General features: G+C 40.5%; 2 protein-coding genes across 2 annotated transcripts; one reads left to right on the forward strand and one right to left on the reverse strand.

The window, feature by feature from the left end:
• Window positions 1-59,214: 59,214 nt before the first annotated feature.
• On the reverse strand, window positions 59,215-75,992 carry XKR9 (XK related 9). The gene is made up of 3 exons (XM_040995728.1): window positions 75,721-75,992; window positions 63,922-64,142; window positions 59,215-60,152 (listed from the first exon to the last, which is right to left on the reverse strand). The coding sequence occupies exons 1-3, from the start codon at window positions 75,990-75,992 to the stop codon at window positions 59,524-59,526; spliced, it is 1,122 nt and encodes a 373-aa protein (XP_040851662.1). The 3' UTR covers window positions 59,215-59,523.
• Window positions 75,993-82,757: 6,765 nt separating this feature from the next.
• On the forward strand, window positions 82,758-115,459 carry LACTB2 (lactamase beta 2). Its single transcript, XM_040994456.1, has 7 exons — window positions 82,758-82,980; window positions 92,859-93,022; window positions 97,010-97,136; window positions 106,922-107,100; window positions 109,072-109,220; window positions 112,779-112,860; window positions 114,838-115,459. The coding sequence occupies exons 1-7, from the start codon at window positions 82,859-82,861 to the stop codon at window positions 114,879-114,881; spliced, it is 867 nt and encodes a 288-aa protein (XP_040850390.1). The 5' UTR covers window positions 82,758-82,858; the 3' UTR covers window positions 114,882-115,459.
• The last annotated feature ends 28,720 nt before the right edge of the window (window positions 115,460-144,179 follow it).

Below are 144,179 nucleotides of genomic sequence, written 5' to 3' on the forward strand. Positions count from 1 at the left end.
TCAAATAAACTTGGAATAACAAAGTGCTTATCCTGGCCCACCAGACCCCAATTGCTATCTGGTTAAGTAGTCCTTTTTTCTTAACCACGTTTCTCCTTGCCTCTGAACTCTGGCAACACTGACTTTCTTCCTACTCTTCACACAGTCCCTGCTTCCTCCTACCACAGGACCTTTGCATGCACAATGTCTATGTCTGAAATATTTTCCTTCCTTTACTTCTTGAGTCCTTTGTAATTCTATCTCCTCCTCCTCCAGTGACACTATGTCCTGGGAGGTCTTCTCTAGCATCTGTTAGTAGACAGATTTCTTTTCCTACTACCAGGGATTTCAAAAGACAGCATGGAAAATTCATATGAATTTTCAAATTCATCGGGTTTTCAACAACCTTCCTGAAGCCCCTTCAGATATACTCTCTCAATATCATGCTTCCTCCTAAGACATAAATATTCTTATATGACATGAGCCTTTGATTAATGTTTGTCTGCCCTACAGATACAGAGCTGGAGGGGTGTGGCAATATCAGTGCACATACTGAGGTATATTATATGGTTTTTTCACTTTTGCATGTCATTTCACCTCTAAGAAAGAACTGTGTAGATGCTGAGTATAATCTATATTCAAAGAACAATTATCCTCAAAAGTCAAACTGGACCAATTTATCTCAAACAAACACTAAAAGAAATCTTTTTTCAAAGCTAAGTATTTTTTTTTTTTACATTGTATTATGTGGTACAGTTTTATAGGTGCTGGGGATTCCCCCCACCCCTCCCATACCCCTCCCCCCATTGTGGATTCCTCCACCTTGTTGCATAACCATAGTTCAAGTTCAGTTGAGATTCATTCCTTGCAAACACATGCCTAGCATAAAGTTCAGCGTCTTATTGTCCAGTTAAGTTCAGTGGCCTCTTGGGGAGGGCCAAGGGTATTTTTTTGCAGATCAGTAACTGAATATTGAACATGCATACATGGCTTACAAATGCCATCCACCAGGCTAGGCATCTTATGTATAGTAACTTATTGAATTTACACAACAGCCTTATGAAATACATATTTAATTCTCATTATGTTTTACAGAGGAAAAAGCTGATCCACAGAGAAGTTACACAACTCACTTAATGTTGCCCAATTAGTGAGTAGTAATTAGTATTCAAAATCAGGCAGGCTGACTGCAGACTCATGCTTTTAAAACCAGCACACTGACTCAAAGAGTTGTATGCCTGGACTTCCAAAACCCACAAGCTCAGCCTGGGAACTCTAAAACATCCCAGACACTACACACAAATCATTCTTCGAAATGCATGTGTGTGTACCTTTCTTTTCTCAACATTGGGGAAAACGTTGAAGATATAGAAAAGGGGCATTAAAAGGAAAGCAAGAAGTCAACCAACACAACAAGGTTCAACTATCTCTATTGCAATTTGAAACAATAACATTTTGGAGGTCTGTACTAAACAATGACAACACTTTTCAGTGCTTTATCAGATTGCCTCATTTACATCACACAACAATCACAATAGGACACAATTGGAGACCCCTGAGGCTCACAGAAAGTTGGATGACTTGAGGGGTCCCACAGCCATATTCAGAGCCCACTGAACTAATCTAACAAGGCTTTCTCATCAAAAAACCATTTTCATCTGAAATTCTATACAACTCACAGGTCTTGGATAAGACAATATGAACAAGCAGGAGAAAAGAGTGAAAACAGCACATTCAAGAGAATGTATCTGAGTAAAATGGACATTTTGAACTTTCCTTGTTATTTATAGACCTTGTCTACACTCCGGAGGAACAGTGCTCTTTCTATCTACTTGTGAATTCTTTATTTAGCAGAATGTTAAGCTAATGATTAAATGAAAGTACATTATCACACGGATAGCACTGTGGCATAAAAGGTGAAGCAATCACTGACTGGCAGTGCCCACACCCCATATGGGCACCACTTCAAGTACCCTTCTGCTCTATTCCTAATCTGGCTCTCAGCTCATTTGCGTGGAAAAGCAGCAGAGATGGCCCAGGCACTTGGTTCAGCACATATGGCAAACCAAGGAAAAGGTCCTGGTCGCTAACTTCCAGCTCTCCAGCTCCAACTGTTGTAACCATTTGAGAAAGGGACCTGTGGGTAGAAAAAATCTCTCTGTAACTGCTTTTCAAATAAATAAATAAATAAATATGGCTTTTTGTTTCAAAAGCATATCATCACAAAAATTAAAAGAAAATAAGAAAGGAAAGAGGACAGAAAGTTTTATTATGTTCTATCTTTTTTAAAGGTTTATTTATTTTTTATTGGCAAGTCAGATTTACAGAGAGAAGTAAAGACAGAGAGAAAGATCTTCTATCCAATGGCTTACTTCCCAAGTGGTCACAATGGCCGGAACTGAACCTGCTTTCCCAAGCCACAAGCAGGAAGCAAGATGTGAAATGGAGCAGCTGGGATACGAACCTGAGCTCTTATAGGATCCTGGTAGTTGCAAGGCAAGGACTTTAGCCACTAGAGTACCCAGCTGGGTCCTTTTATTATGTTCTCAATACTGTATTCAAATGCATGAAATCTGTTCTCTTTATGTAAGTGAATTTTTAAAATATCAAATGTCTGTACAGGAGAAATAAAAGGAGCAAGAAGCAAGAGAAGCAGGAGTAAATTATAATCATTCTTTGCATAGAAAAGGATATATTGTAGATAAAGTTTAGAGAAGGCTTGTATCTTAGTTTAGCTTCCCTAACAACAGGTACATACTTCTTAACAATTCTAGAGGCTGGAAGGCTTAGGTCAGTGCTGGTGAGTGACGTCACACAGGTTGCTAACTTCTTATTGTATCTTCATGGTGAAAAGAAAGCACAGATATTCAGATTTAAGATAACTTTTTGAATATTTTAATTTTTTTGTATTTAAGTATCAGAGAACTGCCATCTACTGGTTCACTCCCCAAATGCCTGGAAGCAAAAAACACAATTCTGGTCTGCCAGTCTACCACATGAGTAGCAAGGACCCAACTATTTGAGCCAACCTCCTGCTGCCTCCCAGGATGCTGGAACGGAGAGTGCAGCAGGGTTTTGGAGTCAGGTGTTCTACTGTGGGACACAAACACCCCGAAGAGCAGCAAACCACGGGCCAAGTGACCACCACCAGGTTAGGGAAACATTTAAGGAAAACAGAGATATCAGATAGTGTAAACAAGCCAATGACAAACCTGAATGCAGAGCTGTGGGTTATAGAAATATAAATAATAATAATGAAATAACAACACCATCATAACAGAGTTGACCAAGTTTCGGACATTATTCTAAGAATGTCACATTAATCAATCCATTCTGTAAGAATCGGTTATTCTATAAGTACTATGATGATTCTTAATATGCAGATGAGGAAAACAAGGAATGAAGAGCTTAAGTAATCTATCTAGTTGGACGGCAAGCAACTCAACCTAAGCTAGAATCCATGGGACACTTTCTCTGGGAATATTCCTAGTGGAAGCCTACTAGGAATAATTATAGGACTTCTGTGTGCAGTTTTTTTCAAACCAAATCCAAATTAAATTCAACCATTTATTATTTTATTGTATTTTATATCTGTTCAGTGTATCTCTTTTGAAAAAGAAATTATGTAACTTTGTTATGTAAATTATGTTAAAATGCATCTTAACATAAAATTTTTATATGAAACTAATGAAAGCTAACTAGGGAACTAAATAGCACCGTAATTCAAAGTTAGAACCCTGGTTACTTTTTTAAATTGATGGTTCCTTATATCTCTACCCTTCTGTGTTTTTTTTTTTCTTCCTACCTTCCTTCACTCCTCCTACAGTTCCAGAGTTATCCAATAACTCAAGGGTAGTGATGGGGCCTCCAGGTGGAGCATAATGAAGCTGGGGAGAAAAATGCATCCTGAGAAGTTCAACAACAATGTTCCTTTCGACAGTGATTTTGGAACCAGATAGAAAAAGATAATCTAGTCATGGAAGCCCATGTGGAGAGAGTGTTGGCATAAGGAAATGGGCAGCCTGACAAGGGTGGAAGTTAACTACATCCATAGGCTTGAACAAGTGTCGATGCATGATAATGATACAGGTTTCTCAACATCTAAACAAAACCCCTTGGCATTGGATTGAAATTAGAATTATCAATGTTTAAATGCCCGCTTTCGATAAATACAATGGCAAGTTGTAACTCAGCTTTGGCATAGCAGCACCAAGTAGAAAGGAGCACATCTGTCATTCAAATCCCTGGTTTCTAAATTTCATTCCACTCTAAGCAAATAGAATTTCTTAGAAAAAGGATTCAGTGGAGGATGAGCTTGCATCATCTTTTGATGCCAGCTGGTAAGAAAATACTGAAAGAATGGTGAAGATATGCCAGAAAATCACGGAAGCCAGCTGGGAGATGCACCTTATGGTCAAATCTGGGGTAATCTGAACATCAAATTATTAATGATAATAAAGATTATGAACCACTGAATAAAATAGAATCTCTGTGTGTATACTATATTAAATGAATGAATGAAAAAGTAAATGGGGAAAAGGCAATAACATCAACTAAAAAATGTAGAAGGAATAGGAAGTTAGAAAAAAATAAACACAGGCCGGGTGGCGTGACCTAGCGGCTAAGGACCTCGCCTTGAACACGCCGGAATCCCATGTGGGCGCCGGTTCTAATCCCGGTAGCTCCGCTTCCCATCCAGCTCTCTGCTTTGTGGCCTGGGAAAGCAGTCGAGGATGACTCAAAGCTTTGGGACCCTGCACCCATGTGGGATACCCGGAAGAGGTTCCTGGATCCTGGCTTCGGATTGGCATAGCATTGACCTGTTGTGCTCTCTTGGGGAGTGAATCACCGGACGGAAGATCTTCCTCTCTGTCTCTCCACCTCTCTGTATGTCTGACTTTCCAATGAATAAATAAATCTTTAAAAAAAAAAAAAACACTACTGAAGGGGTTAGCACTGAGATATAGCAGGTTATGCCACTGACTGCTTTTCCAGCATGCATAAGTACTGATTCAAGTCCAGGATGCTCCACTTCCAACACAACTCTGTGATGGTATGCCTAGGAAAGTAGCAGAAGTATTTAGGCACTTTTACTCCCTTTGTAGAGCCGGATAGAGTTCCTAGCTTTGGCCTGGTGCAACCCAACACTGCAGATATCTTTCTCTCTCTCTCTCCTTCTCTCTTATTCTCTTTTTTCATCCAGCTCTCGCTCTGCCTTTCAAATAAATAAAACTTTACAAAAAAGAAGAAAACCACCACTACTATATATAGTGAAAATGCAAAAAATGCATCATCACTCTGTCAAAACTACACAACCTGATCATGAGGAAACATTTGATATTCTCAAATAGAGGCACATTTTTACAAAGGATTGATTTCTGACCTGAAGACATGTCAAGGATCTGATTCTCAAGGAAAGATTGAAGAATTGCTTCAGACTGAAGAAATCCAGTGAGATGTGAAAACTTGTAGCCAGTGACCCTGGCACTTCATGCCTTAAAGGATGTCAGTGGTCAGTGGGTAAAATTCAGGTTGGGTTACTAAGTAAAGAGTGCGTGGGAGAATTTTGCGCTATCTTCATACTATCCTTGTAAGTTTGAAACTTCTACCAAATAAATTGTGGGTTGTTTCATCTTCAAGTAGGTTTTGAGATAATATTAACTATAACTTATCGCATAAAACCATACCATGAAGGCAGGTGTTGCATAACAGGTTAAGCTACCATATCCCACACTGGAGTGCCATTTCTAGTCCAGACTTAATCCATTTCCAACCTAGCTTTTTGCTATTGCATCCTGAGTGGCAGCTGAGGCCCCCAACACTCAGGTGATGGATTCCTGGCTTTGGCATAGTTAAACCCTGGCTGTTATTAGAAACATAGTAAACCAGGACACATGTGACCTCTCTCCTACTCTCTCATTCTACCTCTACCTTTCAAGCAGATGGAAATACATAAACACCCTTTAAAAGGACTAAAACAGGACTTTGTAGAACCACTGATTTATCTGTATACCACTTGGATATCTGTATAGCAAGGTGCTTAGATTCAAGTCCTGGCTACTCCCTTTCTTATCCAGCTTCCTGTTAGAAGGCAACAGTTGATGGTTCAGTTACTTGAGTCCCTGTGACCCACATGGGAGGCCCAGAAGGAATCCCAGGCTCTTGCTTTTGGCTTGGCCCAGTCCAGTCTGTTGCAGCCATTTGGGGAATAACCTACAGGATGGAAGAGCTTTCTGTATCTCCTTTCTCTCTCTCTCTTTCTCTCTCTTTCTGGCTCTTTCAAACAAATAAAAAAATAAAAATTTATTCTTTGTACATTAAACAGAAAGTTTGCGTATATATTATTCTCTAAAGTAGGTACCAAAAAAGTAGAAATAGCTATTTTTAAACAGATTTATTTATTTATTTATTTATTTATTTATTTATTTATTTATTTTGAAATCAGAGTTATAGAGGAGGAGATGAAACAAGAAAGAGATCTTCCACTAGTCATTTCACTCCTCAGAGAGCCTCAATATCCAGGACTGAAATAGGTCAAAGCCAGGAGACGGAGCTTCATTTTGGTCTCCCACATATGTAGCAGGGACCCAAACACTGGGCCATCTTCTGCTTCTTTTCCCAGACCATTAAAAGGGAACCAGATTGGAAGGGAACAGCTGGGACTCAAATAAAAACCCATATGGGATGCTGGCATTGTAGGCAGTGGCTTTTGAGCCCTACCACAACACTGGCCTTGAAATATTTATTTTGAGTCACATCATTACTAAAAACTGAAAAATCATGAAAACTTCTTTTGTAGAGTAAGGAACTAAGCCAAGATTTTACACCTACAGAATACTATTTACAGATAATTTTTTTTCCTTTAAAATATGAAAATCATAGGGTTAGAGTGGTTGACACAGCAGGTAAGACACCAGTTGGGACACCTAATGTTCCACATTGGGGTGCCTAGGTCAACTCTCAGCTCTTCCCTCAATTCCAGCTTCCTTGTATTGTACACTCTGGGAGACATCAGCTGGGTCAAGCAGATGAGTCCCTGCCATTCACTTGGGAGATAGGGATTGAGTTTGCAACTCGCACCTTTCTCCTAGCACAAGGTGGACCACACACAGCTTTTAAGGAATATGTACTCTCTGTCACTCCTGCTTCTCTTTCCCTCTCTCTGTTCTCCTTTCTTCTCTCTCTCACACTTTCTCTGCCCCTCAAATAGTTTTTTCTTTTCAATCTATGATCACATATTGGAAAAATCCACCATGTGGAACATTGGCATCATGTATCAGCTCTGGTTCCAGTGCCAACTAATACACTTCTGATCTAGCTCCTTCCTCTGGCCTGGGAAAAGCAGTAAAAGATGGCCCAGGTCCTTGGGCCTCTGCACCCACAAGAGAGACCCTAATGAAACTCCTGGGTCTTGGCTTCTGAATTTCCAAGCCCCAGCTATTGCAGCCATTTGGGGAACTAGAGGATAGATGTGTGTGTGTATGTGTATGTGTGAGAGAGAGAGAGAAAGAGAGAGAGAGAGTATGTTTGTGTATATGTCCCTCTCTTTCTGTAATTCTGCCTTCCAAATAAATATAAATCTTCTTGTTTTTTTTTTAAAGAGTATTTTAAAAATCCTGATTTGCTGCCAAAAAGCTTAAACTCATGCAAAACCCTCTCAGAATACATATTTTCAACAGACGTTTTTGGACACCCCTCCTGGGTCAATGTAATAAAACATATTTGAGATACGAAGGTCCCATTGACACTTGTCTTGTAGTGAACTACAGAAACTTTTTCTTGTAGTAGATACTGTGAATATCTCCTTTATTTTCTTTCCAGATCAGATGATCATTCTTAGTTACACATACTAATTCTAAAAACTAGCAAACAAACAAAAAAAAAAACCTTTATTGACAGGAAGAGATACAGAGAAAGAGAGAGGGCAAGATCACAAGTTCATGTCACAAAAGACTGCAACAGCTGGGGTTGGTCTAGCCTAAAGTCAAGGTCCTGGAACTCCATCCCAGTCTCTCCCACACATTGCAGGGGCCCAAGTACTTAGGTCATCTTCCACTACTTCACAGGCATATTAGCACATTAGCAGGGAACTGAATCAGAACCCTGAACCCAAGCTCACACAGGATACAGAAATCACAGGTGGCAGATTAACAGGCTATGCTGCAATGCCAACCTCAAGCATATTAGTTCACATATCCTTGCCAGGGTTGATTCAAGAAAGCACAGCGTTTGCACCTGGACTATAGTGAATGGCTAGAGCCGTACTATGAGAAGAAGTCAAATGATAAAGCCAATATCGTAATAAATAGAGTGGAGAAAAATCTCAGTGTTCAATGACAGTGGTTAACAGTGAATTAACCAACCCTCAAAACTGATGTATCTCAGGATCTCTCATTATAGGAAATTTTAAAAATCTACTTAAATCAGCTTGACATGCATTCTCTACTGCAACCCAAAGTGCCTTGGTCCATATACATCAATGACAAATACATGTAAGACAGAAAGTTTTTACAAACAAAATTAATGTTTAAATACACAAAAATTAAATAAAATCTCAGTCAGTCTTCTCTAGCTACTTAAAAATTCCCCTACCTTACAGTAATTAGCAAGAAGATGTCAGGTTAAGCTGGAAAATCTAATGTGGGATTCTATCCTCAGAGGCAAAAAGAGAAAGAGTTCTGAACCGACCAAATCAAAACTCCAGCTGTTTTATCACAATGAAAGCTTACAATTTCTTAAACAAAACACCGAAAACATAACCTACTCTGCTTCCTTCAAGTTTTTGCTCACAGTTCTTGTAATCCAACGCTCAGCATCCCAACACATCACTTAGCCAAGGCCAGGAGAACATAGGGGTGGATAGAGCAAACAGCCTCATCAAGGTCACTGCTGAGAACAGTCAACACAAGCTACACGTTAAATTCAATGACATTCAAAGCACCCACCCTAGCAGTCATGAGTGACCTTTAGGATGGTGTGTACAAAATGCTGAGTTGGACAACTGTCAGATGGAATGGAGAGATGAGATAATAGCTGAGAGATAATGGTAAATGGGCTCCTACCCAGCCAAAGCTATCAGGTTTCTCTAACACGGCATGTGACTTCAGTGAGGTATCAGTTTACTCGCGGCGCTTGCTGGGCGTCCGAGAGGAGATTCCATGTAGGGGCATTGCCATCTGCTGGTGGCTCTCTTTTAGGAAACACAGCTTTCACATCTAAGAGCTGCGGTTACCCCAAAACACACACTGTCAGGCAGCCAATGATAGTTTCTTTTTCATCATTAAAATTTAAGTGTCTTCTCTGTGGATCAAACATAGAATTCCATCAAGGAGACTGAGCAAGGTTACTGAAAATCAAACACACAGAAAAGAAAAAACTGACAAGCACGTCTTGCAAGAACATCCGTTTTTGTTCAAGTGGTCCCCTGAAGTCCCGCAGATAAAACTGTCTTCATGTGTAAGAAAGTATTAACACGTTTTCATAAAAGGGATAGTGGCTCCAGTGCTCGGGGCAAACAGGCAGAGCTGTAGCACGTTGCTTTATCAGAACACAATTTTAAGACTAAGTCTTAAAAATGTCCTCTGAGAATTCTAATCTCTTGGCGAATATATTTTCCATGTGTTGTACAGAAAGAAACCCTAGCCTCCAGGCACAAAAGTGTGGATTCAGGAGGTTGAAATTTCCTTTATTTAGTGGAATTCTCTGGGTGCATAGCAGCTTTATATTGTAGTTACAGTTGTACAAGCAAACTCCAGTCCTCCAGGATACAGAAAAAGGCTTTAGGGCTATTAAATTCACTATCTCTCACTATAGCTCAAGTCATATGAATGTAATAAGCACAGAATTAGGTCATATTATCTCACCCATGGTTCATACCTCAGAGCAACCCTTTTCTTAAGAAAATTGCAAGATATCTGCATCAGGAAACAAAGCCACAGAATACACCAAAACAAACAAGACAAAACAACTTCACTGACAAGCAAAAATCTTAGAAGGCTGTAACCATGTTCCCGTACATGAAGGATAAAGAATTTGTCATCACAATATTTAGTCTGAAGATGATGAGTAGGCAAGATTTCTTAATCTCATGGATTTTAAAATATCACAGTGAGCAAATCATTAACTTATTTTCTCTACAATTACAGGAGACACAATGATAATTCATGCAAACACCAAAGTGCAAGGGTCAGCCTGGTGGCCTATCAGCCTAAACCTCCACCAAGAGTGCTTACGTCCCATATGGGCTTTAGTTCAAGGCCTGGCTCCTCCACTTCTGATCAGGATCCCTGTTTATGGCCTGGGAAAGCAGCAGAGGATGGCTCAAGCCCTAGGACCATGCACCCAGGTGGGAGACCTGGAAGAAGCTCCTGGCTCTTGGTTTCGAATCTGCTCAGTTCCAGCTGTTGGGGTCATTTGGAACGCAAAGCAGTGAAAGGAACATTTCCCTCTGTCTCTTCCTTCTCTCTCTATAATGCAGCTTTTCCAATAAAAATAATAAATCTCTAAAAATAAAGCCACAGTACAAGCAGCAAGGTACAGCAGAAAACACCACCCTCATTTTTAAGTCCCACCCTCCTCTTTAACCCTGTGACCTTGGACAAATCAAGTGTGAGAGAGATAAGATGCACTTCAGCGGGGAAATATGACTACTCTTGACTCCCAGTTTTGTCTTGTTTTTTGTTGCCCAACGCACAAATTTCAATCATTCAAAATAGTTTACTCTCTCTGACTCTCCGTTTTCTCATCTGTGAAATGGGAATAATGGTGTCCACAAGGAGGCTCTCCAACGACACTGACAGGGCCAGCAAGGCACTTAACAGTGACTTATAACACTGTAGCATGCGGTAAGTGCTTTCCCCCCAAGTTCTCTGCAGGCTGATTTCTTGTCTGCACATTGGAAGGTAAGAATCCCTGCTTAGTTAAACTACACCATAAAACACAGTACCTTTGTACATTCTCTCTATCTTCTCTGAGCCTCTCTTTCACCATCTGTAAAATAGGTGCAGCAACACTTACTATACAGGAGAATTTTGAAAATAAAAAGAGATCATGAATATAAAACTGCTCTGCCCAGAATGTGACACATAATAAATGCTCACCATATCTGTTGTTACTATTACCTAAAAATAACATTCAATTATTGTCTTGGGAAAATCTAATATTTCAACAATGATAGTGAAGGAAATTTCAACCCCCTAACTAGCAAGGTGTTCTTCAATGATAGATTCTGCAAAGATAATGAACATCTAAATGAAAGATACTGGTTAAAATCCTCAACACACTCATTCAGCATCAACATTAATTAGTCATTGTCTGCTTCTGTTTAGGTCAGTGCTGGCACAGAGAAACAGACAGAGGGAATGAACATCATCCATCATCTGTCCAGTGACGCTAAGGGAACACTGCTTTTCTCTCATGGGCACAAATGAACTCCGAGGGTAACAACAATCCAACAGCTGCTTTTAGCTTTTTACCAGGACTCTGGCAAACTGAGCCACCTGCTTCATAGCTATCTGCTCTATAATCCACTTGCAAAGATTTCCATATACTCTGTCCCATCCCTTCACCTCATTGTTCTGTACACAGCTACCCTGGATAGGCAAATTTATAATAAGTCTTAGCTTTGCTTCTGATTCCAGCTGCCTACTAATGGACACTCTGAGAAGCAGTAAACAAAATGACGGCTCACGTGCTTGGGCTACTGCCACCCATGTGGGAAATCTAGATGAGTTCAAGGCTCCAGGCTTTGGCCTGCACTGGGCATGAGGACAGTGAACAGACAGATGGAAAATCTCATTCTGTCTGTCTCTATCTCTGTCTCCCTTGGTGTGTATCACTTCTTCTCTCTTTGCTCTCTCTTGATCTCTCACCCTCTCTCTGTATTTCTCTCTCTCCCTCCCCCTACCTTTCAAATAGAAAAAGATTTAGAAAAGAACAAAAGTATTATCCGAAGTATGTAGATGAAAAGGCAATTGAAGTGTTGATGATGTCAATGTTTTTCCACTTTAAGGTCCATGGTTTTAGGTGAAGATTAAAGAATTAGCTAGTTGGACTTTTCCAAATAACTAATCAACAGAAAAACAAAGGAAATGGTTTTCTTAGTGAGAGGGGATTTTATGTAAATTATACATAATTATCTTGTTTCTTTTCTTTTTCAAAATAAATACTAACTTATACATTTAAAATTTCTTATAGAAATGTCATTTTTTGAAAAAGACCATCTTCCAAATAATGGCTCCTTTTCTAGAAGATCATTGAGCTGCCACTGTGAAACAGAAGGAAGTCTCCTCCTTATTAGGCCATACTGCCTTCTTGTGGTGGACAGATGTAACAGCCTTAAGTTCCAACCACCAAGGAAAGCTTAAAAAGATAGTGACAAGGTTTAAAAGTTTAGCATAATTTTTTCTTTCCTCCAAATACCCAGAGTCTTACTGATCTTTATTCATCTTGTCGTTTATCTGTTTCATTGAGCCTTGGGTGTCACCTGGGAGATAATATGGAATACAGCATTTAGTCTCTGAATCTTTCTTGAATCTGTGATGATTTAAAGTACTATTCAAGCTCATATGAAAATGATACCTACTCTCCATGTCAACAGACACACAATTCACACTAGCAAAGATAAGTGATCAACACAGATCTTCATTAACTGATAAACTGGTAACGAAAATGGGGTGTGTGTAATATTATTCAGCCATAAGAAAAAAATTAATAAAATCCTGTTATTTGCAACAAAATGGAATTGGAGCTCATCATACAAGGTAAAACAAGCCCTACATAGAAAGAAAAAATGTCCTGAGTTTTATTTGTGGCAATTAATATTTAAAGTATAAAAATGGTATTGGGCCCAGCACAGTAGCCTAGTGGTTAAAGTTCTCGTCAAGTACCAGGATCCCATATGGGCACTGGTTCATGTCCTGGATGCTCCACTTCTCATTCAGCTCCTTGTCTATGGCCTGGGAAAGCAGCTGAAAATGGCCCAAGGCCTTGGGACCTTGCACCCTCATGGGAAACGCAGAAGAAGCTCCTGGCTCCTGGCTTCAGATCAGCTAAGCTCCAGCCATTGTGGCCACTTGGGGAGCGAACCAGTGGACGGAAGATCTTTCTCTCTGTATCTCCTTTTCTCTGTATATCTGCCATTTCAATAAAAATAAATCCCCCAAAATTATAACAATATAATGTCATTTGGTATATAGTTGTAAATATTGCTTTCCTTATTTATACCATGTATACAGTAACAATATATATTTCTTCTACTACTTTATGATTATCATAAAACTTATGATAGTAATTATCTGTTTTCAAAAAAAGGGTGCATATGTGTATGTCAAGAAAGTAATGTCTACATATGAAGTACATGTGGCAAAATGTTAAAAAAAAGTTTTATGGGCCCAGCGGCGTGGCCTAGCAGCTGGATCCCATGTGGGTGTTAGTTCTAATCCTGGCAGCTCCACTTCCCATCCAGCTCCCTGCTTGTGGCCTGGGAAAGCAGTCAAGGACGAGCCAGAGCTTTTGGACTCTGCACCCATGTGGGATACCCGGAAGAGGCTCCTGGCTCCTGGTTTCGGATCGGCATAGCATCAGCCATTGCACTCACTTAGGGAGTGAATCATCGGACGAAAGATTTTCCTTTCTGTCTCTCCTCCTCTCTGTATATCTGACTTTCCAATGAATAAAAAAATCTTTTTTTAAAAGTTTTAAAATTAAAAGGATATTTTATAAATCACAGTAGTTAGCTATTGAGATAAAATTCTCAGCAATAAACACTGTTTTGTTTTTATCTATGGTAAATCTAAACTATGTAGTGGAAAGATGGGTTCTGCTTCATTGTGTAGGCAATCTGGCCTACTCAGCAAAATTCTTATCAACGATTTAAATGGATTTACAGAAGGATTCCCTGTGCTTTTTTCTAGTAAAATACTAAGTAACCAAATGGCAAGTGATAAACATCATTCTTACAAAGTAAAAAAAATATGGATGATGCTAGTAAGATAGAATTTTCAACAAAAAATAACTGCCTCAGGAATTTTAAAACATGCAATTATATGAACGGCACAATTCTATGACACAAATTAGAAGGCCTTCCAGTAGCTTTGCTCTGAGAATTAATGACAGCAGGATGAGGAGATATGGATAATAACAGCAGTGGCACTGGGCAGGCAGTTGAGATACCCACAACCCAAGTGGGCGTGATCATCAGCATCATGAGCTCAATGTCCGGCTCCAGTTCCTCTCGGACTGTCTGGTAATACAAAGCCGGGGAGGCAGTGGTAGCGAAGCAGGTCATTGAGCTCCTGTCACCCTCAGGACAGACCCGGACTGTATTCTTGATGCCCAGCTTCAGTCCTTACTGTTGTCAGCATTTGGGCAATGGGTCTATGAACAGGTACTCTAGCTCTCTCTCTGGCTCACTCTCTTTCTTTCTCTTCCTTTCTCACTGTGTGTCTGTCACTCAAATAAATAAATGATAGTGGCATGTAAAGAACTCATATAAAATGATTCAAAAGCTGAGTATGAACTATGTAAAAATAAAAGGAAATAATCTAAACGTCCAGCAACAAAAGAAGAATAAACATTGCTGCAGTTACTATAATAAAATACAATGTAGCAGCAAAAGTGAACTAAAACTTCATGTAACAACACAATAAAGTTTCGCAAACATAATAGGAAATTGCAAAAGAATATATATTAGATAATGCTTTCTTCAAGTACAAAAACTTTAAGCAAAAAATAATAGTATATGAACGATAAACAAAAAGTTCATGCAAACATATACTATGAAAAACTATATGGGTAATTCTGCACCTAGATAAATTTATTATTTTTAATTTCATTTCCACAAATATTTTTAAGAAGCATGTAGTATTTTGAAAAACACAAGTAAGTAGTATAATGGACACAGACAGAGAGAGAGAGAAATACTTGGGGAAGCAAATGCATTTCGGGAGTTCTTTATAGAATTTTGACAGTATTTGATAGGTATTTAATTTCCTAAATCTTGATAGTGATTCTACAAATATATGTTGCACTATTTTTATATATTTACATATTCTAAAGTATTATCTGATACTTTCTGGACCTCATTTTGCATTTAAGGAAACATTATCTATAATAAGTGGAAGATTATTAAAAGCCCTATGCTTTATATAGATAAGACTGTATATGGACTACTGTGTTCTTTAACGTAACATCAAGAATTTGAAGAGAATAGAAAAAAAAAGCAAAACATACTGAGAGATAATAATTGAGAAGAGATTTAAACCCAAGTCACAGACAAAATATTTCATGAAACTCTTGCATCATGAGAAATGTTCAATACATGCCAAGGCCAAGGCCTAGAGATTCTAACATATGTAACTGGTCTGAGACAGGCTCTGGATATCAATATTTTTTAAAGCTCTGCATTTGTTTCTAATGCATAGCAAGAATTACAAAACCAGGGAGAAAGAGATTGAGGGTGTAGGGGATGAGATACCCCACATTTCTATGTTTCCTTTAACTTTTCTTTAGAACCTAACAATTTCGAATCTCAGACAGTAACAGCTTCATATGTTTTATCTTTCAATTGATAATTAATATGTTTTTGAAAAACAGTATCTCCTACATGATGAATTCACAATTTAATGAGCATGTGACATAAATCTCAAAACTAACAGTCAATTAACTCTATGTGAGTAAAGACTAAATGTTTTTGTTACTTGTTCATCACTTAGATTTCATAAGGCAATTAGTGTAAGCTAGAATTCTGAGAAACTATGACCAAGTCAACTTGATTAAATAACAAATTTTCCTTCCAGTCTCTCCAGATAAAAGTAAACTCCTCTCTGCCATTGTCCATGCCTGCAATAATGGACATATGACTGCGCATGGGAAACTGTATTATGGTAATGATATAGGGGAACTCAGTGGTGGGGAGAGAATTGGGGAGGGGCTAAGAGAAATCCCAGAATCTATGGAATTGTAAGATAAAATGATAATATTAAAAAGAAGTAAAATTAAAAAAAAAAAAGAAGTAAACTCCTTGGGGTGGGAGGAGTCTTCTGTTGATTGATGGACTCTCCCCTGTATTATAAAGGTTTCATGAAAATTGTATGTGGGTGTCGAAGGAAGACATGAAAAAATAACAAGCATTTTGTTAGTAGCTATTCATGATTTTAAAAGGATTTGATTGGGTAAGACTAGATTAGATTTTGTTTATTCTTTCATTCATTTAACAAACTAAGCAGTCCTAGCCCAGGCACTGGGAATAAAGAAGTGACAAGAGAAATCTGTCTTTCCCTCATGGGACCTTCTTTCCATTACAAATACATAGTAAGCAGTTCATAATTACCAGTCATGTTAAGAGGTAAGTTTCTGGGCAAATTTTCAACCTCTCTAAACCTGGCTCATGAAACACAAATAACAGCATACCTTATTAAACAGGGAGAGTGCTTTGAACACTAAACGAATAAACCACCTACCACCCAGCAACTCTCAATTGAGGCTGTATTGTGATATTAACAAGAATATCCCATTGATTGCCAGCATTTCAGCATTCACATGTATGTGAAAAACTCCGTGGGGGAAAAAAATTTTTTACCCTATTCTCTCCTCAGAAGAGATCCTTTCTCCTATCAATCCAATAAGTAAAAATTTCATCCACCGTCATCTTTTATCTACCTCATAGGCATTTATCTCCTTTAATCATTTTCTCTAAACTTTTCGTTTAAGCTTTTTTATGTTTACCTCCGTCACATACCTTTCAATTCTCATTTACCTATCCCCCCCTCAAAAAAAAAAAAACTTATTGCTCACATCGCAGGCACACAGCCAGTTGTTCATGGAAATGTGAAGAGCAGGAGAGTTTGAAAATTGTAAAGCAGAATACCCTCATTTAATCTGAAACAAAAATGCAAACGTGATACTCTGTGAGAACGAGTTCACGGAAGAGTAGAGCAATGTATTCATTTATAAAAAGGAAATTGCACTCAGGATACCTGCTTTCTAGATCATCAAATGCATAGCTATCAAGCTAAAGTAAACTTCTTAAAAGTTAATTTTTATGTGTAAGTCAAGCTGTGCAGAATGACCCTGTGGTAGAATTAAGTTTGTAGGGTAAGAACCAAAAAATGCATTTACAGCTGCTCAGACACATAAGAAACATTGTTTCCAGAATCACAACAGGTGAAACAAATTTCAGTCTTCCCAGTCAGGAGGCACAGGATGCAGCAGCACATCTGGGGTCCCACCATGACACCATCCGTACTGAGGCTTTCAAGTTAGGTGACCCAGGTTTGTTCCTTCACACCACATTCCCCATCTCCCACCAAAAGTCAGGGGGAGGATATAATAATACCTACCCTGTAGATAAACTGTCTTGAGACCAAAAAGAAGAAATATTTACAAAATCTGGACATAAGATTCATCTTTGGAAACAGAAAAAGAAAGAACAGATGTGTAAATTATTTGGCAAAAATCAGCACAGACTGTAAAACAGAATGTAAGGCCCTGATGAAAAATGGATGAGATAGAGAAGGTTTATAACATAGGAAAGAGGTGTGGAAAAAAGAGAGATGAAGAACTCTTTACTAACAGGACATTATACAGTCATTGCAATGGGAAAATAAAACAGAATTGAGGGTATTTTGATCTAGGAAGAGTTTTAAATGTAAACAACATGCTTTAAATATAAATATAACTTCAAAATAAACATCATTCGCTTTCTCCTCTAGCAGAATAAATGGAAGAGCAAGAATTTGGAATTCTAAAGTTCAAAGAAGTAAGGTTAATTAACCTTATTTGGTATTTGAAGCAGGGAATTGGAATTGGATGACCTAGGTTCAAATCCACTTTCCAAGGGTCAAGATGATGATTCATCTGGCTAATTCCCTGCCTGCAAGTGCCAGTATCACTTATGGATACCAGGTCTGTGTTCCCACCACTCCAGTTACCATCCAGCTCCTTACTTACAGACTGGGAAATCAGTATAGGATGGCCCACAGCTTTGGGACTCTGAACCCAAAGTGGGAAACCCGGAAGATACTCCTGGCTCCTGGCTTTGGATTGGCTCAGCTCAAGCTGTTGTAGTCACTTGGTAAGTGAGCAAGTAAATGAGAGATCTTTCTCTCTGTCTCTCCTTCTCTCTGTAAATCTGACTTTCCAATAAAATACAATTTTAAAAAACTTCACTCTCCATTTACTAGTTGCATACTAGATTCAGATCTTTATAAGAAGGCAATAATAATGCCCACCTTAACCTACTTCATAAGATTCTTGTAAGGAGTGAAATAAAATTATATAATAGGTGTTGGAAGTGTTCTGTAAATTATCATGTATTATGTCAGCATACATTGAGTATTAATCTATTAGTATTTGATATCCAGTAGGAACCTTTTGCTTTAACTTTTAATCAACAGATTTCATTACATAAGCACTCCAAATTTCTTTACCTGTTAAATATAAAACTAAAATACTTACAACAAATTTGATAAAGCTAGCATCTTCAATAAAGGTCTTTAAAAAACAGATGAGGGAAGGGGAAAGAAGATGGCCGACGTAGGAGGAAGGCTGTGAGGGAGTCTCCAGTAAAAGAGGGATAGAAAGTCACAGAAGCAGCAAAGAGGAACAGCAGGGAATCGCAGGGAGAGGTCCGTGAGGCTCCCTGGGACAGTGTGGAGCCAAAAAGATCCACACAACTCGGAAGAACAGCGAGAACGGAGCAGGGCAAAGGTAGAGAAACCGACATCCCACTCCAGACCTGCTGAGTCACTTTTGAAAACGGCCTGACGGGAGACGCGGACAGCCCGGAGGCGGGGAGATCGGGCGGATCGTCACCGGCGGGAGGCCTTCGGCAGCGGTGGAGGCAGACTGCAGCGGCGGAACGTTTGGTGAGCCGGGGGGTTGACGTGGCAGCCTCCGCATTCCTAGACCCCTGCCGAGGTTTTAGCCTCTGAGAACGCGGGGCAGACGGACTGAAACTGTTGGGTTTGTGCCTTGGGAACTGCGTGCAGTGGTGTTGGTGGCAGAGGGGGCCCCGGGGGGGCGCCTCAGGTGTTCCTACACTGGGGGGGCCAGTGCGTCTCGGTGCGCAGAGGCTGCTGGCGAGGATCTGGAGTCCTCCACATCCTGCCTGGTGGAAGTGAGATAACATCAGGAAGACCCTGGTCGCCGCGCCGAGCGGCTGCGCCGAGCGGACTAGGCGGCCCCGCCTGCAGCAGCCGCCTCCACAGCGCAGGTGTCAGGTGTCAGAAGAGCTCTGCCCAGCTTTGGGAAGTGTAGTGCTGTGTGTCCCCGACACGCAGGTACCACTCCCATAGGGTGAACTGCTCACCTCTCGCCCCCCACCCTGCAGTTCTGAGCGTGGGCGTCCCACCAGGAGAGCTCTGAAAACTCCTGCATCACACTGACACGGTGCGAACCTGCCGTGAAATTATAACAGGGCGCCTGGGCCACTCCTCCGCTAAGGGCCGGTGTGAGAGAGCCACACAGGAACAGGGGCTCTGAACATCCACACACCACGAGTGGTGGATTCACTGCACAAGAGCCACGCCTGGAAAGTGCCTCACCCACAGTCCCGTGTGTGGGAGACGCACCAGGTGGGCTCTGAAAAACCTTGCAGTCCCTGACACGGAGAACGCAGGGAGAAAGCACATAAAACCTTCTAAGTCCTGCGGATTCCCGTGCAGGGGGCACACCCAGAGAGCGCCTCCATCCCTCCACGCCCTGGGGTGTCACACCTGTAGAAGAGGTGCCCAGAGTGTGCCTGGAAGCCACTGGGCCCCCAAGGTGGTGCTCTACAGCCCCGGGCCCTGAGAACGCACCAACGGTGCCTTGAAAATTACCACGCTCGACAACACCACGTCTGCAGGCTCCAATCTCTACAGGAAAGCATCTGACAGCCCCTCAACACACGGGTTCATTTGCCCCACCAGAATTCACCAACGCAATGGGAAAAACCACCAGAAAGAGCTGTGCTCCAGATGAAAGAGCCAGCACCCCACCAAACATGGGCCAAAAGCCATTATCAATATCGGCGATGCGAGATGAAGACATGGACGTGTTACCAGCAAAGGAATTGATGAAAATAATGCTAAAATTTCTCAGAGACGTGGACACAAAGCTGGAAGACTACCAGAACCGCATAATCACCGAAATACAACAAATCAAAACCAAACTGGATGCCCAAGAGAATAAGATTGAAAGCCTCATCAACAGAATAAATGCGGCAGAGGAAAGGATCTCTGAAACAGAAGACACACAAAATGAAAGTGCCCAGCGAATTAAACAGCTGGAGACAAACCTCAGCAAAACTAATAAAATGATGCAAGAGATGAAGGATTACCTTAGAAAACTGAATATTCGGATCATCGGCCTCCCTGAGGGAGTAGAAAGAGAATCTGGGATGCAAGCAGTGCTTGATGAAATTATACAGGAAAACTTCCAAAACACTTGGAACACGAATCCACCCCGCATACAGGATGGACAGAGAACTCCCAACAGACATGACCCAAAGAGATCTTCACCCAGACACACGGTGCTCAGGTTCTACTCCAATGAAGACAAAGAAGGAATCCTGAGACAAGTACGAAGTAGAGAAAAGATCACATACAGGGGAAAACCCATCAGAATCACTGCTGACTTCTCCGAAGAGACCCTACAAGCAAGGAGAGAATGGACAAAGATCTTCCAAGTCCTGAAACAAAACAACTGTCAACCAAAAATAATCTACCCAGCAAAGATCTCATTTGTATATGAGAACGAGATCAGATACTTCAATAGCAAAGAAAAACTAGAAGAATATGTCTACACAAAACCAGCTCTGCAAAGTCTCCTTAGAAATGCGCTAGTCCCGGACAAAAAGGAGGCAAATCACAAACAAAGATGGCAAATAAGAAGGTCTCCAAACTAAAAGCTGCACAAACAAGACAACTACATAGGCAACAACACACACACAACACAATCACATGGCAAGGCAAAATTGCAAACTCTCAATTTTAACTCTCAACACAAATGGTCTAAATTCACCAATCAAAAGACAGAGATTAATAGAATGGATCATCAAACAAGACCCAACCATCTGTTGCCTACAAGAAACGCATCTAACCAGAAAGGATGCAAAGAAACTGAAAGTGAAGGGATGGAAAAAGATATTTCACGCTAATGGACGAGGAAAAAAAGCTGGGGTAGCTATCCTAATTTCAGACGAGATAGATTTCATTCTAACTAACATCAAAAGAGACAGGGAAGGCCATTTTATACTGGTGAAGGGAATGATCCATCAAGAAGCAATCACCATCATTAATGTTTATGCACCGAATCTTAATGCACCTAGTTACGTAAAGCAATTACTTACAGACTTAAGGGAAGACATAGACACCCGGACAATTCTTGTGGGCGATCTCAACACACCTCTAACAACAATGGACCGGTCTACGAAACAAAAACTCAACAAAGAAACAACAGAGCTCACACAAACAATAGAACAACTGGACTTAGTAGACATATATAGAACTTTTTATCCTAAGGCCACAGACTATACATTCTTCTCAGCGGTACATGGCACCTTCTCCAGAATCGACCACATGATAGGACATAAAGCGAATCTAAACAACTTCCAAAACATTAGTATCATACCATGTACCCTCTCAGACCACCATGGGATGAAACTGGAAATCAACAACTCAAAACTCCCCAGGAAGTATAGGCACTCTTGGAAATTGAACAATATGCTATTAAACGAACATTGGGTCAGAGAAGAAATCAAAGATGAGATCAAAAAATTTATGGAAACCAATGAAAACTCTGATACAACACTCCAAAACTTGTGGGACACCGCCAAAGCAGTGCTACGAGGTAGATTCATCGCAATCGGAGCACATGTCAAGGCCCAAGAAAGACGCCAAATACAGGAACTAACCTCACACCTCCAGGATCTGGAAAAACAGCAGCAGAAGAGTCCCACGCACAATAGGAAACAAGAAATCATCAAAACAAGGGAGGAGATAAACCAAATAGAAATCAAAAAAACTATACATAAAATCAACAAATCAAAAAGTTGGTTTTTTGAGAAAATAAACAAAATAGACACTCCACTGGCCCGATTGACCAAAAAAAAACAAGAGAAAGTGAGAATCAATAGCATTAAAGATGAAAAAGGCAACATAACAACAGACACTGCAATCATTAAGAAAATAATTAGAAATTACTACAAAGAACTGTACTCCCACAAATTTGAGGACCACCAAGAAATAGAAAAGTTCTTGGACTCCCACCACGTACCAAAACTCAGTCCGGAGGCAACTGCAGAATTAAATAAACCCATAACCGAGGTAGAGATTGAAACAGTCATCAAGGATCTCCCAACGAAAAAAAGCCCAGGCCCAGACGGCTTCACTACAGAATTCTACAAAACATTCCGAACAGAACTAACCCCAATCCTCTACAAGCTCTTCAAAACAATAGAGGAGGAAGCAACCCTCCCAAACTCATTCTATGAAGCCAACATCACCTTAATCCCAAAACCGGACAGAGAACCATCAGAGAAGGAAAACTACAGACCTATCTCTCTGATGAACATTGATGCTAAAATTCTCAACAAAATCCTAGCCAATAGAATTCAAAAAATCATCAGACAGATCATTCATCCGGATCAAGTAGGATTCATCCCTGGAATGCAGGGATGGTTCAACATTCGGAAATCCATAAATGTTATAAACCATATCCAAAAACTGCAAAACAAGAACCACATAATAGTTTCAATAGATGCAGAAAAAGCTTTCGACAAAATCCAACACCTCTTCATGCTAAAAACTCTAGCCAAAGTAGGCATAGATGGGAAAATCCACAACATAATTAAAGCAATTTATGAAAAACCCAACGCCAGTATCATACTGAATGGAGAAAAGCTAGAACCCTTCCCACTGAGATCTGGAACAAGACAAGGGTGCCCGCTATCACCACTGCTATTCAACATAGTCCTAGAGGTACTTGCAGAGGCCATAAGACAAGAAAAAGAAATTAAAGGCATACGTATAGGAAACGAAGAAGTCAAGCTTTCACTATATGCAGATGACATAATCCTATACATAGAAAAACCAGGAGACTCAATACAGAAACTGCTAGAACTTATACGAGAGTTTGGCAGAGTGGCAGGGTACAAAATTAACGAACGAAAATCAACAGCCATAGTGTACGCAAATAACACCAAGATGGAAGAAGATCTAACCAACAGGATACCATTCAAAATAGCAGAGAGAAGTATGAAGTACTTGGGAATAAATCTAACCAAAAGCGTAGGAGACCTATTCGAAGAAAACTACAAACTATTTAAAAAGGAAATTGAACAAGACCTCAAAAGATGGAATAACATCCCGTGCTCCTGGATAGGCAAAATCAATATCATTAAAATGTCTATACTACCACAAGCAATATACATTTTCAACGCAATTCCAATCAAATTGCCCAAAACATTCTTCACGGAACTGGATACAATGATTCAAAAGTTCATCTGGAAACACAAAAAACCACGAATAGCTAGAACCATCCTGAAAAATAAGAGGTTAGCAGGGGGAATCACAATCCCGGACCTCTGGACATACTATAGAGCAGTGGTTATCAAAACAGCCTGGTACTGGCACAAAGACAGAAAGGAAGATCAATGGAATAGAATAGAAGCACCAAAAGGGAACCCACACAAATACAGCCAATTAATCTTTGACAAAAAGACCAATGATAGCTCAAGCAAGTGGGAAGGCCTCTTTAGTAAATGTTGTTGGGACAACTGGCTGATAGCCTGTAGAAACAAAAGGATAGACCCACATCTATCACCATACACTAAGATCCAATCTACATGGATAAAAGACCTAAACCTACATCCAGAAACCTTCAAACTCTTGCAAGAAAATGTAGGAAATACACTGCAAGACCTAGGAGTAGGTTCCGACTTTCTAAGAAGGACACCAAAAGCAATAGCAGTTGAGAACAGAATAAACAAATGGGACCTCAACAAACTAAGAAGCTTCTGTACAGCAAGGGAAACAATCAACAAAGTAAAAAAGCAACCCACAGAGTGGGAGAAGATCTTTGCACACGATATAGGCGATAGGGGGCTAATTTCCAGGATATACAAAGAACTTCAAAACAACCAAAAAACCAAAACAAACAAGCCACTCAAGAAATGGGCAAGGGAAATGGGCAAACATTTCACAAAGGAACAAGTCCAAATGGCAAACAAACATATGAAAAAATGTTCCAGCTCCCTAGCAATAAGGGAAATCCAAATTAAAACATCGATGAGGTACCACCTAACACCAGTAAGATTGGCCCACATAAACAAGAACACCAACGACGCTTGCTGGCGAGGATGCGGGGAAAAGGGAACCCTACTCCACTGCTGGTGGAGCTGCAAATTGGTACAGCCTTTATGGAAATCAGTCTGGAGAACACTCAAACAACTCGGAATCTGCATGCCATATGACCCAGCAATAGCACTCCTAGGAATATATCCAAAACACCTGTTTTACGACAAACCAACATGCATCCCTATGTTCATTGCAGCACAATCAGTAATTGCAAAAACATGGAAGCAACCGAAATGCCCATCAGCAGAAGATTGGATAAGAAAGCTTTGGTTCATCTACTCCATGGAATACTACTCAGCTATTAAAAAAAACAAAATGCAGTTCTTTGTGGCTAAATGGGCACAACTGGAAACTATAATGCTAAGGGAAATGAGTGAATCCCAAAAGATTAGATACCACATGTTTGCCTTGATTTAACCTGTAATTTTTTGTTTGGTTGTTTGTTATTTTTTGAACCTGTCATTGATACTGTCTCAACCCAGATGTTTCGAAGAATGGAACTCGCATTATTCTTAACATATTGTTTACCCATTACTATGTCAATTAATTCCATAATGTTGTATATTGAAACTGAGGCCTTGTTGGGGCTTTTAACCGACCGGATCTTTACTCTGTTAGACCTATCTTCAGACCATAGAAGGTCTCCCCAGGAGGCCACTGAACTTATCTGGACAATAAGACGCTGAACTTTATGCTAGGCATGTGTTTTCAAGCAATGAATCTCAACTGAACTTGAACTATGGTTATGCAACAAGGTGGAGGAATCCACCATGGGGGGAGGGGTATGGGGAGGGGTGGGGGGAATCCCCAGCGCCTATAAAACTGTACTACATAATACAGTGTAAGCAACAATAAAAAAAAAAAAAAAATCAAAAAAAAAAAAAAAAAAAAACAGATGAGCACAGCATGGACACTTGGCCTAGAAATTAAGATGGCAGTTGGGACATCCATTTCCCATATCAGAGCACCTGGGTTGGAATGTCCCTAGTCTACTTACCCTTCCAGGTTTTTGCTGACATACACCCTGGAAGACAGAGGTGAGGCTACATTGTCCATATGGGAGACCTGGATGCAGATTACAACTTTGGCCCTGTCCAGTCCTGACTGATTACATAATGTATAAGAGGTCACATATTTGGTAAGTAAAGGAGCTAGGATTTGTGTGCAATCTCACTGAGAACAAAGTTCAATCTTTCTATATGAAAGACAAAATACAGCACAAGTTTATGGGACAATAAGTAACAAAGAATTGTCATATGTGTCACTTTGTTGGCAAAAGACATCATGAGTTTTGTTAGAATCCACCTTTCTTTCTTAAGAGAACAGAATTTCTCTGGTAATTAAAGCAGTTTAAATTTTTTTAAAAGTTAAAAATGTTTGGGGGGGGGCGGGAAAGAAGTAGAATTGAAAAAGTCCTGTATGTTATGGCACTATTGTACTATATATGTTTTGAGACTTTGTACTCAGTACTATTAGGAACTAATGGGTCATGTAGTTTGAAATCACTTAACCTTTATGTTTGTGGTATCATCTACAAACCTAAGAGCTGAATTCAACCCATTGCCCCCTCCCAAATCTTGCAAGTGTTGCTCACACTCTATGTAACATCTCCACTACTAACCTGCTACTTAAGTACATACAAATTACAGAAAGCAAAACGCTGTTTTACTACAGTGAACAAAAGACTGTGCGGATCACTGATTTCATACATTGCAAATCTACTTTTCAAATCATCCAACATAGACTATTTGAAAACATTAATCTTATATGTCAAGCACTCTCCTGAAACCCAAAATGTGTGCTGTTCCCAAAGAAAGTGCTGTTTGAAATCATTAAAAAGGAACAATTTAGTTGATTCTTTTGAAATTTTCCACAAAGCCATGGGAAAATGCTGAACAGTCAAGTTCAAACAAAACTCTAACTTTGTTCAGCCACTTGCTCCCATCTCCTTCATCATGGCACTATGATGTCTTACATGATGTCCACACTCATATTTTATGGCAGTGTTAATAATGAAATCTTAAGCAAAAAGCATTGTAAAAAGCACAAGATTGTTTTATTTATAAATAAGGTTTTCACTGGATTTATTTTAAAATATATTACAACAGAATTATCAACTTTGAAATTTGAACAGATAACCACTGTGATAAAAGTGGAATGTTCCATTTAAATTCCATATAACCTGTAAATTAAGCTATTCCTATTTAACTTGGATAAACCCTTTCCCTTATTAGTGTATTTTCATATATATTAACAATTTGAAAATGACCACACTTTTCCCTAATAAATACGTTCCTAAGCAGTGCTGACATTTTTTTGGACTTTGCTTAAACTGTCAGCAATTTTTGGCATTTTGCAAAAAGTCTAATTGCAGTGCATTTGAGTGCCAAGGAATGAACTTCTTTGCTTTAAAAGAAGTATCTGTGACTGCTGAAGTGACATACAAAAATATGCCTCAGGCCAGATAGAAAGCTTGAGGAATATTTCCAAGATCCCACAATATAGTTCACAGACTTTTCAACATCACAAAGTTTTCCAAACTCCCCATTATTCTTTCAATTAGATGAGGTACCACATATGAAATTCCTGCACACAACAAGTTCTCACATGTTAGTTCTCTTGTTTCTATGTGAAACAGTTTGGAGGCAAGAAGAGGAAAGAATAGAAATTAAAAACAAGCGCAAAATAATCTTAACTCTAAGTAACCACAATCACAACTAGACCGGAAGTTTACTTGAGTCCTACCATGTTTATTTCCTCTTGGTTTCAAGAAACTAAATTTTACAACTATTCATAAAAATAAATGGCACAAGTCATCTATACACATGTGTCTATTTATATTTGTCAATGTATCTGTTTGTATTATATGTATAATATAATTTTGATCATGAAATAAATAGTCCATCAAAGAGACTTTTATGCTTCACAGAGGCAGTTCTCAAATGACTTCACAGTATCATGTTAAAAACAAAATACACTCCCTTTTTACAGATTTACTCAATCACAGTTACTAATCAGATTAGCACTGTTCTTGTGTCTAACAGATTTTAACACATTTATTTATTTATTAGAGATTACTAAAGAAGGTAACATTATCCTAAAATTATCATTATTTTAACTTTAAACTTTATCTTTTCAAAATTGGTCTAGGAATTTAAAAAATGCTTCAAGAAATTATTTTTTAAACTACACTTAGAATAAGATATAAAGTCATTGTTGTAAGTAAATGTGTTAAATTTTGATATAAGAGCATTTTTGTCTTGAAATGTGTTAGTCTTTATGTTAGCCATTACTTATATCAACATACTAAAAGATTAAGCTCCATTTCTACACTGATAATGCTTAGAAAATGATAGTTACAGCAATGTCATCTAAAGAATTTCCCAAATTAAGAGCAACAGAGAAAGATTTTCTATACATAGAAAACCTGCAAAAGCAACCAGCTCAAGCTATTTAATTCTTAAAAGTAATGTCATAAATCAATAAAAATAACTTTTCATAAGTAAGAGAAGGCAAATTTTCATGCCTCTAAATTTCTCTCAATTTAAAAGCAAAAATCACTCAAACCATCTTATCTGAGTTAAATTAGGCTAAACCATTATCTTCCACCCAAAAGAAGGCAAAATTTATCTAATTATGTTGTTGGATAAGAACATCTAATAATAAAATACATATATATATTTACATATTAAAAGCAAAGTAAGTGTTTGATTTTTTTCATAATAGAAGACAACAAAATTGACTTTTTACAAAGCTGACATATCGCAAAACTGATTTTCAGAATGTGATCGAACATCCAAATTTCACTAATGTATCTCCACAGGCCACATTTGGAGGATAGACTGAGAAGCAATGAGAAGTTTTGAAGTCCAAATTAAAATACAATGTCAGAGAACAATGTTACACAAATGCTTTGTCCCAAAAAGCATTGCCAAATATAGACCTCAAATAAGATTAAATAATGCAGGCTCATTTTTTCATTAACATGCATTTATAAATCATGCTTGACTGTCATTTTTCCATATGAATTAGTTTATTCTACCATATATCTTCACTTAAAAACAATTACAAAATAACATGTGTGTGTATGTGTGTGTGAGTGAGAGAGAGAGATGGAGGGGTTTGCTGTTTAATGACAAGAATAAATTAGACTGTTCTGAAACACGGTTCAACTTTAAATCCCTTTGCAGCAACTTGACTTTCCAGAATGGTCATTCCAGAGCTGGAAGGAAGAGGAAGGAAGTTGGATAGTTAATAGACCATGTCTATAGATCCCACAAATGAATGATCAATTTTCAAAGGATCCTTAAGTATCCAGGTGTCTTGTAGATTTCCCAGTGGCTTATCTATTAAAACTCTAGATGACCACAATGACATTCACAGACATAACTGTGCAATTTGGGAGGCATATAAGTGACCAGTTCTTTGTTGAAAGAAATTCTTGAGGGTGGTTTCACAAAAGAACTACAACAAGCTGGTGTTGCAAAATCTAGAGAACTACTAAGCCATCGTCCAAGAAGAATCGTTTTAAATAGAACATTAAGACAATTGTTCTAAGGCAATTTTTCTGAGATCATGTCAGGATTTGCGAGGCAATTATGTGATTTAATAAGTTTTATGTTTGTCCAGAAATACTGCGTATTACAATATGACAGGAAGAAGCAGACTTTCCAATTCATGAGACACACTGAATTCAAGATAACCAATTTTTGAAGATATCTGAGCAGACCACTCAATTAAGGAAGAATGGGAGGAGGGGAGAATTACCCAAGTCCAACTGAAAACTAAAACAGGAAGAAAAAGTTTACGGATATGATTAGCACAAGAGATGGGATCTGGGAACAGTTTACAAGTGATAGTAGATCACCAGTAACTCAGAGGATAGAAAACTTTGGGAAAATGTTAGTCAGAAATGAAACTCCATTGTTCAAAAAGTCCATTCAAAGAACCAGATAACTTTGATAAATGTGGAACTAGCTTCAGCCTGAAATAAAAATACTCTCTCTGCTGAAACTTAACTGAACATTATAACTTAACCCTGAGAACTGGTATCAAGAACTTCCAAGATCTCTGTGATACTGTTAACTTCTCTATTAATACTAGTGAACACGTAAGGCATTAGAAAGTCCTTCTATTTGAGTTTCATCTCTTAAGCAATACTTTTGTTTAAATCAAGCGCACCAAAATTGAATACCACACACCCCAATTCAAGAAAACTAGAAAGCAGCTTCCCCATAGCTTATGTTAGATAATCACCACTCCTTCTGCATTATAATATCCTTAAAGTATAAATGATTGCCATGGCTCTTATATCAGAGTGCCAATTCTGGTCCTTGGCTAATGTGTTTCAGATCCAGCTTCCTTTTAATGTGCCTGTAAATAAAGGCAGTAAATAAAAGCCCAAGGACACTGGCCTTGCCATCCATATGAACAACCAAAAAAGAATTCTTGGCTATTGTTTTTAAAATAAGCAAAAGTCTATAAATTGCTTTGATAATATATTCCAATGATTGACAATCTCAGCATAAGAAATTAGTGCCATTAAAATTACATTTCGGGCCTGGCACTGTGACCTAACGGCTAAAGTCCTCTCTTTGAATGTACTGGGATCCCATATGGGTGCTGGTTCTAATACCTGCAGCCCTGCTTCCCATCCAGCTCCCTGCTTGTGGCCTGGGAAAGCAGTTGAGGACGGCCCAAAGCCTTGGGACCCTATTCCTGCATGGGAGACCCAGAAGAGGCTCCTGGCTTCTGGCTCCAGATTGGCTCAGCTCCAGCTGTTGCAGCTGCTTGGGGAATGAATCACTGGATGGAGGATCTTCCTCTCTGTCTCTCCTCCTCTGTGTATATCTGGCTTTCCAATTAAAAAAATTTTTTTAAAAAGTCATTTCATTGAGACATGAAAACATTTCAAATACATTACATTTTACTGAGTATGTGAATATTTTACTAGTTTGTTTTTAACTCCTGCATACTTTTCTTACTAACCAGGAGAATTTGAAATTCCAGTTGCATGTTGTAAATGATTGCCATTAGATGTAAGTAAAAAAAGAAGAAAGCAATGATTGGGAATAGAGAAGACAGAGTTCATGGTAGAGCAACAATAAAAATCTTTGCATTGTCACTCTGTCGTGTAAAGAAAGTTCCACAAAGTAATGTTCAGTCCTGGAATTGCAATTTCTGTAAGGAGGATGGAAATTGAGACACAGACAAGAGCTAGTAGCATTTGTTTATGTAAACTACAATGATCAAAGTGACTGCTATTGAATCTTGGATTGAGTGTACAATTTAAGGAATACCTATTTTATTATGTCAAATAGATAAAATAAATGTTACCCCATACATCATTGTAAGATACCTAAGTTTTGGCAAATTTGTGGGCCCACAAGGGAACCTGCAGAGAGTCAACAACTAAGGGACTATAATAGCATTCAGACAGGGCTCCCAATTAAGGGAAAATCACCCCTTCAATGATACATTATCTCTGACATTTAAACTCTAGCAGACAAGATCCTGAAAATTTTTGTAAAATACAAGCAGTGATAGATGGAAATTAGTTAATGGTATCTATTATATTTCACCAATGGATGAAATATTACTATTCTCTGGTAACTGTTTTATCTCTTTTATTTTAATATAAGACATCACTAACATTATCTTTTATTTCTTGTGAGCTTTTCTACCAAAGAGTTTTTCTCTTAGTGTGGGCAGTCTGCTCTGCTTGCGTTTTCAGATCAAGTCAGAAAACTAGTGTTGGAACAGGAATGGAAAGGAACAATTGACTTTCTATGCTGAAGCGAGCTCCACCTAGTACAGAAGTGCTCAGCAGGCAGTCACTAAGTTACAGTGAGCAACTGACATAAACCCTTGCTGCCCGAGTTTGAACCTGCTCCTTTATTGACATACACTATATTAAATATGTGGAGGGTGGCCCCTGGGTGTTTGTTTGAGATCTCTAATATATGGGTAATACAAGTACCCAAGCTACCCCTCAGAAATGCAAATCACCTACCTGGGAAAACCTCCACAGAGCATAGAAAACTCATAGTAACAGAAAATATTGTAGTAACAAGTGTCTTTCTTGCGTGGACAATCTCAGTGTTCTGCCACTGTCATCACTGGCAGTAGTCACCCTGAGAAGGGACAGCCACGTGAGGTGCACCCCTGTGGTTACAGTCTGTGCTATAGCAGTCCTCAGTCTCCACCTGACCTGTCTGCTGCTTTCTTCCAGCATGTTCACAAGGCTATCTCTGCTCTCTCTATGCTCTGGGGACTATTTTCACCAAGCACGTGCTGAACTCAGTGTATCAACTAGTAAGTTACATTTTTATACTTAAAGGTAAATTAGATAGTCCTGAATAATCTGGAATTATGGTGATAAGAGCTTCTTTTAACACAGGATAAATGGACAAGACTTATAATTGAGCCACAAAAGCCATCTGAAGAAAATTAAGGCAAGGAAAGGAAGCTTGTATTTAGTCAAAATGTTGCATGCATAGGAAAAGGAATGCAATACAATATAACGAATTAAAACTGACTTTTAATCAGATCGCTATGTATTGAATGCGCATCTGTTTTCCTTTACAATGAAGCGATCAATCACACTTATTAACTCATCTCTATCACCTTTAGTATAAGCATACTAGCAATATTCCTGAAAGTGCTAGGTTGCAAGAAAGAAAAGAGTTCTCAACTACTGCTAGATTCATGGTTAAAGGCTCATAACAAAGAGTAGATTATATATACATATATGCTAAATATATATACATATATATGCTAAATGTGACCAGGAGGTTTCAGAAATGAAGATAAAAGAAATTAAGTCAACATATAAACTTTCATACCTAGATTTGATGAAGTGAACACTCATGGAAAAGTAAGATTACACAAAATTGTCTTATGTTAATAAGCTGAGAGACTTAGTCTATTTGTTTAGATTCTTCTGTATTTCCCTTTGTCTTAAAAAAAAAAACAAAAAAAAAAAAGGATGTTCCTTTTCTCTGCAGCAAGGGAGGGAGCTTTTCCGGTGAGGGTCCCGTAACCTACTTCAGGGGAAAAGGACAGAAGAAGTTCAGACACTGACCTTCTGCTTCTGCCGCTTTTGCAGATGTCAATGGGATATTTTGGAGTAGTATATTATGAGGCCTAGTAATGCTTTCTATCAGACATTTGTACTTCCAAAGGGGCCTTGCTGGAAGAAATATGACAAGGAAAATAGTTTTGTATGAGTCAGCCTTCCTCTTTGTGACAGCTAGCAGACTAGAAGGTCACTTAAACAACTTTTTGGGTCTCTTCTCTACTTTCCTCCAGATCTCATCATAACAGCCTGACATCTGTTGGGTCTGTGGAACAAGCGCTGCCCTAGGGGAATGATTAACTAATGGTTTAAAAATGTTAACATTTTCTTTACACAATGGAGGGGGAAAAACCTTGGCAGGAACAACAGTACTTTACATTTGCAATGAGTTTCACAGAATACAAATAATTTTACATCTATTGTTCTATTTGGTTCTTGAAACAACTCTTTAAGGTAAGTAGAGAGCTGCTATTTCTATTTTACATAGGGAAAACAGACTCATATATGCTAAGTGACTTGTTTGAGGTTTTCAAATGTTTAAGTTATAGAATCATAATGTGAATATCTTTTAAATTCCAGGAACAGGCCCTGGCACAGTGGCTCAATTGGCTAATCCTCCACCTTGCAGTCATCAGGATCCCATATGGGTGCTGGTTTGTGTCCTGGTCACTCCACTTTCCATCCAGCTCCCTGCTTGTGGCCTGGGAAGGCAGCAGAGGATGGCCCAACACCTTGGGACCCTGCACCCACATGAGAGACCAGGAAGAAGCTCCTGGCTCCTGGCTTCTGATTGGTTCATCTCCAACCATTGTGGCCACTTAGGGAATGAACCAGTAGATGGAAAATATTCCTCTTTGTCTCTCTTTCTTTCTATAAATCTGCCTTTCCAATAAAAGTAAATAACTCTTTAAATTTCAGGAACAATAATCTACTTATCACTCCCCCAGGAAAAACTGGATACTGACATACCTGGAGTCGATAGCACCCAGGAAAGAATCTAACCCCTCAAAGAAAGAGCGGGAACGTTTGATATGTTAGCAATTCTCTACAAACTTAGGTATGAATCATTTTTTCTCAATTTTCTTAAAATCGCACTAAATCTCTTCTTGCAAGGAAGTAACAGAGAAGCAGGAGCATTACTTCAACATTCAGTCTCAAGACAGAAAATTGCAGGACCTCTGCAGATCTGTTATCAGTAAGTTAGAGACAAAAAAAAAAAAAAAAAGGCTGGAAGTTTAACAGACCAACCAGGAAATCTGCTTCCATGCAATACAAAACAAACAGCTCAAAGGAGGAAAGAGAGCAGATCCAAGCTGCCGTTCTTTGGGCAGTCAGCGCTCTTTCTTCACAGCTTCCTGGTATATGCCTCTGCTTATAACTGGTGTTATGAAACGGTGTGATTTTAATAAACTTTGACTGCACCTTGCTCTAAAGGTTTACTCAGTGCAGTCCTTAGAGGCACATTACCATCCGGCTCCATTCCAGAGAAGTCTGTTCTTCATCAGCTTTAGAAAGACAGGAGTGTTTTTGTCTAACTGTTCCAGAGCTGAAGAAAGACCTAAGACCCAGATGGTTGGCCATGGATTTGGTCTTGCCAAACAGCAACCGCACGGTAAACAGGCCAGTCTGTGACCCAATTCTACAGAAATGACTTAACGGAGATATGTCAAAACGGCACAGTGTTTAAGAGCACTTACCTCCCATTACATTTCTACAGTTACATTCCTAGATTACCAAATGTATTACACACAATGCAATACAAATATTACCTGATATAATCAATTGATATATCCACATGCCCCTAAATTTCAGATTGCTGTAGAATGCCTGGATACACTTATCCATTTAACAAACAATGCCAGGTATTAGTTTTTTTATTTGGTGGTAAATAAACATCATAATCTCCAAACATATAAAACTTATACTTTCAGTAAGAGATCGCCAATAAACATGTATATAAACAAAATGAAATCACAAAGTAAGAAAAAAGGGCTTCAAAATTCTAAAAATAAATAAAATAGTGCAAGAGGAAATGAATGAACCAATATAGGGAATGATTTCTAAATTAAATGACCAGGAAGGGGTTTTTAATTATTTAGTCTAAAACTTGAAAGATGAAAACAAAAGTTAATTATGTCAGAAGTCACAGAAGCACATACAACACACATACACACTAAACAAATGACCTTAGCATAAGTTTTTTAATAATATACTTTTTAAAGGTTTATTTATTTATTTGAAAGGTAGAGCTATAGAGATATAACAGAAAAGATAGGCATAACAGAAAGACATCTTTCATTTACTAGGGAATTTCCTAAACGTCCATACTGTCCAGAGCTGGGCCAGGACACAGAGACATGGGCTAGAAACATCTTCCTAGTCTTCCAGGTGGGTGAAAGACACCCACACACTCAGACCATCTTCTGCTACTTTCCCAGGTACATAAACAGGGAGCTGGATCAAAATTAAATAGCAGGAACATGAACTACCAACCATTATGGGCTGCCAATCAAAGGTTGTGGCTTAACCCAGTACAAAACAATGTCAGCCTCAATAAAAGTTTTAAACACCTGAGAAAAGACCAAAGCAGATGAGCTATAAGCCAAAGGGGATAACTTTGAAATCAGAAATCTAAGTATTAGAAGGCATAATGATAAGGTATTGTAGTTATGATTCATAAATACAATGGGTTTTGATTTCATTTATAAATGCAGTGAAAAACATGTAAAGAATGTTAAGAACTAAACTAAACTAAACCTGTGTACATTTTTTAAAAACCAGTCACTCTCACTAGTATGCAGAAATGGACTGGGCAAAAGGAAATCAGACAGAAAAGGAAAATAGTCTGATTCCATTGTTGGAGTCTATACAAGAAATCATGGTAATTCAATTAAGATCATGGCACTGGATAGGGAAATACAGATAACTTCAAGATGTATTTTGCAGAAAAGTTTGCAAGTGATATCTGCTAACTGATTAAAGATTGAAGAAAAAAAGAATCAGAGATGACAGTCGGGTTTCTGGCTAGAATGACAGTACAATTTATTTAAAGAATATTGAAAGAAATAGACATGAGGATTAAAGCCTCAGGTTGAGGAGTGGGCAAGTAGCCTAGAAGCTAAGAACACTGCCAATCCACCTTGGAGTGGCTGGGTTTCATTCTTGTCTGATCCCTGATTCCAGCTTCCTGCTAAAGCAAACTCTGAGAGGCTATGGTGATGCACCAAGTAATTTGGCACTTTTTACCTAGATTTAGTTCCCAACTAATGACTTCAACACAGTCCAACCCTGGCCACTGTAAGCATGTAGAGAGTGAAACATATATAAACCCTCTCTGTCATGCAAATAAAAGGTCTTTTGTTTTGTTTTGTTTTTGTTTTTTAAGATTCAGATTGGAATCTGTTGTCTTGCTAAGCTTCTGTCTACAATGCCAGCATCCAATTTGGGTGCCCGTTTGAGTTCCAGTTGCTCCACTTAGATCCAGTTCCCTTTTTATGGCATGGAAAATCAGCAGAAAATGGCTCAAGTTCCTGGGCCCCTGCTTTCACATGAAGGATCCAAAAGAAGCTCCTGGCTCCTGGCTGCAGATCAACTCAGCCTTGGTAACTGAAACCATTTGAACTAGAAAATGAAAGAGCTCCCTTTCTCTTTTTTTCTGTCTCTCAGTCTCTCTGTAACTCTGCCTTTCAAAAAAAATGAGGCCCAAGCACAATAGTATAGTGGCTAAATTCTTGCCTTGCACATACTGGGATCCCATATGGGCACCAGTTCATGTCCCAGCTGCTCCACCTCTCGTCCGGCTCTCTGCTTGTGGCATGGGAAAGCCTTGGAACCTTGCATGAGAGATGTGGAAGAAGCTCTAGGCTCTTGCCTTCAGATTGGCTCAGCTCTGGCTGTTGCATCCACTTGGGGAGTGAGCCAGCAGACGGAAAAACTTTCTGTCTCTCCTTCTCTCTGTACATCTTTCTAGAAGAAAATAAATAAATAAATCTTTCTTAAAATGAAATAGATTTCTAAAAAAATTTCAATTTGTAGTATATTAACACTGAGGTGCCTATGAAATATCCATGAATAGATACAAAGAAAACAACTATATGATAAGAATAGAGTCTATGCTAAGGAACAAATTTGAGACTAATCAACAAAGATCTTACATAAAGTCTTGAGAATGGATGAATTAATCTGCAAAGAAAATATTTGGAGAACAGAAGGGGGCAGTTCAAAGACAATCTTTTGAAACTCCAAGACTTGAAAGATATATAAAAGAAAAGCCAGCAAGAAAGAAAGAGATCAGATCTCTCAAAAGGTAGAAGCTGATTGATTGGTCAGTCTCAGAAAGTGCCTTTATGGCCGTGCTGTTCCTGATCAACATTCCTTCATGTTGTACTAGTCAAGCTACTCCACCTAGACTTGGGGATCTACCCGTGCCAACTAGGTTCAGGAAGCAAGGTGCCTGAATCTGCTAATATCTTGAGAGAGATTAGTTCAGTCTGTTCCCTTCCTTTCCTCCTCTCCACAGTGTAACCCCTCCCTTCCATCATGATCACTTGGGCTCCCAGTTACTTTCCCATTCCATTCCCCCTCACAACTTTATACCTGAAAGAACCAATACAAACCTAATATGTACAGTGTGACCCAATGTTTTTACAGAAAAAAATCTAAATTCACATGGGAACCATGAAAAAGTCTGAATATACACACACACACATCACACACATACAAAGATAAGTAGCAATCATCTCAAGAGATACGATGATGAGTGACTTTTTTCCTTTTTTGGAGTAATGTTTCCCACAATATCTCTTTTTTAATCAGAGCAATGTTTTATAGTTACAAAGAGCAGTGTGACTAATAAAACGCTAGTTTCATTACTAGTGATTAATAGTTTATAATACCTTGCACATGTTAATTTATTTAATTGTCATATAAATTATCAATTAATTAATAATTAATTTATTTAATTGTCAGGAGTAGCACTATCATTACTCTGTTTTACAAATAAGGAAATGAAAGCAGAGGAAAATGACTTGTACATTCAGAAAGTAGATCGGAGAGTGGGGAGGCAGATACTGAACTCTGGCTTCAGAGTCCAGTGCTATTAACAATTATTCCACATACACTATAAATCACAGAGTCTATTGGCCTATTATTATATACAAAGCAGTCATTAGTTATAGGTAAGATTTTTGTGTGTTTATTTAAACATCAAAATGAGAAATAGCCTAATTCACATTATTTGGCTAGCAACCTAGAGTTTCTCTTCCATGACTGCTGCAGTTCCAAAACCAGTCATAGTCCTCACGTGTTCCAATAATAGATTTGAAAGTGGTTAAAGGCTAAAAGCACTTCACAAACATAAACTATTATTATTTTAAAACTGTTTCATTTACAGTGCTCAAAGCACTTTACTATGCCATTTAACCTCATTGCATCCTGTATATTTAAAGGTTATACTTATAAAAATACTATGCAGTTTTTTTCACTTTATATGCCTTCAATTTTTTTGTCCCGTGCAGTAAAGGTGCTTTAGACACACTTTTAGATCTAACAGTACTAGTCAAATCATGTATACATGGGTTCTTATCACAGCATGAAAAATCTGCTCTTTCTATTGTCCTTAATCCATGCCAGACAGTGTACTAAGCCATATATGATGAGCTTTTCAAGATCACACTTGCTAAGTAGTGAAAGCAAAATTAAAATCTCCCAAATTTAACGTAGAAGTAGAATTTCAGCAATAGCTGGAGTCTGCAGCATCCCACATTCAATACAACAAAGAAATCAAAGAGGTTGAACAACTTTGTAAACTCACTAGTAGCAGAATATTCATTTTCTGCAAATACATAGGGCGCATTATTCGTGAAAGACCATATGCTATGTCATGTAATAGTCCCAATAAATTTTGAAAGGCTGAAATCATACAAAGAATATTTTTACAGTGGCAGCCAAGTGAAATGGAAAATTCCATACAGAAGGAAGTTGGAGAAAATAAGAAATCTGTGGAAATTAAAGCATGCAGTCTTAAGCAACCAATGTGTAAAAGAAAAAAATCAGATCACGTGGTGAGTACTTGGCACAGCAGTTAAGACATTCCCTGTCTGAGCTCCCTTGTACAGACAGCAGTACCTGAGTAGAACTCTAGCTCCAAACTCAACTCCAGCTTCCAGCTGCCACATACCATGGGAGATGGTGAATGATAGCTCCAATGGTCCCTGTCCCCCAACACTGGAAATCTATAGTGAATGTCTGCCTGCAAGCTTCAGGCTGAACTACTCTGAGCATTTAGAAAGGAAAGCAATAGATGGTAGTTTGATATTCTCTCTCTCTCTTTCTCTCTCCACTCTCTTTCTCCTTCTCCTTTCCACCACTCCCCTTCTAACTCTTTCAAGTACATAAAAATAAAAAAATGCATACTTTTCCTTAAAAAATAGTAAATATTTTGAGAGCAATAAAATGAATATGCAGGCCTGGCACAGTAACCTAGCGGCTAAAGTCCTCACCCTGAACACGCCAGGATCCCATATGGGCGCTGGTTCTAATCCCAGCAGCTCCACTTCCCATCCAGCTCCCTTCATGTAGCCTGGGAAAGCAGTCAAGGACAGCCCAAAGCCTTAGGACCCTGTACCTGCATGGGAGACCCAGAAGAAATTCCTGGCTCCTAGCTTCAAATTAGTGCAGCTCTAGCCATTGCGGTCACTTGAGGAGTGAACCATCAGATAGAAGATCTTCCTCTCTGTCTCTCCTCTTCTCTATATATCTGACTTTCCAATAAAAATAAATAAATATAGGAAAAACAAAAGGAATATGTAACATACCAATATCTACAGAATGTCACCATGGCAGTTCTCAAAGGGATATTTCCGTCTGGGCAGGTCAAGGCAGCATCCTAAAACAGGGTGTGGGGTGGACTAGGCTGCAACATTCACCAGCTCATACAAGGCCAAAATGGAAGGGGAGACTATGCAGGGCACTGGGCATAACACCCACCGCATGTATGAGATATGATCTGGGAGTGGTTCAAGTGGGGGAACTTGGGAAACACCCCTAGTGTGTTACAACTTTCACTGATGATCACATGGTCCAGACCTGGGGGTTGCACAAGTTGGGCAAAGTAGCTCCAATGGCTGGCTAATGTATAGGTTGGTTATCGAAGGGGGCAGACCAGACAGGGGGCTGAGTAAACTTTAGCTCACAAGCAAGTACAGAAATCAGGCTGGAGCACAGGCCATGCCGAGTTAGGCTCTTACACACACTGGTCTGCATGAGCCAGGGATGCCAGGACACAGTATCTAAGGCAAAGGCCAAGACAGGTGAGGGGTTATGCCAAACTGGGCCAGAACAACCACTGGCATGTGCACAATCCATGGCTGGGAACAGGCCTGGTTGGGGAGTTAAGAGGACAGCCTGGCTGGATTTGGGCTTCCCACTGGTGAGTATAGGGGCTGGAGTTAGGGCTGCGTTCTGGTCTGGATATGGCTGCAGTTTCCCTTGGCACAAGTGTGGACTGGGACTGGGCACACCAAGCCAGGCTAGACTCCAGCATCATTTGGTGCTCTGGAGGACCAGGGTAGATGTGGGATGGACTAGCTGGGACTCTGCTCCTACTGAGCCACGTGTGAACTATGTCTGAGTATGGATGAGCCATGGCTGGACTGAAACATCCAATAGTAAGAACCGAAATGGGTTGAGAACCAGACAGGGAAGGCCACTATTTCCACCAGGACAGGAGGTAGACTAAGTAGGGCTGGCCCATGGACCCACCAGTATGCATGAGATCTGGCAGTGGGAGAGGCTCTGATGGAAGAGGTTGGGAAACTCCTCTGTCAGGAACATTCCCTGTAGGTGAGTGCAAGAACCACAAAAGGAAGCAGCCCAGACAAGCCTAGGGAAAGGTACTCAGTGGCATACATTTGGCACAGGTCAGGGAAGACTAGGCTGAACAAGTTCACATTACTCGCAGGCAAATTAGAGCACCAGAACAGATGTGGTTCAGGCCACGTTTAGTCACAACACATACCAGTATACATTATGGCTGGGATTGGGTCCAGCCTGGCCCTGGCTCTCCTGGCCCACATCCAAGAGCCCACCTACACAGTGGGTATTGGGTCCTTGAGGGGGTCTGGTGGGTTCCAGGTCACAAGGCGGAGGCCGCAGGCCTGCCTGCAAAGTGGTTGCTAGATCTGTGAGCCCCAGAGGTGGAAGGCCTGGAGAAGCCTGAGTTCTACAGCCCACCTACATGGTGGGTGTTGGGTCCATGAGCCCTGGGGTTGGGGGAGTCCAATGGAACTTGGGTCTCCTTGCCAAGATCCTAGAGTCCAACTATGTAGTAGGTGTTGGTCTGAGAGCCCCAGAGGCTCCAGCAAAGCCTGGGTCCTCTGACCCAGGTGACTGGGCCTGACTTGGGCGGGGGGGGGGAGGTCTGTGAGCTTCAGTGGTGGGGGTTCCCAGTAGAGCCTGGGTCCTCTGACTCAGGCCTATCAGTGTGGTGGGGGCCAGGTCTGTGAGCCGCAGGTATGGGAAGTCCGGCATGTCCTAAGCTGCATGGCCCAGGGACTTGGATCCACCTACACAGTGGGTCCTGGATCCACGAGTCCCAGGGGTGAGGGGCCAGGAGGGGCCTAGGTCTCCTGGTCCAGGTCACTGAGCTCACCTGCATGGTGGAGGACAGGTCTATGAGCCCTGGGAGTGAGGAGTCCGATGGGTCCCAGGTTCTCATGGCCTGGGGCCTTGGGGCTGCCTGTGAAATGGGTGCTAAACCCATGAACCTCAGCAGTGGGGAATCCTGCCTGGCCCTGGGTCTCCTGGCCCAGGTCCTAGGACCCATCTACATGGTAGCTGTCAGGCCTGTTATCCCCAGGACGGGGAGGGTCCAGTGGGTCCCAGATTGCATGGCTCAAGGCCAGGGGCCTGCCTGAGAGGTGGTTGCTGGATCCGTGAACCCCAGGGCATGCTGCTTCCTGATGGCATGCCTCACCCAAGTCACCTGGCTCAGGCCAATGAACCCAACTAGAAGAACTGGTCTTCCTCAGTGTAGAGGATGGAGTGCTGGACAGCAGACCATGGTGCACATGGAGGACATGGTAGCTTACTGGGGCACGTAGAGGACATCTGGTACCATAGCAGAGAATGGAGAACAGAACATGTGAACAACTACCCCAGCCAAATGATGACAGCAAATACCTAGGCTATTGAAGACTATAAGGTCAATGGTGTCAGCCAATGCACATTGAAAAGGATTCCTTATCCATAAAACAGTGAGATTGACATATTTTGAAACTATCACATTGACCTGGGCAGAACCTTCAGAACATGCACCATTGTGACCCTGGGTGATATCGGGTGGCCCTTCCCCATCCTTGTGTAATGGGATGGTTAGCAGCCCGGGTAAGGCTTATCCTCCTATATAACCCCTCCCACCAGAAATGGGGAGAAGAAATAGAAAGCTTGGAAACAATGATCACATCCATTTTTCCCTAACCCTAGATCCTTCCCACCCTGATCAACTATGTAAATATCATTTAAAATAAATTTTTGTAAAAAGAAACTGTTCAACTGATAAAGATCTTACGAAAAGCCTGTGATAAAAGCCTGATACTTTGCTCTAGATAAAGAGCAGGACAAGGCTGTATGTACGTTTCACCAGTACCCAACACTGTGGTAAATTATCTGCTCAGAAGAACTTGGATTGCAAAGGATGGAATGAAATGCCTTATGCTTCTATGTACAATCAATGAACAACCTAAAAACAAAATGAATAAAACAAAGCCATTCTCAAAAGGATCAAATACAAGTAAAACACAGATATAACAAAAAACATGTAAGGGGTCCAGCGCAATGGCCTAGAAGCTAAAGTCCTTGCCTTGAACATGCCAGGATCCCATATGGGCACCAGTTCTAATCTCAACAGCCCCGCTTTTCATCCAGCTCCCTACTTGTAGCCTGAGAAAGCAGTCAAGGACAGCCCAAAGCCTTGGGACCCTGCACCCACATGCAAGATCCAGAAGAGCTCCTAGCTCCTGGCTTTGGATTGACTCAACTCCAACCGCTGTGGCCACTGGGGAGTGAATCAGCAGATGGAAGATCTTCCTCTCTGTCTCTCCTCCTCTCTGTATATCTGACTTTGCATATCTCATTTTGTATATCTGGTGCTTTGGAAGACCAGGGTAGACGCAGGATGGACTAGGCTAGGTCTCAACCCATACTGAGCCATGTGTGAACCATATGTGAGTATGGATGAGCCGTTGCTGGGCTGAAACATCCAACAGTAAGAACCAGATTGGGTTGAAAGCCCGTCAGGAAAAGCCACTGTTCCCGCTAAGACAGGAGGTGAACTGAGTAGGGCTGGCACCCTGTACTTGCTAGTACAGGCTGGCATGAAATCTGGCATTGGGAGAGGTTCTGATGGAGGAGCCTGGGCAACTCCTCTGGCAGGACACAGACCCTGCAGGTAAGCGCAAGAGACATGAAAGGAAACAGCCCAGAACAGGCCATGGAAAATTTCCCACTGGCATACAAGTGGAATCGGTTGGGAGCAGACCTAGCTGAATCAATTCTCGTCATCCACTGGGAAATCCGAGAACCAGAACAGAGTGTGGGTTGGGCCAGGTTCAGTCACAACAAAACCCCAGTGCACATTACAGAATGCCAAGGTGAGGTTGCCTGTACCAGATGTGACCACAGTGCCCAACCAGCACACCAGAACCAGGAAGGGAGGGGCAGAGCCGGCAGGGGGAATATGGGGGTGTTCCCCTCTGGGTGGCTACTCCCACTGGAGAGCATGAACTGGGATGGGTGCAGACCAGACTAAGCAGGACTACACCTGTGTGCCTCATGTGGACTAAATCAGGGAAAAGCCAGGCTGCGCTGATTGTTCCTACTGGCATAAACCAAAACTAGAATGGGTGAGGGTTCGCTGGGCTTAGTCATAGCATCAGCTGGCAGAAGCTGGCACTGGGGTCTAATTCTGTCAAGTCAATTCACAGAACCACCTGGAGTGGGAGTGGCCCAGTAGGGAAATAGTGAGCTCCTCCCTCTTGGGTTATCCCTCCCATGGGAGGGCATGAAAACCAGGACAGGGGCTGGGTGGCTAGACAGAGAGGCACCCAACAACATCTGTGTGGGCTGGATAGTGGAGCTGGTTAGATGGAACTAAGCTTCAATGATGCCCATTGACATGCAGGAGAGTTGAATGGGATGTGGGACAGACGGAACTAATCTGCCACACATACTGGCAAGCATGGGAACCAGGGTAGGGGCGGGCCTGGTGGGAGTTATTGTGGGTCACTCCCAATAGGCTGCAGCTCCCATTGGTTTATACAAGGGCCAAATGTGTGGTGGACAGAACCAGGCAGGACTGCAACACCCATTGGTTCACATGGCAGACAGTGCTAGAAATTGAACTGACCCAGCAATTGTAACCACCATCTGATTGGGGTGATGGACTGAGCCGGGCCCTGTACTTGCTAGTACATACAAGAATCTGGTCTGGGAACACCTCAGACAAAGTTTCTTTGGAGATCTCCCCAATCGAAATGCCAGACTCAGAACCCTAACCATGAAAAGACAGAGGACAGAACAAGTCATTCAACCACCTCAGCTATATGTTGGCAGTGAAAAACTGGGCAAATGGAGACTCTATGATAGACTATGTTAATCAGTGGATTCTCCAAGGACCTCATTGTGCTTGGAGTGGCGAGACTGGCAGCAATTCATAGCTGTTGAACTATCAAAACCACTTGAGCAAGACCCTCAGAGCATGCCCCACATCAGGGACCTGGGGTGGGTGGGAAATTGGGTTGGGCTTTTCCCTCAAAACCCTGTTTTCCTCAGATATATGAAGGAAACAATGTGGAAATAATAGTCTTACCCACTTTCCTGTAGCCCTTGAAACTTTTTACCCTAATTAACTATGTAAAGATTGCCAAAAATATAATAAAAAAATGGAAAAAGTTAAAAAAAGAAACCTGTCAAATAAATAAATAAATCTTTAAAAAAAATACATGTAAGAACTGCATATGGAAAACACTAAAATTTCATCAAAATTAATGCAGATGTGAATAAATGCATTCACAACATATATTTATGGATTAGAAGACTTAAACTGTTACATTAGCAACACTCTCTGAATTGATCCAAATATTCAATAAAGTTACTACCAAATTTCCAAGTATCTGTTTTCACAGAAATAGACAGTTGATCTGAAAATTCTTGTGCAATTAATGAACCTAGAAAAGAAAGAAAAAGTATTTGAAAAAGAAGAACAAAGTTGGAAAACATACACTTCCTGACCTTAAATTCTACTACAAAGCTCCAGCAGCCAACATAATGTGGAGCTAGAATAAAAACTGATACAGATCAGTGGAATAGAACTGCAAGCCCAAAAATAGTCAATTGGTTTTAGATGACAGTGTCAAGATCATTCAAAGGGTAGAGTACTTTTGTAAACAAATGGCACTAATGAACTTGAACCTGTACCTCACATTATATACAAACATAAAAATGGATCAAAGATCAACGTAAGAGATAAAAGTGTAAAATTTTTAGTCTATTCAGTGGGATATAGCAAAAAATAACACAGACTGGATGGCTTTAAATAGTGATATTTTATTTCTTACAGTTCTAGGGGATTGGAAATCAAAATTAAGGTGCCAGGAGATTCAAAGTTTGGACAGAGTTCACTTCCCAGGTCATACACTGCCTTCTTGTTGCTATGCCCTCTCATGTGGTAGGGGTAAAGGAGTTCTCTGGGATTTTTTTCATGAGGGTACTAAGTTTGCTCATGACCACCCCACTGTCATGACCCACTCATATCCCAAAGGCCACACTCCCTAAATATTATCACAATGGGGTTTAGGATCTCGACATTTAAATTATTGCAATCCTGGATGAAATTAATATATTGAACTAGACACTTAGGCTTGATCAAACATCATACCTTCGCTCATTGCAGGACATTATGGGTTGAGCACCTCATGTCACTGCTAAGATGCTGCATGGGACACTTGGATCCATTATCATAGCACATAAGATCAAGCTCTGGATCTGCTTCAGACCCTGTTTCCTGCTAATGTGCACCAAAGGAAGCAGCATGCAATGGCTCAAGTACCTGAGTCTCTGCCACCTACATGGGAAACCAGAACTGAGTTCTAGGCTCCTGGATTCAGTAAGATCCAGAACCTGCTATGGCTGACTTTGGGAAGCAAACCTGTGGATGAAGAATATCCAGCTTTCACACTCTTTATAAGATTTATTTTTTTTTTATTGGAAAGGCAAATTTATAGAGAGAAAGGGAAACAGAGAAAAAGAAATCTTCAATCTGCTGGTTCACTACCCAAACAGACACAATAGCCAAAGCTGAACTGATCTGAAGCCAAGAGCCAGGAGCTTCTTCTGGATTTCCCTCATGGGTGCAGGGGTCCAAGGACCTCAGCCAACCTTCACTGCTTTCTCAGGCCACAAACTGGGAACTGGAAGGGAAGTGGAGCAGCCAAGGAGATGAATCAATACCCAGATCAGATGCTGACACTTGCAGGTATAGAATTAGTCTGCTAGCCACTATGCTGGCCCCATCTCTTTCCTTTTCTTTCTTTGTCTTACTCTCTTTTTCTTTGAAATACATTTTGCTTTGTTTTATGATCAAGAAAGTAAAGGGACAATCAACAGAACTGGAGAAAATACTTCAAACATTATATTTGATAAGGGTCTAGAATCTATAAAGGCTCTTACAACACAGCAAGACAAATAACCCAACTAAAATCAGGTAAGGATGTTCAACAGATATTTGTCTAATGAAAATATGTAAGTAGCTAACAACAGCGTGAAAATATATGGAATATTATTAATCACCATGGAAAAGCAAGTCAAAATTTCAATGGGACATGACTTTATAGCTACTAAGGTGGCAAAAGTTGAGAAACAAGCTGGACAACAAAAATATCTAAGAAAGTTCTTAAGTCAAAAAGAAAAACAGAACAAAGATCACTGAGAATAGTAACTATGTAGTAAATATAAAGGAACTATTCCAAGTTCAATTTGTTTTTATTAATAATTTTTCTGTTACTTTTAGTATTGATAACATAGTTGAGAGGAATGTATGCCCATGTGGACCTTTGATTAGGGTCGAGGTATGAAGGAAGATGGGTCAGATAAACATTTCAGTTTTTTTTTTTTTTCAGTGTCCACAGTGGGGAAGGATGGGAGAGGGGTAGGGGCAGTCCATTCCTTCGTGTCAAACTATATCAGCAAAGAAAGTCACAAGGGAAAACTTTTCTTAGAGATTTATTTATTTCAATGGCAGAGTTATAGAGAGAGTTAGACAGAAAGAGATCTTCCATCCTCTGATGGACTCCCTAGATGGTTGCAAGGACCAGAGTTGGGACTGGCCAAAGCCAAGAGCCAGGAGCTTCTTCCAGCTCTCTCAAGGGGGGTGGTTTGAACTGTCTCTCACCATTTCTGCTTCAAGCATTAACACAGAGGTATATCAGAAGTGGAGCAGCAGATACACAAACAAGGGTGCTGGTATTGCAGGCAGCTGCTTTACCAGCTATGCCACAATGCCAGCCTTAAAAAGACATTTTAAACTAAAAGAAAATTAAATAGTGCATTAAAACTTGTAAGATAATCCAAAGTAACATTTGGAGGTAAATTTGTAGTTTAAATTTTATATTAAAAAAAGAAAGTTTCTTACGTTAATTGTCCAGAATTGTTTAAGAACACAACTTTAGGGTCCAGAAAAAGAACAAATTAAAAAGCAAATAGGAGGGGAAAAATAAAGGAAAGCAAAGTAAAATACCAATAACAAAACAAACAAATAAATCTTTTTTAAAAGATCCTCAGAACATCAGGACTCCTGAAGATAAGGGATCATATTTAACTTTATGACATCAGTGGCCAACCTACATCCGGAACACGTTTCTGTTCAAATGCTTATTAATGTGAACACTCAGACTTAGCCCGTTCATGTATTAACATTTTCAAAAAATATCATGACTTATGATGACTGAATGGAAGAAAATTTTCACAAAGTTTTAAAAGAACAAGGAGGTTTCTGAAAAAGTTTTTTAAAAGAAACAAATCCAGTAATTCAGCACCAAACAAATTAAAAAGTGGGACTTGAACTAGAATTTACATACCAATAATCATGGTAGCATTAATTATGACAGGCAAAATGTGGAAACAAACCACATACCCATCAATAAATGAATGGTCAAGCAAAACATGGAATATTCACACAAAAGAGTATTACAGGCATTTGGGGAGTAACGCAGAAGATAGATAATTCATTCTCTCTCTCTCTCTCTCTCCTCTCTTTCTCTTTGAATTTTAAAATTGCCTTTCAAATATTTTTTAAAATATTGTAAATCACAACTTTAAAAAGCTTTAAATGTCTCATAAAGTATATTCTACAAGTTTGAACTCTCCAACTATGCATGCTGAATAAATTAGCTATCTGATTTACCCCAATATAGAAAAGTCAGATACACAGTGAGGAGAGACAAAGAGGAAAATCCTACATCCGTTGATTCACTCCTCAAGCAGCCACAATGGCTGGAACTGCACTGATGAAAAACCAGGAGCCCAGAGCCTTCCCCGTGTTTGCGATGCGAGTGCAGGGTCCCAAGGCTTTGACCCATCCTCAACTGCTTTCCTAGGCCACAAGCAGGGAGCTGGAAGTGGGGCTGCCAGGATTAGAACCTGTGCCTGTATGGGATCCTGCCACATGCAAAGTGAGGACTTTAGCCCCTAGGCTACCATGCTGGGCCCAAGTTACCCCAATATAAACAAAGACTAATTAGTTACTGCATAAACAAGTAAAACAGCAAAATGACTAAAATAAAAATCAATGCTGAGTCCTTTATCAATAGTCTAACACTTTACAAAGTATTTGGAGGGCATTGTACATATTGTTCATATTTAGAAGTACTCTGAGTAACAGCAGATAAAACTATGTTCTAACAGAATTTGGAATAGCCAAAGAACATATTTGATAGACACATGCTAGCTTGGCAAGCAAATGATTATTCACAAAGCACATTTGAGTCATTCTCTTAAAAGAAACATAGTAATGTTAATAAATATATGAAAAGGAAAATGAGAAATAATATAATGAAAATTGCAAGTTAGAAGATTAAGTTCTCTAAAGAGTTAAAAAGAAAAAGCTGTAGTCTTTGAGCTTCTACCCTCCACAGCCGTGTCTTCATAAATTTGATTCATTTATAGAGTGTTTTTGATGATAGGCAATTCTTTGTTGAAAGTTAAGTGCTCTTTTATATGAATAAATAAAGAAGGCTTTGGTTTGGAGTAATATATTATTCTGACAAATGTTTATTGGAAACCCAATTACGGGTTCATAAATCAAGGTTCTTTGTGATCCATCAGGTGAGCTCACCCATGCCACCAGATGTCACAGTGAATATCAATAGGGTAATTAAAACAAGCCAATGGAATGCTGTTCTTGCTACATAATGTCAGTAGTTAAACAGGAAGAAAAAAGCTAATTATTTTAAATGCACCTTACTGAAAATACTTCTGCAAGATGTGATAACTATATCTTCAAAGAAACAAAAGCATTTTTATTCATTATTAGCTTAAAATGGCAAGACCACCTTGGCACACAATCTTCCAAGATAGATGATATTCAAACATTTCTCACAAAAACACAAAATCATCTGTGTATATCCCCTGAGTGAACTACGTCATTACCAGAAGTTACCCTTTCTCTATTTTTAGGGTTTCTTTCTTTCTCTCTTTCTTTCTTTCTTTTTTTCTCTCTTTCTTTCTTTCCTTCTTTTTTTCTTCCTTTCTTTCTTTCTTTCTCTCTTTTCGTTCTTTCTCTCTTTCTTTCTTTTTCTTGAAAGGCAGAGTTAAAGAGAGAGAGGAAGGAAAAGGCAGATAGAAAAGTCTTCTACCAGCTGGTTTACTCCCCAAATGGCCACAATGGCTGGAACTGTGCCAGTCTGAAACCAGGAGCCAGAAGCTGTTTCCAGGTCTCTCTCTTAGGTGCACAGGCCTAAGGATGTTGACACCATCCTCCCATTCTGACTGACCTGATCTACTTGAAAAACTCTATGCTGAAAGCTTCATCATTTACTACTAAAATGAAAACTGCTGACAAGACTTTTGGCAAAACAACAAATTCATTTTCAAGTGAAAATCAGAAAGACTTTTTACTCTATAAAAATGTTTAACTTCCTATATAGTCTTAGTACCACTAACCATGAAGAAGAAACACAGTAAGGCATTTAAAGAAAATAAGCATTCAGGTGTTATAACTAACAGTCAGAAATTCTCTTGACATATGATTACTTAAACCCAGTAAAAGAGAAAAATAAAATCTGAGTGGCTGTAAAACTTAAGAATAGTCTCTTACCAGCACTGCCAAAATGACTAAAATTATCTCATTTTAGACATTTCCGTGTCTATTCCTGACTTAATTTTGCCTTTTATGTAGACAAAGTATCTCTTCCTTTACACAGAGAATAGTTCCTTTAAAAAAATCTTAAAAGACTTCTTTAAGATGTTTGAGTGTATTTTGCATTGGAAATAGAAACCTTATTTTTCCTATACAGGAAAGTTCTAAAGGGCTTTTGCTATCTTTGTTTACACATTACTATTTAGCAATGGGAATTGAAGGACCCCCACCTGTCAAATTTCTAGACAGACCTATGGATAATGCATCCCAAACAATCATAAGTAACACAGGCCAGTCCATTAGAGACTTGTTGCTAAGCCAGTCAGGTTAAGAGCTAGTGGAGTAAGGCCACACAAGCAACTGCGCTGCCCAAGACTCTTGGCTTGGCTACAGATGGTAATATAAACAGAGGGTGAATGACAACTTAAAATGCTAGGTGTTGAGCTACCCTAATCTCAAACTAAAGAAATTATGTCATCAAGACTGACTTAAAAGAATAGTGTCCAAATACAGCTGTTATTAGTGAATGACAAAAATGTTGCCATTGTATCATAGGGCAACATTTACAAGAACTGAACTGGTTCTGAGTCTCCCAGGGCACCTCCCATTCCAAATCATCAGGCCATCTTATATAAAAAGGAATTTTGTTAAGATGGGTGCTAGAAGGGTCCTGAATTCCCACAATGACTAAACAACCTCTCCTGCTGGCTTGCACTGTATAAATCCCCATAATGCAGGCTAGTGAACTGTAGTCAACAACCACTATGAGAAGTGTCCTGACATGATGAAGGGCTCCACTGAGCCACTCTCCAAGGAAACTAGTAAAAGCTATCAAAAAGCAAGTATGTAACGCCTCCATAAATGCAGAAATGCCCATTCAACAACAAACAACACTACAAGAGATGATTATTAAGTCAAGCGGTAAGGGTGCTAGTGTCACACATCAGAGTACTTGAGTTCTAGGCCAAGCTACTGATGCCAGTTTCCTGTTAACGTGAACTCACTTTGTGTAATAAGATACAACAGACATGATCACATTTAAATCACTGGGAACGGGCCAAAGTCCTTGTCTTGTATGTGTCAGGGTCCATGTCCAGCTGTTCTACTTCTCTTCCAGCTCCCTGCTTATGGCCTGCGAGTATAATAGAGGACTGCCCAAAGCCTTAGTACCCTGTGCACACACAGGAGAGCTGGACAAAGAAGCTTCTGCCTTGGGAATGAATCAGTGGACAGATCTTTATCTCCTTCTCACTGTAAATCCGACTTTCCAACAAAAATAAATAAATTCTTTAATTTAAAAAAAAAATCACTGAAAACTACAAAGAAAACTTGTCACAAACTCTGATAGACATATGTCCATAAAAATGTTCCCAGTCTTTACTACTGTAACGTACAGTGTAATTGCTACATGCTAAACTAGTGTAGCAATAAGAACAAAACAAACCAAAGAAATTCTAAAATGATTAGAAAGTACATAGCTCACACTTAATAATCATACATATAACACTGGTAAGTTCACACCCCCTTATTTCTACCAAATTGTAACTTTGAGATTTCAAACTCTACTTGAATTTAGGAACCAAATTATATTCATATCATAGCAGTGACACGTGCAAAGACCATTTAATTCAGCATACAAATTACTAAAACAACAAAACTGATATGATCTTCTCAATAGATGCAAAAATAAAGTAATTTCATAGCCATTTCATGATAAAACTAATTACTAAATTAGCAATAAGATGGAAAATTTTCAACCGATAAAGGGCCTCTATAAAAAAACCTGCAATTAGAGGGCCAGCACCATGGCATAGTGGGTTAAGCTCCTGCCTCAGGACCAGCATCTCATGTGGGTGCTGGCTCCAGTCCCAACTGCTCCACATCTGATCCAACTGCCTACTTATGGTGGTAGAAGATGTCTCAAGTCCTTGAGCAGTACACCCAATTGGGAGACCCAGAAGAAGCTCAGGGCTCCTGGCTGCAGTTCAGCCCAGCTCCAACCTGTGCAGCTGTTTGGGAAGTGAACCAGCAAATGGATGATTCTCTATTTTTCCCTCTCTTTGAAACCTGCTCCTTTAAATAAAAATAAATATATATTTTTTAATTGGAATCTACTCTATTACCCACTTAATGGGAAAAAAAATGGCTAGTTTTCCTTAAGGCAAGGCACTAGACAGGGATTATCTGTTCTCAACATTTCATTCAACATTGTAATAGAAAAAGAAGGGGCTAGTGCTATGGCATAGCAGGTAAAACTACCACCTGCAACACTGGCATCCCATCAAGTTAAGCACTGTTGTACACCCAATCCAGCCTCTTGCTAATGTGCCTCCTAGAGCAGGAGAAGATGGTACAAGTACTTGGGCCCCTGTATCCACATGGGAGACCCAGAAGAAGCTCCTGGCTTCAGAAAGGCTCAGCTCCAGGCATTGTAGCCATCTGGGGAGTGAATCAGCAGATGCAAGCTGCCTCTCCCTCTATGTAACTCTGCTTTTCAGATACAATGAAAATTAAACGTTTTAACAAAAAAAAAAAAAAGAACAGTGTCAAAACTGGACAGAAAGGAGTCAATAATCTCATTTACAGATGTGATCATCTATGTAGGAATCCCAGAGCACAGCTACAAAACTAGTGTGTATATATATATATATATGTTCAGCAAGATTGAAGGACACTAGCCAAGCTACTGATGTCAGTTTCCAATTCTACTGATATACACAGTATTGAACAATTTGAAAACGAAATTGAGAAAACAAGTCTGTTCAAAAAAGCATCAAAGGGAATAAATACTAAGTATGTTTAACAAAAATAAAACTTGAAATTAAAAGCATTATTAAAAGAAATTTTGAAAGTCAAAATGAATGAGAAAACATCCCATTTTCACAAGCTGGAAGAGCAATGCTAAGATGACGATACCATCCCTGCTGAGCCACACATTAAGGATATGCCTATCAGACCCTCAGCTGACTTCTCTGTCAAAAGCAATGTGCGAATCTTAAAAGTCATATGAGATTGCGAGGGATTAATACCAGTCCAAATGATCTGATCCTGAAAAAGAAAACAAATCCCTCTACTCTACTTCAAAACGTACTACAAACCAACAGTATAATCAAGACGACACCAACACAAGGACAGGCATAGACAACAGTGAAACAGAATTACAATTCAAGAAATAAATTCACGTATCTGTGGTCCAGCATGGGTGTCAGGGCCTATTTGCTTTACTCCAAGTCCATGCACTTCAATAATCTCATTCAAAGGCTTATTCACAGAAAGGTCTAGAATAACATTTGGCCACATATCTGGACACCATGATCCAGTCAAGTTGATACATAAAATCAGTCATCACAGCAGTGATCCCTAAAGGTGTGGATTTACCCTTGAGCTGATGAAATGTTTTAAAACTGACTGTGGTGTTGGTTGAAGTTCAGGAAAAGTTGGATGGTCTTTAGCCTATTTTATATAACATACAAAATATTCAATTGTATACTTTAAAGATAAATTATACAGTATATAAGCTGTATTTCCACAAACTCATTTTTAAAAAAAGAATGGTAGATTACTACCATGGGAATCTATTTGCCCACAATTTTCTAAATAACACTCTTCATGTACAGAGCTCTAGAAAAATACAAATCGCTCCCTTAGGTGGTGATCAATCAACTAAGCAACAGGTATTTACCACGACATCCCCGCACAGTGCTGAATGCATAAACAGCTCTCGGAAGTGCGTGCTGACGGGCTTGTTCCCTGTCTTCAAAGAGGAATCGGGTGAAAGAGGATTTCCTAAAAAATAATACATACCATATAGACCAAATTCGCTTTCCTGTGAGTTCAGAAACAGTAACAGTACTCTGCTGCTAACAGAAACTCTTGGAAACTAAGCAAAGTCCTCTGAAACACAAAGGAATGTAATTTTTGTTCCATAAGAGTTCATACTCTGGTAGCAAGACATACAACCAGATGAAATAAGAATTCTACATAACATTAATATTTAACCTTAAAGCAACCAAAGCTAAGGGGTACTACGGTCCGGGGAAAAAAAGAAGATAAATAGAATATATCAATGCATATTTAATATGATGTACCATGCATTTAAGTGCATTCATGCATATTACCACACACACATATATATACACACACACAAACTCACGCATACTTCCAAAGTCCAGAACGCGAATTGTAATTTAAATTTCCTGACCTCACTAACAGGTTACCTTTAACATCCTGTATAGCTTAGGTATTCTACATATCAGGAGTAATTGACAGCCATTTTACAAAGAGCTTAGATGTCAGATTTGAATTGATTAAACTCCTTTGCCACATAATTCCAAATGTCTCATATTATTACTACTTCATACGTTTACAATTTTACAAACATCAAAATGATATCAAAATAAAGTTTTAAACAATACCTATTCATAGAAGAATGTCAATAACAGAAATTTTCAAGGATACCTAGCAACCTGAAAAACACTACTACACATGGTATCTCACTATCTTTTACAACAGCTCAAGGAGACTTCATTCTACTATTAAAACTGTAATCGATATTCTGTACATGCAGAAACTGACTTAGATTACATGGCTAATTAAGGTAACTCAGGTAGTCATGACAAGTTCACAAATCAAATTTGGGTCTTTGAACTTCAGATAAAAAATTTGTACAGCATTATTGCAAATAATTCCTGGGTCAAACCAAGAATTAAGAACACTCAAAAAGACTCTGCTGATTGAGAGGGAATTTTTTCAAAAGCAACACTAGCAGCAAAGGCAGCTTTCATGTTTCATGCAGGCTGGGCAAAAAAAAAAATACAGTAACATTCCTGTCAAGCTACATCTTTTGATTTTTCTCTAGTTCTTTTAAAGGAATCTATGTAGTCTAAAGGAATTGGAAATCTTTATACTTTGATCATTATATTCTGTGATTTTCTATACTAAATGGATATGCTAAAGAATACTTAAATCCCAATTTCACCAAATAAGAGACATAAGTATTAAAAAATAGATACTACTTAATAAGTATGGGATTATGTCCATAATAAACTAGATATAATATCAAAACAAAGACTACAAATAGTTCACATCAACACCCCAAACACTTCTACGTGCAAATGCTCACCTATAATCCAATTTTGAATTCACTATCATCACTAAGTGAGGTATCAACCAGAGCTAGAGACACATTACTTATCTCTGACCCTCACATTCCCAAGGACAGGTTTTGCAGTATATTACAATGGGACCCAGAGTGGATAGCAAGAATCTGGAAATCCATAAAGTTGCATTTCCAATTGTCTATGGTTCCATTGCCCTCTAGTGGTTAGTTTGAAACTAGTTATTAACAGGGAGGCTATTCTTTTAGAAGTCTAAAATAGCAGTAGCAACATCTGTGGATATTCTTAGACATACAAATTTAAAGTACCAACTAAGACCTAATGAAAAGAAACTCTAGGGTTAGGGTCCAGAAACACGTTCCAATGGGTCCTCCACATGATTCCAATGCACACTGAAGAAAGAGGGCCAAAAACCTAAAGAAATGTATAGTGTTATATCTGAAGATGTGAAAGCATAAAGGTGCTTGTGAGTGCTCTTTTAGTTATGATTTATTTATCTATTTTATTTGAAAGAAGATTTTTAGAGAGAGGAGAGTCAAATAGATATCATCCATCTACCAGTTCTTTCCTCCAAGTAGCAGCAATGGCCAGAGGTGAGCTGTGGTCTGAAGCAAGGAACCAGAAGCTTCTTCCTAGTCTCCCACATAGCTGCAAGGGTCCAAGGCCTTGGGCCATCCTCTGCTACTTTCCCAGGCTTTAAACAGAAAGCTGGGTTGGTAGTGAAGCAGCCAAGACACAAACCAGTGCTCCTATGCAGTACCGGCACCTGCAGGCCAAGGATCAGCCAATTACATCACCACTCTGACTCCTTCACGAGTGTCTGTTCATGATAATATCCCTTATATTTATTCTGTTGTCTTTTCTAAATTTCAAAAGGCATACAGGATAATCTAGAAAAAGATTACAATTTAGTTGGGCAGATTGATAAGTGCTATAATTCTGAAATTGAAGAATATAAAAATTAAATAGATAAAAAACAATCAATAAATATCAAAATTCATTTTAACAGCCCACCAAGACCTATGTATTTATTATTTGGCTATAAAATCAAGTCAATGTTTATTGGCTGCATGAATATAATAAGATATTCATTATTCAGACTCTGTAGTAGTTATTATTTTCTACCCATTTTTTCTCAGACTCTGTAGATATTATTTTCCACATTTTTTCCTATCACATAAATTGCTATTTATTACTACATATATTGCTAAGTATTCAAACTATTGCTGATACACTCACAGCCTACCTTGAAATAAAGTTGAAAAATAACTGGGTAAGAATTTTTAATTGTATTGTGGGAAAATAAAAACAACTTTTAAATCATGATAAAATTTGTTAATTAGCTCTAGGTTGGTTATGATCACTTAACCACTCATCAGATAGTAAAGTATCATCAGATACTCTCCACAGAAAGTGAACTGGACTTGAGCTCAAAACGTCTGAAAGTTGATCTATGTGAACTTTGGCAAGTTGCTTAAAATCTAGGGTCTCAGTTTTCCCAGATGAGGAATTGTGATAATAACAACATCTACATTTTGTGGTTTTTGTGAGGATCAAATAAGTAGTGATTAGACAGGACTCAGAGTTAAATAAGAGCAGTTTTACACATCTTATTTAAGCAACCATTGCAGAAAGAATGACAAATATTGCAAAGATTGTTAAAAATGGTGTGTATAAAAAAGGTAGACATCAACCCTTCTGCAAAAAAATCTCACAATCACCCACTGATAATACTAGACAAAATATATACAAATTATACAAGATCCTGTAAAGAGGTCAACACATAGAATAGCACTGAATGAGATCCAAACACCAGTCAACCTTAGTAGTTTTAAGTCTAGAGGATGGAATGTGGAGTGGTACTGGGAAAATCTCAGACAGATAACCTAGAGAGCACACTCCATTCGATATATTATCTGCCCAAATCTTAAGATGTTCCTGAACTGGACATTTGAAGGGCAAATGTCAGGCAGTCCACTGAAGTTTAAACAGACTATTTATACTTCAGATAAGTCCAAGAAAATAGGCTTATAAATGCAGAAAAGATGAAAATTTAAGAGACAGACCATTAAAAATGAAAATTGTAGACCATAAAGGATATAGAATCTGAAATATTTTTGAAGTATTGTGATTAAAGATGAAAGAAAAAGTCAACAAACTTAAAAAACAAACTCAATCTGAAGGACAGAGAAAACAAACTTGGAAAAAAGCAATCAGCCTCTTGTATCTGTAGGATAATATCAATAGTTCTAATGCAGATGTAATAGAGTCTGGAAAGAAAATTAAGGGAAAAACAACAGATTAGATGGGAAAAATTATTTGAGTGATCAATAACGCCTTAAAATAAGAAATGCTCACAATAGTCAGTGTTGGGTCCAGGCTGAAGCTGGAAGCTGCAAACTCAATCCAGCTCTCACCTATGGATGACAGGAACTCAATTACCTGAACTATCATCAATGCTTCCCAGTATCCACATTTGTGAAAAACTGTAGAACTGGGAATCCAGCCCAACTAGTATGATATCCAACATTGAGAACCTGATCCCTTTGCTCATTGTTCATTACGTTACTAGAAAATTTATTGCTATTGTTGAGTGGTAAAAGTTCTTTATAAATTCTGGTATAACACCTTATCAAATATAAACAGTGCTCCAAAGAAGTATACAAAAGGCCAATAAGCACATGAAAAGGTGTCCTATTTCACTAAACTAAGGAAACACTAAGCCAATCTACAAAGAGATAGAATCTTACATTCATTTTAGTGGACATTTTATTTTCTTTATAAAAATATAATAGTGTTAATAACAATATAAAGAAAATAAAACTTTCATGCACCCTAGGGAAAACTGTAAAATGGTATCTTCACAGAACAAAGATTCTTCAAAAGATTAAAAATGGGATTATTACATAACCCAGAAATCTCCCTTCTGGGTATAAGAGTAAATCCAAGAGAGTTTAAACAGAATGTCAAAGAGTAAGTTCTCAGGGTTTATTCCTGCCAGCAGGCCCTCAGACAACCAAGGGGTGAGGTAACAGAGTTCTCTGGCAGCAGAACCACCAGAGACAAACTGGTGAAGGATGTCCAGTCATTGTGAAAAATCACAAGTTTATAGTACTGGAAAAAGAGGAAGGCCGAAGGGCAGTCCCGACAACACTCCCACCCAACAACGGCATTGTAAGTGGCCAGTAGGCATGTCTGGAAGCTGTGCCTCAGTCAATGGGCAGGCAGGCCATGACTCATGTGAGTACATAAACTAGCACATAAGCTGGAAGCCATGCCTCCGCTGAGTGTGGCTGGCAAATAGGATGTGGGTCACATTTGACTTCTTACATTTGTTGATCAGGGAAGTCCTAGCACAGCCATCCAAAGACAGAGAGACTGGGGTGCAGCCCACTGCTCTTGCTGCATGCCCAGTAACAGGCCAGGCTGAAGTCTGTCAGGGTTCCCCCAGGGACACTGTGTGCCTATGACCTCCCACATACGCTAAATAGACAGAGATCTAGGGGCAATCTCCCACAGAGAGTTGCAACTCAGATTCTTTACTGGCTATTCACAATAGCCAAGAAGCAGAAGCAACCAAATGTTCAGCAATGGATGAATGGATAAAGAAAATATGGCCTCTACATACAATGGAATAATTATCCAGCTTTGAAAAGTATAAAATACTATCACCCACTACAGTGTCTATGAATCTTGTGGATAAAAATAAGAAAAATAGCCCAGTAACAAAAAAAGAAAAAAAAAGATAAATACTTCATGATTCCACTTCTCTGGGGTATCTAAAGTCATCCAACTCATGGAAGTAGAAGGTAGACCTGTTGCCGATGGGGATAAAGGAAGGAAAAAATAGAGTAGTTGTTCTACATATAGAGTCCCAATTTCACAAGATGGAAACAGTCTGTTGCACAAACTTGAATGTAATTAATACTAAACTGTACACTTAAAAATTATAAGGATGGTAACTATATATGGCTTAATAATTTTTAAAACAATGATTGTGATAACTATTTTAGCATGAATAGAATATTTATGTATGTATCAGGGATACATAAATGAGCAAATGTAGAAAATGCACAATATTCTCTTTTTACTTAACTGAATTGAGTAGTTGATGCAAAGATGCATAGTAGGTATTCACTAAGAACTGTATTTTTCTCTCTCTCCTTTCCCTTTTCTCTCCTTAACCTGTCCTCAAATCAAAATCCATTCACAGAATCAAGACAACAGTGTAAAGAATGAAGTGCTCTGCTCTTCTGTTCCATTTACAGTTCTCTACAACAGGTACAGAAGTGTTAGTTCGGGAACAATGAAAAAAAGGTGGACAGAAGCTCAATGACAGCCTTTGGGAACCAGATCGCTTCTTCCAGGTCAGACCCAAGATGGCTGCTCTGCCACTCACTCAGTAAGCAAACATCTCAGTACTCAAGACCTTCAAAATCAAACAAGATTTTTATTTTAACAAAATAAATTAACATTACAATTACTGTATCACATTTGATCCCAAAGTAAATAAATAAAAAGAAGATAACACATATATGTACAACATGCATTTTTTTTGCTAATCAGTGAAGCAATTTTTTTTTAATCTTACAAATGAACAGCTTATTCCATCAGGAAATACCTCATTCTACAACCTCTTTGAATTGATTTTCCATCAACTTCATCAAATTTTGTTTCTTCAATTCTGTTTGGGTGAAAAATCCCATAATAAACAATAAGAAAGGTAATTCCAAGGAGCAGAGAAAGAATTATGGTGATACTGATAGTTATAAAATATTCTGAACTAAAAACATGGAGTGGATAAACCCAGAACACAATCAGTATCCCCAAGGTGATCAGTACCCTTACACTATAATAACAGGACATTGGACATTTGGTATTCTGGCCCTTAATATTAAAAAATGTAGCAATAAGAATGAATCCAACAACAATCCTATATAAGAATTCCATACTTAAAGAAGTACAAAACTGAGTTTGCTGCTTAAATGCCCACATTACACCTAAAAGCCAGAGAAACAACAATAAAATTAAAGCAATTTTAAGATTTAAGAATAGAAGAAGTACAACACTAAGCATCCATGATAACAATGTAAATAACTTGTAAAAGAGATATGTGGCTTTGGCACAGTTTCCATTAAGCAGATTTTTATCGGGCAAGGACTTTCTTAAAGCTATTTGATAATCAACAGTTGACCAAGAAACAGCACAGCAAGAGACCATGATGGACAAATCTATAAAACAAAAAAGAAATGATATGTTACATGGGACTAGTAACAGCAATGCTGAGCCATTAGATGCAACATATGCCTTATCTGTGTACACACACTTACACATGTCAGACACTTTAAATTCTTATCCCTTCTAGTCCTTTGAAGTTGGGCTTGAAGAGATTTATTACTTAACCCAAGTCACAGAGCTAGAAAATTACAGATGAGCTTGAAGCTACAACTTTCTGATTCCAAATTTGAAGTACTTAACCACTATATTAGATTGTTTTATAATTATTCTAAATAAACTCACAGCGTTAATTTATTGAACAACTGATAAACTGGAAACTGAATACTCTGGGAGTGAAGAGATAATAACTTTTCTAGCAATTTTGGTTTTTAACCCCTACTCCAATTAGGTTAGTGTAGGAGTAAAAAGAGGAAAGTTTAAAAGAAAACTTGATGTATTAGGCATGAAATGTCAGCAAGCTGAATTTCCCAAACAACAAGATGGTATATCAAAGTAACAAGTGTGTTCTGAAACTAAAAGATTTCTAGATTTGACATTTTTCCCCCAACAAATAACATAGAAACAAGTTCATTACCATTCTGATAATGCCAAGTCATTATCAACCCTACTGCCAAGAGGGTCATATTCAAAAAAAAAAAAAAAAACAGAAGACATTAGAGAAACAGGAAAGTGTCAGAGCAGAATACACTGGTACTCATTCTGCATTAAGCCTTATTGGAGGTCGACATAATAGGAAAGGCAGTCTTACAATTACTTTTCTATCAATGAAAGTAACAAAGACAGGGTCTTACCAATGGATATTAATGGACATCGAAGTGTATCAATAGATACACTTTCTTCATTTTAGTGATAACACTGGTCTCACAATCTGGATTTCTTTCTTTTATTCATTGATATAAAAATACATGAAACAAAACATCTCTTTGCTTCAAATTACGTTTTTCATGTAACTGGTTTTAATTTATACAAATTAATATATAGTTTTTTAAATAAGACAGTTCTATAAAGCCTGTAAGAAAAATAGTATTTTGCTTTACTCTTCCCCATCCCTCAGTTAGAAATCACTATCAACTCTTATAGCTTTTCTTATGACATTTATTGTCATATTTACAGATAAAGCACACATTATTCTTAATTTAGCAGTTTAGCTACTGTTTATCAATTGGCTGTTTGGAAAGAGGAAGATTCCACATATAAACACCTAAGTGCATCCTCTTTCCCCTTTGTCTCTCCTCTCATCACCCTAGGAGTAACATCAGTTCTTGATAACATCAATAGCCAATATTTTCTCATTATAATCACAGCTTCTTTTTAACTGCTAAGCTGCTGGCTATAGTGTTTCCTTTAAAAATTCCCAGTTTTCCTGAGGTTAATTGCCTTGTTTCCTTACTTTCTTAGTTCTTTTTCAGCGACACAATTACTATTAGCAAATTTAAATTAACTAATAAGTCTAGGTATACACGGTACATCTATGAGCTTTTGTGGCTTTTTCCCTGTTAAAATGCCATCTGGGTGCTATAAAACTACTGCTCTTACGCTTTACTTTCTGCATGTTATCTTTTTAAAAAGATTTATTTCATTTTCTTGGAGAGCCTGATTTACACAGAGAAGGAGAGAGAGAAAGAAAGATCTTCCTTCCTCTGGTTCACTCCCCAAGTGGTTACAACGGCTGGAGCTGAGCCAATCTAAAGCCAGGAGCCAGGAGTTTGTTCCAGGTCTCCCACACAGTTTCAGGGTCCCAAGGCTTTGGGCCGTCCTCGACTGCTTTCCCAGGCCACAGGCAGGGAGCTGGATGGGAAGCATACAGGACACAACCGGCGCACATATGGGATGCTGGTGAATGCAAGGCCAGGATTTTAGCCACTAGGCTACCACATCAGGCCCTATTCTTTTTTCAGGACTTCCCTTCAGCTCTCTTCTGTACTGATTTCTATTTTCTAACTTGTATCTTTCTTTCTTTCTGTATTCTCATGTTTTGATTAAGCCCTCAAGGATGAGCAAAGTTACAAAGAAGTTGCATTTATTTAAATTTTTAGATGTTGGGCCCAGTGCAGTGGCCTAGCAGCTAAAGTCCTTACCTTGAAAACACCAGGATCCCATATGGGCACCTGTTACAATCCCACAAGTCCCGCTTCCCATCCAGCTCCCTGCTTGTGGCCTAGGAAAGCAGCCAAGGACGGCTCAAAGCCTTGGAACCCTGCACCCACATGGGAAACCCTGAGGGGACTCCCTGCTCTTAGCATCGGATCAGCTCAGCTCCGGCCATTGCAGCTGCTTGGAGACTGAACCAGAGGATGGCAGATCTTCTCCATCTCTCTTCTCTGTATATCTGACTTTCCAATAAAAATAAAATAAATCTTTAAAAAATAATAAATAAATACTTACATGATTTTAACTTCTCTTATATTCTACCTCTTTCATTTTCACATAATATTCATTTTTATAGCTTTCTGTATCATTTTCAACTTTGATATTTACTTCTTTAAAGTAACAAGACAACTGTTTTATACTTTGCATTCGGTAATTCCAAAAATTTAAATTTAAAGGTTTTTTTTTTATTTTTATTGGCTATTACTTATATTACCTTTCGCTTTTGGCACTGTAAACTATGGTTAGCCATTCATCTTCCTTGGAAAACTAGTTGTAAAAATTATTTAAGGACAAAGATAACATGAGTTCTTCCAGGAGAATTACTGTTTCTATAAGACATTTCTCTACCTACCACTAAACTATATACACAGCTTGATTTTTTGTTAGTTTCTTGCCTTCTTTTTGAGATTAATCAGTAAATATGCATTTTGCTTACAAATCTTGGTGTAACTTTTCAAAGATATTTTTTCCTATCCTACTCCACCTTAATGCAACATGTCTTGCAGTCTCTTTGAAATCAAGACTGAGGCAGGTAACTGCCCTCACATGGGAGGCTCAGAAGAAGCTCCTGGGCTCCTGGTCTCAGCCTGGCCCAGCCCCAGCCATTACAGTCATTTGGGGAGTGAACCAACCGATGAAAGACGGTTTTCTCTTTGTCTCTTCCTCTCTCGGCAACTCAGCCTTTCAAATAAATAAATTTTAAAAAATACCAGAAAGGGTCCAGCACAAAGGCTCAACTAGTAATCCTCTATTTGTAAGCACTAGCATCCCACATGAGCAGAGGTTCGTGTCCCAGCTGCTCCGCTTCCCATCCAGCTTCCTGCTTAAGGCCTGGAAAAGCAGCTGAGGACGGTCCAAAGCCTTGGGATCCTTACACCCACAGGGGGATCCCAGAGGAGGCTCCTTACTCCTGGCCTCAGAACAGCTCAGCTCTGGTCAGTGCTGCCATTTGGGGAGAGAATTAGCAGAGAGATGTTTCTCTCTGTATTTCCTTCTCTCTGTAAATCTCCTTTGCAATGAAAATAAATGTTTTTTGACATAATATGAATGAAAATAAACTTTTTTGACAGAAAACAAAAGATTCCGTTTTAGGGGCAGGCATGTTACACAGTCGGTAAGATACTGCTTGGGAAGCCTGCATCCTATGCCAGAATGCTTGAGTCAATCCTGATTGTACTTCTATTTCAACTTTTTTCCAATGTGTCAGCAGTAACAGTTCAAATATCTAGTGACCTAGACGGAGTTTGGGTTTTTGGCTATTGCGATATTTGGGAAACAAACCAGCAAATGGAAGACTTTTTTCCCTCTCTCTCCCATTCTCTTTCCCTATGTGTTTCTACCTTTAAAATAAACAAAACTAAATAAATTAAGAATTTAAAAAGAAATTCTTACACTGACTGAAGTTTGCTTGACCATGTTCTAGAAAGATGTAGAGCTGAAGAACAAGTTGAGGGCAGCCTTCCAGGTAGGTCTCAAACAGCCTAAGCATGCTCAAATCCGTCACTCTGTCTATAACTTCTTTAAGTGGATCAATTTGCTCTTCCATGACATTATTAGCTTTGTTGCTATATTTGAAAGCTATGTGGTAACCATTCTTCAAAGCAAACCAATACCTATAAACATGAAAATAAATCTTCAGTCACATGTTCTTTAGAATATCTATGTGGATATAAATAATTTTGAAGAAAGGAACAAGTGTAAGTATGGAACTGTCCACAAATTGGTCTCCAGCACAGATTTTTGGGGGGAACATCTCAACTTTTAAAATTTATATTTCATAAATTTTTTTGTGTGCTTAATGTGCTGGTTAAATGCTATGCTTATTAAGGATACACAATCACATTTCATTTTTTGTAATAGTTATATAAGTAATATTGGTTACATTTTAGAGATAGAAAAACAAGGCTGAAAGGGGGAGAGCAATTCAGGTAAGCTACACAGAGAGTACAGGGCAGTCCAAAGATCCGAACCAGAACTGACATTTCTTAATCACACTGCTTTCTGGATGACAAACCACAATATTCAACTCATGCAGTTTGTTTTAACTTTAATACATTTACATATTCTCTTATGGGAAATCTTCTTTCAATTTAATATAGCAAACAAAAAGTACCTGGTCCTATAAGGTGCCAGTTTCCTTGACTATCACCGTTTCAGAAAGTACATTTGCACCTCTGTGTATGTGTCTCTCTCTGTGTCTCTGTCTCTGTCTCTCTGCCTCTGTCTCTCTGGAGAGTTATCAACCTGGCTGGGAAGGGCCTGGGCCTAAGATGCCACCTGCAAGCCAGGGTTGGTCGCTCAGCCCTTCTAGCTGCCTGGTCCAGGTGGGATAGGGCCCAGGACTGAGCACAAGCAGGGGTCAAATAAAGAGTGCCATGTGGGGGACACAGCTATCAGCAGTAACTGAAAATTCTCCGGCTCATGAGATGGACACATTAGAAGAGACTGCAGATAGGCAAGGCCTATGCTCATAATCATCAGGAAACAGTTACAGATGATGTGATGAATCTACCCTTAAGCTTAATGGTTGGAATTTTCTGAGTGTGAAATGAATTGCCATAGGTAGCAAGCTAACTTTGGGTCAGGAGTTAGAGGTCACATCTCCCCATCACCCCACCCCCCGCATAAAATCTTATTTCTTGGCCCAGCACAGTAGCCTGGCAGCTAAAGTCCTCGCCTTGCATGCGCCAGGATCCCATGTAGGTGCCAGTTCATATCCCAGCTGCTCCACTTCCCATCCAGCTCCTTGCTTGAGGCCTGGGAAAGCAGTCAAGAATGACCCAAAACCTTAGGACCCTGCACCCGCATGGGAGACCCAGAAGAATCTTCTGGCTCCTGGCTTCAGATCAGCTCAGCTCTGGCCACTGCGGCACATGGGGAGTAAACCAGCAGACGGAAGAATGTTCTGTCTCTCCTTCTACTTTTCAAAAAAAAGTCCTATCTGCCTACCTGTCAGTCCAAATGAACCTTCTCCAGGAAGTACTCCTGCTCATCTGGGCCCTGGGGATGGTTCCAGGGCCCCATTCCTTCCAAGGCTCAAAACAAGCCTGGCAACAGGAAGGGGGCTCTCTCTCTTCCCACCCACACAGCAATGGAGGTATCTAAATTCTGTAGAACATAGAATCAAACCAGAATAAGCTGGTATAGATCTGTAACCCACCCTACCAGTCAGCATCAAAGACTAGCCCAACATGCTGTAACAGCTCAGCTCTGCAAGAGTTACACTAGCTCCTCCCCCATTGATGGCCTGAGAAAAGCTGAAGATAGCTCCAGTACATGGGCCCTGCTACTCATGAGGAACACCCAGTTGAAGCTCCTGGCTTCTGAGTTTGGCCTTGGCCATCCCTGACTGTAGCATCCATCTACTAAATGAACTAGCAGATAGAAGATCTCTTTCCTGCTTTTTCTTTAACTCTGTTTTTCAAATAATTACAATCAAGAATAAGTGTTAGCACTTAAAGTAGTACATTTAAATAATACAGAAAATTCACTTATTAGGAATTCTTCATGTTCCTGTGATTAGATTAATGAAGAATTAATTTACCTTCTTGGAAAATATAATACATCATGTTCATAAGTGCATAGCTGTTAACTTTTATCTTACAGTTATTCAAAACTTTTATTATTAAGAATGATCTAATACAACTAAATAAACAGTAGCCAAATATTTCAGTATATTAATTTTGCATTCCATAAATGGAACTAAATGCTTTAAAATGTTTTGATCCTTAACAGAATTAAATGCTGTTACTTATCAATATCCCAAACACTAAAATACACTTACTATTTTGATATAACCTTTTTAATATTAAAATGTATTTGCTATTAACATAGCAAAAATATAGTATGAAATCCCAAACACAACATCCCCAGATAAATTTGCTTTTAAAAGAGTTTGGAAGGCTGATTTACAGAGAGAAGGAGAGACAGAGAGAAAGATCTTCCTTTCGCTGATTCACTTCCCACGTGCCACAACAGCTAGAGCTGAGCCAATCTGAAGCCAGGAGCCAGGAGCTTCTTCAGGGTCTCCCACACAAATGCAGGGTCCCAAGGCTTTGGGCCATTCTTGACTGCTTGCCCAGGCCACAACCAGGGAGCTGGATGAGAAGTAGAGCAGCTAGGACACAAACTGGATTCTGGTACTTGCAAGCTCAAAACTTAGTCACTGGGCCCAAAAGCATTTTAAAATGAACTTCACTGGCAGATGTTTGGTGTAACCATTAGCACACTGCTTGAAACAACTGTAATCTATATTAGAATGCCAGAATTGAAGTCCTGGCTCATTTCTGAGTCCAGCTTCCTACTAATACACATCCTTTAAAAAAAAAAAAACTATGAGCCAAGTAGTTGAGTCTGTCACTAATATGGAATTCCCGGACTGAATTCCTGTCTCCTGGCTTCAGCCTGTCCAGTCCCAGCTCTAGGTATCATATGTCTGTCTGTGTATATGTGCTTCAAATAAAAATAAATACATTTAAAATCATTGTGCACTTATCTGCTTACAAGTAATATTAATAATAAAAGTATCAGGACACTTAGAAGAAATTCAAGGATAGAAGTAAAAAATCCAGGATTCAACTCCAGCAATTACTGTTATAATTACAGCAAGATTTATCGCCCCCAAAAAACCCATGCAGCTATTTAAACTCTAATGTCTTAATGTTAATAACTGATCAAGAATAGAGACTTGATCTAATGATGGCATGTGAGTGGTGGTGTTGGAAGGTATATATCCATTGGGATATGCCCTCAGTGGCTAGTTCTCCCAACAACTTTATTTCAGTTCAAGTTCAGTCTAAGTTTTCTCTCTCCTTCCTCGCCTACCACGAATCCTGACTCTACACCCACTAAGAGCAACCTCCATCAGACTCTGGAATATGGGGTTGCCTTATCCTGTTATCTCAACTGTGAGGAGGAACAAATCTTTGCTTTCCCAAAAAACCTCCTTTCAGGAAGGTACTGTAGTTGAAGTGGCAAAAAGCAGACCAAATGCTCATCAAAGCGATCTGCAGCTCAGCTTCCTCACATATTTTTCTTCTTAAGAAAAAGGCACAGAAATATATTTTGTTCCAAACTGCTCCTTCTGCCACTGTTTCCCTCTCCTGTAAATGGTGTTAACATTGGCCATGTTGTTTAAATCAGAAACAATGCAAATCATTTCTAATCTCTGTCTTTTTCTCACACCCTACAAATATTTCTCAGCAGGACTAGAAGCACAAGATGGCCAATCACAGTAGGAAGGCATAATTGTGAGTAGAAGGTAAAAGTAAAAGGTGGCAGGAGGGGGAAAAAACGGTGCTGAGCTGAGCTGCAGAAGGAAGAAGCACCTGAGCTACTCTCGGGTGGCCTACGGAAAGAAGATAGAACTGGTTGGATGGCAAAAAAGTTGCACAAAAGCCCCAACACTCACAGTCAAAGAACAAAGTGAGTAAAGGGGAGTTACAGACCAGAAAATAAACCCAGCCCAGAGACAGCAGGCTTGTAAACAGAGCCAACACAAAGGGAAACTGATCAGTTGGGCTCCCTCTGAAATCCCCCCAAAAAAGAGTGCTTGGCTAGAAGCCACAGGAACAAAGTTCTGGCTCCGACACCTATGAAGGGAGGCAAAGCTAAGTAAAATTCTAAAGGCTGCCAAGCGCTTCCAATCATTGCATCCACACCCTTGGGGAGCAAGCAAGCCAGAAGACGGACCCCAGAAAGGAAAGTGGTGAGCAGGGTTAATGCTAGACACAGCAGGTCCACACCCAAAACCCTCTGAAAGACACCAGGATGACCCAAAAGAGTACATGGAGACCAAAGGGAGCAGAAAATGGATCTGGAGCAGCCCAGCCAGCTTTAGCAACGAAACGGGCAGAAACAAAACACAAACACACAAGTGGACATTGAATCCTCCAATGTCTGCGAGTGCATGTAAAGTGGGAGAGGAAGTGAAGGTATTCTGGGAAAGCTTTAAGAAGAACCCTCCAGTCACAGTGGGAAGGAACCCATGCGGGAGCACAGGTTCGTAAGCACACAGTGGACATACACAGACAGCAAGCAGCCCCAAGCACAGCCAGCAGAAAGGAGAAAAGCTGCCACTGACAGGCCTGCAGCTCTGTGGCTCCACAACTGCTCTGGCACCTGCATGAATAGTCACCCCAATATCTACAACCTAAGTGGCCCAGCAGCCCGACACTGTGCCCAGTAGCACAGTAGAAGTCAGAGACATACAGCAGTCCCCCTGCCACTGGGTAGTCATAAATGAAAGGATGTCTGCTTTGAAGTCCAAAGGACTCCCCACCAATCCCACAAAAAAGGGGGGATTCTCCCCTGCTACTGTTTTTGAGAAGCCTCTCTACTCATCTGCAGAATCAGTCACCAACTAGGGCAGAGAAAGAAAAGATCAAAGAGCAATGCAGCTTAAAGCCACAGCAATAGCCTCCCCAGCCCTGGGCACTGCTGGGACCATGAGTGAGAGAGGCTAAGCAGATAAAAGTACCACCAAAACCCAGGAGCGGCCAGGGCAAAACAAGGTGGATGGGGCTGTGCTGGCTGCAGAGGCTGAGGCAGGACCACAGTACGGGAGCCTCAGGCTGAGGCTCTCCAGAGGCACCAGCGCAAGCATGCAGCCCTCCTGCCAGGTCAAGAACAAATATGGAATTAGGCACTGAAGCAGAAAAGTCTACCCACAAACCTGTGGATGACACAATGGAAAGGCAGACCTGCCTGTAGAGAAAACCTGCATTTCTGAAAGGCAATGGCCAAGAGTAACACAAGAACCAAAAGCAACATAAACAAGGAACCAGCATTTTCGTCAAAAATGAGCCAAAGACCATTTCAAATCTTAGAGCTACAATATGAAGACACTGAGGATCTCCCAGAGAAAGAAATCCAAAAATAACGATAAAACTCTTCAGAAACAATACGAAACAAATGTAAAACCTTAAAGAACACATTACAAAGGAGATACAAATTTTTTTCAGATTTTTTAAATTATATTTTTGGCAATCTTTACATAGTTAATTAGGGTAAAAGGTTCAAGCACTATAGGAAAGTGGGAAAGACTATTATTTCCATATTGTTTCCTTCATGTTTAAAGGGGGTATTATAAAACAGAATCAAATGAAATGAACACTACAGTAGAGCAAATTGAAAACACAATGAAAAGCCCTACCAACAGAATGAAAGACACAGAATTTCAGAGCTAAAAGACAACTCATTTGAAAATGTATAATAAAAAATACAGAAGAGGAACCTAGTACAGCTGAGAAAACCATCAAAGAACTACGTGAAACCATCCAAAGATCAAACATAAGAATGACAGAAGTTCCTGAAGGTGTGAGAAAAGAAGAAGATTTGAAAGAAGTATTAATGAAATAATAAATGAGAACATCACCAACATGGAGAAATAAAGGGCACACCAAATACAGGAAGGGCAGAAAACCCCAAAGAGGCTCGACCAGAAGTGTCCTTCACCTCGGCACATCATAATCAAGCTCACTTCAGTTGAACACAAAGATACTGAAACACGCATATGAGAAACATCAAATAACTTGTGCAGGAACACCAATCAACTTACAGCTGACTTCTCACAGGACACCCTTTGGACCAGAATTGAATGGAATGACATATTACAGATCCTAAAAGACAGAAACTGTCAGCCTCAGCCCAGAAGAATATATCCAATAAAAATTTCATTTGAATTTGAAAATAAATTTTAAAAACTCCCAAAGCAAACAAAAACAGAAAGACTTTCCCTAAAAATGTTGCTTAAAGATGTACTAAAGACAGAAAAGAAAAATGAAACTTACTATACCCAATGAAGACAAAGCTAGAGAACATCTCAATAAAACCACAAAAGAAACCTAAATCAAACTGTGAGAAACTCAATGCTAAAATGACAGGACCAAGTCACTACTTGTCAATATTAGCCCTGAATGTAAATGGCTTAAATTCAATAATCGAAAGACATAGGTTAGCACACTAGATCAAAAAACAAGACCCACCATCTGTTGCCTAAAAGAGATACATCTCATCACCAAAGATACACAAAAACTACAACTGCAAGGATGGAAAAGAATACTCCATGCTAATGGAAAGAATAAACAATCTGGTGAGTCAACTCTAACATCAGATTACATAGCCTTCAATAATGAAAAGCATTAAAAGAGATAAAGAAGAGACACTACATAGTGATTGAGGCATCCATTCATGAAGATGAAATAACAATTATAAAAATATATATACAAAAATGCCAAGGTTCCTACCAATGTGAGACAACACCACACATCTTCTCATACAATAATGAAGTAAAACTGAAAGCCAGAAAGCCAAAATACCCCAGAAAACATATAAACAGTTGGAAACTGAACAATGCTGCTGAATGAACAATTATAGAAGAAATCAAACAGGAAATTTTTTAAATTTCTTGAAACAGAACAATTATAGAAGAAATCAAACAGGAAATTTTTTAAAATGACTTGAAACAGACGAAGGCATCAACACAATGTGTTAAAACTTGTGAGACACAGCCAAAGCAGTGCTAGGAGGAAAGTTTATTGCAATCAGTGCTATGTCAAGAAACTAGAAAGGCACCAGGTAAATAACTATAGTTCTAAAGGAGTTAGAAAAACAATAGCAAATTAATCCCAAGATTAGCACACACACAAAAAAATAATCAAAATAAGGGATGAAATAAACCAAACAGAAATCAAAAGAACAATGCATAAGATCAATGAAACAAAGATCTGATTTTTTGAGGAAATCAACAAAATAGATCCCCCACTAACCCAACTAACCCCAAAAAGCAGGGGTGGGGGGTGGGGCAGACACTAATCAATCAGAGATGAAAAAAGAAAACATAACAAGGGATATTGCACATGTACATAGAATAATCAGAAACCAATACAAGCAACTATACACCAACAAATCAGAAGACCTAGATGAGTCAGGTAGATTTCTGGATACATAAAATTTACCAATTTACTGAATCATGAGGTAATAAAAAATCTAAATAGAACTGCAACCAGAACAGAGCTTGATTTAGTAATTAAATCCTTCCCAACAAATGAAATCCCAGTTCTGGATGGCTTCTGAGCCGAATTCTACCAAACATTCCAAGAGGAATTTACCTCAATTCTCCAAAACTTATTGAACACAAAAGAAAAGGAAGTAATCCTTCCAAACCCTCTTTATAAAGCCAAAATCACCTCAACACCAAAACCAGACAGACACACGGAGAAAACAAACCACTCCTGATGAACAAAATGCAAAAATCCTCATCAAGATACTAGAAAACAGAATTCAACAACACATCAGACAGGACCAGGTGGGATTTATCCCTGCCATGTGTGGATGGTTTAATACACACAAATCAATAAAGGCAATATGCCACATTAACAAAATAAAGAATAAAAACCACATGATCATCTCAACAGATGCAGAGAAGGCATTTGATAAAAATTCAACACCATTTCATGCTAAAAACCCCCACCAAAACCATGAAGAGACTATATCAGCCAGTGGATTCTGAATAGTTTTCATCATGGTTGGAACAGCGAGATTGGCAGCAATTCAGAAATGGTGAACTATCAAAACTGCTTGAGCAGGACCCTTGGAGCAAGCCTCACTTCGGGGACCTGGGATGGGTGGAAGGCTAGGTGGGGCTTCTCCCTTTGTTTCTCCCCTGACCCCAGATACGGAGGGGGGAAATGATGGTAATAGTGTAGAAGTAATGGTCTTACCCAGTTTCCTATAGCCCTAAACCCTTTGTACCCTAATTAACTAAGTAAGATTATTTTAAAAAAAAAAGCAAGATATGCATAGAAGGAACACTCTACAACACAAAGCAATTTATGACCCAATGCCAGCATCATATTGTGGCATTCCACAGCGTCCCTAAAAGCTTCCCACCGAGATCTGGAACTAGACAAGGATGTCCTCTATCACCACTGCTATTCAACTATATACTGGAAGTTCTAAAAACAGCTATTAAGCAAGAAAAAGAAATTAAAGGAACTCAAATTGAAAAGAGGATGTCAATTTATCCCTGTTTGTCAGATTATATGATTCTATACAAAGAAGAACCAAGAGTCAACCAAGAGACTATTAGAACTCATAAGAGAATTTGGCACGGTAGCAGGTAACAAATCAATGATCATAAATCAATGACCCTAGTATACACAAATAATTCCATGGCTGAAAAAGAAGTTGTAAGGACGGTCCCTCTCAAAATAGCAGAAAACAACCTTAAATACCTTACAATAAACCTAACCAATAAACATGAAACATTTTAAAAAAAAATAGAAGAAGACATTAAAAGATGGAGAAATGTTCCACGTTCCTGCATCAACAGAATCAACATCATCAAAATGTCCATATGACCAAATGTAGCATACGTATGCAATGTGATTCCAATAAAAATTCTAACAACATTCTTAGATCTGGAAAAAAATGATACAAAAATTCATCTGGAAACACAAGAGACTACAAATAGCCAAAGATATCTTGAAAAATAAAAATAAAGTTGGAAGAATCACAATCCCAGAGCATAAGACATATTATAAGGCAATGATAATTAAAAGTCTGGCACTAGTATAGAAACAGAGAAGATGATCAATGTATCAGAATAGAAACCACAGAATCAAATCCACATACATGTACAACCAACTAATCCTCCACAACAGAACTGAAAATAAGCCAGGGGAAAAGCCTGGTCTCCAACAAATGCTGTTGAGATAACTGAATAGAAGCCTGCAAAAGCAAAAAAAAAAAAAAAAAAGCAAGACTCCCACGTGTTACCTTATACAAAAATCAGCTCTAAATGGATCAAGGACCTAAATCTGCACCTAGATATCTAGATATCATCAAACTATTAGAGGGAAACATAGGAAGCACTCTACAAAAATCAGGCATTGGTAAAGGCTTTTCAGAAAAGTCACCAAAAGCACAGGCTATCAAAGCCAAAATAAACAAATTGCACTGCATCAAACTACAAAGCTTCTGTACAAAACTGTAAACAAAGAGGCAATCAATAGAACGTGAGAAATCCTTTGCACACTACACAACAGATAGGGGCCCAACATATAGGATTTATTAAGAGTCAGAAATACAACAGCAAAACAAACCTGTTAAGAAATGGGTGAAGGAAATAAGCAGATATTTTTCAAAAGAATAAATTCAGATGGCTAATAGACACATAAAAAAAATGTTCAGGCTCCCTAGCATTAAAGGAAATACAAATAAAACCACACTGAGGTTCCACCTAACTCCGGTGAGTATGGCCTACATATAGAAATCCAACAACAGCTGCTGGTGAGGATGTGGGCAAACAGCTACCCTACCACAATGCTGATGGGATTGTACACTAGTATGGAGAGTGCTTAGACAACTTAAAATTGATCTGCCATATGATTCAGCTATCCCACTCCTGGCAACATATCCACAAGAAGTGAAACCTACATACAAGAAAGCAACCTGCATCTCTATATTCATCACAGCATAATCCACAACGACAAAGACACAGAAACAACCCAGATACCCATCGAAAGAGGAATGGATAAAGAGACTGTGGCACATCAACTCTATGAAATAATACTCAGTCATTAAAAAGAATTAAATTCTACCATTTGCAAGAGAGTGGTCCCAACAGAGTCCATTAAACTCAATGAAATAAGCCAGTCTCAAAAGGACAAATACCACGTGTTCTCTGATACAGGTGAACCTTCATTTAAACTCAAAATAAGAAGATACATTGCTAAGCACCTATGTACATATACTTTCATAAGTCAATGTTGTAATGGTGACTAGAGTACTGGTAAAACATAGAAGCACTACAACGTACACCTCTACTCCTGACTAAAAGAAGGAACCCAATGAAACTGCTAAATATACCTTGACAACAAGATACTAGATTCTCTACCATTGTTTATACCTGCAATGCTATAACACAAGCAAATATCAGAATGTTGGAATTATGACTGCAGCTGAACAACTATACTACTGTAAAATACAGGGGAAAGTGGGTAGGGAGGAAAGGAAAGGAAGACGGAAAGTCCTATACCTATAAATCCATATAATGGAAAGCATAAATAAATAAGTAAATAAATAAGCAAAAATTTTTTAAAAGAATACTTAAGACCTATTTACATGAGCAGATGGGGGGAGAAATCCCAGGACCTATGGAACTTTATCATAAAATAAGTACAAAATTTTAAAAGACCTATTTGCATTGTAATTTCTTTCTTTAACTATAAAATGTAGTTTTAAGACAATATGATTCTCAAGGTTGCTTATACCTCTATGATCACACTACCTAACCATATGTTTAATTTAATTAAATTAATAAGTAGTTTTTAATTGAAGATACTACTCAGCCATTAAAAAGAATAAAATCCTGCCATTTCCAAATAGATGGTTCCAAATAGAAACCATTATAATCAGTGAAATAAGCCAATCCCAAAAGGACAAATATCAAATGTTCTCATTGTTTTAAGGCAACCTTCATGTAAAATATAAGCTCATGCATATACATACAGTCATCTAGAGGAACAGTAAAAAAGAGACTATCATATCAAGAGGTGAACACACAAAGTAGTATGAAGCTCTACTTCCAAATCAAACATGGATTCCCAATAAAACCGTTAAATATATCTTGACAACAGGATGCTGGACTTTCTGCCATTGTCCACACCTACAGTGTCAGGACACTCTTAAATAGCAGAATGAAGGACTCGTGACTATTGTTGAAGAACTATACCATTGCAATAATAAAGGGGAAAGCAATGGGGAGTAGGAGATTTAGGGATGAGGGAGAGGAAATCCCAAATTCTATTGGAACTGTGTCATAAAATTAATTAATCAAGTTTAAAAAGTATCTTTTAAAAAAAACTAGTGTGCTCTCAGATTTGCAAGTAATGTGCCATATGCACACAATAAAACAGGTAAAAGTCTTAAAATACAGAAATGTCTTTTTCCCTATCAAAAAAAAAAGTATGCATCAGAAGAAGCACATTAATTAGGTAAATGAAAACAACTGTGACAAATCTGGAACATTCTAGCAGCAATGATTCACATAAGCCCTAACAGTGAAGAGCAAGTAACTTTTGCCCTACTTACAAGCAGGAGACCTTTGTACATTAGACTAACCAGACACAGAAAGGCAATTACTGTTTATACAAAGAGCAGTGTTAATAATCAAAAGTGTACACTCACCTTGTAAGGACTCCCCCTTGCAAGCAATGAAGTAGAAGAAAACAATTCTGAATTTCTTGGCCTGCTTGCTTTAAATCAGCTTTGAACCAAGAATAACTAAAGCACTGGACCACAAATGTTCCAAAAAGCATGAAACTTAATGTTAAAACACCAAAAATATATTGTCCTTCACGGAAAAATTTAGCAGATACCCAGATGTCGACAATTAAGTCAGTCATATATATTATAATGCCAAGAACTGACATCATAAAATTGCATTTAGTGTATTTCATGATTGTATCAATATGGTTCTTCTTATATACCAACTCCTCTTCTCTGATAAAAAAAAAAAAAGAAAAAAGAATACCAGAACAAATATTATTGCTTTTGGTATAGCACCAAACTATATTTTCTGCTCCCTAAATCTATCTAGATGAGTAAATGTTATTAAATCAGAACACCAAAATCAAAGTGACTAATTTTAACTTCTTTTAAAATCTCCATCCAAGGTCCAATGTTAGAAGGCTTTGTAAAATCTTCTGCTTCAACGATCTTCTTTAAAGACAACACCTAAACTGAAACATATACATAACTTTTTTAAAAATCATGAGTACTTGACCATGGCATTTTATCATAGGTCTATTTTAAGAAAAATAATACATTAACACTAAATATAGTTCTCACAGTTTATGGTAAGTAAAGCTGACAATTCCTGTTAGACTCCAGTTATCTATCTTCTAAAAACACAGCTTACTCTGAGATGCTTATCACAGGATCATTTATACTGGGGGAAAAAGACTGGAAACTACCTAAAAGTATCATCAAAAGGAAATGGTAAAGTAAATAAAGGCAGATTCATAAAATGGAATATCACAAATCTTCTAAAATGTATTTAACAAAAAAAGCACAATAGCAGTGAACATTCTTCATGTACATTCGACCCAGAAATTCTATCCAAGGGTCTAGCTAAGGAAATAATTGTGCGTGTGTATGTGTGTGTGTGTGTGTACACATATTCTTTGCAAAGCCTTTTTTATGACAGCAAAAAACTGAAAACTACACAAATAGTGACTGAAAACCCTACCTTAGTAAATTCATGATACAGTCATAACAAAGGACACACTATACAAGCTTTATAAATAATGAAGTAACTCTGAACTGACTTCATATAACTTCTAACAAGTATGAAGTGAAAAAAAAAAGAATGCCAAAATATAAATACAAAATTTATGGATTGAATATCTATGGAGTGGGAAAGGGAGATGGGAGTAAATGCAATTCCAATCATTTATTCTCTTGAGTTTTTATAACATACTTACATGCTACACAATTTAATATAAAAACAACAGTAAATGATACTTAAGAAGAATTTTAGTGAATTCTCACTACTAATGAAGCCTAACATGCCAAACCATGTATCAGTCACAGGAGCTAAATGTTGCATACGATATAGTTAGTATACAACTTAAACCTTACATCAAACTCAGGATCTACACACCACCCTAATGGATTCATTTGTATTTTTTTTTTTACTTAATCCATTTGAAAGACAGAGTGACAAACAGAGAGAGAGAGAGAGAAAGATCTTTCATCTGCTGACTCATTTCCTAAATTGCTGCAACACTCAGGGCTGTTCCAGGCCAAGGCCAGGAGCCTGTAACTCCTCCAGGTCTCTCATATTGTGGTAGAGGCCAATTACTTGAGTCATTTCCTACAGCTTTCCAAGAGAGATTATCAGGGAGCTGGGTCAGAAGTGAAGCAGCCAGATTCAAACCAGCATGCCAAAATGGCACGCCAGAATCAAAGGCAGGAGCTTTACCCACCGTACCACAACACTGGCCCTAGAAAAATAATTTTAAAATTTCATTTTTCCTATCCAAAAGTCCATAAATTTCCTGTAGATCTCTTATATTAAAATGAAGGACATAAAGCCCAACACAGAGAGAGAATTTAGAAGAATGAGGTTGTACAAAGAAGTTCTATTTAGTTGAAGTAAGCAAAGGTTAGTTAGAACCTATGATGTACTATTTTAGGTTCTTGAGATATAAGTACACAAGAAACAAAAAATCCCTGTCCTTGTGGCACTTGCATCTTGGCAGAGAAAGTTAGTCAACTAACAATAAAAGCAATAAATGAGTAAAATAAGTCTTATACTATAAGGTAAAAAGTGCTAAGGAGAAAATCCAAAGACTGGTGAAAGAGAGCAGGAGTTGGAATAGAGGCGGTGCCATCCACAAATGGATGGTAATCTTAACTGTGTTGGCCAGGGCAGGACTCACTGAAGAGTTGGTATTTGCATAGTAGAATTAGCTCTGTGGGAATCAAATGGAAAAATCTTCAGGGTGAAAAACATAGCTGGTTCCAATGTCAAATGCACTGGATTTCAAGTATGTCCTCCAGCAACAAGTATGAACAGAGATTCCTTACCATGGTAATACTGGAAATGTTTAATGTGTAACCCAATCATGTCCTAAGAGTACTCTAAAAATATATAATTTTGTAAACTTTAACATCCAGTATTAAGAGCAATTCTGCAAACATAACAGAAGAATAGAGAATAGTAATGGTAGCCAACATTACTGAGTGATTACTACAAAGAAAGTATCTGGTATATATAATTTTTTTAATCCTGACAAATCCCCGTGAGATGTATCACTGGCCCTTCTTCATGGACCTGAAAACCGAGGCTTAAAGATGTTGAGTATTAAGATGAGCTGCCTCCACTGAATAAAGTGTGTTTGCCTCTAACACTTGGGCTATAATTTAAAAACATCACACATCAATTGAGAAGACAGAAAACCGTAATAGTTGTTTGAATATGACACAGGCATATCATTCTGTACATCAGAGACAGACTGATACCATAGAGTATTATTCTTTTCTGGAAGGGAATAAAATGAAAGGAGAAAAGCAGTTAGAATGGCAAAGCAGGTAGTGCTAGGCCTTCTAAGCAAAAAGTCTTTAATTTATTTTCTCTTAACTTATAAGAGTCTTTAATACTCTTCTCAGAATTGACTCTTCCCCCATCAGAATCAGATGTATAATGTCCAAAAGGCTAAGATCTAACTAAAATGCAATAGTGCAGCTATATTTTTTAATGTGAATAGAGTCTTTAAATGATACTATGATATCTAAGCACTCCATCTTTGCATTTCCTGCCTCAGTTCTCACAAACTTTTACCTGGCATGAATAAGGAAAACACCAAGCAATCCTGAGTTAAATTTTACCAAATGGGAAGAACAATTGCCAAGAAACTGAAATCACATTGGCTCAAAAGAAAGATACAGCAATGTCCACAGTCAGGCAGAACACAAAACCCAAAGCAGGAAAGCCTGTACAGGACGCGAACAAACACAACCATGCCCAGAAAGAGAATCCTTGCTCTTTCAATAAGCTCCACAGCTGCGTAACTTATACCAAATACAGTTCATCTCTATCCCCCCAATTCATCATTGCTCCAATACCTCTTAGCAGAAACAATACCACCAACAAAATGATCCTTCACACGGGACTTCTGACACTTTCTAACTTAACTGCATGGTTTCAATTCAATTTCATTCAGAAGCCAAGCTATCTGAATATCTTACTGTCAGCTGAAACGGCAGACATGAAGTTTGCTCACTGGACATGACAAAACAGCCACCGAAAGAAATAAAATCTAGGGAATTTTCCCTTCTCCACCAAATGTAAACATATAAAATATAGACTTACTTGTCAAATAAAAGTCTCTTCTGGAAAAGTGCCATCTGATGAGTTTTTTTTTCTTCACTAGAAGCAAATATAGTTAGAAAGTGTAAGTCTTTAAGATCAGAAATAAAATGAAACTGAAATCATGTTAGTCTTCCACGGCCCTTCCTGAGGGCACAGAATCTACCTCACTGAGCACAGCGTGTCTCTTCATAGCCGTCTCCCTGAGAGGAAGAAATAGCGTTGCTCCTTCAAAGGCTGACAAGGTTCCATGCTTTCTCTGTATTTGCCAACTAAGTCTAGAGAAAGTACAGTTGGTCTCACGGCATATTCAATGGACAAGAGACGCTACCTGGAAAGATGAAATTCTTGAATCTGATATAGTGCTACAGATTTTTTTAATGCCAATAACCTAGCCATATCTATATTTCCAGCATATGACATGGAACTTTTCAAATCCTATGGCCCAACAGCATATACTTGCTGTTCTCTATCATTCAAATAAACACTGTTGCTTTCATTTCCAAGCATTTATTGAAGGTTGTTCACAGTCTCTAGAACAACCTCCATCTCTCTGATGAAATTCTATCAATTTTTTAAGATTTTTTTTAAATTACACAGAGGAGTGACAAAGAGAAATATCTTCCATCCAGTGGTTCACTCCCCAAATGGTCACAACAGCCAGTACAGAGCTGATCTGAAGCCAGGAGCCAGGGGCTTCTTCTAGGTCTCCCATGCAGGTGCAGGGTCCCAAAGCTTTAGGCCGTCCTCAACTGCTTTCCCAGGCCACAAGAATGAATGATTATAAAGAAACTGAACAGGATGTAAAAATCCCTGATCTTGTTTCTTAAAGAAGTTAAACTCCCATTGCACCAAAAATATGAGTTTTACAACTTTAGCTTAGATCTCTTTTCAAATCTCAACCCACATACCCAAATGTATAACTACAAATGGCCATGGTATAAATAGCCATATCCCAAAGCCATGTTCATTATCTATCTTCTGTGCTCCCCTGCTGCACTCTCCTCGGATGACTCTAAACAAGTTACTTTTCAACTATTTGAAAAGTTACTTTTCAACTATTATTGAGCCCATTTGTTTTCCTCTGTCAAATAAATGTCTTGGCTATACATTAAGTAAAGATGGAAAAACAAAGAAAATTCTAATTTCAAAAGGCAAACAAAAACAAAGAGGTAAGAGAAAAGAGCAGCCCGAGATCCACGAAAAACAGTGCAGTCTGAGAAATCAGTGCTGTAGCTTCCTCTCCAGCACCCATTGGGTTTTTTTTTCTATCAGGGTTTAAAGGGTTTTTTTTTTTAAGATTTATTTATTTTTACCTGATTTACACAGAGAAGGAAGATTTAGTCATTTATTTTCTTTTAAGATATAGTTTATTATTTTTATTAGAAAGCCAGATTTACAGAGAGAAAGAGAAGGAGAGACAGAAAGATCTTTCATCTGCTGGTTCACCCCCCAAGTGGCCACAACAGCTGCAGCTTAGCTGATCTGATCCAAAGCCAGATTCCAGGAACTTCTTCCTGGTCTCCCACAGGGGTGCAGGGTCCCAAGGCTTTGGGCCATCCTCTACTGCTTTCCCAGGCCACACACAGGGAGCTGGATGGGAAGTGGAGAAGCTGGGACACAAACCAGTACTCATATGGGATGCCGGCAATAGAAGGTGGAAGATTAGCTTGTTCAGCACAACACTGGCTATAGTTTTGGGCTTTGAGGTTTTGGGGGGTTCTTGTTTTGTTTTTGTTTGCTTGCTTGTTTGTTTGAAAGGCAGAGAAAGAGACACACTAACGAAGAGGTGACTGGAGGAGAAACAAAGACAGATCTTTCATCTGTGGTTCATTCCCAAGTGTCCACAATCAGCAGCGGGCACGGCCATAGCCAGGAGCTCAGAACTCAATCCAGGTGTGCATGTATTAGCAGGATGTTAGATCAGAAGCAGAGTAGTGAGGATTCTAACCAGGTACACCACTATGGGACAGAGCCCCCCAACTCACTTAACTACTGTGCCAGACATCACAACACTCCAGCAGTCATTAAAGACCAAAAAAAAAAAAAAAAAAGATGGGTGGCAGGTGGCAGGGAGGCACTTAACCCAACAGGGTTAGGAATAACCTAGGGTTGGGCCTTCCACCTGCACAGGCACTGGAGTGCCTGGTTCCTGCAAATAGAATTCTGGTTCTGCTTCTGACTCTAGCTTCCGGCTGGTGTGCACCCTGGCCGGCAGCAGTGATGGCAGCAGGGGGTGGACCTCCTGCACCCACACGGGAAACCCGGATCAAATTCTGCCCTCTGGGTTGGTCACCTAACCCAGGGCCCAGAGCAGGCATCTGAGGAGTGAACCAGCTGATGGAACAGGTGCACAATAAACAATTTTTTTAAGTGGGTTGGGATAGTGAATAAATTCCACATCCCTTCTAAGGTAGTTTTTGAAGTAGTACTTATATATAATTGTCATATATAGAAGCGGTTTATCACAGAAGCTTTGCATTTTCTTTTAGGTACCTTTTTTTTTTAACTTTGCAAATGGGAAGCAACTAGCAATACCAGGGTAGTTAACACGTGATCCACTTGAAGAAAGGACTCAGGACAGATGGAGCAGGTCCCTTCGTTCTTGGACATAAAACTCCATAAAACCAGCCTGTTTGGGAAGCTGGGCACATGGAGAAACACATCATCTCCCCGGAGGTCAGAGCTGGTGAGGGCTGGCAAACACTGGCCCCTGGGCCAGTCTCCCAATCGCCATGTCTACCTATAAAATGGACGCAAAAACAGTGCCTGCCGCATCATATTGTCTTCAGGATTAAAGACGTGTGTGAAAAGCATTTAGCACGCCACTAAGCGCTCAGTAAAATCTGTCAGTCCTATTTACCACAAAAGACAAGCAGGGCTGCTCCTCACAGACACCCCAGCAGTGCCTCAACTCCTGACAGGAATCCCTTCCTGGGATACAGTCCTCGCTCTCAATGAACTAGCCTCACTCCTGTCTGCCTTTCGCCCACGCGACTCACCACGTTAAAACGTCTCCCATCTACTTGGATGCACTCGCCAGCCTTGCCACAAACTCCCCAGCGAGGTACCAGGTTGTTCGAGAACACCACTCGTCCGCCTCGCCTCCCGCCTCCTCAGGCCACGCGCAAGCTGGCTCCTTCCCGCCGCCACCGCCGCCGCGACCGTCTGCGCAAGCGTGCGGCTGTCCGCGAGCCCTCGGGCCCCGCCCCGGCCCCGAGGCCCCGCCCCGGCCCCGAGGCCCCGCCCCGGCCCCGAGGCCCCGCCCCGGCCCCGAGGCCCCGCCCCCGGCTCGTGCACGTCTGGCCCCGCCCACTCCCCTGCGGCCTGGCAGTTCCCGACCGGCTGCCTGCAGGGCCGCGCTCGGACTCTGCACCCTGCGCCCAGGCCCGCGGGTCCGTGATCGGCTTCCCGAGTGGGCGACGCGCCGGTGGCCTTGTCGAGGCGGAGATGGCTGCCACGCTGCAGCGTATTGAGCAGCTGTCCAGTCGGGTGGTGCGCGTGTTGGGCTGTAACCCGGGTCACATGACCCTGCAGGGCACCAACACCTACCTGGTGGGGACCGGCTCCAGGTAAAGGTCTCCCCTTCCCCCTGGCACACACGCCGGCCGCCAGGATCCCCGGAGCCGCCGCAGCCGCCGGAGCCGCGACGGCTTAGCCCGGGGCGGAGCGCTGCGAGCCCGGCGGCTGGGCCCGAGCCGGGCAGGACCCAGCTCTGCGTACCCAAGCCCGCTTGTGCAAGCTCCGCTCAGCTGTTGCCCCCGGGTGGTAACCTCTGTAACCTAGGGAGAAATCCAGAAAAAGAAGGGCAGTCTCACTGTTTTGAAACCGGTTTGCTTTTGCTTGATAGCTGACGCTCGGGAAACCATGCTTAAATTGTTGAGAAGTTATCCTCTGGGTTAAGAGTCCCAGAAAGTGTTTAAAGGGTTTTTTGCTCAACTCGGTTTGGTTTGGTTTTAGTTTTGTTGGTGTTTTTGCCTGGCATTTCACTTGCTTGCAAGCCTCGGGGGATAGAGTTGAGGGCATTTCCTCAACCAAGCAGCAGAGGGCAGGTCTTCCTTGCTTTCACACTATCTGGGTTCCTGACATGGCCCACACTCCCAGAACGTGTGGGTAAACAGGCTCTGAGGGTAACCGGGTTTCTGTTCACTTGTGTGGCGTCGTTTGGGTAGTTTTGAAGAGGGAGGGACACCTCTGTTTCTAAGAAGCTGCTTTTTCTTTTTCTCTTTTGCCCAAATGCTTCATTAATGAAATTATGCAGAAGTGGGGAGGTATGTTGTACTGCCTAGTAGCCGGGTACTTCAAGTTCGCGGGTGGGTCCACCTGGGGCGCGAACTAGCAGATGCAAGGTGTATGTCTGTCCATTTCTCACTTTCAGACAAATCTTGTACAAATCTTAAGAATAATTAGATTTCAAAAAATGTTCATTTTGGTGCAAAAAAGTTGAAATGTATGCAGGTTTTTTCATGATAGGCATTTTCCCTGGACTTTTTGGAAAGCCTCTGTAATTTTTTTAAAAGATTTATTTATTTGTTTGTTTGTTTGTTTGTTTGTTTACTTGAAAGGCGGAGAGAGAGTGCTTCCTTCCCCCCAGTGAGCCATAAGCAGTGGAGCTGGGCCAGGAGCTTCCTCAGGATCTCTGATGTGGGTGCCACCCTGAGCTGCTTTCCCAGGCTGTTAGCAAGGAGCTGAATCTGAAGTGAAGCAGCTCGGGATCACCTGAACAGACACACTTCAGTGAGGGCAGCAGGCCAGCGTCTCAGGCACCACAGGCAGCGACTTAACCTGCTCGACCGCAGTGCTGCTCTCAAGATCCTGTAGTGAGCAATATCTGTGTAGTACTGGTGCTGGATGATCCCACATATGGACAACATTCAGAGAAAGAAGTTATGTCTGTCCTGAACGTGCACAGACCTTAGATTCTTGTCATTATTCGCTAAACAATACAGTGTAACAGCTATTCTAGTTTAAGGTGATTTAAAATTTATGGGAGGATGTTATAGATAACATGCAAGTACTGTTCCATTCTCTAGAAAGAACTTGAACATCTGAGGATGTGGGTACCTGCACAGGTTCCTGGAACCAGCCCCCTGGGGTCACTAAGGGACAACAGTTTCTATGAAGCCATGAATTTAACTGTGCTGTCAGGATGTGACAACTAATAAAATACAGCTGATTACCAAAAGTACAAGTTGAGGTATGTGCAGTGTTTGCCTTTTTCCAGTAAATGATTTTAGAAGCAGCAGAGTAGAAGTACCGTACACCAGCTAGGCAAAAGGTTAAGTCCAGAGTCAATGAGACATGGCTGAGAAGGCACGTGAACTTTTAAGCTGGCTCCAGAATCCAGAATGATGGAAAATTTGGCAGGAAAAAAAAAAAAAAACCTGTAGGGTGTGTGCCTTGGGTGGAATTCCTGCTACCCAGTATGTCTATAGGCATTCTTGCTTCATTATGTCCTGTTAAAGAAGTTCTGATGTCAGTATCTAAGATAAAAATTGTGTTCAGTCAAAATCACCCTGTGAAATTATAGGAGAATATACAATGTTGTAGATCAATGTGCTTACCGTATCAGTTAAATACACCTGCTTTTCTACCTGCATTGAAACAGATGGCTGCTTCTGTTTAAAGAACCAGATGAAGGAGTTAGTAGGCATTTAGAAGCCATGTTGTATGCAATATACAGGCTGTGTCTTTAAATCACTAGTCACACTTAACATAGCAGAGTGCTTATTGACACTTAACAGATCTGCAGCTGAGTGGAGGAGGAGCAAATTCATGGTCTTGTACTCATAGAAGTTCATGGGGTGGGATGCTCAGTTGGATCACTCGCCTTGCTGAAATTACTTCTTCATATAGTTGAAGTAAAGTCCATGTGATTGAGGTAAATTAATGTGCAAATGATTATGCTTTATTGTATAAAGTAAAAGGTAGTTCAATATTGGGTCCAAGTCAGGTGTGCCAAGTTTGGTATCCAGTGTTTCAACTTGTAATTCAAATTTGATCTTCAGACATGGTAACAGGCTGCTTGCCCAAGTCTCTGCCTGTATGACACACAGCCACTTGCTATGCAGTATTTCCCAAACTGACTTCACAGACATTCCCACTAGACCAATCCTCCACTCAATGGAGCCATCCCGTAGTTGATCAAAGGAATGTCTAAGTTTTCTCCATGGTATTTTTGTTGTTGTTATTATTATTACTTCTTACCACAGATCCAAGCCATTATGAGCATGTCTTCATATCCACAAACACCCAGTCCAAGCCAGCACAACTTTTGCCTGGCCTCCTGCAGAAACCTCATGAATGACTTCTGTATGTCTACATTTGTCCCTCTTCAATTCATGCTCCCCCAAGAAACCAGAGTAGTACTCTCAAAATGGAAGTCAGAAGGCCTTGCTTAGCCACCTCCCCCCGCCTTCTTGGGTTTATCTCAAATCTCTTCCTCTCTTCCACTCCAGCCATGTACCTGGCCGAGAGCTTTGGATGCAGCACAGGTTGTCAAGGAAAGAAATGGGCATTCTCTGTATTTTTCCATTTATTTTAACTATTAGGATTCTAAGGCTGCTGGCTAACTGGTTGCAGCTGGTCTTCATGTTCTGATCCACTCATGGTTGCTAAAGCACTGCTGGACCTACTGTAATGCTTGCTGTTACTACCGAGGTACGCAATGAGCGTTTGATTTAATAGCCAAATATTCTAGGATAGCTCCACATTCCTCTTCCGCTCAAAAACCTCAAGTAGATCCTAGTTTGAGCTTTTCTGTCGAAGTTGTTCATAATTTGGGGGCAGATATTGCATCTGATAATAGCAAAAGGTAGTCTAATGGAGTGGTGTTAAAATTATGACTGAATACCTAAATTAGAATACTGGCTCCTTTTACTAGCTGAATTACTTTGGACAGGACAGTTTTCTCTCTAAACTTCAGATTTAGTAAAATCTAATTTTTAAAAACAGATCAAAAGCACTTAAATTCTAGCATGTGGAAAACATACAAGTTGAGGGTCTTTTTCATCACTTATGCTTTCCACACAACTTCTGGATAACACAAGGTTCATAATTTCTCAGAAAATAACTATTGATTTGATTACAGTAACAGCAAATTGACAGAAATGGCTACCTTGATATGAAGAGGAAGTAGATTCTGTTAACTTTCCATCAGTGGAAGAATTTTCTTCTCCAATCACGTGCCAGATTGTTGTGTGCTCATTATATGTGAGACACTGTGCTCAAGTGAATAAATTGGTCATAGGTCTGTACAGGTCCCTTATACTCTTTTCTTGAGCCTTTTATTAGCATAGCTTGCCTTTGCCAAATGACCTCCTAAAGTACATTGCCCATGGCCATGAAGAGCAAAGCCACACAGCCCACACTGAAATGCTATCATCTACCTAATTTCACATTACAGAGAGAATGACTTTAAAAAAAAACTGAACATATTTTTGGCTACTTTCTATCTTGTATCTGCATTTCATGTATGGTGTGTGAAGAGTGATTCTAGCAGCTTGCCTAACCAGAGAGGCAGTGAGAGTGCCAAGTGGTGAAGTCATTGGGATTTGCAACTGGACGTCGAATGCTTCCCAGCACTGCTGCTTGCTCACACTGTATGACCTGGAGCAAATCAGCCTCTCTGGAAAGTAGCTTCCCTTTCTGTAAACTAAATGATACCTCCCTAGCATTTATATTAAGATTAGGTAATATGGGGCCCGGCGCGGTGGCGCAAGTGGTTAAAGGTCCTCGCCTTGCACGCCCGGGATCCCATATGGGCGCCGGTTCTAATCCCGGCAGCCCCGCTTCCCTTCCAGCTCCCTGCCTGTGGCCTGGGAAAGCAGTCGAGGACGGCCCAAAGCTTTGGGACCCTGCACCCGCGTGGGAGACCCGGAAGAGGCTCCTGGCTTCGGATCGGCATAGCATCGGCCCGTTGTGCTCACTTGGGGAGTGAATCATTGGACGGAAGATCTTCCTCTCTGTCCCTCCTCTCTGTATATCCGCCTTTCCAATAAAAAAATAATAAAAATAAATCTTCAAAAAAAAAGATTAGGTAATATGAAAGATCCAAATCATTTCAGTTGTTACGTCAATTTCAAATATTACCAGTGTGACCTTCCCCCACTCCCCTGACCCCATGCTTGTTCTAGCTACAGCCAGGCAACCCTCTGTTCTGTATCGATTGTGTTTGTTCCAGGACTTCCTCATTTGGAGAGTCCTTTCTTTGCCAAGGCCTGAACAAGGAGGGCTGGGAATTACATTCTGTGTGTCAGAGGCTGACCATCACTCTACCTGCCAGCAGGCATCACAGGCATTCTAAAAGATCTGTTTTCACTTCTAATAGATGTTTACAGAGTTTGTTTATTAACCCTGTTATTTTGTCAACATGGTATGATCTCACCTTTAAAACACTTACATTCAAAAATTTTATAAAGATTCATTCATTCATTCATTTGAAAGGCAGACAGCGTGTCCTCTTGGACTAGTGTGACTGGTCTCTGGTCTCACAAACGACAGTTTAACACTGTACTTCTGAAGTAAATCTGCTACTCCATGGGACATAGGATATAGTTAGAGGCTGTGGGCCCTACAGTCACTGCCCTCTTTCACTGTCAGAGGCCAGTTTGTTTTCATTGGCCAGTTTGTTTCATTGTAGACCTCAGGGAATATCATTAGGGAAACAACCCGCCCAATATAGAACAGAGAGGAGGAAGAAGAAAGAGCTCTTCCATCTACTGAGTCACTCCCCAATTGACCTCAGGTCCAGGAATGGACCAGGGGTCAGAAACTCCAGCTGTGTTCCCCAAGTACATGGCAGGTACCCGAGAACTTGGGCTATCTTATGCTGCTTTCCCCAAATGCATTAGTGGGATCTAGAGATGTAACAGCTTTTCCCATGTAGAATGTGGACATAGCAAGTACCAGCTTAATTTGCTGTACCAGACAGCCCATACTATGTTGTAATGCTGTGAAAAATGCTGCTTTCTGTAACTTTTGTTAATTTTTTTTATCATCACAGCTCATGGCCTATTCTATATAATCTATAAAAACTGATTAATTTGTCAAAATTACACTCTCTTCCAACTTAAATTAGTAAGGTGATACTGTCTCAAACACCATGAATTTAACTTACTAAACTGGTTCTTGATGAAAATGCCACCTTGATGGATTTAGTTCAGGGGAACCTCAAAAAGATAGGCCCCCTCAAAACAGTGAGGAAGGGCAAACAAAGTAGAAGAAAGGTTCAGAACTGCAAGCAAAAAATGAATAAATAGTAAGTGATGAATTGTCTAATAATGAAAGAAAGCAGGGGCCAACATTTTAGCACATCAGGTTAAGCTGCTGCTTACAACATCAACATACTATATCAGATGCTTTGCTTCCTATCCTGCTCCTTGCTAATGTTCCTGGAAAGGCAATAGAAAATGTCTCAGGACCTGGGTTCCCCCCATCCATGCGCAAATCCCAGATGGAGTTGCAGGCTCCAGGCTTCAGCCCAGCCCAGCCCAGCCCAGCCCAGCCCAGCCCAGCCCAGCCATTGCAGCCAATTGGAATCTCTATCATTCTTTCAAATGCATAAAAACAAAATCTTCCAAAGAAGAGAAAACAGTTCAGACATCTCTCCCATGCTTCCCTAAAGCCTTGAAGTTCACATGAAAGAATGACCTTGTAACATGGTTTCTTTAGGAATGCGATTAAATCAAATACTGCCGTATAAATGATAACTTTGGAGACATCCTAAAAGGTTGAGAAGGCAGAACAGATAAAAATACATTACCAATTTCTGGTATCAAGATTCTCATGTTGGAATGTTTATTTTTCCATTTATTTGCAGACAAGTGAACAAGCTACTTAGTTTCTGAATATAAAAACAGAAGATCTGTTTTTATTTGAATTTTCTCAAGGACTTTCCTTAAGATATACCTATTATATCGGGCCCAGCACAGTGGCCTAGCAGCTAAAGTCCTCACCTTGAACATGCCAGGATCCCGTATGGGTGCTGGTTCTAATCCCAGCAGCTCCACTTCCCATCCAGCTCCCTGCCTGTGGCCTGGGAAGGCAGTCAGGGATGGCCCAAAGCCGCGGGCTCCCGCACCCGCTTGGGAGACCTGAAGGAAGTTCCTGGCTCCCAGTATTGGATCAGCACAGCACCAGCTATTGCAGTCACTTGGGGAGTGAATCGTCGGACAGATCTTCCTCTATGTATCTCCTCCCCTCTGTATATCTGACTTTGCAATAAAAATAAATAATTTTTTTAAAAAAGATATACCTGTTATAGTTAAACTAAAGTAATGTACACATATACCTCAAAAAGTTCATGAGAAATGGAATTTCCCGGTAAGCTTATTTTGATGCCAAAATATTTTACATTTTTTTTATATACAGTTCCATAGGCTCTGGGATTTCCCTTAGCCCTCCTCAGCACCCCCCCACTGATTTCCCCTGTATTATTATAATACTATAATAATTCATAAACATCCATAACTTCATCATTCTGCTATTTAAGTGTATCCTGACATTGTAGGCATGGACAATGGCAGAGAGTCCCGTGTCCTATTATCAAGATACATTTAATAGTTTCATTGGAAATTCATCTTTGATCTGGAAGTAGATATGCAAACTGCATTGTATCCTCACATCTGAAAATGATAGCCTCTACTACTTAGTTACTGTACATCCCCATAAATGAAAAGTCACAAAACAAAATCAACAAGCAGTAAAATAGAAATTAACAACACCATAGAGTTAAATAATATGCTACTGAATAATTAATGTGTCCCTGAAGCTATGAAAAAGAAAATGAAGAACCTTCTTGAAGAAAATGATGCTACAGTATGACCTATGGGTCAGTGAAGAATTTAATATGAGAAAAAAAATATTTTGAAGAAATGAAAATAAAAACAAAAATATCAAAATCCATGAGATACAATTTCCTCTGATCTTTGTTGGTGGAATGTGTCTCCTGTAGGCAACAGATAAATGGATTTTGTTTTTTTAATCCAGTCTACTATTCTTGATGCTGAATTGATGAGTTTAAACCAGTTACATTCAGGGTTAATATGGAAAGGTGGTAGTTTGATGCTGTCATTTTAGCCATGGGCTGTTCATTGTTTGATTTAGTCTTCTGTTATTTTACTTGGATGTTTTCCACATTTGCCTTTGGTTTTGGTAGGTGCTATTCCTTTTCTCTATCAAAAGAACATATTTATCATTTGTAGGGCAGATCTGGAAGAGACATATTCTTTGAGCTTTTCTTTACTGTAGAAGAATTTTATTTCATTTTCAAAGACAAAGGAAAGCTTGCTGGGTACGTTATTCTGCGTTAATAATCTTTTCCTTTTAGAATCTGGAATATGTCACTCCATTCTCTTCAGGCCTATAGCATTTCCTCCAAGAGGTCAGCTGTGAGTCTGATTGGAGTTCTTCTATATGTCAATTGCTTTTTTTTTTTCCACATGCACATTTAAGGATCTTTATGTTCGAATGAAGAGAGCTTGATTGTCATGTGTCACAATGAAGACTGCTTTCAGTGGATTGTAGTTGGCGTTCTATGCCCCTCCTGTATGTTGTTTCCCAATTCTTCCTCCATATTAGGGAAGTGCTTTACATCTTTAAACTCAGCTTCTCTTTCTGTACCTTCTGGGACTCCCATAACTCTTATATTTGGCCTTTTAATGGTGTGTCTTCATTCTTGAATACTTTTTTAAAGCTTGACCCAACTCTGCTTCCAGCTTTTTGATTGTTTCACCATTGTGACAGAAAAATATCTTCCAATTCTGAGTTTCTTCTGCCTTTCTGTTCTTGAGGCTTTCATTTTTAATGTGCTCCATTATGTCCTTTATTTCCAATAATTCAGCTTGATTTTGTTTCAGTGTTGCTAATTCCTGTGTGACATATTCCTTAAGTTCCTGTATGTGCTTCTCACTGTTGATAAAAAAGCTTTGTAACAAGTTTTTACATTCTTTATCCCCTATTTCCTTGATGTATTCCTCAGTTAACTCTGAAGTTGGCAAGAGCTTTTCCTCCTTTGCAGTGGAGTCTTCAGTAAAATTCATTGTGCCTCTGTTTCCTTTTTTGCTCTTGGTCATCGTACTTCTAGTTAACAGATTCTTCTCTTTAGGCAGGATTCTAAGTTGTGTCACCCACAGATCTATAGTTTTTTATTTGGTACCCAGTTCTTCATTTTTAGTTGCTTGTGCCACTCCCTCCAATGAGTTTCAGGTCTGGGCTCTTATATTAGACTTCCACCACAGTCTCCACTATATAAAGCTTTTAAAAAGTTCATCTAATATGCACATCATATTACCAAGTAGCCCCAGCTCCTGGCTTACTACTCTCTACTTCCTTGTGATCCCATCCTTTGTCTGCACTGTGGCCTGTACTTACTTACTCCCACTCACTCCCACTTCCAGTTTGAGCATTCTCCGGATTAGGGAGATGCCAGGTATCCTAAATAGCTGGGTTATTGGTGATGCTGATCTTGCCAGAACCTGTTGGCCATTACATCTGAGGGTCATTTGGACCTATTTTATGTGAGATCTGTAGGATGCCAAAATTGGTACCATGCACAGTACACTATTGTTCCTCCAGTTCCACAGCCTTTACCATAGTGTGCAAAATGGCTTCTGGCATGGCACTGGTGGAATTCTGGATCTGCTGACCATTAGGTCTGGGGGCTACACAGACCTATATTGGATGAAACCTATAGGATACCACATCAGTACTGTTTTCCCTGTTGGACCAATACAATGTGCTGAGCTGGAAATGAGTTCTCTCCTGGATTAGCTCATATACAGCTTGCTGTTGTCCTTCCAGTCCCACAGCCTTTACTTCAATACACAAAATGGTACCTAACGTGACACTGGTGGGAGTCTGGACTGTGAAGTAACCCTGTTCCTGCACCATCTGCTTGGGGTCTCCTGCTTTGTTTGCTCCTGGTCAAATCAAACAAAGCATTAAGACAGGCAGTTCTTTGCCTGGGTTCACCTCCTGAGCTTCTGGTGAACTCCCCTTCCCACCTGACTATAGGTGGAGCTCGTATTTCCACTTGCTGATTGGTGCTGGGATATCTGATCATGGCATCACCACTCCATGTCTCTGCTGCTTCCCCATATCCATCAGTCTCCAGGTGCCCCTCTTCCACTGTCCTGTCCTCTCCTATTTCCTGGAATCTGCTCTATATGCTTCACCCTGACTGATGATTCTCCATCTCTTTAAATGTGTCCTTGCCCTATTCCACCATCTTGATCCTTCCATAGTTGCCAAAATATTCCAATCATGCGTAGTTTCTTCATGATGTGCATATTACATGAACTTTTTTAAAGCCTTATATAGCTGATTTTTGAGCATGTGCGAAGCAAAACTAGGTATGAATTTTGTTAAATTTGAAATAAATTATCTATGTGAGAATTATGCTAATATTACTCTGTTCCAGTTGTGTGATTCTCTTCCATTTAATTTTCAGGAGAATCCTCATTGACACTGGAGAGCCAGCAATTCCAGCATATATCAGCTGTTTAAAGCAGGCTCTGGACAAATTCAACACAGCAATCCAGGAAATCATAGTGACTCATTGGCACCCGGATCATTCTGGAGGCATAAGAGACATCTGTGAAAACATCAGTAATGGTAAACATAAAATATCCAATAAGCTCATTAAGGAAAGCTAAGTGTGGGGTATTAATTATTTCATTTACAAAGCTAAATAAGCCATGAACCATTTACTAAATAACTTAAATTTTACTTGTAAAATTTTATGTGACTCATATACTGTCTCAGTTTTAACAAGGGAGGAAAGGAAGAGTTTCACATTTTGTTCCAAATCCCTATCTACTTCCAGCTGACGCATTTTCCCAGTGATGAAGGCATGTTTAAGCTTAATCAGTATACAGTTACTGCTTCAATTTTTTTAAAATGTTTATTTTAACTTTTTAAATTATTATCATCATTCTGTGATACAGTTCTATAGGCCCTGGGATTTCCCCTGCCCTCTCCCATCCTACCAAATTCCCCTATATTATTACTATAGCATAGCTCTTCATAAACAGTCACCTGTTTATCATTGCAGACATGGACAATGGCAGAGAGTCCAGTATCCTACCGTCAAGATACAGCTAATAGCTTCATTAGTATCCATCTTTGATCTGGAAGTAGAGATGCACACTGCACTGTATCCTCACATCTGGACATGATAGTTGTCATTACACAGTCACCACATATCCCTCTTAAATGAAAAGCTACAGTACAAAATCAACAACAGGAAGAAAAATAGAAATTTACAATAGCATGAAATTTATCAAGAGTTTTTCATAGTTCAACAGTCCTGAATTGTTGGCAATCCCACCACTCCAATCACGATGAAAGCTCTTCTGAATTCGCTGGCTGCTATAGTCCACCTTAGCATCTCCATCCGCCCAGATATTCACTACCAACAATTGGCTGGGGTATTTGATAAATTTGTTCTGTCCTCTATCCTCTGCCATGGTATCAGGTGTCCTCTGGAGGCTCCAATGGACTGCTGCCGGAGACCAGCTCCAGCTGACTGAGAGCTTGCAAAGGATGCGTGGATTGGCGAGATGATAGGAAGAGACAAGACACGGACCACTATGGCTTGATGCTCATAATGGACAACTCAGCAAAGTTGCCTTCTTTATTTATACATAAATCATCACAAATTTTGCACAACATCCAATTGTTTCATTTTTCATTACATCATGGTTATGAAAATGCAAGAAGCAATCCTAAAAAATATTTTTCTATTTCAAAGAAAACATTCTTAACAAACCATTACTCATTGAAACCTGCAATCACCTGGCTGAAGCCAGGAACTCCACGGTTGGCAGCACATGCAGTTACATAGTGACAAGTAGTTTACTTATATTCAAAATCAATTTTTACTAAACACAAACTAATATTGATTAAAATATTAATACAGAATTAAAAGATCATGAATGAAAGGATTTTCTAAAAGCATATAACATAGATTCCTTGCTAAATCTTATAATCAAATCATGCATTAATTACGATCACCTTCACCTAGTGCTGATTCAATTGTTTTTTTTTTTTGTAAAGATTTATTTTATTATTTTTTTAATTGGAAAGGCGGATATACAGAGAGGAGAGACAGAAAGGAAAATCTTCCTCTGATGATTCACTCCCCAAGTGAGCGCAATGGCCGATACTATGCCAATCTGAAGCCAGGAGCCTCTTCCGGGTCTCCCACGCAGGTGCAGGGTCCCAAAGCTTTGGGCCGTCCTCGACTGCTTTCCCAGGCCACAGGCGGGGAGCTGGAAGGGAAGCAGGGCTGCCAGGATAGAACTGGCGCCCACATGGGATCCTGGGCATGCAAGGCGAGGACCTTAACCACTGCGCCACCGCACCAGGCCCTGATTCAATTGTTTTTTATTCTTTTGTTAAAGGGCAGTGAAAGGGATCAAGGCAGCTCAGCCAATCTACAAACAGAGGGCCTTTACAAGAAACTTTCTTTCATCTATATAAACTGTTTTCTTTCCCTAAATATAAGTAACAATATAAGATAAAGATTTTAAACCATTTTGAGGGGGTTCACATTTATTTCCTTATAAAAGATGCCCCATATACTTTTGCTTTCTGTGGTTAAGAAACTAAAATGTGTCATATCATGTGTTGTAACAGTTAGAGGTGCATAGTAAACAAACGCTTTGTACCTCCATGATTGCCATCTGTTGCAAGATATTATCAAGCCATTTCTTAAGGAAAACATTCCTTATACTAAGGCAAGCTTTAGGACAAAAGTGGGCACATAACAGGATGTTTGGAAACATAGTGGGCTCAATTATACTATTGTATACTTTTAGCTGTGTGTCATAGCCTTACTGTTACTAAAGGTATTTTTATCATAACATGATTGATCAATTTGAGGTGTCATACCAGTAACAGGAATCATTTCACATTAGCAGAAAAACAACAACACCTTCAAAAGAATTCTATGAAACATCAGAGAGGTGATTGAGTTCCATACAATGGGTGAGGCAGCAATGAGGTGACCAGAGACATTCTGCCGGGCCTTGCCTCGCTGCTAGAAACTCTTTGCCTTGCTAACTGAGGAGCGGTGCTCATCACACACCCATGCCATGTGACCCAACTGCATGGCTCCCCACAGACTGCCATATCCTCCATGTACATTTGGATATGCTGTCCTCTGCTCCATCTGAGCCGCTGAGGAGACCCTGCTCTGACACATCCACTCCCACAGTCCATGGAACCTGCAATTCTTTCCATGGTTAGGGTTCTAACTCCAGCAGCTCAGTTGGTAGGGAATTGCCAAAGAAATTCATCTGAGGCCATCTCAGAACTAATTCTTGTTTGTGTTTGCTAATATAGTGTCTGGCACAGCCTTTGCACACACTGGTAGTTGCAGTTGCTGGGTCAGTTCTGTCTCCAGCCCCATGTTTTACACAACCCAATGGGTGTTAGAACCCAACCCGATCCTGCCCATCACATACTTAGCCTTCACGCAAACCAGTAGGGGCTGCATTTTAGTCGGAGCCACCCACAAAAACCCCCCACCAGGCCAGCCACTGCCCTGGTTCCCATGCTTGCCAGTACAGCAGACTGGTCCCGACCAGTTCGTCCCAACCAGCCCCACTATCCATTCCACACTGATGGCAGCAGGTGCCACCAACTGTCTAAGCCATGCCTGCACCTGACAGAATTTGGCCCCTGTGCTAGCATCTGCCCGCTGATGTTTCGGCAAAGCCCAATCAATCCACACTGACATGTAACGATTATCAGAACTGTAATTTAAAAAATGGGAAAAAATTCCACACTGAAACCAGCTTATGCATGTACTAGAAGGTACACTCAGCCCAGCCTGACTTTTCCCCAATTCAGCTCACATGCAGGCCATTGGATATGGCCCTGCCCAGCCTGGTCTGCCCCCATCCCAGCTCTCATGCTCACCAGTGGGAGTGGTGGCCCAGAAGGAGGGCCCTCACTGGGGCCACCCAAGCACTTGTGAACCACATTTCTCTGCTTTCCCAGGCACATTAACAGGAAGTGAGATCAAAAGTGGAGCAGCCAGAACTCAAACCAACACTTCAATATGGGATCCCAGTGTTAACAGGTGGTGGCTTAATTCATCACACAACATTGACCCCCAAACATACTTTGAAGGTTGAAAATCCTACCTCTGGCTTTGGGACTCCCTTCTAGCACTCAGAGCAAAGCCCTTTTCCTAGCAATCCTTTGCTTTTAGCTACTGTACTGGCTTCTTTACTCTAAGTCAGGCACTAGATGGAGACAAGTTTCCTGCTTTGTGTCACAACCTCAATAACGCCTGATGTCATCAACATCTAATGTGAATGGCTTTCAAATTTTGTGTAGCAAAGGATTCACTAAAGAAACACAAGGCTTTTATATAAGCCTAGAGAGGCATGACAGAACAAAAAGCTCTTTTATTGAAGAATATGAAATAGTCCTATCCCACAAAAAAAAGCTGCTGTAACTCACCCACTTTCTATTGTCTCTTAGTACTTTACATAGTCATGTGCAAGTATTAACTGTAAAAATTCATTTCTTAAAAGGCTGAATTATTGTTTAATGTATGACTTTATTTATTTTATGTTTTATGACCAGATTCTGCCTATTGCATTAAAAAGCTCCCACGGAATCCTCATAGAGAAGAAAAGATAGGAAATGGAGAGCAACAATACACTTATGTGAGAGATGGAGATGTGATTAAGACTGAGGGAGCCACACTAAGGTAAGTGAATGTCCCTTAGCTGGGTAAGGCAAGGGCCCATGTGCATGTCGTATCAAAATGGAGACAGGACTGATCTATTAACATTTGGAGTTTTTTAAGATTTATTTTATTTTTATTAGAAAGATACATTTTCAGAGAGAAGGAGATACAGAGAGGAAGCTCTTCTATCCACTGGTTCACTCTCCAAGTAGTCACAATGGCCGGAGCTGAGCCAATCCAAAGCTAGAAGCCAGGAGCTTCTTCAGGGTCCTAAGGTTTTAGGCCTTCCTCTACTGCCTTCCTAGACCATAAGGAGGGACTGGATTGGAAGTGGAGCAGCCGGGACTAGAACTGGCACTCATAAGGGATCCTGGTGAGGCAGGGATTTAGTCACTGAGCCATCATGCCAGACCTGATTTATTTACATTTGTACATATAGAGAATATCTTAGGAAGGGGACAAGAGAAACACAAAACAAATCTGGTACCATCATTTACTCCTGAAAGAGAAAAGAGACTGCTTGAGAAATGGATAAAAACCTTTCACCCTATAAGCCTTTTGGCTTGTTTGCTTTGGAGAATTCCGTATGTATTTATTTAAAAGGCAGAGTGACAGAGAGAGGTAGGAAAGAACTCTTCCATTTACTCCATACTCCCCAAATGCTGACAGCAGCTGGGGCTGGACAAAGCAAAAGCCAGAAGCTCCCATCAGGTCTCCCATTCGATAGAAGACAGGGCACCTAGCCACGGATACATCCTGTGTGTTCCTGCCTTTGCTCATCCTCCCTGTTAGCAGGTATCGCCCCGTCGCCCCACCTGTCTCCCTGATAAATTCCTGTCTGTCTTTACTTCAGGACCCAGCTCATACATTACTTCCTTCAGAACCCTTCCAGAGCAGAATTAACTACTCCCTTTCTCCTCTAACTTTATATCCTCTGACTTTTATTATTTCATTATGACAGTTATTAAATTGTATTGTGGGATTTTGTGTGTATATGTTAGGGAGAGGAGTAGTATCAGTGTCTTCTTAAAAAATAATCAGTTCCTTAAATTCACATGATTAGTTAATGCCAGTTGCTATGGCAGATCAACTCAAATGAAAAAAAAAATGGCTCAAACTTGAATACATTAATTTTTTAGATACATCAAGTCCCAAAAAGTGCCTGGCATGGTAGTCTAGCGGCTAAAGTCCTCACTTTGCACATGCTGGCATCCCATATAAGCACTGGTTCCTCTCCCAGTGGCCCCAATTCCCATCCAGCTCCCTGCTTGTGGCCTGGGAAAGCAGTTGAAGACAGCCCAAATCCTTGGGACCCTGCTCCAAAGTTGGAGACCCAGAAAAGGTTCCGGGCTCCTGGCTTCAGATTGGTGCAGCTCCAGCCATTGTGACCACTTGGGCAGGCAATCAGCGGACGGAAGATCTCCCACTCTCTCTCTGCTCTCTGAACATCTGACTTTCCAATAAAAAAATAATAATAATAAAATAAAATCCCCCCAAAGCTTCTGATTAACAAGAGGCTCTCCTGCAAGTCGCGACTAGGATTCTTCAATTTCATCATTCCACCTGCCTCAGCATTTGCCTTTCAACATGGTCCTGCTCACCTCCATCCATCCATCAGGTAACATCAAACACGGAAGGTTTACTGCACGGGGCATTGACATATTCCAAGCCTTCTGTTGCATGAGCTGCCAGTTTATCTGTGTGCCATTCCTAGCAATAGTTGTGCCCTGGAAAAATAGAAAATGGGTTTAGTAATTTGCTAGGCTTTTTCTGAAACAAATACATGAAAGAATCAGTGCATGGCACATACAAGGCACTTAATATTTAAACTGGATGTAGTAATTTTCTATAAAGAAGTAAGGAGGTAAACAATTGAATGAGAAAGTGAAAAACGCAGCAACAGATCTCTGTGTCCTCTTTCCAATAACCAGTTGCATCCTCTCCCAACTATGCCAATAATTGACAAAATGTAATTTATATATCAGCTATTATCTGGGAAGCTTAAAAAATACTCTTGTTGAAAATATAATATCATTTAATAGAATTTGCTCATAATACCAAAGAAATACAAACATTAGTACTTCTTCAAAAAGTATTCTTAATGGTACTGAATTCTTTCAATAGCTTACCAGCCCTGGGCCAAATGAATGACAGGGGTAGATGCAATAGGTGATTCATTGAGTGTTCTACCTCAAACATTTAGGGATTATAATACTGGCTAATTAATCACGGTTATCACAGAGTCATGGCTATATGCAGATAAGACACCCACATCTCACACCAGTCTTGGTTTCCATACCCACATTCAGCTCTTGACTTGTGCTTGCTGCTCAAGTAAACCCCAAGAGGCAGCAGTGATGGCTCAAGCATGTGGCTCTCTAGCATCCACTTAGGAGACCTAGATTGGAGTTTCTGGCTTCTGGCTTTGACCTGGCCCAACCCTGGTCATTGCAGTATTTGAGGAGTGAACCAGTAGATGGGAACTCTATATGTGTGTCTGTTTCTCAAATAAAAGAGGAAAAAACAAAAGGAAAGAAGGAATAAATATGCAGCTTTTGCAAGGTAACTGCCAGTGAGGTGAGCACAACCACATTTTCTAAAACTGTTTTAAAGCATAATGATCTTTTATAAAGTAAACTCACTGGATGAGCAGCACTCAAGTGACGAAACAAAGCCATGTCAGTGTCTACGGGATCCTCATCCAGCTTCCTGTCTCTACCTCCTCCCAAGGATTTCAACATTATCTGAATTCTATTCACATTTTACTGTATTCTAAGATAAACATGAGAGTCTATTTTAAGACATAGACAAGCCAAGAAAAAATAAAATATAATCATACATACTCTAAAAATGCCTATTTGTAAATAATCCTAAAATATAAATGCTACTTATGATAAAAACCTTAATAGAGCATTTACTTCCCTTTTGGCCATAAATCCAGTTTCCATTTTTATAAGGCCACTTAAACCCAATTCTAAATATTAACGTCAAGACCTGTTAAGCAAAAATTTCATATATAGAAGGTTAAAATTCGCTGCAGTCTTCAGGTATTCATTGTCCAGCTGGTCTTGTCTACTTGCCAGCCTCGCAATAGAGGCAGAAATAATACCCAAGAACCATGTCAAAAGTAGAAATCCACAAGTTTTTCAGTACAAATTTGATTCCATTATGACTTTCAGGAATTTTCTAATGAACCAAGTTTAATTTCTTGGAGAAAACATCTGGCAGCTTTTGTTAGCCATCATGAAGCTTGCAGGACACCTATCCTGTAAAAATCTACCCAGTGACAAAAGTGGCAGAACTAGATGAGTTCTCTGCGTGATGAATGGGAAGGCCACAGCTGCATTTTCTCTAATGTTTAGCAGAATACCTCTGATGCCATTTGCTTTTGCCTTCTGCCTATTCAAGTTCAATTTTTACACAGTTTTATGCAAAGGAAGGCATTAGCCAGCCTGGTAACTGAAGAATTGCACTTTCCGATGCCCTACTTTAAGACATTTTATGGCCATCAGCCTAGAAAAATATCAAAGAAAACCATTACTGAATTCTGGTGTGGTTGGAGGAAGAGCAGATAACGAAGGAGTCATTGCAAGCGTGTTGACAGGTTTGCAGACTGTAAAAGAATGGCACTCCAAATGAGTTTGCGTAGATTCAAAAAAAAAAAAAAAGAAGAATGGAGTTCTGTTTGTTAATGCATTCTATGTGCTCACAATTTTATTCCTAAAATAGGGCACACACCCATATGCAGGTATATAATTTAAACTTGGCTGGCAAACTATCTCCTGGAATTATTTTCATACAACACTGAATACTTTTATTATCAGGTTGCAGCATGTTTAATCAGACAAAAGAAATGATTCCTAACAGCTCTTTAATACCTCACCAGCAGAGCAACTATAATATAGTAATTGTTTGCAGCATATAAAGCACGAACTTGGCAACCATAAAAGCATAGCAGTTCTTACTGTAAGGCACTGGCCTTTCAGACATAATTGCTCTCATTATGCTAATACCTCCCATTCTCATAACTTACATGTAATACTTCAGTGGTTTTTTTTTTAAAGCTGTTACAGTTTCAGTATTTAGAAAAAAATGTGAATTTTTCTTGTCATAGGAGAAATTCTTCAGAGTTATAATCATTTCAAATTCTCTTAAATATTCCCTTTAAAGAGCTGACTTTTGTTAAATGTCTTTTCAGTAGCTAGGGAGAAGGGCTTGTGAGTGTTCTCCATAGTTTTATTACTATTTTCAGGAAATCTTGTAAAACTGAGACACCTGTATCTTTTTAAGATTTACTTTATTATTTTTATTGGAAAGTCAGATTTACAGACCAAAGAAGAGAAAGACAGAAAGATCTTCTATCCTCTGGTTCACTCCACAAGTGTCCACAACAGCCAGAGCTGAACCAATCCAAAGCCAACAGCCAGGAGCTTTTTCAGGATCTCCCACATGACAGCAGGGTCCCAAGACTTTGGGCCATCCTCTACTGCTTTCCCAAGCCACAAGCAGGGAGCTGGATGGGAAGTGGAGCAGCCAGGATATGAACTGGCGCCTATATGGGACCCTGGCAGTTTAAAGTCTTCAAGGCAAGGACTTTGGCCACTAGGCTATGATGCTGGGCCCACTTGCACTTTCTTAATTTTATTGTTCATGTTGTGACAATTCTTGAGTGCGGTATTTTTTTTATTCTCTTGGTTAAAAGTGTGGGTTAGTATTTTATGCTAATATTAATGAAACTGAGCAATGTATTACGATTCTACAGACAGAAGAGGGGAAGGAGATTTATTAGTAGAACTGCTCAAATAATTACAGAGCCTAAGAAGTCCAGTGTAGGCCATCTGTTGGGTTGAGAGCCTGGAAAGCTGGTGGCACAGCTTGGTGAAGTCCCAAGGTCTCCAGATCATGGAAGCTGACAGTGCAGCTCCAGTTCATGGCCAGAGGTCCGAGGACTAAAGCAGGGGGCTTGGTGATAGAGAAAGTGTCATAGTCTGGGAACCCAGACCGGGAAAGGAAAGATGTCTTCACTCCAGCAGTACTAAAAGACAGAAAGATTTTATGTTTCCTCTGTCCATTTGTTCTACCTGGAAATCTAGCCAATTAAATGATGCTGGATCTTCAAATATTTGTTCACTATCAAGGCACCACTCTCCTCTGGCTTTCAAAACAAATAAATAAATAAATAGTTATTATGTATTTATATTTTTATATTTATATATTAAGATTTTATAAATATTTATATTTATGAATATACAAATTATGTTTGTATATTTATATAATATGAATATATAAGTAAACTTTTATACATATGTATGTATATGTATATGTATATATATATATGAATATGACAATGGGCAAACTTTTATGAAAGGAAGCCATGACAAAAGATAGAAAAACCACTGGGACTGGGATTTTTGCATCGAGGGAAAAGGCTTATTTTTTTTTAAGATTTATTTTATTTTTATTGGAAAGTCAGATATACAGGCAACTTCTCTGACAAGGGCAAATTTAGAGCTAAGGAGTGGAACTGGAGGGTGTGCAGAGAGTCAGTTGGATGGGCAGTCACTACAAGGAAGCATTAGGAACCAACCAACTTTACAGGATGATTGCTGCAGGCAGGTGTGGGCAACACAGATGCCATGGGTAGGGGATTTTCCCTAAACTGCCTTAGCAAGATTCTTGTTCCAACTGGATTCTACCAGCTCAAGATCAAGCCTAATCGCTATAGAAGGAGTAAGTTTTCTGTTCTTTCTTAGGGTCCTTGACTGTCTGAAAATAAAGTTAACAAAGTTTAACAAGGGATAGAAGTGGTAGGGAGACATACAAATTATTTCATGCATCTTATATGTCACATGAGTCTTCAGAAATAAAAGAGTCAAGGAAACAGAGTCTATATTTATATGTGAAGTTTGAAGAGGTGGATGCTAGTAGAGAGGGCAAAGTGGTCAAAAGCTGTGATCTGATGGTCATTTCCTGGGAAGCGGAGGGGTAATAGGGGTGAAGAGGGAAGATCTTGGGGAGTCCTACTTCTGTGGATCCCCCTGTGTCCATGTTTTCGGAGATCAAGATTTCTTTTTGCTGGGCATCTTACATGAGCGTCTTCTGATGTACTTCAGAGGAAGGACAAAACATTCTCTCTTGTTCCATGACCTGGTTCAGGGCAGAGACTCTGGGAGACTTCCTTGCTTTTGCAATTTTCTCAAATTCCTCAGTTTTCTCAAATTCCTTCAGTTCAAAGCATTCAGTATGGCCAGGTGCCATATTGACATGTGGTGAATCGGGCAAGCCTGACTATACTTTAGTCTAAGGTGTGCATCCTTGTCAATCCCAACTAGGCTATTCCAGTCCTAGATTGTATCTTTCAGCCGTAGAAGTTTTTCTTAAAGTTGGCTGTTTTCTCATCTTGTATTCTGTGCCATTTCCTAGAGTTCCTGTTTCTAGAATTCTGATACACATCATTTTTTCCCTTTTATTTTCTATCATTTTGTCTTTTTAAATATTCTTTCTGGGAGAATTATTATTAATTTTTCTCTTATTCTTACTGTGTATTCATTTCTTCCCCCTGCCCCCAGTTTTAATTTTCCAGAGCTCTTTTCAATTCCTTAAATGTTTCTTTTATTCTAGCCAGGGTTTTTTGTTGTTGTTGTTGTTTGTTTCATAGTTGCAATTTCTTCTCTTATCTCACTGAGGCCATTATAATATTCCTGGTTTGGGTTTTGGGTTTGGAAAAGTTCCTTGCTTGTAATTTGTTGCCTCCAAATTCCTTTGTTTGCTTGTTTTTTTTCCCCTGCCTCTGATGTTCTGGGCGTGCCTAGTACTCCTGATTATCTTCTAACATTTCCTAATTGTCTTCTATTGGAAACTACAGAGCCATCATGAGCTCTCAGAATGTGAGAGAGGCTTTGTGTAGATTGTGCACCTGACTATAGAGTAATCTGGATGAACTTAATTGTCCAGCATTGACATCTTCAAGGCCTTCCTGCTGAGCTGGTAGCACAACTTAGAAAAGATTCCTAACCTGTTCATGAGGCAAAGGCCTGCCAGACAGCATCGTGGAAGCTGAGTGTGGAAAGACAGCTTGGGGAGACACACATGTTTATGTGATCCAACTCCTCCATCAGTGTTTTACCCTCATGAAAGCAGATTACATCTGGCCTTTCCCTCAGTGGGACTGGGGGCACTTGTCCAACTGCTCACAATGGCAAGGGAATCTGGTGATCTGCATGTTAATTAAACAGATTTTGATCCTTGTGTTTTCTGCCATTCTCCCTTGCCCCCAATCCTCTGCTCTTCATTTCCAGGTTCCTGATACCCCAATGTTGACATTTTGTGGAATTCTGCAGTATAAATTTGTTTCATTCTCAGCTTTTCCCTTACCAGTTTAAATTCGGTTTTCAGCCATCTCCTGTCACTCATATTTCTTTCTCTTACTTTTTGATGATGTAATCTCTTTTCCCATCCTTCACTGGTAATTTTATTAGTGTTTTAGAAGAAAAAGAGATGGAAGATTGTGCAGTCTACTATTCTAACCATAAGTCTGTGTTCAATTCCTATGTAATAAATACAAATATGCAATTATATTTCCCCCAAACTCCCAAAATATCCCATTATTACCAAATTGTATTATAAATATTCTAGGCCTGCTGCCTACAGTTTTAAGCCACCTGGTTATGTGGTCATCCTGAATCAGAGCATTGGTTTGAATCCCAGCTGCTCAACTTATTTTTTAATACAGATTTCTTTATTTATTTATTGGAAAGGCAGATTTACAGAAAGAAGGAAAGACAAAGGGAAAGATCTTCATCCATTGGTTCACCACCCAAATGGCCCCAGCAGCCAGAGCCAAGCTGGTCCAGAACCAGGAGCTTCTTCCAGGTCTCCCACACAAGTGCCGCGCTGCTTTCTCAGACCATACACAGATACCTAGATAGCAAGTAGAGCATCCAAGAATACAGGACAGGAACTGGTGCCCATATGGGATGCTGATGCTTGAAGGCAGAGAATTAGCCAATTGAGTTTCTCAGATAAATGTTTTAAAAAAATATTCTAGGCACATAAAGTATTGTGAAACTCATAAAATCCCTGAATATAATGCCTGGAACTTAGCAATATATTTCTAAAAGTAACTACTACTAAGTGGCCAACACTGGGAATATGAAGAAAATGACAGTCTTGTCCTTCAGAAACTCGTAACCTTGTAAGGCAAACTGGTAAACAAAGAAGGAAATAATGGGAAACCTATATAAAAGCAATGTAATCCGAAGCACAAGAGTATAACTGGAACCAGGGTTGTGAGGCAGAGGGGATTAAGCTTCTTCTTGCAATGCACCCTATATTGCAGTACATCCTATATTACAGCACAGGTACAGGTCCTGGCTACTCTGCATCCAGTGCAGTTTCACTAGATAATACCCAAGTACTTGGGTCCCTGCTGCCATGTCCTTTCTGCTACCAAGAAGGAATTGTAGGCTCCTGGCTCTGGCCTGGCCCAGTCCAGTGACCAACCATCTTGGAAGTGAACCAGCTGATGGAGCATGCTCTCTGTCATTCCCTGTCTGTTGCTCTGCCTAAATAGATTAGATAATAATAACAACAATAATAATAATACCAAGCTAAAAAATTGCCAATACAAAGCAGCAAGTCTGAGAAATCAAGAGATGCTTTTCAGAGCAAATTACTTAAACAATGTTCTTTGCTTAAGTATAATTATAAAATAAATGTAAGTAAAAATAATTCTTCAAATAATTGTCATACTTTAAAATTACTAGAATCAGTTTGCTGAAGAAAAAACAGTGAAAAAGAGTAACAGAAATTAAAAATATGCTGATTTTTTTAGATTGATTTATTTCTTTGGAACCAGTGCCACGGTAATAGTCTAAGCCTGCACCTGCAGCACTGGCATTCCATATAGGCACTGGTTCATGTCCCAGCTGCTCCACTTCTGATCCAGCTGCCTGCTTATGGCCTGGGAAAGCAGCAGAGGATGGCTCAAGTCCTTGGGCGTCTGTACCCACATGGGTGAACCGTAAGAAATGCCTGGATTTTGGCTTCAGATCAACTCAAATCAGGCCATTGAGACCATTTGGAGAGTGAACAAGCACGTGGAAGATATTTGGTATTAAAATAAGACCACAGCTTTGTTTTTAAATATAAAGTTGCATAGAAAAAATTTAATATGTATTCCTAAATAATAAAAGCACCTCCCTGGGGCAGTTGATATGACTGCTAACTTAATTACCTGTGCTTTCTTTGATTTCCAAATTGGTGGTCCAAAGTGCTTATGTCTTGTCCCAAAAAAGTTTGAAAAACTTAAATTTCCATTTTCAAAGTGTTCAATTTGGTTTGACTAAAGAATTTTTTTAATGTATATTCAAAAGTCTGAGTGATACAGACACAGAAAGGCTGAGGTATAGAGAGAAGTATCTTCCATCTGCTGATTTATTCCCCAAACAGCCGCACCAATTAGGCTGGACCAAGCTGAAGAAAGAAACCTGGAACTCCCACATGGGTGGCAGTGATCCAGGTACTTATTCCATCTTCTTCTTCTTTCCCAGGTGTGTTAGCAGGCAGGACCCAACTAATTTTTCTATCATGGCATGCTGTCATTGCAAGCAGCAGCTTCACCTACCATGCCACCATGATGGCCCCTAAAGATGGAGAATTTTATGATATGATTTTTAGTAGATACAAAGAAAAAGAAGCTTCTAATACCACTTGTGTCTTATCCAGAAGAAAGGATAAAGAATAATTTTCAAAATTTCTTCTAAGCCCAAGCATTCATAATTGTTATTCTCTTCCTTCTTCCGCAGAGTTATATACACGCCTGGCCACACGGATGACCACATGGCTCTGCTCCTGGAAGAGGAAAATGCTATTTTTTCTGGAGATTGCATCCTTGGGGAGGGAACAACTATCTTTGAAGACCTCTATGATTATATGAAGTCCCTAAAAGAACTATTGAATCTCAAAGCTGCTATCATATATCCAGGTGAGGAATTTTAAATTCTTTCAAACTGTTGAGTCAAATGATGGGAAGAGCTCCTGTTCAAATAGGCTTGACTCTACTAGGATATATATTCAGCCTTGGAAGTATAAATGTGTGTAAGCTAGTTCTTTCAATGACACCACTGAGTCTTATCTATCCACACATATAACCAAAGGGCCAATAGTTAACATTATTAACCTTCTTTAGGAGTCAGTTCTATGGCACAGGAGATAAAACCACCACCTGCAGTGCTGCAATTCAGGTCCCAGCTGCTCCACTCCTGATCCAGTTCCCTGCTCATGTGCCTGAGAAAGCAGCAGAGGCTAGCCCAAGTGCTTGGACCCCTACATCCACATGGGAGAGCTGGAAGAAGCTCAGGCCAGCCACTGTGGCCATTGGGAGAGTGAACCAGCAAATGGAAGATCTTTCTCTGATTCTCCCTCTCTCTGTGTTTCAAGCAAATACATAAATTCTTTTTAAAAAAATTTATGAAGATAGGATTATTTTCAACATCTGTACAGGTTTAATAGCACTGCTAAAAGAAATAAGCTTATACTGCAACAGGAACATAGGAACATCTTTTCCTCCCATCAACCAAAGTCTCTTTTGTTACCCTGCTTCCTGTTCTGGACCACATGTTAGCTGAGTAACATTGGACCTGAGCTCTAGTGTCTTAACTCACAAGACCGAAGTATCAGTAGCTGCTGCCTCTACCATAAGATGGTGCATTTTATTTCCATTGTTGTGAGAAGAAAAATACACCTGTTGTTTCTATCACGGCACTGCTCCACAATAGGAGTCCCAGCATCTGAAAAGCCAAGACAGAAATGGGCACAACAAGAAGGCACAAGTAAAGGAGGCTGGGTGCTTGATCCTCTAAAACCTTCTCTCTTACTACTAACCAAAGAGTCTTGAGAAGATCTGCCAGTCCAATAGCCTAAACGTCTTATACTGTCTCACACAGGCCTACTGCTGAGAGTAGGAAACAGGGAGGCTGGGCCTGCACCTTCCTGTTATAACATAGAAGAAACAAACTCTGGTAGCTGATTTTAAGAGGAGTGTGTAGATGAGTGCACTCACGTTTATGCTGTGCTGAAGAGAAGCTGCCTATGACTAAAGGTGCCTGGAGTGTTTGCATTAGTGACCCCAACAAATGGCAGTCCGTGTCAGTTACATATCATGGTCTTAATTACTGTGTATTCAAGGTGCTATAGGGTTAGGAGCAGGAACTCTCTCAGCTGTTCCCCTCCCCAAAATCCAACATGGTAGGTAGTGGTATCCTCACTGTGCAACTAAAGAAGTAAGCTCTGAGAGATTCCAAGACGTCCTAACCACTGCACAGCTAATGGCATTTATGGCCAGCCAAAGTCCATGCAGTGACTTGAGAAGAGGTAATTAAATTTCAGCATAACTTAGTCTGGGCAATCAAAATTTCTGAATTACCAATTTATCAATCCATTATATTCTTAAAATTCTGCTGTCACAGTGGTTAAGAACTCCCAAGTCAGGATGCCATCTCTACCCATTGTTAGCTGTATAGCCATGGGCAGGTCATGCACCCTCAGCCATCATGCCCACTGCTTAGTCTCTGCTATAAAATCAGTGATCCTCCCATGAGCTTCTAGTAATAATGTGTATTAATCATGAAGAATACTACCTAGCACATTCTGAGTACTTATTATTGTTGTGTATGCTGTCTTACTGTTATTTTCTATTGCAATATTAAATTGTTTTTATAGTTTTCAGTGTGTGTAATGGTATTTTATATGGATTTTATTTTATCCTCTAACATTTCTGGTATTGTGAATAATTTTTAAATCTCTTAAATCTGTATGGCTTTCCAAATACTTTATTTTTGTGTGTTAGTACTCTCTTTCAATACATTATAAGGATTGTTTTTCAAATAGCATTATAAAAGGATTATTTTTAAATAACTTCCATTGTACTTAACACTTTATAATTATTTTAATTCAGGACATGGCCCAGTAATACACAATGCTGAAGCTAAAATTCTAGAATACATTTCTCACAGAAATATTCGAGAAGATCAAATTCTTGCTTTACTTCGGGAAAACACTGAGAAACCATTTACAGCAAAGGAGCTTGTAGCAATTATTTACAAGGTAATTTTTTGTTTTATTTGTAAATTGCCACAAATGTATTAGAATGACCAATTTAATAGACTGTGGTAAGTGTACACATTTCAGATCAGACCAACTCTTTCCTTTTTAAGATTTAATTATCAGTCTGGAAGACAGAAATAGAGAGGGAGAGAGAAAAAGAGAGAGAGATCTTCCTTTCATTAGTTCACTTCACAAATGATAGCTAAGGCTAGAACTAACCCAAACTAATGCCAGAACCAGGATCTCCATTTGAATCTCTCACATGGTGCAGAGGCCCAAGTACTTGGAACATCTGTTGCTTTCCTGGGCACATTGGCAGGGAGCTAGATGAGAAGTGAAACAGCCAGGACTTCAACTAGCACTCATATGGAATGTTGCATTGTTGACAGTGGATTAATCCACTGTGCTCCCAGTACAAGTCTGAATCACATAAAGGATGGGATGAAGCTGTGGACATATTGCCACTAGGGCCCACCAAATGCGCCATCCTAGTGGTATTGGACAAGATGGGGTGGCAGTTTGAGAGGGGCATGAGAGGGGAAGGGGCACATTGCTCAGGAAGTGGGTCTAGGGCAAATAAGGATAGGAACCACCAAGGGCTTATTTGACATGAATGGGATGAATTCAAGGGGTTTCCACAGACCAGGCCACTGTAACTGCAGGTAATCAAGGGCATCGATAGAGTGTATCAGGATGGGGAATCCAGAGGGCCAAGGCACCCACTTGAGCACATGAGAGCTGGAAGTAGTGGCAGATTTGTCACACAGATCACAACACTGCTGGCACTCCTGAGAGCCATGTTTTGGGGCAAATCTGGTAGAGATTCTTTGAATTGGCCCCAACTGGGCCACAGCATGCAATAGTGCACACAAAATCCAGGGCTGGGAATTGTAATCTCCAGCATATGCATAGGCTGATTGGGGCAAAGGTCTGTCCTGGACTCTGTACTGGAAAGGATACATAAGAATCTGGTCTGAGATCACTTCAGACGAAGTTTATTTGGGGATCCCCCAATAGAATTGCTGGACTAAGAACCCCAACCATGAAGAGAATTGCAGGTTCCATGGCCTGACCATGGAGTGCATGTGTCAGACCTGAGCCTCCTCAGTGGCTCAGACGGGGCAGTGGACAGCATATCCAAATGCACATGGAGGATATGATAGTACATTGGAGTCCTATGCAGATAAGATACCTGGTACCAGAACAGAGGACAGAACAAATTTGTCAACTACCCCAGTCAAGTATTGGCAGTGAAAATCTGGGCAAGTGGAGACACTAAGGTGGACTATGTTAGCCAGAGGATTCTGAAGAGATTTCATCATTCTTGGAATGGTGAGATTGGCAGCAATTCAGAACTATCGAAACCACTTGAGCAGTGCCCTCAGAGCATGCCCCACACTGGGGACCCTGGGATGGTTGGGAGGGTGGCTGTTTGTCTCTCCTCTTACCCCAGATACAGGAAGGAAAAAAGAGAATGTGGAAACAATGGTCTTCCTACTTTCCTGTAGCCCTTGAACCTTTGAGCCCTAATCAATGATGTAAAGATCATCAAAATTAAAAAAAAAAATAATCAGGGGATGGGGTTGGGCCTGGAAGGTATCTTCAGGAACACCCCTGCTAGACTGAAGCACCCACAGGTATATATGAAAGCCAGGTCTGGGAGTGGGACTGACCAGGCACTTGTACCCACCAGTATGTTTTCTGATACAATAGGCAGGCTGAACCTGACCTCCTTCAACAGATCCACAGGAGAGCCAGGACTGAGGACCTCCCAGGAAAGCTATCTTAGGGCTTCCCAGCTGTACTTATGCTTTCAGTCCATGACCTCAGGGAAAATCACATGGACCCATGGTCTAAACCCGTGGTCACAGGACTTGGCCACCTCAGTTACTGACTCCTGTGCAAGAATAAAGAGCATATGAAGGTGCACACAAAAAAACAAGATAGCAAGCTCATCTAAGTCAACAGAGGACTTTCAGTACCTCATCAAAAAGTCAAAAGTGAGACAGGTTGAACAACACTCTAGACCAGGCTCTATAGCAAACACCTAGATCTGTGAACACATACTGAAGTGCACATGATCAACCAACAGAACTTAGAAAGAATTTGATAAACCTCTGGGGCAAGTAAGAATAGGAACCACGAAGGGTGGTTCTCAAAATAATCAAGACATTTAAAGTTACACCATTGGAACATTCTTTCTCACATCAGTATCAGTAGCACTCCCTGAGTGCTAGTGCAGTCTGACAGCAAAGAGCAGCTCAATCTCCCCAGCCCTCCCTTTTGGACAAAGGAGAGAAGACTGAAATATCTGTGTCCACCTTCCTCCATCCTGACCCTCTCCACCCTAACAGAGGCTCACATGGGTGTTCGATCACTCCTATAATCAGTATTATAATTTTTTAAAAAAGAAATAATGATTAAAAATATAAGTTTGAGACTGTTGCTAAAGAACTGTAATATTTAATAATATGGGGATGACAGTAGAAAGGTAAGGGAGATTGGGGAGGGTAGAATGGGCAATCCTTGAGTCCACAGAACTGTATCATGAAAAAACAAAAATTTAAAAATAATAATAATAAAATATAATTCAAATAAAAATAAATTTTATAAAATAGAAAAACAAGTCTTAATCGCATAGGCAATGCCGTTGTGTAGAGACCAGCAGTCTCAACTTAAAAGACACTGAAGTTAAACAAAATGTTAATGAGTTTTTACTCTATTCCTGTATAACAAACATAAGGCTATTCATAGCAGGGGGGAACAGAACTGGAACTATATTTGTGGGACAAACACTATGTGTTATTCGCAGGAATATATAAAGAAATACAGAGACCCAAGAAATATGTACAAAGCGAAATTCTTTAGTTAGAGTGATGTTAAAATGTGTTAGACATGGGCAGTGGTTAAACAAGTTGCTTGGAACTTCCACATCCCATATTGGAATTTCTGCTTCTGATGCAGCTTCCTGATACTACACATCCTGGGGGGGCAGATGCAGCCTGCCCCCCGCCCTGCTCCCCTTGAGGGGAAACCAGAATACAGTGCTAGGCTTCTGAACCTTCCCTAGCACTGGGAAGTAAACCAGAGATGGAAGATATCTGTCTCTCTGCTTTTCAAATAAAAAAATCAATAAAAATAAGTTAATTTTTCAACATATACCATGATGTGGTTAGCTAAACCTCTACCTGAGGCACCGCAGCATCCCATATGGGTGCTGGTTCAAGTCCCAGCTGCTCCACTTCCCATCCATTCTGCCTGCTGATGGCCTGAGAAAGTAGAGAATGGCCCAAGTCCTTAGGACCCTGTACCCACAAAGGAGACACTGTAGAAGCTCCTGGCTCATGGCTTTGGGATGAGCTTAGCTCCAGTTGGAAGACTTCTGTTTCTCCTCTTGTAACTCTGCCTTTCAAATAAAAAAATAAAAATAATTTTCAAAAAAAGCTTAAATGTGTAACTTTTAAGTTGAACTTTTTATTGCATTTTTTTCTTCAAAAGTTTCAAAAATGTTAATGTTTTTCTTTGTGGAAATTTTTCTCACTTATGCTTTACTTTCAGAACATTCCTGAGAACTTACATAGAATGGCTGAACATAATGTCTTCCTTCATTTGAAGAAACTAGAAAAAGAAGGAAAAATATGTAAGTACACTTTCAGATTTTAGGGGTTTTTGTTGTTGTTAACCAGCATTTTTCTCAAGATTTACTTACTAGCCTATTTTTATTCATACATGAGTAAATGCTTTTATTTATTTATAAGACATTCATGTATTTATTTGAAAGGGAGGATTAGAGAGTGGGCACAATACAAAGAAAGAGATCTTCCATCCACTACTTCACTCCCCATCATGGCTACAGTGGCCAAAGTGGCTGATGCTGACCCAAGCCAGAGCCGGAAACTTGCAGTTCCATCTGGATCTCCCACATGGTGGCAGCAGTCCAGCTATTTGGACCGTCTCCCACTGCCATCTCTAGTATTAACACGGACTGGATTGCAAGTGGAGTAGCTGCGACTCAAATAAGCACTCCAATTTGGGATGCTAGCGTCGTAAAGAGAGGCCACAGTGTCAGCCCATATTAACAGCATTTAAAATACTTTTTTTTGGAAGATTTATTTTTTACTTTTTTTATTTGAAAGGCAGAGTTACAGACAGAAGGAGAAATACAAACATCATCCGTCTGATGGTTCACTTCCATGTGGGTGCAGTAGACCCAAGGACTTGAGCCATCCTCTGCTGCTTGCTCAGGTCATAAACAGGAACCTGCATCAGAAGTAGGACAGCCAACACAGGAATGGGCACTCATATGAGATGCTGGTGCCACAAAAGAAGATTAACCTACTATGCCATGGAGCTGGCTCCCATTTGAAATACTTTAACAGATGGATTAATTTTCATTTAGTAAAAATAACACCCTTCAACGTTCACTTAAAAGTGAACGTTATAGTGAACAGGTACAGAGTAAAAACTCCACTTTTAAGTAGGAGTAATTGGTCCTAGGAAGGTTGATAGCACCAAACCAGTGTACAACACATTGGAAACAAAATTCCACATGACTTAGAATCTCAGTTACTATTCGAACCCTCATCCAACCCTCTGATTACAGTCAAAGGCAGGTCAAGGAAGAGCTGGCCCAGTGGCATAGCCAACTAATTTTTTACCTACAAGCCCAAGCATCCTGTTTGAGCACTGGTTCATATCCAGCCTACTCCACTTCCAATCCAGCTTTCTGTTTGTGGCCTGAAAAGGCAGCAGAGGATGGCCCAAGTTCTTGGGCCCGTGCACCTGGCCAGGAGACCCAGAGGAAGCTCCTGGCTTTGAATCAGCTCAGCTCTAGTTATTGCAGCCATTTGGGAAGTGAATCATCAGATGAAGACCGATCTGTCTGTCTGTCTCTCTCTTTATCTGTCTCTCTCTCTGTGTCTGCCTAGAAAATCTGCCTTCCAAATAAAAATAATTGTAAAGAAAAGTCAGGGGAGGGCAAGTCAAGAGAAAGATAGCTTCTCTTTTCACATACCCCAAGATTATGAAGAATTTTTGTGAGCACCCAGAGGTTTTAAGCAGTAGTAAAGGCAGTAAATTCAAAGATAACAAATCAATAATTCTGTAATTAGTGATAGAAGTTTGACTCTTACAATCAAGGCTAAAAGCTTGAGTTTCATATAGAAGCCTTCCAGTGTCTACACATGTAAAATGACTACTGAGCAACAGAATATGATACTATAACATAATGGGCAGCAGTGCCAGCATTCCATGTGGGCATAAGTTTGAGTCCTGGCTGTTCCACTTCTTGTCCAACTCCCTGCTAATTTGCCTGGGAGGATGGCCCAGGTTCTTGGGCCTGTACACTCATGTAGAGACCTAGAGGAAGTTTCTGGCACAGACGGGCTCAGCTCTAGCCATTGAGGCCATTGGGGAGTGAACCAGTGGATTGTTCTCTCTCCCTCCAAGCTGGTAACCCTTTCAAATAAATAAGTTAACATTTTTTTAATTTTTAATAAGTAAAATTTTGGAAAACAATTATTTTAGAAATGAGTTATTTTTCTAGCTTTACGACAACTTAAAATCCAGTATATTTACTTACCCACTGTTAAATTGTACTCTCATTTTCTTTCCACAGTCAGCGACACACGTCCTGAGCAGAAATGGAAAGCTGTTCTTTAGTGTCACATTAGTGAAAGTTCTGTTTTATTTTTAGGGGATGGTATGTTTTCTTAGCTGTGGATCATTTAGAGAGAATATTAGAGTGGAATATTGAAAAGTATCCTAGATACACATTGAATAATGTCATGTTATTCTAAAATCTATGAATTACACATTGACAATACAGATTTTTACATAACATTAGCCTTACAGATTTTTACCAAAAATTAAAAATCAACAGTCTAGCACTTTTTAGTAATAATCAGTGGTAATTACCTTAACATTAATAAAATTTCTTTAAGTTCAAAAGGCTGTTATTCTTGGAGATTAGTTTTCTGTTACCAATGGTTGGTAATTCTGTTTCCTCTAGCAGCTTCAGTTTACAGTACAGATTTATATGTCTTCTTAAATTTTCCTCAATCTTTGTCTATTATCTGAAGATAATAGCTTTATTTTCATGTTTCTGTAATTTTTTGTGATTAAGTATTGGTTCTATAATATTGTATGTTTTTTGTGGTGATATCCCACAAATGATTGATGAAAATCAGCTTTTGTTAACTGAAAAATGTAAATTGCACAATTAAAAGTATTATGTGATAAATAATTTGCTGAAGTCCATTAATGTATCCAATATATATATTCCAAATTTGCATTTTATTATATAAACATCAATTTGTAAGTGAATTGTATATGAAAAGTATGTTTTATATTAGAGGATTATAAGAGGGCATTTCTTTGAAGTAGTGGTTTTCTTAGTAGTAGTTACATTCACATGGTAGTCCATTCTTAATTTCCAGGTAAAAATAACCCATGATGTAATTAAAGTACAATATAAAAATAAGCTAAGGATCCTCAGAAAGTATTTTGTTTATCCTCCCCCCCCCCAAGTAGCTAACACAGAGATTTTTTTTTTTTATTTTAACTGACATCTTCATCTCTACCCCTCTTCCCAAGAATCCCTGGCATTTTCATAATATTCTCATGTCTTGGAAACCTTTTCTATTTCCAATATATATTACAAATAACCATAAATTCATAACAAAAAACCCTCTCAAAAATGAGCCAAATCCAATTTCCATTTTTCTTCCTGTTGTTGAATTTGTGCTGTGGCTTTTCATTTGATGGGATGATATTCTACCATCTCTACTTTCAGATCAAAGATGGTCTCTCAATGAAACTGTTGAATTTATCTTGACAGTTGGATGCTAGATTCTCTGCATTGTCCATACCTCCCCACAGTGATGGAATTATGACTGTATATGAGCTGCACTACTGTAATAATATGGAAGAAATCAATATGGGGGAAGGGCTTTGGGAGGGTATAGGGGGAATCCCAGAGCCTATGTAACTGTGTCATAAAAGGAAATAATAATTTAAAAAAATAGGAAACTAAAGAGTAAATAATATGTTAGACAAACAAAAAAAAAAAAGAGAGAGAGAGAGCCAAATCCAAGCCATAGTATCCAGTGACAAAGGCCAAGATGGGGAATGGGCTGTGCTGAGCTGGGTCAGAGCAAACCACTGGCATGAGCAAGAGCTATTGCTAGAAACAGGCCTGGTTGGGGAACTTAGGGAACACACTGGCGAGGTTGAAGTTCCCACTGGTAAGTGTAAGAGTTGGACTGGGGCCAATGGTTTGGGCTGAACATGACTGCAGTGTACCTTGGCATGGGTATGGACTGTGTCTGGAGTGCACCAGACTGGGCAAGACTCCCAACATCCACTGGTTTTCATTTCATGGAAGACAGAGTATGTATAGAATGGGGTGGGCTAGGTCTCAGCCCCACTGAACCATGTGAGAGCTGCAACAGGGCATGGACCGGGCATGGCTGGACTATAACACCCAACAGCAAGAACCCAAATGGATGTGGATTGGTTGGACAAGGCCACTGGTCCTGCCAGAATAGGAGGTAGACTAAGCTTGGGCCAAGGACCCACTGGTGTGCATGAGAGCTGCCACTGGGAGGAGACCTGATGCAGGAGCTTGGAGAAGTCCTTTGTCAGGACACAGTCCCTGCAAGTGAGCTCAAAAACCAAGGCAAGGAGCAACCCAGACAGGCCACGTTACAGTACTCACTGCCTTATGTGTAGCTCTGGTCTGGGGGCAGGCCAGGCTGAACTAGTTCATAACACCCACCAGCAGATGTGAGAACCATGGTAGGGTGCAGGACAAGCAGGGTCAGGCCGCAGCACCTGCCAAGTCACATTTGTGCCAAGACTGGGGGCAGGCTGGGCCAACTGGGCAGCAGCACCCACCAGCGCAAGCTGCAGCAGGGGGCAGATAGGGCCAGGTCAGGATACAGCACTTGGCAGCAAATACCAAGGTGACATGGGCCATGCCAGACTGGCACCCACCAGCAAACATGAGACCCTGGAGGGAGGGTGTGAACCCTGCAGGGGAGCAATGAGGACTCCTTTGCTGGGCCACTCCTGCTTATCAGCATGAGAGCTAGGGCTGGGGGCAGACCAAGCTGGGCAGTGTTACGACACCTGTTGGCCTATATGTGAACTGGGTTAGGGAGAGAACCAGGCTGGGCTAACTATAGCCACTGGTGCATACATAAGCCAGAGTAAGTACAGGCAGATTGGGCTTTGATATAGCATCAGCTGGTAGATGCTGGGACTAGGGCAAGTTCTGTCAAGCTAGACTGCAGAACCACATGGAAAGTACAAGATCCGGGGCATGGAATAGGTAGGGAAACTGTGGGCACCTCTCTGATGAGCTGCAACTCCCACTGATGAATATAAAACCAGGACTGGGATGAGGCCTGGCTAGACAGATGGTGGCACCTGCTGGCATGAGTGTGGGTTTGAGGGTGGAGTCAATTGGAATGAGTTAGGCTTCAGTATCCAATTATGTGTACAAGAGCTGAATGGGAGGTGAGACATACCAGCCCAGTTCACTGCACATGTTGGCAGGCAAAGAAACCAGGACTGGGGGCCAGCCCAGTGGGGGTCATTGGGGATCACTCTGACTGGGCTGCAGCTCTCAATGGTGTACATGAGGGCCGAGTATGTAGCAGGCAGAGAGCTGGGCTGGGTCACAGCATCTGCTGGTTTGCATAGAGGAGTTGGGGAAAGAGGACAGAACAAATTCATCAACTACCTTAGTGAAACATGACAGCAAATTTCTGGAAAAGTGGAGACCCTGAGGTGGAGTATGCCAGCCAATGGACAATTAGAAGGATTTCCTCATCCTTGGGACTGTGAGATCAACAGCATTTCAGAACTATCAAAACTATTTGAGCAGAACCCTCAGAATATGCTCCATACCTGGAGCCCTGGGAGGACATCAGGTGGCAGTTCCCCATTCCCAGGTACTGCGACAGTTGGGAAGCTGGATGTGGTTGTTCCCCTTATTTCCTCCTTTTCCCCCAGATACAGGAAGAAGAAAAAGACAATGTAGAAACAATGGTCTCACTCACTTTCCCCTAATTCTTGACCCTCCCCCCCCATCAGCTATATAAACATCATCAAAAATATTTTTTTTAAAAAAGGGCCAAAAACATCTTTCCCATTTTCTACAGAAGGTATACAAACATCCAATAAACACATAAAAACTTCAACTTCACTAATCATTCAAGAAATGCAAATCAAAAACAATAGACCACTTCTTGTTCATTGGGATGGCTGTTTTTTAAAAAGACCAAAAAATATCAAGTGTTAGAGAAACAGAAATTAGAAACCCTTGAGCATTGTGTGTGGGAACATAAACTGATATAGCCACAATGGAGAGCAATATGGTGCTTCCTCAAAACACCACACAGAAAATTAGTATATGCTCCAGCTGAGTATGCATTTCCCTCAAATTTGCTTCTTCAACAGGTATTTTTACACCCATGTTCACAACAGCATTGTTTACAATAGCTAAAAGGTGGAGGCAACCTAATTGCCCATCAAAAGATGAGCAGATAAATGTGGTACAAACATATGATACATTATTACTCCAAAAAAAAAAAATTCTGACACATGTGGCCACATGGGGTAAATCTTAAAGACATTATGCTAAGTGAAATAGGTCAGTCACAGAAGAACAAAAACTGTGTAACTCCTCCTATATGAGATAATCAAAATAGTCAAATTAATGGAGGTGGAATATAGAATAGTGGTTGCCGGAGACTGCACAGAGGGTATTACGGCATTATTGTTTGGTGGGTAAGGAGTTATGGCTTGGGAAGTTGAAAAAATGAATGATACTGTTACAGCAATACAATGTGAATGCATGCAATTCAGAGAAGAATACCTTTAAATATGGTTAAAATGGTAAATTAAAAGACAGGAACTTTGAAGGACACGTTTAAACAAACAGAGAAACATTAGCCAGTATGAAACAGAGAGGGCACATTCCAGGAAACAGAAGAAGACAGAATAACAGCAGAGGGGCAACTGTAGATTGAAAAACACAAGAAAGCAATGGACAAAAGAATGTGGTGTTGCATTGACTGATACCTCCGTGGCATTCAGCAAGTGGCTCCACCAGAAACCAGATGGGAAGGGACTTTCACTGGGAGATCAGGAGGTGAACCCAGACAAAGAATGCCCAACCTGCTGGTATGTTTGATTTGACTAGGGGCAAAGACAGAGCAGCAGATCGCAGACAGGCAGTGCTGGCACATGGCAGAGATCACAGCCCAGTCTGCCCTCTAGAGCTGAATCAGGTGGGGTGCCATTTTGTTTAAGGAGGCAAAGGGTATGGACAATACTGCACAGGCACTGAGCAGAGAGTGAACTCATTTTGGCTCAGTGAACTGCAACAATGTGGCATCCTACAGGTTCCACCCAAGACAGGTACTGGCAGCCCTCAGACCTGATGGCCAGGAGATCAAGTTAGTAGTGGCACATCAGGTGCTATTTCTTACAGTGTGGCAAAAGTTTTAAGACTGCAAGGGAAAACAGTGAGCTGCACATTTGCTGAGCTGGGAGCAAACTCACTGAGCTCAGTGCATTGCACTGGTCCCACAAGAAAATAATACCGACTATGGCATCATGCGGGTCAAAATAGGTCTGTGTGGTGCTCAGACGTAACAGCCAGCAGGTTCCTGCAAGATTATCACCACCAACAACCTAGCTATATAGATCTCCTGGTCTCTCCCTAATCCTGGGACCTACTCCAATTGGAAGTAGGAGAAAGGTTGTACAGACAACAGTGCAGCCTCAGAAGGTGGAGACTGGTGAGCCAGGAGCTGGGAATACAAAGACCATGGTGGAAATCTAACATAAGAACCCAAACCTGGAATTCACTGGAGGGAGTGGCAAAACTGACTGCAAACAAAGAGCCATGTACCAACTACAATAAGTAAAACTGAACTGTAGACCTGTGGGCAACACAGCTTAGAAACCTGACCCCCAGGACAGGTGAGAGGCTGTGCCAAGCTGAGTCAGAGCAACCACTGGCATGCAAGTGATCTATGGCTGGGAACAGGCCCGGTTGGGGAGCTAAGGGGACAACCCTAGCTGGGTGGAGGTCCCCACCAAGGGGTATATGACCTGGAATGGGGGCTGCATTCTGATCGGGAAACGGTTGTAGTCTCCCTTGGCACAAGTGTGGACTGGGATTGGATACACTGAACCTGGCCAGACCCCAACACCCTCTGGTGTCCTGGAGGACTAGGATAGATGTGGGATGGACAAGGCAAGGTCTCAACCCCCTACTGAGCCATGTGTGAGCCATATGTGGGTATGGACAAACCATGCCTGGGCTGAAACATCCAACAGCAAAGACCAGTTTGGGTTGAAGGCCAGTCAGGAAAAGCCACTGTTCCTGCTATGACAGGAGGTGGACTGAGTAGGGCTGGCTATGGACCCACTGGTATGTGCAAAACCTGGCATTGGGAAGGGTTCTAATGGAGGAGCCTGGGCAACTCCTCTGGCAGGACACAGACCCGGCAGGTAAATGCAAGAAACATGATAGGAAACAGCCCAGAACAGGCCATGGAAAGTTACCCACTCGCATACAATTGGCAGGGGTTGGGGGAACACCAAGCTGAATCTGTCCGCGTCATCCACTGGCAAATCCAAGCACCAAAATAGTGTGGGTTGAGCCAGGTTGGGTCGCGACAAAAACCAGAGCACAATACAGAATGCCAAGGTGAGGTTGCCTGTATGGGAAGGGACTGCAGCACCCAACCAGCAAGTGTGAGAACAAGGAAGGGAGATCAGTGTCCTGCCCAATACTACTACCAAATGTGAAACCATCCATACTTCCATTCCATGAGTTGAGTGCGTATAAACAAAATGTAGACAGAAAGAAATCTTTTTTTTTTTTTAAGATTTATTTTTTTATTTTTATTACAAAGTCAGACATACAAAGAGAAGAGATAGTGAGGAAGTGGAGCTGCCGGGATTAGAACCGGCGACCATATGGAATCCCGGTGCATTCAAGGTGAGCCCCTTAGCCAGCCATGCCACCAGGCCCATACAGAAAGAAATCTGAGGGACCAGTGCACCAGATCAAATGGTTAATCTTCCCCCTTGCAAGTGCCACGATAATATAGGAGTCAATTCATGTCTCAGCTGCTCCATTTCCCATCCAGCTCCGTGCTGATGGCCTGGGAAAGCAGCAGAGAATAACCCAAGTCCTTTTCACCTTGAGCCCACATGGGAGACCTGGAAGAAGCTCCTGGCTTTGGATTGGTTCAGCTCCAGCCATTGCATCCATTTGGAGAGTGAATCAGCAAATGGAAGATCTTTCTCTATGTCTCACCTTCTCTCATTAAATCTGCCTCTCCAATAAAAATAAATAAACATTAAAAAAAAATCTGATTATATGAAAATACAAAGGAGTTTTGCTCTTTAACTGCTTCATTTCCATTCTTTCCTCTCTTTGAATGTAAGTCATTCAGCTGGTCAAGTCAAAAAACATTCTTGATGCCTCCCTCGTTCATCTCATGCCCAATTCTTCACCAAGCACTCAGTGCCTGTGTCATGCCCAGAATTTATCCCCACCTCTTATTCCATCAGTCCTCTAGTCCAGGCCACATCCTCTCACCTGAACCAGCAGAGTCAACTTCAGAGCTCTGTGTCCATTCTTGAAGGAAATTAGGGGACAGACAATAAGTTCCTTTTGAACCAGGGGAATTTCTTGTACATCATGAAATTATGGTCTGAAAGTCATCATCGTGCACCTCAGATACTACAGGCTGCAAGTAGATCTATTGGAAGATGGGGTAATAACAGAAAGCTATTGAACCCAGTGGCTTTTGACAGGGTCAAAGACTGAGAGCCTTACCAAAAACTGAGATTTTCATGGATTATATGTTTTGTGCTAGGTACTGGACCAAGCACTGGGAATACAGAAAAGAACAAAACAGTAGCTGTGCTCCCAAAAGAAACTTATGCTAGTTGAGGAGAATTAATCACAATATGCAGTACCAGGAAGTTTGTTTGGAGTAAAGGAAGAGAATCTGACCTGGCTGGGTTATAAAAGAGCTACTTTGAGGAGTCTGAACTGCATCATGAATAAGTGATAAACAGATGAAATTAGGGATATTTGGGAGATGGGAAGAATTATTCCATTTGGAAGAACTTGTTCGTGTGCATGAAGAGATAGGGTCAGGCATCACAGGGTGGGAAACTTAAGGATATGACAAGAAGATATAGTGATATAGTGATTGTAGGTGGAGGGGAGAAAGAAAAAAAGAATCTCATGATAACAAAGAAATCACACAAGAACTCCACATCATCTTTTAGCCGAGCTTCATACAGGCTTGAATGTGATCACTGTCCTTGCCATCACCGTGCTTCTTATTGGCAGGGATTAAATTCCAAGACCTGCTGTGGAGGGCTGATGCCTCAGATAGCATCAGACTGCCTATGCTCTGCCTATATCCCTGTGTGTGTGTTCTATATATACATAGCTATGTTAAAGGCTTATAAATTAGACACAGGCAGAGATTGTGATGACTAACAAGAGAGTGGAGAACATTGAATGTGGTCTCCCGAAATGTCCTACTGTACTTTCACACTTTCACTTTAAAAAGTACTGTGTAGCTTCCTCTTTTTGGTATATTCAAATTGTCAGCATCACCACTCCTATGCTCTGGGTCATTACAAAATAAAATAAAACTTTACATGAACACAGGTGCTGTAACTCCACCCATCAATCTGATCAGCTCAGATCGCTACTTACAGATGAGCAGTGTGTACAGTGTGGATATGCTGGGAAATTTACAGAAAGAGTGGTTCACATCCCAGGCCAGTCACTAGGAAATGCTGCAAGATTTTATCACACTACTCACAGTGAGGTACAATTTAAAACAAAGGAATTGTTTGTTTCTGGAATGTTCCATTTAATATTTTGAGTCTGTATATGTAAGGGTATACCACTAGGAATTGGACAGCAAATCAGGTTCCAATATGGTTCTATTATTATTTTGTGATCTCCTCAATAGCAAGAGTTTGTCCCCTACCATCCTGGTAGTTTTGTTCCTCTCTTTGTTTTTGCACTCTGGTCGATTACTTGACCCTGCATTCAATATACTCAGTAGTTCTGTGTGACTCACAGTTGCTGCTTTCTCATTTTCTGCTTACTTGGGAGTTTCTACTATGTCCTTGTCAACACCTCTGACTCCTCTCTGTACATGTGCAGCTTGTTTTGCAGCCAAGTAGCTCTTAGCGGCTCAGATGCAGAACCCTTGTAAAGGGCGTGATTGGTGTAGTTATTCTGTTGGAGAGTTTTCCCGTAATGCCACCACTTTTCATGTTAGCAACCAGTCCTCATGATGACTACAATAACTAACCACCTGGACCCCTCTGAACAGGCAAGTAGGCAGGGTAGGAATGCTGAATTTGGTCTTTTCAGGACAGTGAGGGAAGGAAAAAGCAGAGGAGTTAAAAGAAGGCCTATTTAAGAATAATACTGAGACACCTGTTACATCTTGACAGATGGGCATCAGGTAGGAAAAGGGAAGGCTAGAAGAATTTCTGACAAGAGTATCCAGGTAAGATGTGGTTGAAAGAGTATAAAAAATGGGGCAGGACTCATGCAGAAGGCAGGGAAAGATGATTGTATACTATAAAAAAGAGCTTCAAGTAGGAGGGAACATCCAGGAGATAACTCCCAGACTCTTAGGTATGCGGAACCAGGGTTAAACAGATTGTTACAGATGATAGACCAACATTATATGGACACATGCAGTGGCATAGCGAGGAGTCATTACTTGCATCTCTAGCATTCTCTATGAATGCCTGTTTGAGGCCTGGCAGCTACACTGCTGATGCAGCTTTGTGCTAACCCACCTGGAAAAGCAGCATAGTGTGGCTCAAGTCCTTGGTCTCCTGAACTCACGTGCAGATCTGTATGAAGCTCCTGGCTCCTGTATTCAACCTGGCCCAGCTCTGGCATCTGGTTTTTGCTGCCTGCCATTTGGGAACTGAACCGGCAGAGAGAAAATTATTTCTCCTTCTTTCCCTTTCCCTCTCCCTCCTTTCCTCCTTCCCTCTCTCTCTCCTTCCCTCACTCCCTCTCTCTAACTCTACCTTTCAGATAAATAAATAAATCCTTTTAAAAAAGAAAATGACCAAAATCAAGGATTGGATCTCATCAGTGCAACTTCAGATCTCTCACCTCAACCTCACAGCCAATGATAGGCTCCTCCATGTGACTGGAGGCATGTAGCCATGGGCAGTTCTGAGCTCCCATATAACTACCCCATAACAATCAGGAAAAGCTGGTTCTTCCAGCTTTGTTCTTCCTAGGAGAAGGATTCAGCAATTTGCATCACCAAGACTTTACCATCAAGGAACTGCTGTATTTGGCCCCACTTTGCTGTCATGCTTGCACCTGTTCCAGGAGTGGTAGATCAACCCTCAGAAGAAGAGTATGACAGGAAGATTCTGCACTGATTGGCTCCTTCCTGAGTAGCTTTCCTTTTTTCTAATGTGTGTAAAACAGCTAATAAATCGGAATTCTCCACAGTAGCTCACAGAATGACTGGGCCAACTTTGGACAGCTTGAATGTTTTCCATGCAACCCTGAGCATTTTTAAGTCCTTGAGAAGTATTTTTTTCTTTCCAGATTGTCACTTCAAGGAAATGTCAGTGAAGTGGCTAGCACCATGAAAGCTAGACTCCTGGAAAATATGAGAAGATTCAAGTGCCAATGTTCTTAGTTCTGTCCCTGCTCCCTGTCAGTGTCCCCTCCCCTTACAAGTCTCACTGTGCTTGCAGAACAACAGATCAGAACAAGAGCTGCTGTTGGTTTCTAGGCAGTGGTGAAGCAAGAAAACTCTTTTTCTTTTCCTCTGGGGGTGGTGGCAGGGAGGTCAGAGCTTGGAAGGATTCTTTCTTTCTGTGTGGAAAAATTCTATGTTAGAATAGAAATCTTCATTGTGAAGACGGTAGTTTAGCTGCATTGGTGGTGGAACTTTGAAAGCAAATTTGGAATCAAAGTACGGAAGTAGGAGATGGATATATAGGCATACATAAGTCTATTTGCTTGTGTGCACATAGGTGTCCCTGAAAAAAGGGCCACAAATATCAAACTGACAGCACTGATTACCTCCCAGGAGAACATAGGGATGGGTGAGGGCTAAAGGGATGATACCAGAACCTTTACAATGTACGATCTTATCTCTTTGGATTTTGAATCCTTTGAATGTCTTACCTATCCAAAATATAAGAAAATATTAAATGTCGCCATCCCGCAGCACGGTGCACGGAACCGATAATAACACGCGTGGACCCTGACTGATGGTCAAAGCCGAAGTTTATTAGTGGCATCAGACTTTATTCACTAAGGGTCATATGGGATAAGGGAGGAAGTATTGAGCTTAGCAATAAAACCCATCAATTGTATCCATACTCTTGTTTGGAACTCCTTTTGTTTTGTATATTCCTGGCTTCAGATAGGTTCAGCTCTGGCCATTGCAGTCACCTGGAGACTGAATCCGTGGATGGAAGATCTTCCTCTCCATCTGTCCTCCTCTTTCTATATCTGACTTTGCAATAAAAAAAATAAATAAATTGGGCCCGGAGTGGTGGCGCAGTGGTTAAGGTCCTCGCCTTGCACGCCCGGGATCCCATATGGGTACCGGTTCTATCTCGGCAGCCCCGCTTCCCATCCAGCTCCCTGCCTGTGGCCCGGGAAAGCAGTCGAGGACGGCCCAAAGCTTTGGGACCCTGCACCCGCGTGGGAGACCTGAAAGAGGCTCCTGGCTTCGGATCGGCATAGTATCGGCCTGTTTCACTCACTTAGGGAGTGAATCATTGGACGGAAGATCTTCCTCTCTGTCTCTCCTCTCTGTATATCTGCCTTTCCAATAAAATAATAATAATAATAATAAAATAGTAAATAAATCTTTTTTTAAGTGGGTAAGATCATTATTTTCACACTATTATCATCATTTTTTCTCCTGTATTTGGGGTCAGGGGAGAAGCACAGGGAGAAGCCCCACCCAGCTTTCCACCCATCCCAGGTCCCTGATGTGGAGCATGTTCTGCGAGTCCTGCTCAAGCAGTTTTGATAGTTCAACAGTTCTGAATTGCTGCCAATCTCACCATTCCAAGCATGATGAAATCTATTCTGAACCATTGGCTGACACATTCTCTTCATGGTTGGGGTTCTGAGATCAGCAGTTCAGTTGAAGAGATCTCCAAAGAAATTTCATCTGAGGTGCTCCCAGACCTGATTCTTGTGTGTGCTTGCCAGTACAGGGTCCGGCACCATCTGTCACCTCAATCAGCTTATGCACATGCTGGTTGTTGCAACTGTTGGGTCAGTTCTGTTTCCAACCCTGTCTTCCACATGAACCAATGGTTGTTGCAGTCCAGCCTGAATCTGTCCACTTCATACTTGGTCCTCATGCCAACTAGTATTAGCTGCAGTCTAGTTGGGGCGCCTTCCCATAACCCCTACCAGACCTGCCCTCTACCCTGGTTTGTTGCCAGCCGCATCCATATGCACTGGCCACATGCCGTACCCAAAATGGCGCTGGCCGGAGAAGCCACACCTTGGTGCCTGGTGGAGAGTCACATAGCTTTCGTAGTACTGCGCAGGCGCCCAGCGCACGCACAGTGAACTACGGCATGACCGACTCATGGCCGGCGCGTGAACACTGGGGACTGGCGAATCCGGTCGCCCAGGACTCTGCGTGATCATGACGCTAACCTATCATCGGCAAGGGCGGAGCCGGTCAGCACATAAGAGCAGGCAGCCTGCCGGGGTCGGGGCCCTTTCCTCTTCCTCATCTTGGTGTGCACAATAAAGACTACCACAGAAGACTTCACTCACGTCTGCCTCTTATTGCGGGACGATAGGAGTCGTGGGCGTGACACTGGTTCCCATGCTTGCCAGTATGTATCGCAGGCTTGTTCAGTCTGCCCACATCCCATTAAGCTCTTGTACATGTCAATGGGCATTGAAGCCTAGTTCAACCCAGCCAACCTTACTATCCAGCCCACACACATACTGGTGGGTGCCTTTCTGTCTAGCCACCCCTGTCCCTGTCCTGGTTCTCGTGCTCTCCAGTGGGAGTGGCAACTCTAGAAGAAGGTGCCCACTATTTCCCTACTAGGCCACTCCCACTCCCTGATTATGCACTCTCCAGGTGGTTCTGGAGTTTAACTTGACAGATTTAGCTTTTTAAATAAGCTATTCAGGGCCCAGAGTGGTGGCGCAAGTGGTTAAAGGTCCTCACCTTGCACGCCCGGGATCCCATATGGGCGCCGGAGTGAATCATCGGACGGAAGATCTTCCTCTCTGTCTCTCCTCTCTGTATATCTGCCTTTCCAATAAAAAAATAATAAAAATAAATCTTTAAAAAAAAATAAGCTATTCACATTTGTAGTTTTTTTAAAAACATATTAAGCATTAGTCTTCAAAAAATTAATTTTTAGTACTGTTTATTTATGGCAGATGAACCACAGGTTTATTGTCACTTTCTCCCAAAAGCCAATGAAAAATAGGCTGTAGTAGTATATATGAAAATCATAGCAAAAGGTACACACCTGCAAAGACAAAGTGCAAGAGGACACCACAGATATTCTAGCCCAATTCTGAAAGCAGCAGAGCTAAGGCAGTGATAAAACCGTTAGCTAAAATTGCTGCGGGAGCTAAAAGAGCTAGTCCAACCTAGCAACACCCTGAGAAAATCGGAATTTGAGGTACCAGGTACTGCAGTTGACTGGCATCCAAAAATGGAATTGTTGAAAGCCTGATTGCCCAGCACACTCCAAAATCCCCTCCCCAATGCTACACAGTCAGGCTATCACTCCTTCAAGCATGCCAAACAAGAAACCAAAGTTTATTCTTGGAGATGAATGCAGAGAAGTGAGTGTTAGAATCGTCAGTTTCCATTCCCCTTTCTTTAATATACCTAGAGAAATCACTTCCAAAAATATAAAGATGAGATCCAAGAGAATTTATGTCCCTGGGGAGAAAAAGAAATCCCTTCACATGCAGTTATGTATGGCATCTCCAACATCAGGGCTGCATCACCTGTAAGGAATCCTACGTTTGACAAATGTTCCCAAACACCTACCTATGTATAGTTCCCACTCAATAAATCCTAAGCAGAAATCCAAAGCTCATCAGAAATGAAAGCAGAAATGAGGCAGAAGGGAGGAGGAAAAAGATGACTCTAGCAAAGAAATTTTACTTAGTATCCTTGAATAAGAAAAGCATTATTATTCATAAAATAAGAACAGGAAATTATGAAAAATAGTTCTTTAAATGCTTTGCTTTTGTTAAAGATTTACTTTTTACATTTTTGAAAGGCAGAAAGAGAGAATCTAACACCTACTAGTTTACTCCCCAAATGGTGACAATTGCTAGAACGGGGCCAGGAGAAGCCAGGATCCTGGCACTCCCTGGAGTCTCCCACATGTGTTGGCTAGGGCTTAAGCACTTGAACCATCTTCTACTACTTTTCCATGTTCATTTGTAAGAATAGAATCATAAGTAGAGCATCATGAACCTCAAAGGTGGGGGACCTGGTGGGACTTGGGTCTCCTGGCCCAGGTCCCAAGGCCTACCTACTAGGTGAGTGCCATGTTTGTGAGCCCCAGGGGTGGGCGATCTGGTGATGCTTGGGACACCTAGCCCAGGTACTTAGACTCACCTGCAAGAACATGCATTACTTAATGAAAAAGGTGGAGCAGTTGACACAGCCCTGTTGTAAAAGGAGACTCTGGCAGCACATTTTGTGCTATAGCAGAACAACAGAACTAACTGGACAACTACCCCAAATGATGACAGCAAAAATCTCGGTGAATGGATCCAATGGACATTGGGAGGGTGACATCATCCTTGGGTTGGTGAAATCAGCAGCATTCCGGAACTATCCAAAGCACTTGGATAGAACCCTTGGAATATGTATACATTGAGATTCTGGATTGATAAGGAGGTGGTGGTTCCTCACCCCTTTGTACTGGGACATGTTGAAAGTCATGAATGGTTTCCCTCTTTGCCTCTCCCCTCCCTCCAGAATCAACAAAAAAAAAAAAATAGCAAATTTGGAAGTAATGAATTCACCCAATTTTCCCTAAACCTTGATCCTTCCCACCCTGATCAACCATGTAATCATTATTAGAAGAAGAAGCATAGCATCTGGAACTCAAACCAGCATTCATATGGTTGCTAGCATCACAGATCAAGCTTAACCTACTGTGCCACAAGTCCAATTCCTAAAAGCTTTGGAAAGTAAAACCACGTAAACAAACAAACAAAAAATCTGGAAATTAAAATTAAGAAAGTTTTTAGGACTGGAATTGTGGCACACCAGGTTAAGCTATTGCCTGGGATGCCACCATCCCACATGAACACTGATTCCAGTCCCAGCCGCTCCACTTCCAATCTAGCTTCCTGCTAATGCTCCTGGGAAAGCAGCAGATCACCCAGGTGCTTGGATTCCTGACACTATGTGAGAGATCCAGATGGAGTTCCAGGCTCCTGCATTTGGCTTACCCCAGTCCTGACCATTCTGACTTTCTGGGGAGTGAATCCAACCTTTGGAGGTTCTCTTTCTCTGTCCTCCCTCTGTTGATTCTTTCAAATAAATAAAATCTATCTTAAAAATAAAAGTCCCATAAAAAATTGAAGGGTATTCAAAAACTTTGCTGAAAATGTGTATCGATTTCAAAACCTTTTGCAGCAAAATAAATTTATATTTTAATCCTATTTTCCCAAAGGCTTTTTTGAAGTACACTCAAGATAAAGTATTGTAAGAGGAAACTATGAAACACACTAAATTAATAGGAAATCCAGAAAAAATGACAAAAAAGAGAGAAATAGAAATTATCAAAGATAAAAATAAGAACATTTTACAGAATTAGAAGACAATTATCAAAATTGAAAGCATCTAGTTAGCACTTAACAATACAAAAAACCACAGTCATACTACTTTGAAATGGCAGGTTGTTAGGGATAAAGAGGAGCTATTAAAAGAATCTAGGCTTAATGCTGTGGTGGAACTATGGGTTAGTGATCAGAAGCAAACAAGAACACAGCGGCATTGGATTTTTCAATGTAGCAACAGGTAATAGGACTGTGCGCATTATTCATAAAGTCTTTAGAAATCTGAGGGAGAAATTATTTTCATAGTAGAAGTCTATAACCAACCAATCATATGTAAATGTAAATCCCCTAAAAGGATTTCTGCCACACTTCTCATTAGGGAATTTTTGGATGATGTGCTCCAGAAAAATAGTAAAAACACACAATTGAAATAGTGAATCCAACACAGAAAAACATCAACGGGAAGATTTGAGGCAAAAAATGTGCCCAGAGCCTGCTTTAGATTGAAGAAGGGGGGGGGGGTGTTTCAGAGACCTCCAGACCAAAACACAGAAGCAAAGAATCTGATATGTTTGAGCGTGGGAGGAAAGTAAGAGGCTACAGTAACTGCAGTTGAGCTGAAACGAAAGGCTGCATCATAGAAACCCTCTGAAGAGAATTTGGTCCAAGCTTCACCGAATCCAGCAGGGTGCTACGGATAGCCAAAGGGAAGAGCCCAGCTTTGTTTTTTAGTGTACCATCATGCATTGCATAACAACCTTGTAGTCAATAACACCACATCTAGGATGGTGGTCCCCTAAGATTATATCACTGAGTGATGTTGATGCTACCTGAAAAATGCCTTCACATTCCTCAGGACATCAGAACACACACGGTCACATGACAGTAGAAGGTTTTGGAGATCTCTGGTTCATTCAGATTTCTTTGGTTGGGAATACTGTTGAATTTCGGATTCAGTAACTATTTTATAGAGTAGGAGCCTGCTTCACCTCTCCGAGTCTTCACTCAAGTCACCCACAGATATGCCAATACTGAACAGACAGATTATTTATTCATTTTTACTAGTATTTTCAAGAAGTTTAGGATAACCATAAAGAAATCAGTCTCTGGAGAAAAAAAAATGCTTGGAAACTAACATCCACCTGGAAAAACATGTTGCTACAAATAAGTTGGTTCCAGAAAATATGTTGCAGCAATTCAGGATACATATACATCACCTTATATTATGTACAATTATAGTTATCCATGATATCTTTGGCACTTGCATTAAGTAAAATAGATTTCTACCAAAAGACTATTTAATTAGTTTTAACAGAATTCTAAAAGATGTAAACTGCTGGGTCCAGCGCAGTAACCTACTGGCTAAAGTTCTTGCCTTACACTGGCATCCCAAATGGGTGCTGGTTCTAATCCCAGCAGCCCCACTTCCCATCCAGCTTTCTGCTTGTGGCCTGGGAAAGAAGTCCAGCACGGCCCGCAGCCTTGAGACCCTGCACCCATGTGGTAGACCCAGAAGAGGCTCTGGGCTCCTAGCTTTGGATCAGCTCAGCTCCAGCAGTTGCGGCCACCTGGGGAGTGACTCAGCAGATGGAAGATCTTCATCTATGTCTCTCCTTCTTTCTGTTTATCTGACTTTTTGATTAAAAAAAAATAATATTTTTTTAAAAAGGTGTACTCCACTAAATATGAACATCTTCTTTTTGGGTAAGTATTGCATCTCCATTAGCTGCATTTGATACATCAGTGCAATGGATGTATCTAGCATCTTTCCAAGGGTTGAAAAACAGCCTCTGGGAGAAGCATGCTAGTCTCATCCCCCGGATGTCTTCCTGGCCCACATCACAGAAGTAGACTAACTTCACTTTCTTCCCCTACTCAGTCTTCAAGAATGCCTATTGTACATAGTAGATTTCAAGATTTGAGCAGTAAATCAGAACACACCCTGGAATATCATGAAGCTTCCAACATCTCAGTACATCAATGCTTGCTGGAACCACATCCATCACTGTCAGCTGGGGCTCTGATTACCAGACAAAGCCATGGGCCACCCCACGTGCACTGTATCAAAATCTCTCAAGAAGGCCCAGAGGTAGAATTTTTTCATTCAACTCAGATGATTCTTTTTTCTTTCAATAGATTTCTAACTTAATATTGGACAATTGATTTTTATTTTACAAAAGATCAGTGGGAGACACAGACATATTAAATGCCTACTTGCTTTATTTGCTTTGAGTTTTTTTTTTTTAATGCTATGGAAGATGCTATTTAATTATTTCATGCACTTCCATGAAAATAGATTTCACAGCTGGAAAGGTTCTCCTCTTCTATGAACGAATATATTTATTCTATTAGACCAGTGCTTGTCAGATTTGACTCATGATCAGAACCAGCCTCCCAGCTGCCAAACAGTCTCAGAAACTCGACTCAGGACGACCTTGCTAATTCACTGTGTTCGTTTAGCACTAGCTTCCTGGAAGCTAGTCTCACAGCACTTTATTCTTGGAATTCGGTTCTTCAATTATTCTCATTTCTTCCTCCATTTTATGACTTGCCTCATTCAGTGTGTTTTTAATGAGCTTCAACTTTGGAGGATTTAACTTTTAATAATAATGACCTTTGGACCAGCACATTCCTTACAATAGCACTTAAGCCCAAAATAAAATCAGTTATTGGGATTTTAAAGTGAGAGAATATTGTGGACTTTTAAAAGTTTCACTTTTAAACTGAAGATTTTGTGGGGAAACCAGTGTCTGAAAGTCTGCTGGGAATAATTGCCATCAGACACCACACAGACAATGAAGTGCCTGATGCCCTTCAATACCCTTGGATATGGGCACCTCAGGATTAAACACATTGCTCTTCTAGGTTCGACTTCACCACTGCCAGTGCTAACCCATTTTAGTGCTGTTCACCATTGTCACCTTGCTGAATGACTTCCAAATGTATGCTTCAGCCTGACTCACTCCACCTAAGCTAAATCTTTGGCTGCAAGTTTCCACCTGGCTATCGCTCACAGTCTGCCATCAATGGGAGGAAACCCAGTACAGGCAAAAAACCCAGCTCTCCAGCGCACCCAGTGCTCCTGCCTGCCTCCTTTCCCCATATGTCAATTGGAGGAACAGTGTCATCTTTCTCCCTCTGCCCATGCTCAGATGGTTCTATTCTTGTAAGCCCAATTTCACAGAGTGATTCTGTGTTAACACTGTCACTTGAGGGTGTAATTAGAACACAGTTTGAGAACCAAAGAAAAAACTGAGAGGTCTGTGTTTTTGCTCAGAGGCATGATGAGTGGCCTAGAAAATGAACTTCATTTTTCTTCCCAAAATCTTTTTAAGATTTATTTATTTTTATTGGAAAGAAAGATGTACAGAGAGGAAAAGACATACAGGAAGATCTTTTATTTGCTGAGTCACTCCCTAAGTGGCCGCAATAGATGGAGCTGAGCCGATTCGAAGCCAAGAGCCCAAAGCCTCCCCTGGGTCTCCCACATGAGTACAGGGTTGCAAGGCTTTGGGAAGTCCCCTACTACTTTCCCAGACCACAAACAGGGAGCTGGATGGGAAGCAGGGCCACGAGTACGCAAACCAGAGCCCATATGGGACCCTGGCACATGCAAGGCAAAGACTTTAGCCACTAGGCTACAGCACCAGGCTCTTCACCCAAACTTTGTAAGATAAGATGTTAACACTCTGAGTTCGCAATGTGGCATAATATTCTTTTTTTTTTAAAGATTTATTTTATTTTTATTGGAAAGGCGGATATACAGAGAGGAGAGACAGAGAGGAAGATCTTCTATCTGATGATTCACTTCCCAAGTGAGCCGCAACGGCCGATGCTGTGCCAATCCAAAGCCAGGAGCCTCTTCCGGGTCTCCCACGCGGGTGCAGGGTCCAAAGCTTTGGGCCGTCCTCAACTGCTTTCCCAGGCCACAGGCAGGGAGCTGGATGGGAAGCGGGGCTGCTGGGATTAGAACCAGCGCCCATATGGGATCCCAGGCATGCAAGGCGAGGACCTTAACCACTTGCGCCACCGCGCCGGGCCCAATGTGGCATAATATTCTAAACCTCCACTTGCGGCACCATCATCTCATTTTGGCACCATACAAGTCCCCACTGCTGCATGTCCAATCTAGCTTCCTGCTTGTGGACTGGGAAAGCAGTAGAGGACAGCCGGAAGCCTTGCAGCCTGCTCCCATGTGGGAGACCCGGATAGAAGCTCCTGGCTCTTGGCTTTAAATCAGTTCAGCCCTGGCTATTGCAGCCACTTGAAAAATAAACCAGCAGGTGGAAGATCTCTCTGTCTCTCCTTCTCTCTCTCCATAAAATCTGCCTTTCCAATAAACATAAATAAATCTTTAAAAATTCACATCCTTTAACCTGGGAATTAATATTTATAGAACCTTATGGGTTTATTATTACCATTATATTGATCTTTGTGTCATAATTTGAAATAGTACATTTTGTTGTTCGTGGATAATATAAAGTTAAAATCAACAAATGTATATCAATAGTGCCTGGGGAATTAAAATAATTTTTCTTTGTGCTGTGAGCTTTGCTTGAGAGCACTTGAGTAGTTGCAAACAAACCAAAGAATCCTTGGCCACCACTCTCAGCCCTTGGTTCTTCTAGGAGCTGAGTCATATATCATTTTGAGGGGTTTCAAGATGTGTACTCAGTTCTACCATGCACAGATTCCCTGAAGCACAATTGTAGGAGCAGAATATAGAGCAAAAGGATGTGCTGTATGTTTAATTGTCCTCCAGACAAAGTAATCCTCCAAGTGACCTCACGGGCAGAGGTCATTGACTGCTCGGGGACCGTACTAGTCATCCTCAGGAGCTGCTGCTGACCTGTGATGTGCTAGCCTCTGCAGGGACCAGGTAACCTTCGCCCTTGTCCTGTATATTCACAAGAATTAGGACTCACTTGAAAACACAGCTAACTCAGCTCAGTCTCTCCATTTGCAACTGCCCAGACTACTTCACAAGTCCACCCTACTACATATTTCCAAAGTCATCGGCCTTTGGTTCAATAACAATTCACAAGAATCAAGATGGTGGAATAGGGTAAGGACACATTTAAATGGACAGAAAAACATTTAATCACGATGAAGAAGAGAGGACAAATTTCAGGAAATAGGAAAGGACAGAACAGCAGAGGGGTACCTGGAGACTGACAGACACAGCAAAGCAGCAGACACAACGATGTGGTATTACAGTGGCTGATACTCCAGCGGCATTCAGCTAACAGCAATCTGAACTCCACCAGCAGCCGGAACTCCACCAGCAACCAGGTGGGAAGGGACTTTCTCTGGGACCTTGGGAGGTGAACCCAGACAAAATATTGTCCATCCTGCTGGTCCGTTTGATTTGATCAGGAGCAGAGACTGAGTAGCAGATTCCAGACAGGCAGTGTGAGAACAGGGGGGGATTTCACAGCCTGGTCAGCCCCCTAGAGCTGAATTGGGCACCATTTTGCCTACAGAGGCAAAGGCAAGGGAAAGGAATGAGCATAGCTGAGCTGGGAGTGAACTCATTTCTGACTCAATGAACTGCAGCAACATGGTATTCTACAGGTTCCAGCCCAAACAGGTCTGGGTAGCCCTCAGATCTGATGGCCAGCAGATCAAGAACTGTAGTAGTGGTATGTCAGGAGCCATTTTACACAATGTGGCAAATGCTTTAGGACTGCAGGGGACAACAGTGATCTGTGCATATGCTGAGCTTGTGAGAACTCACTAAGTTCAGTGGATTGCACTGGTCCTGCAGGAAAATAATACCGACTGTGGCATCGTATGGGTCAAAATAGGTCCGTGTGGCACCCAGACCTAAGGTCCAACAGGTTCCGACAAGATCAGCACCACCAACAACCTAATTATATAAGACACCTGGTATCTCTCTAATCCTGGGATCCCTCCCGGAAGTGGGAGAAAGGTTGCAGAGACCGTGGTGCAGCCTCAGCATGGTATTACAGGAGGTAGAGAGTGGTGAGCCAGGAGCTGGGGCTGTGGAGACCACAGTGGAAATCTGACATAAGAACCCAGACCTGGAACTCGCTGGAGGTTGTGGCACAAGTGGCTGCAAGCAAAAAGTTGTGTACCAACTGCAATAAGTAAAATCGCATTGTAGACCTGTGGGTGACACAGCTTAGTAACCTGCCCCAAGAAGAAGACTCTGCTAACCAGAAGCACAATGATCAAGAGTGAAAGAAGAGACAAAGGCACCATGAGTATTACTGAAAACTCCCCTGCAAAGGAGCAAAACCCTATACCAACCTCAGAGTTAACTGAGGAAGACATGGAGAAAATGGGGGACACAGAATCCGTAAGACTGATTTTAAGCTTCTGATCAAAAATAAGAAGCTCATGCAAGAGTTCAAAGAATTTAAGGAAGCAGTAAAGCAAATCAAGGCTGGAATATCAGAAATTAAGAACACAGTACAGCAAATTAGAAGTACAGTGGAGAGTCTCCAAAATAGAATGAAGCAAGCAAAAGAAAGAATCTCAGAATTGTTAGATATTTCCTGTCACCAGGGGGAAACAAACAAAAAGCTGGAAACAAAGATGGATCAGGCCAAAAAAAGTATTCAAGAACTGAAAGACACTGTTAAAAGGCCAGATATAAGAGTTATGGGAGTCCCAGGAGGTGCAGAAAGAGAAGCTGAGTTTGCAAATGTATTTAGTGAAATAATCAAGAAAAATTTCCCTCATCTGGAGAAAGAATTGAAAAACAAGATCCAGAAAGGGCACAGAACTCCCAACAGGCTTGATCAAAAGCAATCTTCACCAAGACACATGATCATCAAGCTCTCTTCATAAGGAAAAGATCCTTAAATGTGCACGCGAAAAAAATCAATTGACATATAAAGGAATGCCAATTAAACTCACAGGAGATCTCTCACAGGAAACTCTACAGGCAAGAAGAGAATGCAGTGACATATTCCAGATTCTGAAAGGAAAAATTGTCGGCCTAGGATAACATCCAGCAAAGCTCTCTTCTGTCTTTGAAAATGAAATAAAATTCTTCCACAGTAAAGAAAAATTAAAAGAATTTGCCTCTTCTAAACCTGCCCTACAAATGATACTTCAAGATCTTCTCTTGACAGAGAAGAGGAATAGCACCTACCAAAACCAAAGGCAAATGGAAAGAACATCCCAGTAAAAAGACAACAGAAGACTAAATCAATGAACAACCCATTTCTAAAATGACAGGACCAAAGTACCACCCTATGTATATTAAACTCTGAATGTAAATGACAAACTCATCAATCAAACATCATAGATTAGTAGACTGGATTAAAAAACAAAACCCATCTGTTTGTCTGGAGGAGATACACTTCACCAACAAAGATCAGCAGAAACTATATCACATGGATTTTGTTGTTTTTGCTTGGTTTCATCTCTTCAAAACACTTTTTTTTTATTATTAAATCATTCAATGACTTGTAGATCATACAGTGGCATCATTTTCTTCAAGAAGGTTCTTGATTTTCATTTCTTCAGCTACACGTTAGTCATTTAATACCATGTTATTTAACTTATTGGTGTTGTTAATTTCTTTTTTCTCCCTGATGTTGATTTTGTTTTGTGGCTCTTCATTTAAGGGGATGTATAGTAGCTGTGTAATGGAGACTGTCATATCTAGTAACATGTCATTTAACTTCATGGCATTGTAAATTTCTATTTTTCTTTCTATTGTTGATTTTGCATTATGACTTTTCACTTAAGGGGATGTACAGTAGCTGTGAAATGAAGACTAACATCCAGATGTGAAGATGCAGTGTAGTATGCATTTCTGCTTCCAGACAAAGATGGACTTACAATGAAACTGTTTACTAGATCTTGACAATAGGATGCTGGACTCTCTACCATTGTCCATGTCCGCAATGCACGTGATGAACTGTCCCTGGGCAGCCAGTGTGCCATTTGGCACCAGGCTCTGCCTGCTGGCCACCCGGCCTGGACCTCTGGGGTTTTGGTTCTTTAAACCGCTGCTTAGGTAGCTTCCAGGTTGAACCCACTGTGCTTCTAGGACGTGAAACAATCATAAAGACTCCCAATCACAGTAACTCTTCCTTTGAAGAACTTGTAATCACTGAACAATGCTGACCACCAAATATTAGTCCATGCAAAAGCTATGGCTCGGCGCTGGTCCAGCAGAATCATATCCTGTTACCTGACATGATGATGGATCGGGTGATGGACTAAGCTAGGTGTGACCAAAGAGCCTGCCATCAATCACAGGTAAAGGAACCCACAACAGTCTGGACTAGTCAAGGCAACAGCACCTAAATGTGCATCCTGAATACGGTGTGGGGAGGGCCGGGCTGCAACGTTCACCAGCTCATACAAAGCCAAATGGAAAACCAGACTTTGCCGGAACCTGGCCTAAACCCAATGGCATGTATGAGAACTGGGTCTGGGAGTGGATTAAGTGGAGGAACTTGGGAAACTCCCTTGGTGAGTCAGCTCCCGCTGGTGAACATGTGGTCCAGACCTGTGCACCTCATGTGGACTAGATCAGGGAAAAGCCAGGCTGTGCTGATTGTTCCTACTGGCACAAACCAAAATTAGAGTGGGTGAGAGTTGGTTGGGCTTAGTCGCAGCATCAGCTGGCAGAAGCTGGCACTGGGGGCTAGTTCTGTCAAGTCAAACCACAGAACTACCTGGAGAGTGCATAATCCAGGAATGGGAGAGGCCTGGGAAATAGTGGGCTCCTCCCTCTTGGGTTACCACTTCCATGGGAGGACACGAAAACCAGGACAGGGGCTGGGGTGGCTAGACAGACACCCAACAGCATCTGTGTGGGCTGCATAGTGGAGCTGGTTAGAGGGAAAAAAGCTTTAATACCCATTGACATGTATGAGAGCCGAATGGGATGTGGAACAGACTGGACTACTGCCACACATACTGGCAAACCAGGGTAGGGGGCGGATCTGGTGGGGGTTAGTGTGGGTTGCTCCAACTTGGCTGCAGCTCCCACTGATTTATGTGAGGGCCAAATGGGTGGTGGACAGAACTAGGCTGGACTGCAACACCCATTGGTTCCTGTGGAAGTTGGGAGTGAAAACAGAACCAACCCAGCAATTGCAACCACCTGCTGATCAGGGCGATGGACTGTGCCGGGCCCTGTACTTGCTAGCACATACAAGAATCTGGTTTGAGCACACCTCAGACAAAGTTTCTTTGGAGATCTCCCCAATCAAAATGCTGGACTCAGAACCCTAACCAAGAAACGAGAGAAGACAGAACAGGTCAATCAACCACCTCAACCATATGTTGACAGTGAAAAACAGGGCAAACAGCGACTCTATGATGGACTATGTCAATCAGTGGATTCTTCAGCGACCTCATAGTGCTTGGAGTGGCAAGATTGGCAGCAATTCATAACTGGTGAGCTATCAAAACCATTTGAGTAAGACCCTCGGAGCATGCCCAACATCCGGGACCTGGAGAGGGTGGGAAATTGAGTGGGCCTTCTCCCTTGATACCCCCTTTTAACATGAGGGAAACAATATGGAAATAATAGTCTTACCCACTTGCCTGTAGCCCTTGAACCTTTTAACCCTAATTAACTATGTAAAGATTGTCAAAAAAAGAATTCATCATTAAAAAAAAAGTTATTTCTTCCTAAGTTGAAATTCATTAAAAACACATAAAATAATCTAAGTAATAAAATGAGAAAAGAGAATTCTAAGAAAAAATATTGTAGCACTAGTTTCTAAAAGAAGCTGAAGCAGAAAGTCAACAGACCAATGAAATTTTGTTTGAGATTATGCAACCCAACCCAGCCTTCCTTTGAGATTGCTCTGATAGATTACACACATATAGCGGCCAGCACGGTAGCCTAGTGGCTAAAGTCCTTACCTTGCATGCACTGGGATACAATATGGGCACCGGTTCTAATCCTGGCAACATCGTTTCCCATCCAGCTCCCTGCTTGTGGCCTGGGAAAGCAACAGAGGACAGCCCAAAACCTTGGGACTCTGTAGTCATGTGCAGGGGAGGCTCTGGGCTCCTGGCTTGGGATTGGCTCAGCTCCGGCCATTGTGGCCACTGGGGAGTGAATCAGCAGATGGAAGATCTTCCTCTCTGTCTCTCCTCCTCTCTGTATATCACACTTTCCAATTAAAAAAATAAATAAATCTTTAAAAAAAGAAATGCACATGTATTGAGGTTTATACACACTGGAAAAAAGTTGAGGCCATGTTGGAACAAAAGGCACACACTAAAGAAAGTTATAGGGAGAATTCAGAGTTCAAATTGCTGGTTCTACTTTTCAAGATCCATACTGATTCCTAACCCTTTTCTGCTAATTCTTTTAATTTTGCATCCAATATATCCCCCTTTTCAGTCACTTTCAATTAAAGCACACCTATATTTTTTTAAAAGACAATTCAAAAAGAGAATTATAGGGGTCACACAGTGGCTCAACAGGCTAATGATCCATCTGCCAGCACCAGCACCCCCCATACGGGTGATAGTTTATTATTTTGCCTTCTCCACTTCTGATCAAGCTTCTTACTTATGGCCTGGGTATAGAACATATAGATGTACAAAGCAAAGGATGGCCCAAGGCCTTGGGACCCTGCATCTGTTTGGGAGACCTGGAAGAAGCTCCCAGCTCCTTGCTTCGGATCAGCTCATCTCACTACAGCCATTTGGGGAGTGAACCAGCAGATGGAAGATCTCTGTGCACCTCTGCCTTTCCATCTTTCTCTGTAACTCTGCCTTTGAAATAAATAAAAGTTTTTAAATTGCAGAAAAAAATTGGCTTCTACTCCTGCCACTCTCTACCTACTTCCTATTCTTTCTTAACTCACTCCAGTTAGCCATTTATTCCAACCAGCTCAAAGAAAGCACTCTGCAAGGTCACTCATTACCTTCATATTCATCAAGGTCCTAACAGAAGCAATAGCATGTGTAAAATGTGTAATTCAGGGGGACTAGAGAAGGTCTCCCCAAGAAGCCGTTAAACTTATCTGGACAATAAGACGCTGGACTCCATGCTTGGTATATGCTTGCATTGAAGGAATCTCAACTGAATATGAACTGTGGTTACGCAACAAGGTGGAGGAATCCACCATGGGGGGAGGGTTAGGGGAGGGGTGGGGGGGAATCCCAGTACCTATAAAACTGTGTCACATAATACAATGTAATTAATAATAATTTAAAAAAAAGAGTAAATGGGAAAAAATGTGTAATTCAGGACTCTAGCTTATGAGCAAGATAACCAATGATAAGGATGGTACAACTAGGCATGCATTTCCAACAGCAGTTAAGCTGCCTCTTGGTTTGCTCACATTCCTTATCAGAGTGCCTGGTTTGAGTACTGGTTCCTTCACTTTCAGAACAGCTTCCTGCTAATATGTATCCTGGGAGACAGCAGGTGATGGTTCAAATAACTGAGTCCCTACTACCCACACTGGAGACAGAGACTGAGTAATAAATACCAGGCTCCTGACTTTGATCCTGTCCAGCCCTACCTATGTGAACATTTGGGAGTGATGCCTCTCTCTCTCTCTCTCCCTCCTTCTCTGTCTCTTCTTCTCTCTCCCTCTCTATATCTATGAATCTATGTATATCTCTCTGCCTTTAAAATTTTTTTAAAAAAACATTTTAAGCCAACAATGGGATGCATGAAGGAGCAAGAGGCAGGAGTAGTTAGTAGATCCAAAGAAAGAGCTGTGAAAAGAGGGCCTCCTGACAGAAGTGAGACTGCGCAGGATACACTAGTGCACAGGGGCAGCCAGTGGTGCCTGACTGAGCCCAGCAATGGTCCAAGGACATACCATCCCTGTCCAGTGTGGGAACCTTCCTGGTTAGTTTACGCTGTCTCCCACTGCAGCAGCTGAAACTTTCTTATCTCAGTTTGAGGTTCTTCCTGCCAATCCGCTTCCCTTGCTTTCACAAATATGAAGCCTAGCTTGTATTCTGAAGTCTTCCCCTGCTGTTTCTCTCCACTTATCCTTTTCACAAGTATTGCCACCAATGCATCTTTTCTACTTCTAATTCTGTCTTCACCACCAGTTTCCTGGACAGCCCAACGGACACAACCACAAAAGCTCCTCTAGCCGACCATCTTATTAAAGCAATTGAAAGAAGACATGTGGGTATTGCTCATAAAAGAACTCCCAAGAAATTACATCTTAAGGTGTGAAAAGGCCAGCATGAGTCTTCACACAGATGTCAGTAAAAATGCACTTCCAGACGACCTAGAACATTTCCATGTGGCCTGCACTGAGTCTTTGAAAGCACCTCTCCCACTGGAACGTGCTTCCTCCGCATCGTCCAGTCCACATCTGTATTTCAAGAACAAAGACAAAGGCTGTCTTGATCACAATGACACCCTTTGTATTCAGGATTTACTTGGAACATTGCGAGTAAATATGTAGGCACTTCAAACAGTTCTTGGAAAGACAGAATTAGAAGATAAGTTTATTTTGATACAAAAATTAAAAAATCAATGAAGTCTTTTCAAAATACATGTTTTCCATGAACTTTTTGAAGACCTTGTACCTAAAATGAATAAATTTGTAAAACTGTATTTCGAGGGGCCCAGCGTGATAGCATAATGGTTAAGGTCCTCGCCTTGAACGCACCAGGATCCCATATGGGTGCCAGTTCTAATCCCAGCAGCCCTGCTTCCCATTCAGCTCCCTGCTTGTGGCCTGGGAAAGCAGTTGAGGACAGCCCAAAGCTTTGGGACCCTGCACCTGCATGGGAGACCTGGAAGAGCTCCTGGCTCCTGGCTTCAGAATGGTTCAGCTTCGGCCATTGCGGCCACTTGGGGAGTGAACCATCGGACGGAAGATCTTCCTCTCTGTATATCCACCTTTCCAATTAAAAAAAAAACTGTATTTTGATTCATTTTCTAATTTGTTTTTAAAGTTTCCGTTTAGTTCATGTGAAGTCTTTTTTACTTTTTCAACAAATACTGAGCACTAAAAGCTTAACATTATAGTACCAACCAGTGTAAGACACAAAGATAAGAAGACTTCCAAGGCCAGGTGTAGTAGTATAGTGGCTAAAGTCCTAACCTTACATGAGCCAGCATCCTATACAAGCATCAGTTTGTGTCCCAGTGGCCCCACTTACCATCCAGCACCCTGCTTGTAGCCTGGGAAAGTGGTCAAGGACAGCAGCCCAAAGCCTTGGAACCCTGTACCTGCGTAGGAGACCCAGAGGAAGCTCCTGACTCCTGGCTTTGAATCCCCTTGGCTCCGGCCATTACAGCAACTTGGGGAGTGAACCTGCGGATGAAAGATCTTCCTCTCTGTCTTTATATCTGACTTTCCAAGAAAAATAAATAATTCTTTTTAAAAAAAGACTTTGAATTCTTAAGGGGGCACTAGTGTACTATGAAAATAGACTTGTAAATGTTTAGAATAACACATAATAATTGCTAAATTGAAGTGATATAAAACACAATTGAATCATCATGACCAACATGTAAAAATCAAAACTATAAAATTCTTAGAGGGAAGTACAAGAATAAGTTTTTGTGATCTTGGGATAAACAATGATAAACTATAGTTAAGTTAGACTCCCTCAAACCTAAAAACTTTTGTACTTTAAAAGACATCAACAAAAAAGATAACTCAAAGACTAGGAGACAATATTTTCAGGTCATATAACTGATAGGAGATTGGTATACAAGATGTATTTTTAAAATTTAAACATTTACTTATTTGGTTTTTTATAAGGCAGAGTTAGAAAGAGAGAAAGAGATATCTTCAATTGTCTGGTTCACTCCTCAAAAGGCCACAGCAGCTAGACCCGAGTGCCAGGAGCTCCTTCAGGGTCTCCCACGTGGGTGCAGGAGACCAGTGACTCTGGTCAGCCGTTGTTGTTGCACCCAGGCCATTAGCAAGATGCTGAGTTGAAGTGGAAACCATGGGACTCAAATGGCACCCATATGGGTTGCTGCCTCCACAGCAAATGTTCATTTGACACACCATGGTGCTGACCCCTAGAATGTATTTTTTTAAGCCCTTACAACTCAGTAAAATTTCTAAAAATAATACAACTCAGAAAATGGTGAAAATTTTGAATAGGTATTTTTCCAAAGTAGATAAACAAATGACTCT

The sequence above is a fragment of the Ochotona curzoniae genome, unplaced genomic scaffold (genome assembly GCF_017591425.1).
Source record: "Ochotona curzoniae isolate NIBS_2020 unplaced genomic scaffold, NIBS_Ocur_1.0 contig_1071, whole genome shotgun sequence".
Taxonomy (NCBI): domain Eukaryota; kingdom Metazoa; phylum Chordata; class Mammalia; order Lagomorpha; family Ochotonidae; genus Ochotona; species Ochotona curzoniae.

Bases quoted from the DNA above. Each gene is read 5' to 3' on its own strand.
- LACTB2 (XM_040994456.1), top strand. From the start codon at position 82,859: ATGGCTGCCACGCTGCAGCGTATTGAGCAGCTGTCCAGTCGGGTGGTG. The intron at 93,023-97,009 runs GTAAACATAAAA...TTTTATGACCAG, and splicing joins CTGTGAAAACATCAGTAATG to ATTCTGCCTATTGCATTAAA. The intron at 97,137-106,921 runs GTAAGTGAATGT...CTTCTTCCGCAG, and splicing joins ACTGAGGGAGCCACACTAAG to AGTTATATACACGCCTGGCC.
- XKR9 (XM_040995728.1), bottom strand. From the start codon at position 75,992: ATGAAATACACTAAATGCAATTTTATGATGTCAGTTCTTGGCATTATA. The intron at 64,143-75,720 runs GTGAGTGTACAC...TCATGTTTATAG, and splicing joins CAAGGGGGAGTCCTTACAAG to GTATTGGTTTGCTTTGAAGA. The intron at 60,153-63,921 runs GTAAGAATTTCT...TTTGTTTTATAG, and splicing joins TCAAGCAAACTTCAGTCAGT to ATTTGTCCATCATGGTCTCT.